The sequence below is a fragment of the Capra hircus genome, chromosome 17, assembly GCF_001704415.2.
Source record: "Capra hircus breed San Clemente chromosome 17, ASM170441v1, whole genome shotgun sequence".
NCBI classification, from domain to species: domain Eukaryota; kingdom Metazoa; phylum Chordata; class Mammalia; order Artiodactyla; family Bovidae; genus Capra; species Capra hircus.
Window position 1 is genome coordinate 7,987,436 of NC_030824.1, and position 144,179 is coordinate 8,131,614.

Here is a 144,179-nt window from a genome sequence, read left to right on the forward strand (position 1 = left end):
GTGTGTGTGTGTGTGTGTGTGTGTGTGTGTGTGTGTCTTTCCAGTCCCAGTTCTCATTCCTATAGTTTGGAGGATCCACCTTGCAGATCAGATATCAGATTTTGTGTGGAACACAAATATCAAATACTTGTTCTCACCAGGCTGGATCGTTTGGATGGAATCCCTTGAGGCACAGGCAGAAGGCTCCACGGGAGGAGAGGGGGGTCTGGACTTCGGGTGGCCGCCAGTGTCCCTTGGAGGCGGCAGGCTCTTTGTGGCAAAATCCTTAGCTGTGGTTTCGGTCATCTAGTTCTGCTCCCCAGGGTTTCTGCCAATTTTCAGACCTGTCTCACTCGCCAGTTCTCTAAGCTTACAGGTATCCTTCCAACAACCTCCTTTCTGCTTAAGTTACCTAGATTCTGTTGGCAACCCTTGGGCTCAGACCTTCAAGTGGTCCCTGTGACATAACCACGTGTCTTGCCTTTTCTTTTCTTTTTTTTTTTTATTCTTAACTTTTTTTTGTTATGTCTTGTCTCTTCTGAAAACAATGTTTATTTCATTTACGGGCTTATTGCGGTGGTTTCTCTTGTTGCCGAGCACAGGCTCTAGGCACGAAGGCCTCAGTAGTTGCAGCGCTTGGGCCCAGCTGCTCTGTGCCATGTGGGATCTCCCTGCATCAGGGATGGAACCTGTATCTCTTGCATTGGCAGATGAATTCTTTACCACTGAGTCACCAGGGAAGCCCTATTTTTTTTTTTTTTAACACGTGTGGGATCTTAGTTCCCTGACCAGGGATCGAACCCTCACCCCCTGCACAGGAAGCATGGAATCTTACCCACTGGACAGCCATGGAATTCCCCCCATGTGCCTTTCCTTAAGTGTGTCTTGCCTTTTGGATGCGTGTGACTTATGTCTCCTCACCCCTACCTAACCTCCTCTCCCCAGATAGAGGGGTATCTTGAGGGCCCCCAAAGCAGTGCAAAAAATCAAAACCAGGTGTTTCATAGAAATGGAATCCTTCCAGAGTTCATGGAGCATCTTCTAGGGGGTCAAATTGTCAGGCTGATATAGCCAGGCTATATCAGAATTCCATGGACCGCATAGTCCATAGTGTCGCAGAGAATCAGACACGACTGAACAACTTTGACTCTCAAGAGGCACTTGAATTTGCATCCCTTGTTTCGGTGGGTAGAATGCTGCAGTTTCTGCCTCATTGTCCTTGTGTGCGTGCATGCTCAGGCATGTCCGACTCTTTGCAACCCTATGGACTGTAGCCCGCCGGGCTGCTCTGTCCATGGGATTTTCCAGGCAAGGAAAATTGGATTTTCCGATTTTCCAGTATTGGAGTGGTTGCCACTTCCTACTCCAGGGGCCCTTGCCAACCCAGGAATTGAACCTGTGTCTCCTGCATCAGTCGGTGGGTTCTTTACCATTGTCGCCACCTGGGAAGCCCCTGTTGTCTTTGAGTGTGTCTTTTAAGGCCATGACTGGGATAGGAGTGGCAGAATGAGATGAGCACAGACTTTGGAGTCATTCTCTAGCTGTGCAACCCTTGGAAAGTCCCTTAACCTCTCTGACTCTCAGTCTCTTCACCTCTCAAATGGAAATAATAGTTTGCAAGAATGTTGTGAAAAAGATCAGCCTGACACCGAGGGGGTATTCATTAAATGTTTATGAAAGATGGGATTCTGAGATCCCATCTCAGAAGGAGGAGGAGGAGACTTGGCTCAGAGTGGGTGCTTTGAAAATGAGCTTTCTCTTCCCGCAGCTTTTTTTTGAAGTAATCTCTCTCTCTCTTTTTTTGCTTTTAATTTCATATTGGTATATAGCCAATTAACAATGTAGTGATAGTTTCAGGTGGACAGCAGAGGGGACTCAGTCATATGTATCCATTCTCCCTCAAACTCTCCTCCCATCCAGGCTCCCACAACTTTGAGCAGAGTTCCCTGTGCATTACAGAAGGATGAAATAATCTTTTTTTGATTGAAATACAGTTGCTTTAAATATTGTATTAGGTTCAGATGTATAGCAAAATGAGATACACACACACACACACTTTTAATCTCTTTTTCCCATTTAGGTTACTATGAGATATTGAATATAGCTCCTTGTGCTATACAGTAAATCCTTGTTCCCCCAGCTTTTTGATGGCTGGGCGGAGTTCCTGGGTAAGGATGTTTTGGCTGAGCCAGATTTGGGCACTCAGGCCACAATGCCCTCCAGTGAGGCCCTGTGGGTTAGAAATAGACGACTCCCCAAATGGCTTGGGGACCATAGGTATAAGGTACAGCCCGTGGGCTTCTTGGAAACGAATTGATATCCTGTCCAGGCAGGTGAACCTGAGATTCAGACAGGCTCAAACCAGCCCAGCAGACTTGGAGGGGCAGAAAGAAGCTGGATGGAGGGAGGAATAGGGCCCTGAGGCAAAAATCATAGGAGGAAGGCAACTGGCAGAGAGGGCAGGCCCGACAGAGGACGGGGCTGAGATGGGAGAGAACGGGTGTGCTGGGAACAATCGGAGACTGTGTGTGCCCACGTGGTCCTCGCTGACTGTGGATAGAGAAGCCTGTGGTGAGAAGGCTAAAAGGGACTCACGTGGGGCTCCTCCTCCCTGTAGAAGGTCCACAGGAAACACAGCAGGGGTCAGCAAATAGCCTTCCTGCTCAACAGGCAGGGGGACAGGGCCTGAGACACACACCCCCACCCCCACCCTCCAGACAGCAGACAGCAGCTCAAGCTCTCCCGAAGTAACTGCTCTCTTCTGGGACCTCACAAAGTGCGACGGCACTTGTCAGAACCCAGAGCATCACTAGGATATTCGGTGAAGGGGATTGTGTCCAGGACAGGACCTGCGGGCCCACCATGCGGTGGGGTTGGGGTATGAGCGGTTATGGAGGCCTTGGAGCACCAAGACCATCGGCGTAGGCCTGGCTGTAGCTGCGGTCCTTGCTGTACTGGAAGACCGTCTGCAACTGTTTGTCGCCGGCTCTGTGCCAAGCTCCACCCCAGGTGTATAGTGGGAGCAATGGGGTAGAGCTTCAAGGCAGCAGGGGAGATAAGAAGCAAGTGATCAGGCGATCAGGTGAGTCACTGGTGACTTGGGGTGGATCAGCTGGGTGGGGCTGAGCGCCCAAGGCAGACTTGGTCCTTTGTGTCACCGTGGGAAGAGTGAGAGAGGGGCAGAGGGGCCACTGCTCTTTCCCTGCCAGGATTTGCCTTGTGGGGGTGCCTGGCCCATCTGAGAAGTCAGGGTGGCAGAATGGCCTGCCCAGGAGTGCAGGTCAGCCCAGTAGCCCCTCAGCAAGCCCACCCTGGCCTTCTCATCTTAGGAATGAGGCCAAGTGGGTGAGTGTGCTCAGAACCACTGGTAGGGTTGGCATTGTGCTTCTGCCTGCCCAGGCTCCAGTGCTGGGGCGTCACCTGCGACTCATCCCAGGTGGTGCTGGGGAGCAGCCTGCCATGCCCCCACCCCCACCAAACACACACACACACACACACACACACACACACACACACACACACACCAGCGCTGGACTTCTGGACCTCTAGACTTCTAGGAGAGGACCTGATCAGTGGTGTTTATGGAAGCGGGGGCTTATGATCACTGGGGCAGCAGCCAAAACCCTCCCCTTTGCAGGCCCCACTGCGGCCGTGATGAAATTCAAGGCTCCTTTCCACCGCTTCCTGTGGGCAGGGGGTGTGGTTTTGGGGGACGTGATATCAGCGTTTCTTAGTTTCTTAGGGGAGTGGCCTGGGCTGTCTTGCCACATTCAGAACACTTGCTCTAGGAGGCAGCCAGCTGGCTGTCCCCCCGACCCCCTTTGCTACTTCTCCCTAAAACCGCTTGCTTCCAAGTCCACTCTGGTTCTGCCTTTGCATCCCCATCGCATTCATTCAAACTGGGACACCCCGCCCGCCCTCCACCCCCCGCTGACCTTTTGCTTCCCAGGTCATCACATTTCTCTGGATTCAAAGCCTGGTTCCCGTCCATTTATTACCTCTGCATTTTCAGTTTCTCTATTTATAAACTAGGAAGAGTCTAGCCTCTTAGAGTAGTTATCAGATTTTTCATCCAGCAAATACTGTGTGAGTTAAGAGACCCAAAGCCCTTTGAAAAGTGCCTGGCATGTGATAAGCACTCAATAAATGGTAGCTATTTCACTATTACTGTAATTAAATATTCACCGAGTGTCTGTTCTGCTAGGCCTTGGGGATTCAGTGGTGAGGAAAACAGGCAACGTTACAGTGGGTGAGGTCAGATGAAGGACGTGCGGCATCTGACACCTAAGGATCCCCAATAAGTAAGGTGATCTTCCCTCCTTTCTCGCCAGGAGTATTCCCAGCTCAGAGAACCCCTCTGGTTCTGTGTTCATCAAACCTATAGACCTGACCTGAGATGGAGGTTGTGAGATACTTTTGGCTGGTGGTAGAGCCCCCAGTGTCTGGTTACCTTGGGGGTGGGCCATGTGCCATCTAGGAAAAGTTTCCCTGGGGAGGAGTCCTGAGGAGAAGTCTAGCAGATGGGGCGGGGGGGGGGGGGCAACTTCCAGGGTGGTGGTGAGTCCTTTCTCGTATCCCAGCCAGCTTCTAGAAATGGGGGTGTCAGGAGCTTGCCTTCCATGAGTCCTCTTGGTCGGGCCCAGGTTCCCCTTAGGACACTGACTCAGGCCTGACTCTCAGCAACAAAGTTGGTTCGTCTCAAAGGTTTAAGCCTGGTTTTGCAATTTTCCCATCTCATTCTGGAATTCAGACTTGCCACTCATGTGAGGGTGTGGCCTGGTGGTCATCGTGGTTCAGTGGCTCGGTCGTGTCTGACTCTTTGCAACCCCATGGACTGTAGCCCACCAGGCTCCTCTGTCCATGGGATTTTCCAGGCAGGAACACTGGTGTGGGTGGCCATTTCCTTCTCCAGGGGATCTTCCTGACCCAGGGATCAAACTCAAGTCTCCTGCATTGGCAGATGGATTCTTTACCACCGTGCATGCAGAGGGCATGGCCTAGGAGGTCTCAATCATAGGCAAGAAAGAGCACAAGCTGAAGCGGAGGGTATCTGAGTCCGTTCTAAGAAGCACTTCCAGGCTCTGGTCTCAATTTAAAATGCTTCTTGGGCCTTCCCTGGTGGCCCAATGGTTAAGAATCCATCTTCCAATGCATGGGAAGTGGGTTCAATCCCTGGTTGGGGAGACAAGATCACACATGCCTCGGGGCAACTTCATTTCGCTCACCAAAATGAAGACCTGGAAGAATTAAAACAAACAAACAAACAAACCTTCTTGCTCCAGGGCAGAGGGACATCAGTGGGGATGGATTAGTTGCAAAGATAGAGGCTGGGTTAACTTTGCGGAGAGAGGGATTTTGAAATACCTTAGAAGTTGTAGATATGGTTTAACTCTGGAAGTTGGATTTAGGTAGGAGACAGGACAGAGCTCCAGGCAGCAGAAAAGCTGAGGATGTTTATCATAATAGCTACTCTCCGTGGAGTGTTTACAGGTGTCAGGTGCTGTGCAAAATACATCATGTGCATTATCTCATGGAATCTTTACAACAGCCTCATGAGGTTGCTGCTGCTATCATCTCCATTGAAGAGGAAAGAAGGCAAACGGCTCAGAGAGGTCAGGCCAGCCACCCAAGGCCACTTAGCTAACAGGTGACGGAGCCAGGACGTGGGCCCAGTGCCAGTGTCACCACCTGGGCAAAGCATGACGCGAAAGTCAGAGTATTGCGCTCCAGAAGGAAAGGAATACTGGTGGGAGGCGCTTTGCCTTTGTTAGAGGGATTTTTTTATTTGACTGCATGGCCTGAGGGGTCTCAGTTCCCCCACCAGTGACTGAAGCCAGGCCACAGCCATGAAAGCTCCAAGTCCTAAGCATTGGGCCACCAAGGAATTCCCATACCACAGGGGTTTTTAACCCTGACTGGGCACTAGAATCATAAGGAAACAGGGACTTCCCTGGCGTTTCAGTGGTTAACACTCTCACTTCCACTGCAGGAGGCTCAGGTTCCATCTCTGGTTTGGGGAACTAAGATCCCACAAGCCTCGCGGCACCACTGGAAAACCAGCAACAACAACCAGGAAACAGTATAAAATGTAGATTCTTAGTCCCTACTTCTGGAGATATTAATCCGGTAAATGGAGCCTAGCATCCTTATTTTTCAGTTTTGTAAATGATTCTGTTGATTTGGGTTGAAAACTATTGCCCTACCCTGAATGGGGGTTTTCAGGGAGCTGACCTCTTCTCAATTCCAGTGGGCTTTATAGGCTGGAATCCAAATCATCCTGAAGATGTTTGGGAAGTGGATCAAGGATACGGTTATGTCATTTGGTTGGTTTCAAATTGTGACTCTGCCGTAAACTAGGTATGTGACCTTGAACAAATGGTTTCACTTTTTTCAAAGCCTCAATTTAATAAAGGGGGCTAATTATACTGACTGTAAGGGGACATCCTGATTAATAAAATGGTTAAAGAATATAAGGGGTGGTAATGGCCAAGTAGTTTCATCGGAATATTTTTGTGTGTGTGTGGGCTCAGTCGTGTCTAACTCTTCGTTACCTCATGGATTGTAGCCTGCCAGGCTCCTCTGTTCATGGAATTTTCCAGGCACGAATAACTGGAATGTGTTGCCATTTCCTCCTCCAGGGGAACTTCTAGACCCTGGGATCAAGCCCGCATCTCTTGCGTTTCCTGAATTGGCAGGTGAATTACTGCTGCACCACCTGAATGACTGTCTCTCAAACAGAAAATAAAATTAGCACTCTTGAGAGAAACAACAGAATCCAGGGTCTGTACAATAACCAGCACACAAAAATCAAGTGCTAGACCTAGGAAGAAATAGAAAACAGACTCAATCTCAAAGAGAAAAAGTGATGACCCAGGTGTTAGAATTAGCATCAAGAACTTTAAAGCAACTCATAAATATTTTCAAACTCCGCCCACCCCACCCCAAATATAGTCATAATGAAGGAACAGATGAGGAACTTCAGCAGAGAACTGGAACTATTAAAACAAAATCAAATGGAAATTCCAGAAGTAAAAAGTACAGTAACCGATATGAAGAATTAACTTGATAGGTTCAGTAGCAGAATGAATGTGACAAAGGAAAGAGTGAGTCTGCAGATAGATCAACACAAATTATCCATCCTGAAGACCAGGGAGAAAAGGAAATCACTGGAAAAAGTTATGCAGAGTTTCATGGACCTGTGGGACAGCAGTCAAAGATCTACATACCACATGTCATCCAAATTTTAGGAAAAGAAAAGAGAAAGAACGGGGCATAAAGGTATTCAGAGAGAGGGCGTTCCCTAGTGACTTAGTGGCTAGGACTCCAAGCGTTCAATTCTGTGGCCTGGGTTCAATCCCTGGGCAGGGAATTGAGATCCTGAAAGCCATGTGGTGCGAACAAAAGAAAAACATTTGAAGATATAGTTCCTGATGATTTCTCAAAGTTAATAGATACATTTATAGATTCATAGAGAAAGAAATGGCAACCCACTCCAGTATTCTGGCCTGGAAAATCCCATGGACAGAGGAGCCTGGCGAGCTATATAGTCCGTGGGGTCATAAAGAGCTGGACACAGCTTAGCAACTGAGCATGCGCATGAATGATGATAGTGACATTAAGGATCTTTGCATGGATGTGTTTAACATCTTTATGTCTTCTTTGGAAAAGTATAATTTAAGTCTTCAGCCCATTTTTAATTGGATTGGGTTTTTCTGATATTAAGTTATAAGCTGTTTATACATTTTGGATATTAATCCTTCATTGGTTATATCATTTGCAAATATTTTCTCCCATTCAGTTGGTTGTCTTTTTGTATTGTCAGTGGTTTCCTTTGCTGTCCAAAAGCTTTTAAGTTTAATTAGGTCCCATTTGACTTATTTTTGCCTAGGTCTCCTTTATCTTAGGATATGTATATATATATTAGGGAATTTTAGGGCAATGAAAGTATTCTCTATAATGGTGAATATATATTATACATTTGTCAAAACAGATAGAACTACAATTTATGTCAAAGAATGTCCTGCCTATATTTTCCTCTAGGAGTTTTATGGTTTCCAGTCTTGTATTTAAGCATTAACCACTTTGACTTTATTTTTGTGTGTTATGTGACAAAATGTTCTAATATCATGTAACTGTGCAGTTTTTCCAGAACCACTGATTGAAGAGACTGTTTTTTTCATCATGTATATTCTTGCCTCTTTTGCCATAAATTAACTGAACATAAAAAATGTATAGATTCCAAAATCTCTGTGAATATTCACCAAAATAAGTCAAAGGCTGAGCCATAAACAAGCTTTAACAAATTCCAGAAGGTTGAAGCCTTACAGAGGATGTACTCTGACCACAGCAGAATTAAATCAGCAATTAATAACCATAGGATAGCTGGGAAAGCTCCACGTATTTAGAAATTAAATAGCACACATCTAAAAATCCCATGGAATTCCAAAAACCTGCACAAGGATATTTATTCTATTTTATTCATACTTGCCAAAACCTGAAAGCATCCTAGATGTCCTTCAATAGGTGAATGGATAAGCAAACTCTGGTACATTCATACAATGGAATATAATTCAGTGATTAAAAAAATAAAAGCTATCAAACCACGAAAAGACAGAGAAGACTTGGCATATTGCTAAGTGGAAAGAAAAAAAAAAAGGCCCAACTGAAAAGTTTACATACTGTATGATTCCAACTGTATGACATTCTAGAAAAGGCAAGTCTATGGATACAATGAAAAGATTGGTGGTTGCCAAGGATTTAATGAGTTGGGGTCGGGGGGGAATGGGAGGGTGGGAGAGAGGGACAGAAGGATGAATAAGGGGAACACAAGGGAATTTTAGGGCAATGAAAGTATTCTCTATAATGGTGAATACATATTATACATTTGTCAAAACAGATAGAAGCTACAACACCGAGAGTGAACCCTAATGTAAACTACGGACTTTAGTTAATAAGAATGTGCCGTTAGTGGTTCATCGACTGTACTGAATGTACCATGCTAATGCAAGATGTAAATCATAAGGGAAACCTTGTTGGGGAAGAAGGGGTGTGTGGGAACTCTCTGAACTTTCCCATCAATTTTTCTGTAAACCTAAAATTGGTCTTACAAAGTTAAAAAAGAAATCTTTTTAAAGGAACTTATGATCAAAGACTGAAAGTGACCTGACACCTAATAAGCTCAGCATGATGTACCTTCCCTCCAATCCTCTGTCTTACCCACATCCCTAAGAGAGATTTCTCTTCCCTTAAGGCTTCTCTTTCTCAAAGAGGAGGTCGTGGGGAACAGGGAGGGATGCTGAATTCGAGATCATGGGAGTCATGGGACTATCAGGTAGAACCAGTTGTTTTGAAACCTTGTTTGCCTTTTCGCTCACTCAAGCATTCATTCCACGAACTCTGAGCTTCTTTCCGCTGAGTTCTGCACTGGGATCTGAATGTGAAACTGGCGACAGGCCACAGTCCCTTTCCACAAGGCGTGCACAGCCCAAGGGAGAGGATGACAAGTCAATAGGCAGTGACAGTTCACTGTACTAAGTGTTAAAGGACACGGGGGAAACTCAGGGGTCTGTGGGAATGCCAGAGAGGAGTGTCTAACTCAGCCTGGATTTGCTCAAGTGAGACTTTCTGAAGGAGGGGACATATAACTTAGTCATTTCTGACTCTTGCAGCCCCACAGATTGCAGCTGCCCTCCTTTGTGGGATTCTCCAGGCAAAAATACTGGAGTGGGTTGCCATTTCCTCCTCCATGGGATCCAGGGATTGAACCTTCGTCTCCTGCATGGGCAGGCGGATTCTTTACCACTGAGCCACCAGGGAATCCCGAGGAGATGGAAACCAAGCCTCAAGTTTACGAGCAGCTGTTAAGAAGCAGAAAGCACAGCCCATTGGAAGCTGCAAGTGGTTCACTCTGTGTGTGTGTGTGTGTGTGTGTGCGCGCGCGGGAGCGCATCTGTGTGTGTGTGTATTGGAAGGGAGTGTTGGAAAGAGGTGATAAGTGGGCTGGAGAGGCAGGCAGGGACTGGTCAGACCTGAGCCCTTGACCCTCTCAGAAGCAGCACCTACGCAGCCCAGTCAAACCTGGCAATGCCTGCTCCCTGGAGTCTGCACCTGCGGCTGGTGACGCGTCATGGGGAGAGTCATCAAGTCCCTTGAACACACTGGGTAGGAGGAGCAATCCTATAATTACCGTGGTGATAATTAGAGGAACTTCCCTTGCCTCTTTCAACAAAAATTTCACAAGCTGTGGCCCTCTCACCTGTGCAGCGGTGGAGGGTGGGGTGCGGGGAGCCGGGTACCCCTCCTGCAGGGAGCCAGTGCCTGCGTCTCTCCTGCCAGGCACACCTGACTCCCCGGCTGAGGCCCAGAGGTGCCACGGATACCACCTGGGACCGCTCCAGCTTGGAGCTGAGTGCTGCTGGCAGAAGGACTGAAAGTGACTCCCCAGGTGCCCCAGGCTGGGCAGCCTCCAGCTGATGCACAGACTTGAGATTTACTCTAGCCTGGCCTTCTCCGGAAGGGTTCAAGCCTGCAGCAGTTCTGACCGGCACCTGGAGGTGCCTTCTCCATCTGGGCAACCTTAGCCTGACATACCCCAGCTACCAGTTTCTGGGCGCATACTCCATCTGCCGGGACCACATGCACAGGCTTCCATGGCGTGGGTGTCCTCTGGCCCTGCCCAGTGCTGTTTAGTTCACGTGTTTTCCCAAGAGACACTTGGAGGGGCCTCTAGTTTACATGGAAGAGAAGGAAAACTTTCTTCTCATTTCTCATCCCATACTTTCTCCCAGAACCTTTCTCGCCCCTTTCTTCCAGTGGATTCTTCTTAGGGCCCAGAAGGGTCCCTTTGCTTCTGGGAAGGCCTTGACCTTCTTTCATCAGCACCTCCCGTTCCATCCCTCCGAAACTTGAGTTTTCTCTTGGTTTTGCATCCTCTGACTCACCGGGAATGAAAGCCCAGGTGAACTGCCCCAGGGGCGCAGTGTGTCTTTTTGTTTTGTTAGTGACATGTCTGATCTGTTTTGTTCTCAGTCTCCAGGGAAGGAGCTTCCTCACCTCCCAAAGCCATTTGTGCCAGTAGCTTCTAGACTTTTCCAGGGCCCCGATGTCTCACGTTTTTGAGACTCAGAATGACTATGTGTCACATTCAAGGGTACACTTGGCATTCTGTAAGACCATCTGGAAAAGTAGTAAGCGCTAAATGAACATCAAAAATGTAGGCTCTTTGCTTTTCCATCTCCTCATTATATCCACACATCCAGCGCCATTTAGAGCTGGGCAGGTATTTGCAGGGAGAAGGCAATGGCAACCCACTCCAGTACTCTTGACTGGAAAATCCCATGGGCGGAGGAGCCTGGTGGGCTGCAGTCCATCGGGTCGCTAAGAGTCGGACACGACTGAGCGACTGCCCTTTCACTTTTCACTTTCATGCATTGGAGAAGGAAATGGCAACCCACTCCAGTGTTCTTGCCTGGAGAATCCCAGGGATGGGAGAGCCTGGTGGGCTGCCGTCTATGGGGTCGCACAGAGTCAGACGCAACTGAAGCAACTTAGCGGCAGCAGCAGCAGCAGCAGCAACAGCAGGTATTTGCAGGCTGGTATCTTTCTGTGAAAGGTCAGAGGAAGGGACCTTGGTGGTCTGGTATATTCTTGGGGCCCTGCCTCCAAATGTCTGGAGGGAATCTGATCTTATCATCTGGCCCTTTCCCCAGACTCACTGGTGGAGCTTCAGGAAACACACTGAACCCAACTGGTCCTGGTCACCAGCAGTGGGGGAAGGAAGGAGAGATTGCTTCCGAACGAAAAGTACATTTGGCTTTCTCATGAAAGGGTTCCCCTTAGGGAACAGGCAAGCAGCAGATGTATGGGCAATGGCCAACTGATCCATTTGAAGATAGATTCAGGGCGTGGTGTTCCCCCGTAAGGCTGGGCAGGTCCTGGGAAACTGGAGCAGCGCTTGATCCCGGCCTGAAATTGGGCCAGCTGCGGAGGATCTTGAGAATACTGGTTTTGGGTGTGCCAGCTCTGCTACCTGTGGAGACCAGGGGTCTGGGAAGTCTACTGTGTCTGTTGCCGAGGCGTGCTTCTAAAGCCTGGAGCTGCACTGATCATTTTCATTCATGAACATAGTAAGTGGTCGGGAGGCTTAGCTAGGCCCTTCAAGTCTAGCCTCAGAGCAGTCTTTCAGTCTCTTTTCTGAACACTCCGCAGCAGGAATCATCCATCCCACTCCTGGATCCAAGCTCACTCCAAGCCTTCACATCGTTGGGACTTGCCTCGTGTCATTCTCTTTCTAAAGAGTGTCTTTTCTCCTATCAACACGCTCACTCTTTCAGACCACCTCATCAACTCCTAGCAAAGCATTGCCCAGTGCCCCGGGATTCAGTTCATCTCTCCCTCCTCTCTCCTCCTAAGCCCCAGATTCACTCTGTGAATCTAGTCTGCTGCTGCTGCTGCTGCTGCTAAGTTGCTTCAGTTGTGTCTGACTCTGTGCGACCCCATAGACGGCAGCCCACCAGGCTCCACCGTCCCTGGGATTCTCCGGGCAGGAACACTGGAGTGGGTTGCCATTTCCTTCTCCAATGCATCAAAGTGAAAAGTGAAAGTGAAGTTGCTCAGTCCTGTCTGACTCTTAGCGACCCCATGGACAGCAGCCTACCAGGCTCCCCCATCCATGGGATTTTGCTGGCAAGAGGACTGGAGTGGGTTGCCATTGTCTTCTCTGTGAATCTGGTCCAGCCCCATTAAATTTTCTTCTGTGTCTGCCTCCAGATGGACTGTTCCCTGAGCTTTGCTCTTGCGTGGTCAGCTCCTTCTCATCCTTCAGGTGTCAGCTGTCACCTTCTCTGCCAGGCCTTCCTTCACCATGGAAACTAGGCTGCACACCCCCTCACGCTGTGTCCCATTACCTTGTGTTATCATCTTCATAAAACTTATCAGCATCTGCAAGCACCTTCACTTATTTGTCGGCTTGGGCTATCTGTAAGTCTTTTCCTCTAGAATGTAAGCGCTCAGAGGGCAGACCAGCAGAATGAATTGATACATGGTTGGCACCCAATAAATATCTGTTGATGGATCACACGAAGGCCAGTATGGGGTATTCGACTTGGCCCCTCGAGGACTTGGCACAGAGCCTGGGCGCAATAAAAGCTGGCTGCGTGGAGTTATTTGCTAAACGAATGAACGAACCAACGAGCAGACCAACTAAGCGAGGCAGCGTCCCGCCTGCTGACTGACAGGTTGACTGACACTTGGGAGCCCGTGGCCAGCAGACTCTTGATGGATGGGTGACAGCTGAGCGGTAGTCAACAGACGCGCACGGGGTTCCTGACTGGCTGGCTGCAGCAGCCCCTCGGAAAGGGGAAGGGAAGAGGGCCCCCCAGAGGCGACCGCCCCGCGTGGGGAGGGGGCGGCACCAAGCGGCGGGAGGCGGCGCAACCGCCAGAAGCCGAGCGAGCAACAGTCGCCTCGAACCGAGGAACCGACGTCTCCGCGCATGGGCCCGGCGCGAGGGGCGGGGCGCGCGCGTCACGTGAGCGTGTTTTGGGCACGTGACCCACGCAGGGCCAAGGCTCACCCCCCGCCCCCTCCTCGCCTCCCCTTGGCGGGTGTGAGCCGAGCGGCCTCGCCTCGCCGCCTAGCGCCCCCCTCAGTCGCCGCCGCCTCCGCCTCCGCCCGCCGGCCATGTCCCCGGGCCGCCGCCGCCGCCGCACGAGCGCGGCGCCCCTGCGGCCCAGCGCGCAGTGAGCGCGGGGCCCTCTTGCCGTTCGCCCGCCCCGGGGCCCCCTTGTTCTCAGTGCCGCCGCCGCCGCCGCCATGTTGGGTTTAGAGCCGCAGCGGAGCCGCCGCCGCCGCCGCCGGTGAGGGAGGCCGAGAGCGGAGCCCGCCCCGCCCCGGGGCCCAGGGAGCGGGTCCGCCTCGGAGCCTGGCCTCTCCCCGCCAGTCACTTTCCCGGCCCGTCCGCCCGCGGTGTGAGCGAGAGAGCGAGCGAGCGAGCGCCGGGCCGCGGCCGCGCCTTCCGCTCCCGGCCCGAGCGAGCCCGCCGCCCGTTTGTTCCCCTGCCGCCGGGCCCGGCCCGGCCCGAGCCTGCAGCAGAGCCCTCGAGAGTCAGCGCCATGGCGGAGCAGACCTACTCTTGGTGAGTGCGGGGCTCGGGGAGGCCGGGGCGCGGCGAGGGTGGGGGTCGGGACGCCGGCGCGGCCGGCCGGCGAGGAAGAGGAGGAGGAACAGGTGCGCTTCGGGGGTGGAGGGGGGCTGGGGACCGCGGCATAGGGGTGCACGCCCCCCTCGCCCCCTGCCGGAGGGGGCGGCTGGCGCTCGCGGAAGGCGGTGAGCGGCCGGGGGCCCGGCGTCCGAGGAGGGGCTTGGAGGAGGCGGCGGCCGCGGCGGATGTCATCTGGTCATGGGCGGAGCAGGTGATGGAGAAAGGGGAGCTTGACCCTGAGGTGGGAAGCCCACGCGAGGGAAATGGATTCCCACGGGCACTCCGGAACCGACCCGAGGCGGGAGGCTGCTGGAAAGGAGGAATGGACAAGGTGGAGAGGGGCGGGTCGGGGCAAAGGCGGGGGGCCACCGGGCCGAGAGGCATCTTCTGAGAACAGGTGATACGAGGTCGAACTTGGAAGTTGTCAGGGAGGAGGAGCCACCTCCACTGGGGCTGCTCCTTACCCCTGGGATGGGGAGTGAAGGGAAGAGTTGGTGAGGTGGGCAGAGGCCCAGACGTGAGCAGAGGAAAGCCGCGGAAGGGGAGAGTCCGGGGAACCCTGGAGGCTACACCCTGCTGAAGAGGTTGGAAGGAGAGCCTGTTTGGATAACTGGATTTTGGAGAGGAAGTCGCTGATGACAGTGGGGCCTGGCAGAAATCTTTGTGAGGGTCGGTACCCTGTTCTGTAGAATAGGACGTAGCCCGGTGCCCTGGGGCAAGTATGGGGATGAAGGAGCTACAAGTCTTGTCCATTTTAAAGAGATTTTTAAAAAGTTATAAAATAGCTTACTAAGGGCTGACAAGCGTACTGTGTAGTTCATGGAGTGAGAACTATGCCTGTCCTGGGAAGGGAGGGCTGAGGTTTGGGGCGAGGGGGATGCACCTCCCTTTAGCAGGCTGAGGTGGAATATATGCTGGAGGGGGTTGAAGGAGTGACGATAATATCCATGAGGAGTGCAGTGGAGAGGAAGCGAGAAATGGGATGATGGTAGGTGCAGAGATGGAAAATCTGGTTGCAGTCTAGAGCGATTGTTCGAAGATCGTTTTCTCTTGGAAGCCAGTGTGGTTTTTGATAAAACTGTAGGCTTTCCCTTCTTAGAAAAGAGTATAGTGGAGTGGGAAGAGCTTGGCGTTTAGAGTTGGTTTGGACATCGGGTTCACCTCTTAACTTGCTTTATAACTCTACAAAATAGTAAGTTCTCCATTCTTTTCCCCTTACCTACAAAATAGAATTATCTTTCTCATAAGCTGTAAGGAGTAAGTGAATTCAGTTTACAAACTACTGGGTAAACTGTAAGGTGCTATACCTTACTACATTATAATTATCTTAGGGGAACAGCAAATAAATGAGTAATACCTGAAAAGAATGGCTTCGGATGAAGGCTTTAACCCAGGGGAGGATTTGTGGTGGCTGGGGTTATGATAAGTGAGGAACGCATTATGTCTTCTCATAGGGAAAGAGGATTGGTGACTGAAGAAGATAATTCAAAAGAGAACTTCAGTTACATGCATACAAAAAAGAAAAAAAAGAAGATAACTTAGAGAAAGCAATGCTAAAGGAAGAATGAAAATCCTAATGAACAATTGTGACAACATATATATTTTTAAAAAGACGTTTTAACTTCTTTGATTATTTTGAGCAACGGTGAACTGCCTCTCCAATGCACGTGATTCGGAACACCGGATTAGAATTCACGCTTTCTCATGGACAGAGAAAGAAAGCAAGTGCAGGTGCCCCTTGCATGCCTCATCTTGAGCTTCTTAACACGCTGGCCCCGCTGAGTGTCCTAATGGCCGCCCTGCTGTCTGTAGCCTGCTGTAGAGGGGCTGTGGATGGTTCAGAGAGTAAGCACAGCAGCCGAGAAGTGGGGATAGTGAGAGTGTTTTACTAGGTAGGCCACATTCTTGTGTGATGTTGGACGGCTCTGCTAGTTAAGGTGGTGGGGGGAGACTGTTGTAAAGCGGAGGTGTTTTGTGAAGTTTGACGCTCTATAAGATTTATCCTCCTGAATACTTGCTTCAAGCTCAGGGCCCGTAATTTGCTTTAAGGTGAAGAAAGAAGCTCCATGAAATCAGAACGCTTAGCTCCTCACCTTAAGCACGTTTTGAGATGGAGAAAGTTTTTACATTATCTTGAGAGAGAGAGAGTTGGGAAACCAGGCATCATCTTGAGAAAGGGGAGAGAGGATTGGGAAACGAGGCAGCTTTCTTCCTGACTGGTTCTTCCCAAGTCAGTCGGGGGAGTGATATAAAGAGCCAGCCATGTGGCATTTAACATATACACTCAGTTGATTCTCACAAGTACCTGAGGCAGGTGATCTTTCTCTCTTTTAGAGAGGAAGAAACTTAGGCTCAGGAGCCCAAATGATTTGTCCAAGATACTTCACCTGTGATGCTTTTTTTTCAGGACATGAATTCTCCATCATTTTATTCATTGAGAATTAATTTATTCAATGAGAACTTAATATTCAATGAGAACTTAACTATTGAACATATTAAGTATGGAAAAGGTAATCTCAAAGTACGTGCAAACCTTTTTGGATTGTCTTGTCCTATTGGAATATCTTTGTTACTGTTCCGTTGGTTTGTGTAAACAATCAAGAGTTGATTTTTTTGAAAATAGTCTTGCACTTTTATTTGTATGTGGCCTTTAGGAAAGTCAGCCTTTTGGAGAGTACTGTGCTATGGATTTGTCTGAAGATGGAGTCAGTGAAAAATGCAGGAACATTCGAAAATAGGTTCCTTTAGGGTTTTTGTGAGGCAGACATGTCAGTTATAAGAGAAAATTGGCCTTGAGTTGATGATTGTGGAAGCTCAGTGGCGAGTCCATTTATCCTGTATACGTTTTACATGTTGGAATTTTTCACGGTAGTTTTTTGTTTTTTTTTTTTTAAAGAAAGCCCCTACACATATGTTCATGCTGTTCTCTGGTTTCTTGTGCCTGCTTTTTTTCCTAGCAAATTCAGTCAGTTCTGTTACCCAGCTGTGATGCTTTTTCTGACCACCCCAGCTGAAAGTGAGCTCTTTCTTTTAGACACTTGTTCTGTCTGCCTTACTTCTTCTTTTCACATGTGAATACCTAGTCTCCTCACTGGATGGTAAGCTTTTTGATCAGCAAGGTGTTTTTACCTGCTCCATTTCCAACCTGGGCAGGTTCACCCCTCCGTAGGTAACTTGGTGGTCCCCCACTCCTGAGAGGTCACCATATTGATGCTAAACTTGGTGCGGACACCTGATCAGCATAGTACATACAGCCCAGAACTCCTGGGCTCAAGCGATTCTCCACCCTCAGCCTCCTGAGTAGCTGGGACTACGGGTACACGCCACCGAGCCCAGCTAAGCTTTTTGAAGGTCTGTTGTTACGTTGCTAAGTCTTGTCTGATTCTTTGCAACCCCTTGGCTATGGGATTTCCCAGGCAAGGATACTGGAGTGCATTGCTATGCCCTCTTTCAGGGGATCTTCCAGACCGAAGGATCTCCATTGGCAGGTGGATTCTCTACCACTGAGCCACCAGGGAAACCCAAGCTTTTTAGGGTTAGGATGCAATCCCATTAACTTTTGTCCTCCTCTAGCACCCAGCACTTTGTCTTGCCTATAGCTTGTGCTTAGTAATTACTGAACGATTGAATATATAGGTTTTCAGGGTGGTTCATCCTTTGTTGAAAGGATAAGTGTCAGGGGCAGATCCAGAACGTTTACACCAGGATGTTTATAGGTGTTGTCCCTGGGAGAGCTTGACTTTGGATCTCAGTACTGCCACTTCCTTCCTGGGCTGAATGTCATAAAGTATCTACCTCTCTGCTCAGTTTTCCACCTCCCCTTTTTCATGCAGCCAAGCCTCAGATCGTTTTTAAAATCAAAACCCAGAAAATAATCCTTTGCTGTGCACAGGTTTCCTGACTATATTCTAGAGAGAGTAGAATACGTTTTCTTAATATCAGTTCAAGCCTAAACTTACATTAATCTAGCTTCCTCAACCAAAATACCAAGTAGGTTATTTTGTTAATGTCACCAGTATCCTATTAACTGCCAACTTCAATAAAAAATTTTTCACACTGAAAAAAGAAAAAAATGTAAGGGGAAGCTGCAGACAGCTGAATTTTGTAAACTTATAGTTACAAAAGAAAGCTTCTGGTGACTTAGTTCCCTGGTGTCTCAGTGCTGTCAGAGTGAGGGTACCGTCCCTTAATAGTTTTAAATAAAAACGATTGACAGAAGTTAAAATAATTGGTAGTAACAGCACAGTCTTTATCACGATCAACTGCAAGGTTCTCCTTGTCTCGTTTCTATTCATAAACACGAGGAAATAAAATAATGCATGTGAAAACACACGTTGAAGGTGCAAACTAGAGTTTCATTTATTTGAGAAAAACACCTTGCTCAGTGTATATTTATGAGCAGTTGTTGTAGTGTAAGGTGGGGGAGAAACATCCTTCTCTCTCGATGGAGTCCCTGCAGTGCTTGTGCAAAATTGCTCTCGGTAAAAATCACTTATGTTAGGGCTAATCTTGGTGCAAGCAGGGGTTGGGGGCGGGAAGTGAGCCCGTGTGAACCTCATTCAGATGAATTTGTTATCAAAGTATTGGTAGTATATCATACTTTGTATTGTTTTCTGTGTGCTGCGGCTTTAGAAGCATTGATCGATAAGGAAACCAAGGCTCAAGGGTATAAGTAACTTGCCCAATTATATAAATGGAAAAATGGTTCTAAGTCTAGACTATCGGCACCAAAATTCTAACACTGACTGTGTGCTGCTTTGTCCATAGTCACTACTCTCAGCCAACCCTCTTCTGCTTGAATTTCTTTTTAGTCTCCGCACTGGTTCCCTCCATTCTCTGCACAACCACCATCCATTCTCCTGAGTAGTCTTCTGACAGCCTGATTCAGGTCACCTCAGTCCTCTGTTCAAAACTCTTCAATGGCTTTTGGCCACATTAGAATCCTTCATGGGGCTCCTCACATTTTGTGTGTGTTTTTGAAGGATGTCAGTAAACCAGAAGTTACACAGATGAAAGTCTTTCTCGTTTGGTGCTCTGTCCAGTGCCTGGCATAGAATAGGTGGTTTGGCAAATATTAATATTTACTGAACAGATGAATGTGCATAGCTCCGCCTGGGCTGCCTGTCTGAAGATCTGCTCTGAGGACTGCATTATACTGGGGTGAGATGTTGTTGTGATAAAGGACATCGTTATGTCAGAGGCTTGTGAATAATGCTAAAACCGGAGAGTGAAAAACAAGGTGGCTCTCTGGAGCAAATGGAAGCTGCGTCTGTTGTGGATTTCTGTTATGTATCACCATCTCTGTTGGCATCGTATCTGATTGTGCATTGTGATCATTGCATCTGCTGAAAGTTTTCCAGAGAGAAACTATTTGCTTGAAGATGTGTGAGCAGCATTGTAGACTTTAGACTTGGTTTTATTTTTAAAACATGTTTTGCCTGTAGTTACAGTGCTGTAGTAGTAATGTTTTGGTGATACATGATTCAAGCTAAAATTAGCCGAAGCTAAGACTATGAATTTGTATTGAAATAATTTTCCTTAGTGTTTCATGTAAAGCCTTGGGGAGGGGGAGAGCTGAAGAGTTAGTAACCATGTCAGCCTGTAATTTATCAATGAATTAAAATCCCTACTGTTCAAGCATTTCTCAAAATACATTTCAGTAATCATTTACTTTAGAGATATAAATGCTGCTGTGTTGAGGTATTACGTAGTTCTGTATAACTGTATTTACTTTAACATTAGTAACTTGGTTTTCATCATTCTTACCTGTCTCATTAAGCCATCCTGTGAAAAATCGAGGATGTCCTGAGAGTGTCTCGTGAGGTCCTGTTTTAGTTGGCTATGTTTAGCACCTGAAATTTTTAGGTGATTGCTGTCCCTGACAGTAGAGCCATAAGTATAATTTGATTTTTCAGAATTCTATATTTTCTGGAGTTTAATGATTCCTTCTTAGGATTTAAAGGAAAGTAGTGGTTTTATTTGTTGTATGTATAAATCAAGAAACGTTAGCAACTTTGAGTTTCTATGGGTTATTTCCTAATCCTCACTTAAAGAATTAGAGGCAGAGTGCACCTCTTCTGGAATTTTTAACCCCTTGGGTATCTAGAGGAGCTCCAGGTGATCAAATTCAATTTTACAGGGAAGATCTACAGTTAGTTCCCATGATGCTCACAATGAATTACCTCTCAGATTTTGTTAATAGGTCTCATTAGAGCCATAGCTTAAAATAAAGCAGACACACTCATTTGCCATGATAAGACTAGACTGAGCTCCTCTGAAAAATTTAGGTTTTTAAATACTTTTAAGGCATTAGTCTGAATATGCATTAGTCTAATAGAGACCTAATAGAAAATCCTATTTCTTGGTTTGTTCAGTTCACTCTGTCTTGGAAAGAAAACTTGATAATCTGTTTTGGAGTTCCAGGTTTGATATGATGAAGAGCCGCTAGAGGATTTTTTTAAAGGCACTAAAGTAGAGGTGTGTCTTGATTGTTTTTTTACATGTGTGTAAATTATACTGAATATAAGTGATCACTCATTAAATTTTATTTGAAACCCTAAGATAGGGTCTAATTCTGTTCTGGTTTCTTTAAACTGATAAATCTTTAGTTGGAGGGTGATTTTCATTTCTTGATTCAGTTCCGTTGAGTTGCTCAGTCATGTCTGACTCTTTGCAACCCCATGAACTGCAGCACACCAGGCCTCCCTGTCCATCACCAACTCCCAGAGTTTACACAAACATGTCCATTGAGTCGGTGATGCCATCCAACCATCTCATCCTCTGTTGTCCCCTTCTCCTCCTACCTTCAATCTTTCCCAGCATCAGGGTCTTTTCAAATGAGTCAGTTCTTCGCATCAGGTGGCCAAAGTATTGGAGTTTCAGCTTCAACATCAGTCCTTCCAGTGAACATTCAGGACTGATTTCCTTTAGGATGAACTGGTTGGATCTCCTTGCAGTCCGTGGGACTCTCAAGAGTCTTCTCCAGCACCACAGTTCAAAAGCATCAATTCTTCGGTGCTCAGCTTTCTTTATAGTCTAACTCTCACATCCATACACGACTGCTGGAGAAACCATAGCCTTGACTAGATGGGACTTTGTTGGCAAAGTAATGTCTCTGCTTCTTAATATGCTGTCTAGGTTGGTCATAACTTCCCTTCCAAGAAGTCTTTTAATTTCATGGCTGCAGTCACCATCTGCAGTGATTTTGGAGTCCCCTAAAATAAAGTGTGCCACTGTTCCCATGTAGTTGCCATGAAGTGATGGGACTGGATGCCGTGATCTTAGTTTTCTGAATGTTGAGCTTTAAGCCAACTTTTTCACTTTTCCCTTTCACTTTCATCTCTGATTAACTGGTTCAATCCCTGGGTCAGGAAGATCCCCTGGAGGGAGGGCACGGCAACCCATTCTAGTATTCTTCCCTGGAGAATGTATGGACTGAAGAGCCAGGCAGGCTACAAATACAGTCCATAGGGTCACATGGAGTCGGATGTGACTGAAGCAACTTGGCACGCAGGCACAGTCTTGTGTTAGTCCCAGTGTTGAATTTTGTGCAGTGGTTATTAATGCCTGTCCTACTCCACAGGGTTATTGCCAGTATTCAGTGAGATAATATATATGAAAAGGCTTTGAAAATTGGTACATGCAATATAAACGCAAGTTATTTGTTCTCTACGTTTTTAGACCCAAATTGGCTCCAGGTAGCATTCCTCACTGCAGAAAAGATTTTCCTTTTTCTAAAAACATGTTTTAAAATGGAAGTATAGTTGATTTACAGCATTATTGGTTTCAGCTGTACAACATAGTGATTTAATGATTTAATATTTGTGTAGATTATACTCCATTTACAGTTGTTATAAAATATTGGCTATATTCCTTGTGCTGTACTGTATATCCTTGTAGGTTATTTGTTTGATGCATAGTGGCTTCTACTTCTTCATCCCCTATCCCTCCCCACAAAAAAAGTTTTCTTGTTTCACAATTTAACCAACATTTAAACTTTGAGATGTTTATTCTAGTGAGAATTCTGTGGAAATGTTTGAATAATGCTGCATAAAAAGAACTAGAAATGTTAGTTTGTAAGTTGTCATTGATTTCAGTTGTTGCCTTTGAAATGTGTTATAAGTGAAGCGCTAGCTGGTCCATTTCTGACTCTTTGAGACACCATGGACCATAACCCTGCCAGGCTCCTCTGTCCATGGAATTCTAAAGGCAAGAATACTGGAGTGGGTTGTCATTTCCTTCTCCAGGGGATTTTCCCAACCCAGGGATTGAACCCAGATCTGCATTGCAGGCGGACTCTTTACCATCTAAGCCACGAGGGAGGTCTTGGTGTTGTAAGGTCATCTTTCAGTAACAAGTTTCACAGTCCACTACTACTTAACCAGAAAACAAGAAAATTTGTGACTTGAGTTAAAGTTAAATTTTTTTTGTAAGTTTATTTTATTTTGATCTTTTGAAGGTAGTTTTCTTCATAATCGTGGGTAAATACTCTTCTTTGCCTGTTTTTTGTTTTTGTTTGAAGTGCACAGGAAATTTTTCTACCTTAAAATGCGTGAGGAGGGCCTGTGAGCGGTGGGTTATCTGTTTTCCTCACTCTTCACGTTTGCCAGGCACACCCACTTCCCTCTGTCTGAGGGCCTCAGGCTTGGGCTTCACTCTTGACCTAAATAGGACATGTGTAGCCAAGTTTTGTTAATTGTTTCTTGAACCTGGTTATACACATTTGACCTAAGTATAGTGCATGACTTTTTGTTGTTTCCTTGTCTTAATTTTTGCCCAGAATAGTCTAGCTTGGCTTTCCAAATTTGACTAAATCTTCAGGCCTTGCCTGACAGTCTTAACTTTTAAACCTTTGACTGTATGCTCTGGTTTTGTAAATGCCCAGAAATGTACATTCATTTCTCAGAAGTGCTTGCAAAAATACTCCTGTTAGAAATACAAGCTAGTTTTAGAGAATGAATTCTCTTACCTATGCCACTGAGTATAAGCACTAATATCTTAAAAACATTAAGGTTTAATACCTTAAAAACAGTTTCAAACCTAACTTCATAGGGCTCAGTTGAGTCTTATTACAGGAATACTTCCTGGGACCACAGGTGGGATAGCTGAAGGGAGAGTACAGAGAGGACAGAATGAGAGACTCAGTTGAGCCCTGGGATACTCAGTTGGGAAATGGAGGAAAGAAGAGTAGTCAAGAGAGGCTTCCTCTGAGGTAGGGTAATTAGCAAGGTGTGATGGTGACAAAAGGCTCAGAGAATCTTCAGGGGCAGCAGCGCAAAAAGTGTCAGGACCAAAGAGAATGAAGGAAACGGGCTGTGGAATTGGCAAAGGAAGGCATTCCTGAAAGTGAGCTAATAAAGATCAGAGTAGAGGGGCTGAAAACCAAATTAGGGGTGGACAGTGAAGAAATAAAGGCATCCTTTGGGTACTGGCCATTTGTTTGAGAGATGAGATGTGAAAGACAAGGAAGGAGGATGGCTCATAGAGACAGCAGAGTCATTAGGGTCTTTTGTATTTATTTTATGTAAGGGAGAGAATTGTGTATCTGAAGCCAAGGAGGAGAAATTGATCTTGGAAAGAAATTGTTTTGGTTTTCTTTTTTTTTTTTTTACTGTAGTTTAGAGAATTTTTTTTTAAACTCATGGATTTCAGTTAGGAGTTGTAAAGAGGACTCAATGGGGAATGAATGCTGTGTCATGTACATATAGTCTGTTTCTGTTGATCTTTGCTTGTCACTTGTTTGGATTGTATTGCATTTGAATTCTTAGGGTTTTTTTAAATTGCCTACAGAATAAAATCCAGTCTTCGGTCTGATTGTCAAAATAACCTGGCCTTTTAACCCTATTGTCCTGTATCTTTAAAAATTTGTTGTTTCTGCCAGGCTGGATTACTCACTGGTTCCCCTTTTCTTTAAGCTGGCTGGTGTACCTGGTTAGCCTTTCTCTGTCTTTCAAGGTCCAGCTGAAATGCCGTCCTCTTGTTACAGCCTTCTGATTGGCCCAGAAGAAATATCTTTCTGATGCCTGCACTTCTTTATCTGATCCTGTCAGATAGCTGTGCTTTTACGATTTTCTGACCTTGTATTGAATGTATTTATGTGGTTCTCTTCCCACCTTGGCGGTGAACTCTGGAAAGGTAGGATCAGAGTCATTAATTTCGCGGTTTAAGGATCTGTAATACATAATAGATGATCAGGTTTTTTATTTTCCTCCAAAGAATGATTACCTTAGCGGTGAAGTTTGTCAGGCGCAGGATTTTAGAATAGAATGTGCCCTTAAAAATAAAATGTCAGGGCACATAGAAGAGAAAGCGATACTTGCCTGATGTCTCATTGCTCTTTGAAGAAAATACAAGAGTGGAATTGTTACTGTTAAGTTGGGTCACCTGTTGTGGCCAGATGTACCTGACTTCCTAATATCCATTCAGCACATAGAGAATGAAAGTGGCTCAGCCTGGGAACTGAACTCCCAAGGGAGACATTTACAGAGGCCCACAGGCCCTTTAGAGTAGTCATCTTCGTTCATCTCCAGTCCTCAACGCCCACACACTGACTGCTGTGTGTGTATAATTCTCCCAGATCGGCACTTGTTACATATGTGACATATAGGACACTTATAACCGGCACTTGTTACGTATGTGACGTATAGGACACGTATGAATCGGCACTTGTTACATGTGTGACGTATAGGACACGTATGACACATACACAAGTAGAGGAGCTCTGCTATTTTGTTTCTGCAGTTAGCAAAACAGTTTTGGGGAAATTCTTCTCAAATGAAGATAGTTTGCAGGAAACTTCCTTTGAGAGCTCAAAGCTATATGGATACTACTTTCTGAATAATTTAACATTTTCTCTCTCGTTACTATTTCAGAAATTCATATTTTTTGTGTTTAAGCTTCTGTTTAAAAAGTTAATGTTTTTAAAGATAGAAACTTACATTTCATCTTTTTCCTGTTTCTAAAAGACTGTTAACTTTTTTGTTGTTTTTTGTTTAATAATTCTTCAGAATGGCAATTAGAGAGTTGTAATTTTAATTTTCAAAATGTATTGGAGTATTGTTGATTTAAAATTGTGTGTTTCTGCTGTACAGCAGAGTGAATCAGTTATACATATATCTGCTCTTCTTTTAGATTCTTTTCCCATATAGGTCATTACAGAGTTTTAAGAAGTTCCCTGTGCTGTACAGTAGATCCTTATTGGTTATCTATTTTATATAAAATAGTGTGTCAATCCCAGTCTCCTAATTTATCCCTTCCGCCCTGATAGCCATAAGTGTTCTATGTCTGTGACTAATTTTGTTTTGTAAATAAGTTCATTTGTACCATTTTTTTAGATTCCTTATATAATCAATATCGTATGATATTTGTCAGAAAGGGCAATTTTAAAAGATCTCCTGGATTGGTGTGTGCATGTTTTAAATTTCATAGATACAGTAGTGAGTCAGTCTTAGGTCAGAATTAACTAACCTAGTCGTATGGAATAGGCATAAACCTGAAGTTTGGGCAACTAGGAGCTTGTTTTGAACCTTTGCATTCTGTGCAGTGGTGAAAAATAACCTACAGGCCTAAGGATGATCTGTTAGCTCGGCTAGCAGAAGTTCTGGCTTTCATGAATAGCAGAAGTTCTAAAAGCTGAACTTAAGGTTATCGTGAACTTAGACAGGAATTACAGGTAGGAGAGAAGTACATAGCAGTGGACAGCAGTGACTAACACACATGATTGGAAGTGGAAGCAAAGGCAGAGGTTAGAGACTCAGGAAGCTTCCAGTAGTGAGACCAAATGGTCCAGTGCCAGCTACTAGAGGATAGGAAACTAAACCAGAGTCATTGTATACAAAGGTACCCAAGGCTCCATGGAGCTCTGGAAATTCAGATCTGTGCCTCAGTTTAGACTTGAGTTTATAATGAGTCAGCATCTTTAGCCTGTCCCATAGCTGTTGAAAGCATCTGGTTTGAGCGTCACAGCTAGAAACCTTGAAGACATTCTTGATTTTCATCAAACATGTTAGTAAGTCCCGATGACAGAGATATCTTTGTGCATGCATGCCAAGTTGCTTCAGTCATGTCTGACTCTTTGCAACCCCATGAATTACAGCCCACCAGACCCCTCTGTCCATGGGATTTTCCAGGCAAGAAGACTGGAGTGAGTTGCGATGCCCTCCTCCAGGGGATCTTCCCAACCCAGGAATCAAACCCTCGTCTCTTAGGTCTCCTGCATTGGCAGGTGGGTTCTTTACCAATAGTGCCACCTGTGAAGCCCTTTGTAATTATATATTACATGTATGTAACTTTAAAAATTTGCCTCCTCTTTGTTCCTGAATGACCCTTCGTGTTCTCTTAGAACACTTCATTGCCTCTTTAACAGCTGTTGTTTGTTTCCTTGTTTATATCCCTGTAAAGTTTTGAGGATGTAGGTTATACTTTGTTCATATCTTTATCCCTAGTGGGATAAAGTGCATAGTGCATAGTTTATTTAAATTAGTATTATTCCATTTTTCATTTTTAAAAATAAAAATCCTAAAATAATAAAATTAGTAAGATGAAAGAGTGTGTAATATCTTAAGTTGTTCTCCATCTTTAGTTTAAGAGGTTAAAGGGACAAGCATTAAAATTTGAGATACATAGGTCATTTTCTTTTTTTTTTTTTTTTTTAGGTCATTTTCTTAAGCTGAGTAAATTAAACTATTTTTATTCAAGGTGTTAAGCTGGACCTACCTTGATAATCACTTTCTTTCATGGAACCTCTTCAAAATACCGTGGGAGAATTGGTTACTGTATTAGTTTAATATCACCACCATAATACTGCATACCAAATTGCCCCAAAACTCAGTGCTTAAAATAGCCATTGATCTGCACGTTGACTTGGGCAACTTTGCTCTTGGCTTCAGATCTGTCAGTCAGCTGGGTGACTCTGCTCCATGTGTGTTCAGTTCGGAGCTCAGGCTGAATGGGCAGCAGCTGCCCAAGGGAAGTTCTCATGACAGTGGCAGAAGCTCAGCAGGGCACATGGAAACGTGCAAGACTTGCTGAAGCTCAGGAGTGGCACACTGCCATGCGTCCTTCGTTCTTGCAGCCAGAACAAGTCATGTGGTGGAACTCAAAGACAAGGAGCCACAAAACTAAACCTTGCCCGTTTGGTGGGAGGAGCTGCAAAATCACAGGGCTGACGAGTAGATTTGGGAAGGAGATCCGACCAGTCCATTCTGAAGATCAGCCCTGGGATTTCTTTCGAAGGAGTGATGCTAAAGCTGAAACTCTAGTACTTTGGCCACCTCATGGGAAGAGTTGACTCATTGGTAAAGACCCTGATGCTGGGAGGGATTGGGGGCAGGAGGAGAAGGGGACGACAGAGGATGAGATGGCTCGATGGCATCACCGACCCGATGGACATGAGTTTGAGTGAACTCCGGGAGTTGGTGATGGACAAGGAGGCCTGGCGTGCTGCGATTCATGGGGTCGCAAAGAGTCGGACACGACTGAGCGACTGAACTGAACTGAGGCATTTGGGCCGGTAATGGCAGTCAGTCATAATTGAAATCTTTTCTTTCTTTTCATGTGGCTAGCTATCACTTGTTCCTTCTATTCTAAAATGAAGCATTTCGTATAGGTCCCTTTCTGGAGCATTATGGTTTTCATTCTAATGTTTTACTTTTTTATAATGGGTTTATTGAGATAAAATTCACATACTATTGTTCAGTCAGTAAGTCGTGGCTGCAGCACACCAGGCTTCCCTGCCCTTCACCATCTCCCTGAGCTTGCTCAAACTCATGTCCCTTGAGTCGGTGATGCCATCCAACCATCTCATCCTCTGTCACCGTCTTCTCCTCCTGCCCCCAATCTTTCCCAGCATCAGGGTCTTTTCCAATGAGTCAGTTCTTCACATCAGGTGGCCAAAATATTGGAGCTTCAGTATCAGTTGTTCCAACGAATATTCAGGGTTGATTTCCTTTAGGATTGACTGGTTTACTCTCCTTGCTGTCCAAGGGACTCTCAAGAGTCTTCTGCAGCACCACGATTGGAAGGCATCAGTCCTTCGGTGCTCAGCCTTCTTTATGGTGCAACTCTCACATCCAGACATGACTATGGGAAAAACCATAGCTTTGATTATACAGACTTTTGCTTTCAAAGTGATGTCTCTGCTTTTTAATACAGCGTCTAGGTTTGTCATAGCTTTTCTTCCAAGGAGCAGGTGTCTTTTAATTTCATGGCTGCAGTCACATACTATGCTATACAGTTCACTAGTTTAATGTGTACAACCCAGTGGTTTTTTGTACATTCACAGAGTTGTGCAACCATGACTACAATCAATTTTAGAGCATTTTTTTCGCCCCCAAAGAGACTCTGTACCTGTTAGCAACTCCTTCCTTCCCTTTTCCCCAGCCCTGGCAGCCTCTAATCTGCTTTTGGTTTCTGCAGACTTGTCTGTTTCATATAATTATGGAATAATAAACTAATGTCTCCTGACTGACTCTGCTTAGCGTCGTGTCTTCAGAGCCCATCATGCTGTAGCGTGTGTTAGTGCTTCATTCTTCTTTATTGCCAAATGGCCTTCGGTTGTATGTGTGCACCACATTCGGTTTATCCACAGTATGGTTGCTCGGGTTGTTTCCACTTTTTGGCTATTATATACAATAATGTCGTGAGCATTCATGTAAAAGCTTTAGTGAAGACACATGTTTCCATTTCTCTTGGGTAGATACCTAGGAGTGGAATTGCTGGCTCTTCGGGTTTCTGGGTTCTGACATTTTGAGGAACTGCCAAATAGTTTTCCAAAACGGCTGCACCATTTTTTATTTCCTTAGCAGTGTATGCGGGTTCTGATCTCTCTCCAGTTCTTGTCACTGTCCATCTTTTCTTTTTCGGCATTTATTTATTCGGCTGCGTCAGGTCTCAGCTGTGGCGTGTGGAATCTTTGTTGCATCATGCAGATCTTGTCTTGTGGCTCTTGGGCTTAGTTACCCTGTGTCATGTGGGATCTTCGTTCCCTGGCCAGAGATGAACCTGAGTCTTCTGCATAACAAGGTGGATTCTTAACCTCTGGACCACCAGGGAAGTCCCTCATTGTCCCTCTTTAATTATAGACATCTTAGTGAGTGTGAAGTGGTTTTGTGTAATTTATGTTTAAGGATTTATAGAAAAGGAAGGAAATGATGGGTTTAGAATGTTACATCTGTATGTTCTTAACAGTTTAGTACCAAAATTGAACCTTAGTTTTAGTCACCTGAAAATCTAGCATTGAGGGAGAAAAATGTAATCTTTTGACTCACAGATTTTTCTTCCTACTCCTTGTTTCTTTTACATGCTAGAATCATTTAGGAAGAAAGGAGCCTCAGGTGATTGTTAAACTAGTTACTTACCTTTGGGTCTGTGAGGGATCAGATTACTCTGGCAACCTGCTGCATTGTCAGTAGTCATGGGACTGGGTTAATGACTGAAGTTGTTGTTGTTGTTTGTATGGGTGGGGGTGAGGCTCCAGATCTCTTTTTTGCCAGGAAAGTAATCATTGGAGGAGTTAGTTGTAAAATTCTAGGGCAGCACTGTCCAGTAAAAATATAATATGAGGAACATAGATGACTTAAACTTTAGTTGTAGCCAAATTAAAAGGTAACAATCAGTAGGTGAAATTAACTTTAATAATATCATTTATATATTTAATATCATCTATATCAATACATAGGCCTTCCCGGTGGCTTCAGTGTTACAGAACCTGCCTGCCAATGCAGGAGAAGTGAGAGATGCAGGTTTGATCCCTAGGTCGAGACGTTCCCGTAGAGAAGGAAATGGCACTCCACTCCAGTATTCTTGCCTGAGAAATCCCATGGAATGAGGAGCCTGGTGGGCTGCAGTCCTTAGTGTTGCAAAGAGTCAGACATGACTAAAGCAATTTAGCACGCATATCAATATATGGTTCCTCCCTGTAGCTCAGATAGTAAAGAATCTGCCTTTAATGTGGGAGACCTGAGTTCAGTCCCTGGGTTGGGAAGATCCCCTGGAGAAGGGAATGGTAACCCACCCCAGTATTCTTGCCTGGAGAATTCTATGGACAGAGGAGCCTCCTGGGCTACAGTCCATGGGATCGCAGAGAGTTGGACAGGACTGAGCGACCAACACTTACTAATCAATATATCAAAAGTATTTATTGAATCATTTATTGTATGTAACCAGTACAAAAGTATTAGCAAGGTACTTTATGTTTTTAGTACAAGGTCTTCTCAGTTCAGACTAGCCACATTTCAAGAGCTCAGTAGCTACACGTGATTAGCAGCTACCATACCGTACAAGACAGTCCGGAAGGTCTGAGAGCTCATTTCCAGACTTTCTGTTCATGCATATGATGATTGTGTATCTCTGGAAAAACAGATGAGTGCTGATCAGCCTGTATTTCTGGTTCTTAAATTTTAGTTGTTACATAAAATTCCTAACAACACATTTAAGTTTAAATTTATGTTATTTTATGCCTGACCATTTTTTGTTGTTGTTCTATTTTAGTGTGGAAGACAGTCGTTAGAGGGGTACAGAGGGCAAACTCCTTACAGGTCAATTTTTTTATTGTGAGTAAAGATTAGTTAGCACAAGGAAAAAACAGTTGGTCTCCCTCATCATTAAGGATGTTTGAGTTTCCATTGTTCTTAGCAAATGAAAGAATCTGTTAGATCTGCTATTGTTTGGTCCTAATTATAATTGTTCTGTATGTTTAGGGTCTGCTTTGGCCTGTTCTTTATCACTTACACACTACTTGCACTGTTTGACCGAATAACTCACTTGGTTAGACATTAAAAGTTGTAGGTTTGATCTCTATAATTAATTAATGACTATGCCTGCTGGGACTCTTTCTTCTATGAGTTTGCAGTGTTGTTAGAGACTATTTGGCATTTGCTGGGTCAAATGCCAGCAAATGTAATTAAGACAGCTTTGAGAGAAAGGACATGTCAAGAGTGGGCCGTGTGTCCCAACCACTTGATTACTAGAAGGACTAAATTTGGTCAAGTGTCTTAATATTTGAGTGTCTTTACTCATAGTGTGCATTTTCTGATTTGGCTCAGTCCCTGCCACTTTCTGTTCCTGTACACTGAGTCTCTACATCGCTGGTTTGTGTTATTTATATAGCCCTGAAGGCAGGTTGTGGCCTCCTGGTGTCTGATCAATTCGTTGCCTCAGGGATGGTGGGTTAAGGGGACTTCCCTGGTGGTCCAGTGGCTAAGACCCTGTGCTCCCCTTGTAGGGGGCCTGAGTTCAATCCCTGGTCAGAGAACTAGATCCCACATGTTGAAACGAAGATTAAAGATCTTGCATGTCACAGCTAAGACCCGGAGCAGCCAAATAAACAAAGATAAATGAAATAAATATTTTTTTAAAAAAGGACGAGGAGATAGCGGATCAGTGCCCCAGTGACACTGGATATAGACACTTGCATATTGAAGACACAAATACTGTCACCAGATGTGACCATTGCATTCAGTATCACTCACTGACTCTGTGGTACCTTAATGTTCTCACAAATGTTCTATCAGCCGTTGTGATTTTCTGAGTGCTGAAATCAGTTACTCTAAATGAAATTCACATGCCTTTGGGTTGGGGTCTGTGAGTGGTGTCCTGACCGCGCAGAGATCACGAGTTAACGCACACATGTTCATGGCGCAGTCTGCGCACTCACCTTTGTGCTCTTGGCATTTTTGATAATGTGGACCCAGGACCCGTTTTTGGGTTCACGAATTTGAAGACCATGTGAAATCCTTGTGTACTGTAGGTCCTTAGTGCACAATTGTGGGATTAAGGAATACTATGAGTGGTACTGTTGTGTTTTTCTGGAGGGGGGGGTCAACAGTTTCTTTGGCTTTGTTGTGTTTTTGGCACACGTTATGATTCTGACTCTTTGTTAACTTTTCGAAATGGGCTTGCAAGCATTAGCCTAACAGAAAAATAATGATGCTTTTTAGCTGTTGAGTTTTAAATGCTTTGGTTTGTTGGTATGATGAAATATTAATTTAAGGGCTGTTCATTAATGCCTGTTCTCAGCTGAGTGCACAGTCTGCAAGTGGCTAAGCTTTGAGTTGCTTGGGCCAGTGGGGCAGAATTGGAAGCCTTACTTCTTCTCTGGTCTTGTAAGCTAAATAATTCCATTCCTCTGGTAGTAAAATATAATTTAGAGCTCTTCTGTAGTAAAAACACAAGATTTGAACTGATGTGAAGTTAGTTATGTGACCTGTTCATTCCACTTAGGAATGTTTGCAGGAATGTTTGTGGGGCTTTTTGTTTTTGTTTTTCTGCTACAAAACTTGCATGATCTTAGCTCCCCAACCAGAGATTGAACTCAGGTCCTGGCAGTGAAAGCGCCAAGTCCTAACTGCTGGACTGCCAGAGAATTCCCTAGAAGTTTGTTTTTAATTGCTGTGTGGATATATCTCAATACGTTTACCATTCATCAGTCAGTTGGTGGACACTTTCTCCTTTTTTTTGGTTATTATAAATAAAACTGATATGAATATCCAAATACAAGTCTTTTTGTGGACACGTGATTTTATTTCTCTTGCATAAAACCCAAGAGCAGGAATGGGTCATGTTGTAAGTATATGTTGAATTTTAAAGAAACTGTCAAACTGTTCTCCTGTCAGTTCTCAGCTGACTGTCAGTTGAGTTAGTTGTTCGGTCTCAGTTGGTGAACTGTCAGACTGTTCTCAAATAGCCTCCAAAAAGACTGTAGCGTTTTGCATTCCCACCTGCAGAGTGTAGGGTCCAGTTTCTCCAGTCTCATAGCAGTTTTAGTTGCTGCATTCTCTAGTCACTCTAGGTGTGTAATGGCATCTCATTGTTGGTTTAAATTTGTGTTTCTGTGGTGACTGATGATGATGAGCATCTTTACATGTGTTTAGTTGAAACTAGTCTGTCTTTGTTAATATCTATTGAAACCTTTTACCCATTTTTTCCATGGGTTTTTTGTTTTATTGAGTCATAAGAATTCTAAATATATTCTGGATACAAGTTCTTTGTCAGATATATTCTTTGCAAGTTCATAACTTGCCTTTTCATCTTCTGAATGGCATTTTTGAAGAACAAAGTTTTTTAAAATTTGATGGTTCTATTTATCCCCCCCACTTCATTATGCATACTTTTCATGCACTAGGTGAGAAATCTTTGCCTAACCTAAGGTCATAATAGTTTTTCCCTGGGATTTCTTCCAAAAAGTTTATGTCCTTTGTTCAGGTCTTTGATCCATTTTGTGTTAAATTTTGAGTATGGTATGAGAGGCAAAATACTGATTGTTTTTTATTTCCATTTCCATGTGAATATACAATTAATCCAGCACCATTTTTTGAAAAGACTGTCCTTTTCACATTGAATTAGTTGCACCTTTGTCAAAAACAATGACTGTAAACACGTGTTTATTCGTGGGTTCTCTGTTCTGTCGATCTGTGTTTTTATCTTCACATCACTGTTACATTGTCTTAATGACTATATCACTATAGCTGTATAGTAAGTCTTAAAATCAGAGAGCAAGGATCTTTCAGTTTTCTTCTGTTTTAAAATTGTTTGACCTGTTCTGGGACCTTCCTATTTTAGAGTCAACTTGTGGATTTCTAGTTTAAAAGTCAGATGGGATTTTAACTAGGATCCTGTTGAGTCTCAAGATCGATTTGGGAGAGTTAACATCTTAAGGATATTGAGTCTTAACAGTATCTCTGCTTAGACTGTCTTTAAATTTGTTACAGCAGTGCTTTGTAGTTTTCAGTACATAGTTCTTCCTCATACTTTGTTAAATGTATCTCTTTTCATATTTTTGATGCAATTGCAAATAGTGTTTGTGTTGAAATTTTAATTTTCAATTTTTCATTGATAATGTATAAAAATATAACTGTTCTAATTGCTCTTGTAGTTTGCAACCTTGCTAAATGCACATTTTATAGTAATTTTTGGTGGGTTCCTTAGGATTTTGTACTTGCACAGTTATATCATCTGCAAATAGAGGTACTTTTATGTAATCATTTTTAGTTCAGATGCCTCTTCTTTTTCTTGCCTCATTGCACTGATTAGGACTTCCATTAGAATGTTGAGTTGAAAAATAACAAAGAGTGGACATCTTGATCTTGTTGTCGATCTTAGGTAGAAAAGATTGAGCCTGTTACATTTTCTGTGATCTAGGTTTTTCTTAGATACCATTTATTTATTTGGCTGCACTGCTTGGCTTGTGGGCTTTTAGTTCCTTGACCAGGAATTGAAGCTGGACCCTTGCCATTGAGAGCATGGAGTCCTAACCTCTGGACCATCAAGCAATTCTCCTACATGCCTTTTATAAGGATGACGTTTCCTTATATTCCTAGCTTGTCATGAGGTTTTATCAGGAATGGATGTTGGATTTTGTCAATGTTTTGTATGTGTCTGTTAAGATGATCTTATATACATATTTTTTCTTGATATGGCAAATTACACTGATTTTAGAATGTTAAACCAATCATGCATTCCTGGGATTATAATGTATTTGTGGCAAGGTTTGGTTTGCTGAAGTTTCGTTACAGACTTTTGCATCTGTATTCATTAGATGTATTGATCTACTATTTTCTTGTAACATTTTGGTAGTGCTGACCTCATAAGATGAGTGAGGAAATGTTTCCTCCTCTTCTGCAAGAGGTTTGTGTAGACTTGGTATTATTATTGCTTCCTTTAAATGGTTGGTAGGTTACCAGTGAAGCCAGTTGGGCCTGAAGTTTTCTTTATAGAAAGATTTTTTAACTATAAATTCAATTTTGTTGCCAGAAACTGGGCTATTTAGGTTTTCTTCTGGAGGTTGATTTAGGGTTTATGGTATATATCTTTATCACTGTTAGTATTGCAATTGGTAATTTGTCTTCTCAGTTATTCCAGGTTGTCTTAATTTGTTGGCATAAATTTATAATAGTTTCTTAATTCTCATAATATTATTTCTTATTTTCTCATTACTTTTTATTTTTGTGCTGTGTGTTACGATATCCCTTCTTTGATTTCTGGTATTGATAATTTGTGTCTTTTTCCTGATCAGTCTAGCTAGTTTATTAATTTTATCTTTTCAGAGTCACTTTAGTTTTTTATTGCTGACTCTTCAGTGGGGTGTTTTTTTTTTTTTAATGTCTGGCCTTATGTTTATTATTTCCTTTCTTCTTATGTGGTATTTTATTTGCTTTTCTTTTTCTGGTTTCTCAGGGTGAAAGCTTAGGTCATTGATTTGAAATCTTTCTTCTTTTTCAAAATAAGCATTTAAAGTGATAAATTTACCCCTCAGCACTTCTTTACCTCTAGCCCATGAACTTTAATCTGTTTTCTTTTCATTCAAATCAAAATATTTTCTATTTCTCTGACAGTCTCCTTGGACCCATGGCTTATATATTTAGAAGTGTATCTTTCTATTAATTTATAGTTTCTCGTCTAGTTAGAAAATTTGCTTTTTATTATTTCAGTACAGTTGCTCGATCGTGTCCGACTCTTTTCGACCCCACAGACTGCAGCATACCAGGCCTCCCTGTCCCTTACCAATTTTTGTTTTTTGATTGCAAAATTTTAATTTTAAAATTCATTTGTTTATTTTAAAATTTATTTTTAATTGGAGGAAGATTGCTTTATAGCCTTGTGTTGGTTTCTGCCATACATCAACATGAATCAGCCATAGGCATACACATGTCCCCTCCTCCTTGACATGCTCCCATCTCCCACGCCTTCCGTCTTGTCTGTCACAGCGCACTGGGCTGAGCTCCCTGACTGTACAGCAGCTTCCCAGTAGCTGTCTGTTTGGCACACGGCGATGTACGTATTCCATTGTTGCTCTCAGTTCCTCCCGCCCTCTCTGTCCCCTGTTGTCCACAAGTCTGCTCTCTGTGTCTGAGTCTATTCCTCCCCTGCAAATCGGTTCATCAGTATCATTTTTCCAGATTCCATATATATGGATTCAGTCAGTTCAGTCACTCAGCCGTTTCTGACTCTTTTCGACCCCATGGACTGCAGCACGCCAGGCCTCCCTGTCTATCACCAACTCCTGGCATTTACCCAAACTCATGTCCATTGAGTCGGTGATGCATCCAGCCATCTCATCCTCTGTTGTCCCCATATATGGATTAATATACAATATTTGTTTTTCTCTTTCTGACTTACTTTGCTCTGTATAACAGGCTTTAGGTCCATCTACCTCACTAGAACCTTCTCAGATTTGTTCCTTTTTATGGCTGAATAATATTTCACTGTATATATGTCCTTTTTTTTTTAGTGGTCCAAAATATGGTCATGTTTTAGTAAGAATGTGATTTTGCTGTTTTAGGGTAAAACATTATATAAATATCTGTTAGGTCGGTTAATTAATAGTGTTCAAATCCTTGCTGATTTTTTAAAATTTTGTCAATTACTGAGAAAGATGTGTTGAAGTTTCCAACTTTAATTGCTTTGCCTATTTCTTCTTTCAGTTCAGTGAATGTTGAATTTCTGTCCAGGATATATGTTTAGGATTGGTATGTCCTTTTGATGAATTAACCCCTCCTTTGTTATGTAATATCTCCTATTATTTCTTGTTCCAAAGTCTATTTTGCTGATGTTTGTGCCACTCCAGATTAGTGCCTGCATATATATATATATATTTCCATCCTTTTATATTTAATCTATTGTGTCTTTATTTTTACACTGGGTTTGTTATAGTTAACATAGGTTGGGTCTTGCTTTTCAAATCCAATCCAGTCTTTGGCTTTTAATTAGTTAATTCATTCACATTTACTATATTGTTGATATTCTTGTATTAAGATATTTTCTTTCTTGCTTTTTGTTTTCGGTTCGTTCCATCTTTTCTTCCTCCTTTCTCATTTTTCCTGCCCCTTCTTAACATTAGCGGAGTATTTTTATGATTCCATTTTGGCTTTCTTGGCTTACTAACTTAATGTCTTTGTTTTATAATTTTAGTGGTTGATACAAGATTTCCAGTGTACATCTTTAATTTATCACCATTGCTCTTGAAATAATGTTATGCAATTTCACCTAAAATTTAAGGAATTTACAGGGGTATACTTTACTTTTTCCTGTTTTAGTTATGTTCATGGAATAAGAAGCCACCAGTAACTTAGTACCTTAAAACTCTGCTATTAAATTTGCAAACCTTGAATGGGGCACAGTGTGGATGATTTGCGTCTGTTCTGTGATGTCTGTGGCCTCTCCTGAGGCAGCTCAGAGCTGGGGACTGAAAGTAAAATCTTATTTTTATACTCTTAGTAATACCACCAGCAGAGCTTTGTGCTTTGTAGGCACAAAAACTATTTTAAAACACAAATACTGAGGGACAGGACTAATCTGTTAGGAGATTGGATTGTTTTTTATATGTTATTTCAAGAATGTGATGTTTTAAAAATCTACCAGAGATTGGATTGTAAAGTGTAATGTCAGACAGTGTTCTCCCCTGCCAGTTAAACCACGATTCAGTCCTTTGCTAAAAAGTATATAAACAAGGATATTTTATCTGTGTCGTGTCATCTTAGGGCACTGTAGTTTGTTTATTATAACAAAGCAAAAGTTCACCACAGTCTGGTTCACAAACGACTAGAAGCATGGCTGATGGATAGCTAAAGGAAATCTAGATCACGTGGGTAGCAGTCTCTTCCGGATTTGTTTCCAGAAATCGTACTCTTTTCCAAAACCCTTCCCAAGGGTCTTTCCTTTCAGAACACTTTGTGCTTTGTCTCCTTCCATAGCCTATTTTTCTTTAATGTTACACTGCGGGAATCAGCAAACTATGACCTGCAAGCCGAATCTGACCCACCGCCTGTTTCTGTAGCGCAAGTCTTGTTGCAACACGACCATACCCATTTTGTTTGCATGTCATCTGTGGCTTCTTTCATGCTGTAATAGCAGAATTGAGTAGTTGCAGTAGAGACTGTATGGCTTGTAAAGCCTGAAATATTTACTATCTGGCCCTTTACTAAAGAAGTTGGCTGGCTTCTGCTTCTTAAACTATTTCTGATAAAATACGAGTTCCTCCTTCCTCCCTCCCCCCAGTTTGTCACAAACAGATTTTTGGATAAAATACACTAAGCATAAATCACCAGATTAAAAGAAAAAAACTGACAAAATGCGTGTCCCCAATTTTCATTATCAGGGTCAACAGACATAAAATTACCAAATTGTGTAAATGCTTTGCAACATTTTGTCTTTGTTTTTAACCATACTTTTAAATGGATCAGTTACGAATGGTCTGTGGACCAATACCAGTGCCGAACCACACTTTGAATAGTCCTGTTCTAGTAGTCAGTGTTTTATGAGAAAACGTTGACATTTATACAGTTTGCTCATCCCTTTATAGCAAGTACCTTTGTAGACCAGGTATATTGTACACTTGTGGTTACGTATGCCAGAAGAGGATGAGGCTGGATCCTGAGTGCTGTGACTCCTGCAGTGTGAGCCACGCCCTTCCCGATCACGCTGTGTACTTACCACCTCAGCCACTGAGGGGACTTTTGGACTCGCTGTGTTTTCTATTGAAATTTAACAGAGCTTTCTTATTAATGGGGACAGTATGACTGTCGGCAGGAGTGTTCAAGAAATTCTTTAAGTCAGTGATTCTGTAAACAACTCTGTTCACGTGCTGCGCTGGTTTTGTTTCGGTAGAGGGTGAGGGACACACGCTGCTGCAGGTAGCTTGGCTGTGCTGTCACAGTCCTCACCTCGGTTGCTGCTTGGTGAAGGCATGTAGATTTGGCACTCCTTGTTTTACTTAGGAGGACATGTTATATTTTGTGTATAGCACACTGTAAATTTACTGCATATATAAAATCTTCCTATTGGAAAATTGTTGAACTCTGCCTCCAAGAGACATAATGAGACAGAATTTAAAAAATGAAAATATAACACTGTTCAGTTAATAAGTAAAGGAAACACTAATAGTTTCTAAAAAGGAACTGGCTCTTAAAAAGTTAAGCAAATTTGCCATATGACTCTGCAGTTTCACCCCTCCTCGTTAGACTGCTTGTAAATTCTTGACTTACATTTGGTTTCCTCAGTGCCATGTAACATTGCTGTCAAAGACTAACAATATTCTGATAGTCTTAACATTGCAAGTGACTTTGACTTTTTGCCAGCATGCCAGGACTTTCGCTTTACAAAAGATCCAATAATTATACTATACTGTTTCTAGAGTTGGTCATTAGGGATTGGGTGATTCAATATAGACTTTTTTGTGTGAAGTTTTTCTTACTTTTTTTTTTTCAGTATTATGTTGCATTGCTTTGATCTTTTCTTCCCCTTTGGGGCATTAGGACATTATTACATCATTTTGTTAAATTTTTAAAGCTTGCTTTGAAATACAGTTTTCATGTAAAAGGGTTGCTTTTCTAATGTGCTTTTATTGTTTTAGGTATGCTATCTGTACCTCCTCCCCCCTACCCCCATTTTTTTTCTTTTCCATATAATATCTTTTAGGTATAACTACACTACTATTTCTTGCTCATTTTAAAGTGAGATTAATTTGTCTAAACTATTCGAAAAAGAGAAGTGAGTCTTGAAAACTTCTCTAGCTTCATGGTTCTAGAGCTCCCTCTTCGGAATCTTCTCATTTTCTGGCCCTTTCTCCTCCCAGTTCCCTGTCAGGGCTGCAGTCTTCCTTTACTGTCCTTTTCTCTGTTCTGCTTAATTTGGATTCTGTTCCATAGTAGTTTCTCCTCAGTATAAGACTCTGTTCTGAAAAGAACTTCAAATGGTTAACTTTTTTTTTAAGATTATTTTTGTGCTGTGCTGAGGTAGGGGTGTGTGCGCGCCCGTGCGTGTGTGTGCTGGGTCTTTGTTGCTTCTCAGGCTTTCTCTAGTTGTGGTGATCAGGGGCTTCTCATTGCGGTGACTTCTCTGATCGTAGCATGGGGGCTCAGTAGTTACCATTCCTGGACTCTGGAGCACAGGCTCAATCGATGGGGCTCATGGGCTTAGCTGCTCCACAGCATGTGGGATCTTTCTGGACCAGGGATCAAACCTTTCCCCCTGCATTGGCAGGCAGACACTCAGCCAGTGGACCACCAGGGACGTCCCAGATGGTCAACTTTGAGTTTATAGGGCCAGAGTCCTCCATCCCCTTCAGACGGACTGCCAGTCTCACCCATAAGTGGAAATGTACACAACTACTCTCATTTTGGCCCACTGCACTCTCCAGTGACTATCTCTTGTCTCTTTGGAGTTTTCTTAAATTCAGATTCATCAAATACCCTGTTGCTTTTTCTCTCACAGATGGCAGTTCCACATGAGCCTTTGGCAGTCAGTGGTTCCTCCCTGAAGTGAAGTGAAGTCACTCAGTCGTGTCCGACTCTTTGCGACCCCATAGACTGCAGCCTGCCAGTCTCCTCTGTCCATGGGATTTTCCAGGCAGTAGTACTGGAGTGGATTGCCATTTCCTTCTCCAGGGGATCTTCCCAAACCAGGGCTCGAACCCAGGTCTCCCACATTGTAGACAGACGCTTTACCGTCTGAGCCACCCTCCCTACCTATTTGTATTTGGGGCTTTGTGAGGATACCTTCTCACTTAGTACTGTTGTGAGTGCAGTCAGTTTTGCTATCCAGATCACTCAGTGTTTTTTATGGGAGAATTTAGGAGGATTCAGAAAAGAACTGTGCCCTGGCTGTTGGCATCATTCTGGAGGTCCTGTCCCATAATTAAATGTCTTAAAAAAATTTTTTTTAGCGCAGAAGTGCCAAAAGTTGTGAGCAGTAATGTTTTAGCTTTGTTTTTTAAGTGTGCATGTGGCCTGTTTAACACAATAAAATAGAAAAGTTCCAGTGTGATCCACTTGACCCAAACAGATTTGAATTATTTCACTTAGTCTGTGTTTATATGATTAGTAAAATTCATAATGTGTTATTGGACCATTATTTGGTTTCAGATCACTTAGACAATTAAATAATCCGTATTTTGTAATTGTTTAAAACAGTACAGAGGGAGGTGAGTGGAGGAGAAATTAAGTTAGAAAATTTTCCTGTTTGTTCTTACACCTTACTAGTTATGACTTTAAATGAGTCCTTGGATGGTAGTATACAGGTGGTTAGTTTACTATTAATGATATGTATTTATTTATGTTCCTTTTAGTAGTCTGGCCTTAATATTTGCTGATGTGATTTTTTTAGCAAAGTACTTATGACGCATTATTTAGGATAAATTCTAGAGTTTCTTTGTTTGGAATTGACATCAGTATCTGATATTTAAATACCTAGGTTTGTTTCACTACTGTTCTAAGGAACAGAGTTTACTTCATCCACTTTTACTTTGTTGCTTTTGTGAATTAGTATCTCTTCAGCTGCAGTTAACCAAAAAATCCTAATTTTGCTGACTTAAACAGTAAGAATTTGTTTAATGCTTATGGACAGGGATTTTTATCTTTTATGATCCGTACTGTATCTGTAATCAGTGCTTAGGAAATATCTGAATAAATGAAAATATGTAAGTATCTTAATAGATGAAAATGTTATCTTTTCAGGAGTGGTCAGGCAGCTCATTAATGTTAGTTTCACGGGGTCATGTTCTTTCATTCTCTTCTGCTCTCTCCACCACATTTGTGTCATCTGTAGGTTTGTGGCCCTACTACTTGGAAGATCGCTGCAGCGTTTCCCAAACACCACATCCTCAAGACCATATCCAGAGAATTTTCTCTGCCTTGTGTGTGTGTCTCCCCCACTCCTGCCCCAGTACAAGAGAAACCTTTTCCTCCTTTCTCATTGGTCAGAATTGTGTGTCATAAGCCCAAGCCAGGTCACTGCCAGGGGGGCTGGAATCTCCAGGATTGTCCTAGGTCTCTCTTGTTCGGTAAGGTAGCCGCTAGCCACATGTAGTTATTTAAATTTAAAATGAAATGACAGAATCAGGTCCTCAGTCACACTTGCCACTTTCCTAGTGCTGACTTCCTGGACAGTGCAGATACAGAATGTTTTCATCATCGCAGAAAGTTCTGTTGGACAGTGCTGGTTTAGGATTATCAGGAGTCACCCTTTGGGCCTTTTAGGATCCCACTGTTGCGACTGGCGTTCTCTCGGCTGCCCTCCAGGGGTGTCTGGGTGGTGAATGTGTGCAGTGTCTGGCAGTGACTCCATCCTGGTACGGCTCTCGGGCTTCAGGCGCACCTCTGCTCTTTACGGGAGTGGCTTAGTCCATCCACGTGTGGATGAGAGCAAGGCTGTCGCACTGCCAGAAAGAAGACAGCACGTTTCTGAAACAACTATTATTTTCCTTGAGACCAGTAACTTTTTTTGAAATTTAAGCTTTTAATTCATAATGCTAATTAACAGGGACCTATGGTTTATTTGACAGAAATCGGTTTATATATGTTTGCCAGTTTCTAATTGGGTAGTTGAAAAATACCATAAATCTATGTTATTTCTGTTCATTTATTGAGCTATCTGGAAGCTCTTCCACTGGGAAAGTCTACTTCATAAGTTATTAGAATCAGAAGTTGAGAAGTTGTGGAGTACCCAAAAGATGCTAAGTTGTTAGGTCATAAATGCTTATTAAGTTTGGGCTTCCCTGGTGGCCCAGCAGTAAAGAATCTGCCTGCTAAAGCAGGAGACATGGATTCAATCCCTGGGTTGGGAAGATCCCCTGAAGAAAATGGCAACCCACTCCAAAATTCTTACCTGGGAAATCCCATGAACAGAAGAGCCTGGTGGGCTACAGTCCATAGGGTTGCAACGAGTCAGACACAGCTTAGCAACTAAACAGCAGCAGCTTATGAAGTTTGGACCCAACAAACTGTTAGGCATTTCTTTTGCCCTCGGGTATCCCATGAGTAAATGACATTCTGAGGGAGCAATGACCTGGGACAGTTTAGAAACCTCTGGTGTGGTCTGGATTTTTTTTTTTTTTTTGGATACCTTGCAGTTTGGACTTTTATTATGTTAAAAAATTGTTGAAAACAAGAGGAGAAAGGCCAGGGAATTATAAATAGCATCGTAGAGGAGAAGGCAATATGTGGCTCTGGTTTTGAGTCCTGATTTTTGGCTGATTTTATGATGCCAGAGAAATTAGCTTTCTAGACCCACTTGATCCTTAATTAAAAAAAAAAGTAAAGAGGGACTTCCCTGTGGTCCAGTGGTTAAGGCTTTGGGTTTCCTTTGCAGGGGGTGTGGTTTCCATTCCTGGTTGGGGAAGTTCTGCATGCCTTGAGGCGCAGTCTCCCCCCCCCCTGAAAAAATTAATGACACCTCATAAGATTTGAGTGAGATATTGTTGATAAGTATACTTTATAGAATTTAAAATCTCTGTACAGGTGTGTGGTAGGCTGAATAATGGCCATCAGAGATGTCCACATCCTAATTCCTTTTATGTGTGAAATGGTGAAAGAGATTTTGCAGATGTGATAAAGTTAAGGATCGTGGATGAGAAAATCAGCCTGGTTTATACTGGTGAGCCCAAGATAATCACAGGGGTCCTTAGAAAGGGGAGATAGGAGATGAGATTTGATGACAGAAACAAGAGGTTGGAGTGGTGTGTTCAAGGGCAGGCCTCTGGAAGTTGAGAAAGGCAAGGAAACTGATTTTCCCCTTAGAGCCCCCAGAAGGAGCCAGCGCTCCCAGCACCTTTACTGTTAGCCTCATAAGACTCCTTGCAGCTCTGTAACCTCCAGAAGAAGTTCTATCGTGTTAAGTCAGTCTGTGGTATTTGTTGCAGGAGTAATACAAAACTAACAGGGTATTACTCAAGTTGAAAAGGGGAAATTTTAAGAAGTCATTAGTCCATTATTCAACATTCTTTTTCCTAGTGTGAAGTCTGGGATAGCAGCAGTCAGCTTTTCGGACTCCCCCACTGTGGCATAAGCTTCTGTGGTGTGGAGGATTGCCTTTGGCTCTAGAGACTGAGTAAGTGGTTAGATTGGAAAGGGGCAGTGGGGAGGACTCCTCAACCTCTGGTGCATCTGTGATAAGAGTGTCTCCAGAAGGCTTAATTTAGTGAAGAGGGTTCTAGAACTTTCTCCTTGGAAGCTTTTGGAGCTGGGTTTTGTTTGTTTTTTACTGATCATCCATCCTATTTCCAGGTTTAGTTTGGTCCAGGAACTTTCTTTAGAACAGTTTCTCCAAGCTTAGTATATTTTACATATGTACACCAGAGGGTAGTATTTCAGAACCTCTGAAGTGCAAACTTGGGGTTTTCCACGGCCTGGCGATTCAGCTGAGGGGAGCATCTGACCAGTGCCTGCCTGAATATGTCTGTTACACCGTTAGGAATGATTGTTTTTACTGAGTCCTTGTCCACATTTTTTTCAGTCTTAAATTTTCCAATAAAAATTCTCACTAAATAGCATTTGCCCCGTCCTTTAATGCCTCGGACAAAGCCAGATCGTTTCTTGGAGATTTTCTCAGATGCCATATGCAAAAATCATACACAGTATGTTGGTCACTCTTTTTACAGCAGTTTTGATTTTCTAGGTAAAAGTCATGATTTTTTAAACAGTTGCTGTTGTAAACAGATCACCATTTCATCTGCTTTCATGGTGACCCATTAATCTGTCAGTAGCTAGGTAAACAGTAGCTTAGGAGATGTCCTGCCAGTTGGCCACAGCTTTGTAGAAATTGGTATAAACTACATGAATTTTTTGCCTTTAGAAAACTGCCTTAGGTGGCTTGATATGTGGGGTGTGTGCTCAGTCCTTTCAGTTTGTCTGACTTTGTGACCCTGTGGAATCCTTGCCACCCTGTGGAAGCCTGCCAGGCTCCTCTGCCCATGGGGTTCTCCAGGCAAGAATCCTGGAGTGAGTTGCCATGCCCTGCTCCAGGGGATCTTCCTGGCCCAGGGATCAAACCTGCATCTCCTGTATTGCAGATGGATTCTTTACCCACTGAGCCACCTGGGAAGCCCAAGTGGTTTGATATATCGTGCCATAAAGCTGCAAACTGGTTCCTAAAGAGATGGGAATACCGGATCACCTGTCTCCTGAGAAACCTGTATGCAGGTCAAGAAGCAACAGTTAGAACGGGACATGGAACAACTAACTGGTTCAAAATTGGGAAAGGAGAGCATCGAGTCACTCATAGGGACTTGGGTCATCACACAGGGTATATTGTCACCCTGCTTCTGCTTATTTAAATTATATCCAGAGTACATCATGTGAAATGCTGAGCAGGATGAATCAGGCTGGAATCAAGATTGCCAGGAGAAATGTCAACAACCTCAGATATGGAGATGATATCACTCTAATAGTAGAAAGTGAGGAGGAACTAAAGGGCCTTTAGATGAGGGTGAAAGAGGAGAGTGAAAAAGCTGGCTTAAAACTCGGCATTTAAAAAACTAAGATTGTGGCATCTGATCTCATCACTTCATGGCAAAGAGAAGGGGGAAAAGTGGAAACAGTGACAGATTTTATATCCTTGGTCTCCAAAATCACTGTGGATGGTGAGTGTAGCCATAAAATTAAAGGATGCTTGTTCCTTGGAAGGAAAGCTGTGACGAACCTAGGAAAAGGAAAGGAAAGTGAAGTCGCTCAGCCGTGTCCGACTTTTGCAACCCCATGGACTGTAGCCTACCAGGCTCCACTGTCCATGGGATTTTCCAGGCAGTAGTACTGGAGTGGATTGCCATTTCCTTCGCCAGCTGATCTTCCCAACCCAGGGATAGAACCCAGGTCTCCCGCATTGTAGACAGACGCTTTACCATCTGAGCTACCAGGGAAGTCAAACCTAGAGAGCATATTAAAAAGCAGAGATATCACTTTGCCGACAAAGGTTCGTATAGTCAAAGCTATAGTTTTTCCAGTAGTCAGCTGAACGTCAAAGAATTGATGCCTGCGAATTGTGGTGCTAGAGAAGACTCTAGAGAGTCCCTTGGACTGCAAGGGGATCAAACTAGTCCATCCTAAAGGAAATCTACCCTGAATATTCGTTGAAAGGACTGATGCTGAAGCTCCAATACTTTGGGTTCAGTTCAGTTCAGTCGCTCAGTCGTGTCCGACTCTTTGCGACCCCATGAATCGCAGCACACCAGGCCTCCCTGTTCATCACCATCTCCCAGAGTTCACTCAGACTCAACGTCCATCGAGTCCGTGATGCCATCCAGCCATCTCATCCTCTGTCGTCCCCTTCTCCTCCTGCCCCCAATCCCTCCCAGCATCAGTTTTTTCCAATGAGTCAACTCTTCTCATGAGGTGGCCAGAGTACTGGAGTTTCAGCTTTAGCATCATTCCTTCCAAAGAAATCCCAGGGCTGATCTCCTTCAGAATGGACTGGTTGGAGCTCCTTGCAGTCCAAGGGACTCTCAAGAGTCTTCTCCAACACCACAGTTCAAAAGCAAAAATTCTTCGGCGCTCAGCCTTCTTCACAGTCCAACTCTCACATCCATACATGACCAATGGAAAAACCATAGCCTTGACTAGACGGACCTTAGTCAGCAAAGTAATGTCTCTGCTTTTGAATATACTATCTAGGTTGGTCATAACTTTTCTTCCAAGGAGTAAGCGTCTTTTAATTTCATGGCTGCAGTCACCATCTGCAGTGATTTTGGAGCCCAAAAATATAAAGTCTGACACTGTTTCACCTGTTTCCCCATCTGTTTCCCATGAAGTGATGGGACTGGATGCCATGATCTTCGTTTTCTGCATGTTGAGCTTTAGGCCAACTTTTTCGCTCTCCTCTTTCACTTTCATCAAGAGGCTTTTTAGTTCCTCTTCACTTTCTGCCATAAGGGTGGTGTCATCTGCATATCTGAGGTTATTGATATTTCTCCCGGCAATCTTGATTCCAACTTGTGTTTCTTCCAGTCCAGCGTTTCTCATGATGTACTCTGCATAGAAGTTAAATAAGCAGGGTGACAATATACAGCCTTGATGTACTCCTTTTCCTATTTGGAACCAGTCTGTTACCTGATGCAAAGAGCCGACTTGCTGGAAAAGACTCTGATACTGGGAAAGGTGGAAGGCGGGAGGAGAAGGGGGTGACAGAGAATGAGACTGTTGGATAGCACCACTGACTCAATGGATGTGCGTTTCCGCAAACTCTGGAAGATAGTGAAGGATAGAGAAGCCTGGTATGCTGCAGTCCATGGGGCCTCAGATAGTTGCACTCGACTTAGCCCCTAAACAACAATGATAAAGCTATTTAGAGTTGATGATCCCATCTGTGGTAACTTTGTTAGGGGAAGAGTACTTGTGCGGGGGGTGGGGGGTGGTATATGTAAGTTTAACGTTAGTTTTGCTTTCGTTAATGTAAAAACATTTATATACCCTAATTAAGTTTGCATTACAACTTGGACTCCAAAAGATGGTTAAAATAAATAACTGAATGTCTTTTGGGTCATCTCTGGTGTGCTTATTTTTTGTCATTGGTGTTATAACAGAGGTGATAAAGAACAGTTTATGCAGTTTTTAAAAAAAAATTATTTTCCTTACTGTTCGTTTACTTCATCATTTCCTTATTCTTAGATGAATAAGATATGCTGCAACAGCAGTATTTTAAAATACCTGTGAAACGCCAGTCAGAGTGGCTGCCATTAAAAAGTCTACAAACAATAAATGCTGGAGAGGGTGTGGAGAAAAGGGAACCCTCGTACACTGTTGGTGGGAATGCAAACTAGTGCAGCCATTATGGAGAACAGTGTGGAGATTCCTTAAAAAACTGGAAATAGAACTGCCATATGACCCAGCAATCCCACTGCTGGGCGTGCCCACTGAGGAAACCTGAATTGAAAGAGACACGTGTACCCCAGTGTTCATCGCAGCACTGTTTGCAGTAGCTGAGACGTGGAAAAACCTAGATGCCCATCAGCAAACGAATGGATAAGGAAGTTGGGGATACATGTATACAATGGAATATTACTCAGCTATAAAGAAGAACACTTTTGAGTCAGTTCTGACGAGGTGGATGAAACTGGACCCTATTATACAAAGCAAAGTAATCCAGAAAGAGAAATACCAATACAGTATATTAATGGATATATATGGAATTTAGAAAGATGGTAACAATGACCCTTTATGCAGGACAGCAAAAGAGACACAGATGTAAAGAGCAGACTTTTGAACTCTGTGGGAGAAAACGAGGGTGGAGTAATTTGAGAGAAGAGCATTGAAACATGTATTTTACCATATATAAAATAGATGACCAGTGCAAGTTTGATACATGAAGCAGGGCACTCAAAGCCAGTGCCCTGGGAAAACCCAAAGGGATGGAGTGGGGAGGGAGGTTGGGGGGGCTTCAGAATGGGGGGGGGCACATGTACACCACCACAACATTGTAAAGTAATTAGTCTCCAGTTAAAGAAATTAAAAGAAAAAAAATACCTGTGAAAAACCTAGCATTTCTCTTTAGCCTAAGTTTGACTTTCGGAAATGAAACCATTAGGAAGTAGTTAACAAAAATTATAAATTTGGCTTCCTTTAATCTTAAATATATAGATTAATTTCACAGTTTATCTGTATAAGATAGGCAGATGATTAAAGTCATATAGCAAATCTAAATATGATTAAAGTAGTTTCAGTCCAGTTCAGTCACTCAGTCATGTCTGACTCTTTGCGACCCCGTGGACTGCAGTACGCCAGGCTTCCTTGTCCATCACCAGCTCCCAGCGTTTACTCAAACTCATATCCATTGAGTCAGTGATGCCATCCAACCATCTCATCCTCTGTTGTCCCCTTCTCCTACCTTCAATCATTCCCAGCATCAGGGTCTTTTCCAGTGAGTCAGTTCTTCACATCAGGTAGCCAAAGTATTGGAGTTTCAGCTTTAGCATCAGTCCTTCCAGTGAATATTCAGGACTGATTTCCTTTAGGATGGACTTGTTGGATCTCCTTGCAGTCCAAGGGACTCTCAAGAGTCTTCTCCAACACCACAGTTCAAAAGCATCAATCATTCATTTTTCAGCCTTCCTTATGGTCCAGCTCTCATATCTGTACATGACTACTGGAAAAACCATAGCTTTGACTATATGGACCGTTTTTTGTAAAGTAACATCTCTGCTTTTTAATATGCTCTTTAGGTTTGCCATAGCTTTTCTTCCAAGAAGCAAGTGTCTTTTAATTTCATGGCTGCAGTCACCATCTGCAGTGATTTTGGAACCCAAGAAAAGAAAGTCTGTCACTGTTTCCATTGTTTCCCCGTTTATTGCCATGAAGTGATGGGACCAGATGCCATGATCTTAGGTTTCTGAATGTTGAGTTTTAAACCAGCTTTTTCACTCTCCTCTTTCACTTTCATTAAGTGGGTCTTTAGTTCCTCTTTTCTTTCTGCCATAAGGGTGGTGTCATCTGCATATCTGAAGTTATTGATGTTTCTCCTGACAATCTTGATTCCGGCTTGTGATTCATCCTGCCTGGCATTTCACATGGTCATAGAAGTTAAATAAGCAGGGTAACAATATACAGCCTTGACATACTCTTTTTGCAATTTGGAACCAGTCTGTTGTTCCATGCTCGGTTCTAACTGTTGCTTCTTGACCTGTGTACAGGTTTTTCAGGAGACAGGTAAGGTGGTCTGGTATTCCCATCACTTTAAGAATTTTCCAGTCTGTCATGATCCACACAGTCAAAGGCTTTAGTATAGTCAATGAAGCAGAAGTAGATGTTTTTCTGGAATTCTCTTGCTTTTTCTATGATCCAGCAGATGGCAATTTGATCTCTGGTTCCTCTGCTTTTTCTAAATTCAGCTTGAACATCTGGAAGTTCTTGGTTCATGTACTGTTGAAGACCAGCTTGGAGAATTTTGAGCATTACTTTGCTAGCTTGTGAAGTGAGTGCCATTGTGTGGTAGTTTGAACTTTTTTTGGCATTGCCCTTCTTTGGAATTGGAATGAAAACTGACCTTTTCCAGTCCTGTGGCCACTGCTGAGTTTTCCAGATTTGCTGACATATTGAGCGCAGCACTTGCACAGCATCATCTTTCAGGTTTTGAAACAGCTCAGCTGGAATTCCATCACCTCCACTAGCTTTGTTCGTAGTGATGCTCCCTAAGGCCCACTTGACTTCACATTCCAGGATGTCTGGCTCTAGGTGAGTGATCGCATCATGGTGGTTATCTATGTCATTAAGACCTTTTTTTGTATAGTTTTTCTGTGTGTTCTTGCCACCTCTTCTTAATATCTTCTGCTTCTGTTAGGTCCTTAATATCTTCTGCTTCTGTCCTTTATGGTGCCGATCTTTGCATGAATCGTTCCTTTGTTATCTAATTTTCTTGAAGAGATCTCTTAATTTTTCCCACTCTATTGTTTTCCCTCTATTTGTTTGCACTGATCACTTAGGAAGACTTTCTTATCACTCCTTGCCATTCTTTGAAACTCTGCATTCAGATGGGTATATCTTTCCTTTTCTCCTTTGCCTTTAGCTTCTTTTCTCAGCTATTTGTAAGGCCTCCTCAGACAACCATTTTGCCTTTTTGCATTTCTTTTTCTTGGGATGGTTTTGATCACTGCCCCCTATACAGTGTCATGAACCTCCATCCATAGTTCTTCAGGTACTCTGTCAGATCTAATCGCTTGAATCTATTTGTCACTTCCACTGTATAATTGTAAGGGATTTGATTTAGGTCATACCTGAATGGTCTAATGGTTTTCCCTACTTTCTTCAGTTTAAGTCTGAATTCTGCAATAAGGAATTCATGATTTGAGCCACAGTCAGCTCCTGGTCCTGTTTTTGCTGACTGTATAGAGCTTCTCCATCCTTGGCTGCAAAGAATATAATCAGTCTGAATTCAGTATTGACCATCTGGTGATGTCCATGTGTAGAGTCTTCTCTTGTGGTGTTGGAAGAGGGTGTTTGCTATGACCAGTGCGTTCTGTTGGCAAAACTCTGTTAGCCTTTGCCCTGCTTCATTTTGTACTCCCGAGGCCAAACTTGATTGTTACTCCGGGTATCTTCTAGCCCCCTACTTGTGCATTCCAGTCCCCTATGATGAAAAGGATATCTCTTTTTGGTGTTATTTCTAGAAGGTCTTGTAGGTCTTCAAAGAACTGTTCACCTTCACCTTCTTTGGCATTAATGCTTGGGATAGAGACTTTGATCACTGTGATATTGAGTGGTTTGTCTTGGAGAGGAACAGAGATCATTTTGTTGTTTTTGAGATTGCACCCAAGTACTGCATTTTGGCCTTTTTTTGACTATGAGGGGTACTCTGTTTCTTCTAAGGGATTCTTGCCCACAGTAGTTGATATAATGGTCATCTGAATTGAATTCGCCCATTCTGGTCCCTACCTAGATAGCATATTATAAAGGTCTGTCTAGTCAAAGTGTGGTTTTTTCCAGTAGTCGTATATGGATGTGAGAGTTGGACTATAAAGAAAGCTGAGTGCCAAAGAGTTGATGCTTTTGAACTGTGATGTTGGAGAAGACTCTTGAAAGTCCCTTGGACTGCAAGGAGATCCAACCAGTCAATCCTAAAGGAAATCAGTCCTGAATGTTCGTTGGAAGGACTGATACTGAAGCTGAAACTCCAATACTTTAGCCACCTGATGTGAAGAACTGACTCATTGGAAAAAGACCCTGATGCTGGGAAAGATTGAAGGCGAGAGACGGGGACAACAGAGGATGAGATGGTTGGGTGGCATCACTGACTCAATGGGCATGAGTTTGAGCAAGCTTCCAGGACAGGAAAACCTGGTATGCTGCAGTCCATGGGGTTGCAAGGTGTTGGACACGAGTGAGCTACTGAACTGAACCAAACTGATTCCTAAAATGTTATGTTTGCTTTCGCCATCTCCTGTTTCAGTTCAATTCAATCTCTCAGTCATATCCGACTCTTTGCGACCCCATGCACTGCAGCACGCCAGGCTTCCCTCTCCTTCACCAACTCCTGGAGCTTGCTCAAGCTCACGTCCATGTTTGACTGCTTCCGGTTTACCTGGATTCATGGACCTAACGTTCCAGGTTCCTATGCAGTATTGTTCTTTACAGCATTGGACTTACAGGTCAGAGTCTACTCTGGTAAACATAGACCACCTCTCCATTCCACTCCAGTGCTTATGAACAAGACTAGTTTAGTTTTGTTGCAAAATGCCTTACTTCTTCTCTGTCATCAGGCATTCAACTGCCTATAAAAATGACTCTATCCAACTAGAGATTTTCCCATTTATCTTAGCAGTAAGATGCCTACAGGTTCACATTCACTGTGGCATTTAGAGAGTAAGGGTACACACCCAAACTGATTATGGCATGTAAGTACAGAAGAACAGGAAGACCAGTGCTCTGCTGTGGAACGCTAGTTATGAATATTGGCACTATTTTTTAAATAGATTAAAATTGGGTTCAAATGGCTACTTTAAAAATAAACCTAATCTGTATTTCCTGCCTTCCCAGAGGACTAACGAGATTAGGTGGTTCCCCCCCGCCCCCCCCCGCCCCTTCTTGTTTTCTTTCTCTCACCCACTTCAGTGTTCTTGCCTGGAGAATCCCAGGGATGGCGGAGCCTGGTGGGCTGCCGTCTGTGGGGTTGCATAGAGTCGGACACCACTGAAGCGACTTAGCAGCAGCAGTAGCAGCAGTGTTGAAGTCAGCGTTAAGTCTTTTGTGTGTGTATGTGTGAGGGGTCTCCGTTGTTTGAATCTCCTTTTTCCTGATGTTTGGTACTGTGCATAGTGAAGCTCCAGGCTGTTGGTTCGGGTGTTCAGTGACATAAAACTTCCATTTATTGATGTTTTTAAATCAGAATCCTGTTTCACTTCTTCCCAAGCCTGAGGGGAAATCTCAGAAAAGTCCATTGAGATTTAAGTTATAAACACACCACTTAATTACTGCACAGGATTAACCACAGAATTTGCTGTCACAATATAAATACCCAGATGAAAGCTGGGGAGAAGCCTCCACAGTCCACCTCCATGAACTCTCTGGCTTTCCTGATCCTGCCCTTTGTCTGGCAAACAAAAATAAGAAATCCATTCCAGGAGCTTCTGTGAAACAGGTTTAAAACCTTATAAATCACTCAACTGAGTGCTCAAAACTCTGCCTCTCTTCTGTTTTGCCAGCTTTTTCCAAGCCTTTTTAAGTTCGAAAGAAATGGTTATTATTCGTAAAAACTTACTGTATTTCATCTACTTTGCTGCACATTTTTTAAAACTCATTTCTCTTTCAAGTCTTAGGTAGCATACACTAAACAAGCAAAACATCCTTGGCTCACTAGTTTATTCTCCAAAGCCTTCATAGGATAAAACATGCTCAGGCCTTAGGATTCTCATACGACTGTTTTGAAGTGAGATCACAGCTGTGGGAGTAAACCAGAAACTAGTATAGTTCATGCTTCATCAGTTTAAAATGGTAAAATAGTGCCTTTACTACAATTTAAAATCTTACTTGAAGAGCTAGACACATACCATTGATGAAATGGTGACAAGCTAAACAAGTACACCATGCTCTGCATGCGTTTGAAATGAGTTTATGAAATTTGAAGACTTTATTTTCACTTCATTTAAAAAAAATTGTTTTTAGAGTGTAGTTGATGTACAAAGCTTTTGTTAGAGTATAGTTGATATACAGTATTGCATAGGTTTCTGCTGTACAGCAAAAAGTATTGGTTACGCATACACCTATATCCACTCTTCTTTAGCTTCTTTTTCCCTGTAGGTCATTACAGAGTCTTGAGGTGAGTTCCCTGGGCGATGCAGTACATGTCAGTTATCTTTTTTATATATGGCAGTGTGTATAGGTCAGTCCCAGTCTCCCAATTTTATCCCCTCACCCCTTTCGCTTTTCTTCCTGGTCACCATAAAAGTTTGTTTTCTACATCTGTGACTCCATTTCTGTTCTGAAAATAAGTTCATTTGTACCATTTGTTTTTTGAGACTCCACATATAAGCAATTAAGATATTTGTCATCCTCTGACTTAATTCATTCAGTGTGACATCTCTAGATTCAGCCATGTTGCTGCAAATGGCATTATGAAATAGAAAATTACTGTCTCCGTCCCTGTAGCGTGTCCCTACTCTTCAGTTAGGTGGTATGTTTTCAGAACTCTGGGTGTGTGCGAGGCACTGCTGTAGGTGGCAGGGATGCAGCAATGGTCACTGTGTCAAAGCCCCTGCTCCGGGGGAGCGTCCCTGCTCATGGGGAGCTGTGAACTAGTGTAAGAAAGTGTAAGAAGGAATTCTAAGCAGAGAATGAATAGAGAATGCCATCTAGTGATGGGGATGGCCCCAAAATTGGGTGGGCAAGAAGTGTCTGGCTGAGAAGGGGACATTTAAGCTGATGTCTAACGAGCCAACCATGCCACGATCAGAGGCAGCATGTTCTAAGCAGAGGGCCTAGTATCTTCGGTGGGAATGAGTCAGATATTCAAAACAGAAAGATGGGCAGTGAGGCTGAATGACAGTGTTTTTGTTGGTGTAGTATGGGGTGAGGGAGGGGATGTTTTAGGGAATAAGGGTAAGTTTGAGGTCAGGTAGGCAGACAGGAGTGAGGATTTTATTGAGACAGTGGCATGCCACAGGGGGATATTTAACAGAGGCATAAAGAATTGGTTGTGTGGGTTGGGAGAAGGAGAATGGAAGTCAGACCAGTTAGGAGCTGTTGCAGTAGTTTAGGGTAGACATGGCGGTGACTTGAATTAGGATGCTTACACTGGAGATTAAAGTGGAAGGATTTGGGATAGGTCTTTGGAGGTATGGTTGGTTCACTTGTGTTGCAGATTTTGATTTGAGTACCAGGGTGCCTGGTGCCCTTTACTTGATATGGTAAAACTGGGGAAGAGCAGCTTTGGGAGAAAAATCAAGTGTTTCTGTTTTAACCTCAAGATATCTGTTACTGGATAGTCAACTGGAGATCTCAAAATAGCAATTGGGTGTATGTCTCTGGAGTTCCCCAGAGAGGCCAGGTCTGTGAGTACACATTTAGGACTGAGCATTAGAGAGCAAGTGCTGTTTCAAACTCCTGGCCTTTATAAGATCATTAGGGAAATTGTAGATCGAGAAAGGAAGACTTAATATTGCCGACTGAAAAAAACTGAGTGTGAGCCTTCACGAATTAAATTTTATTTGGGCCAGAATGAGGACCGTAGCCTGGGAGACAGCATTTCAGATAGCTCTGAGAAACTGCTTAGAGGTAGGAGGGAAGGTCAGTATATATGTGATTTTGGTGAAGAGGGAGTACATGCAATCAAGTACATACTTTTGGAAAAAGTTTCTGCTGGTCACTAGGATCGGACTTCACCAAGAAGGATTTTAGTGCTTTTCAAGATACAAGGAGATGGAAGAACTGTACTCGTAAATAGAGTCATCTCTTGAAAATGTCTATGTGGAGACTTCTTCTGCCAGTTTTTCCCGGAGCCCAGGGTGCTTCATTTCTGATGGCCACCCTGAGCTCATTTCAGGGGGTGTGGAAGGTCAGTAGCTGCAGTGGCTCATCATTTTATCCTTGTAGAGGTAAATTGTTACAGCTCAGTTGTGTCTGACGCTCTTGTGACCTCATGGACTGTAGCCCGCCAGGCTTCTCTGTTGCCTGGCGTTTCCAGGCAAGAGTGGGTTACCATTTTCTTCTCCAGGGAATCTTCCCAACCCAGGGATCAAACCTGCATCTCCTGCATCGGCAGGTGGACTCTACCACTGAGCCACCAGGGAAGGCCTGTGGAGGTAAATGGCAGATGCCAGTTTGTAGGTGACAGAACCCTGAGGACTCCAAGAGAAAGAGCCAGCAGAGGTGACTGAAGAAGAATGACCACTGACGTGGGAGGAAGCCAGTGGGTTGTGGCATCAGAGAAACCAAAAGTGGAAAGTTTCAAGAAGGAGGGGTAGAAATCAACATGCTGCTCAGAGAGCAAGTTAAATAAGAACGGCATGGACACCGGTTTTGAGAGTCACACATGATCTTGACGAGAGCATTCTCGGCAGTCAGGGATTAGAAGTAAGGAAGGAGACCGGTTATACACAAATCTTTGAATCAAAAAGTGTTGTATCAAAAATAGATAGAACAGGTAATTAATGCTTTCTGAGAGAGAACAGGTATACCAAACATATACTTTGTTCCTAATACAAGTCAACAAAAATGTCCCTATGTAATTTATATAATATATGTATCTGCCACCTGGGGACCCAGACATATATTAGTAGAACTGTGAGCCCTCATGGTGTGAATGCTCTTGAATGGAGCATAGGCTCAGTGGTCCTTCATGTAGCTGCACTCCTGGCAGTGGGCTCAGGAACTCACTCTCCTCGTTTGAGGCTATAGTTTAATATATTTCAAGCTAGAAATAGTGCAAAATGTGTAGTTGTGTGTCTGTGTGTACTGCCTCTTGGAGCTTCCAGATCATTGATCAGCTCCTGTTCTTTTGCATTAAAAAAAAAAAATGCCTTGCTGTTTTTTTCCATTAACTGAACGTTAGTGCTCTGTCTTTAATACTGTATTTTTTTCCTTTTCTCTATCTTTGAAAAGTAATCTGTTCGGCTACATTTTTCACAGGAACGTCTTCTAAGCTATTGGTGAGGTTCCGCCCGCCCTCTGTAACTTGGCGTGTAATATAATGTTTTGTTCTGTCGACACACAAAAGTTTTCTGATATTTGTTTGTGTTAATAGATGTCTTTAACTTTGTGGTGTGCGCTGGCATTGTTACTTTTATCAGTCAGATAGCCCATCTGAGAACTTTTCATGACTATTTTCTCTTACCACTCCACCTAAGGATCAACTTCCTGTGTGTGCTTCTGACCCACTATCTCAAAAATCAGGTTCTATCCTTCGTTTGCCACCCGCCAAGCTTAACAGCTGCACTTTCTTTTCTCTCTGTACTGCTACAGTCCAGTGGAAGAGATTCAGGACAGTCTCTGGTGGAGATCAAAGTAAATCCAGCCTGCAGATCCTTAGCTTTGCCCTTCCAGATAGGAAGCTAGTACTGTGGTGTGGTAGAAGCTTAGGATGTCATAGTTACTATGTCATGTTTTCCTTAAATGCCTAATAGTACTGGTGCATATTTAAATGTGCAAGCCAGTAGTTCTGTGATTCAGGCTATTTATTGATTAGCAGTCAGAGGAGAAAGAGAAGTTACATTGATGCTTATTTTGCTTTGAAGAAGTTGTAATTGTGAGGCAGTCACATACTGAGACTGCAACCCAAGGAAAATTCAGTTATCGCTCTGTGTCTGACCTTTCACTTTCCAAATCAGAAACTGAATAGATTTAGATAACAAGGGGTAGTTGTTTTTGTAACATTGGGCTAATTGTATAAAGCACAGACTGGGACTTGCCCAATTAACACATTTTGTTTCATATTCCAGAACTTCTGACTTTTACAGTCAAGTAATTTAACCTAATTCACATGAAGGAACAGATGAGGCAGTTTCTGTTTTCACTCTTTTAAGGAAAATATGTAATGTGGCCTTTTATTTATCCTCTTGCAACAAGGTTTCAGGAATCTATAATAATAAAAAACTGAGTTGCAGGAAGGAGACAGCCCAGATGTTTTGCATATAAGTAATCTATTCTTTTTATTCAAAAGTGCATAGCCAAGAAAACCAGTGAATAATAAAGATATGAACAGTTCAAAGCTTTTATTGTTTTTTAAAATAACAGCTTTATTGAGATGTAATTAACATAGAATTCATCCTTTCTTCGTACATAGTTCTCTGGGTTTTAGTTATGCCACCGTCATGATCTAATTTTTATTCCTCCCATAAGAAGCTCACATGTACAGTCACTCCGTTCTCCGATCCCACCCCCCACCGCCCCCCGCCGCCCTAGGAAGCCACTAATCCCCTCTCAGTCTCTGTAGATTTCCCTCTTCTGACACGTCATATGATTGAAATCATGCAACATGTGGCCTTACGCACCTCGCTTCTTTCACTTAGCATAGTGTTTTCAAGATTCATCCAGGTAGTAGCATATGTCAGCACTTCATCCCTTTTTATGGTCCATGTTACATGGATATACCACAGTTTGCTTATCCATTCCTGAGTGATTATGAATTATCTGTGTACATGTTCTTTCTCTGCCTGAACATGTTTTTTCAGTTTTCTTGAGTATCTACCTAGGAATAGAATTGCCCCGTTTAATAATCTTACTGTTAGGTAATATAGTTGTTGACTAGTTCATTGAGTGAAATTATCAGATATATCTACATATAATGTAGCCATGGAGTTAGGAGTAGTAGTATGCTGTTTTCCACCTTTGGTTATTGAAAGAGAAGGGCTCTTAAAGATGAGTTGAAGGTAGCTCATTGAGTATTCTGAGTCTGCCCACTTTCTTGGACTGGTGGCTGATGTATAGTACTTTGGTACTCATGTGCTCCTTGGTAACTCTAAAAGTCTTATCAGGTGAATGTTTGGAAGCAAAGAAAACAATAGAAAGCCCAGGGGCTTAAGCAGTACTGAGGCTTTTCTACAACAGTAATTGAAAAGTCCAGGTAGCCCTGCCTTTGGGCAAGATTTGTTTCTTCACTCTGAGAGTTCCTTGGTGGCTTAAACAGAAGGCCCAGTGGACTCTTTCGGATCCTGTTGATCTGTCTTGGGTTGCATGCTTATCTTTGGTCAGGATTTGGTATAAGCTCCAGCTTCTCGGGTGCAGCCCAGGCCAGCGTTCTGTTAGGAAAGGAAGCGTGTGCTAGGGATAGCGGCAAGGGGCCATTGCACAGTCGCCCTTGTCTCTGTAGAGCTGCTCTGCTGGGGAAAAAAGTGTGCATTCCCCGCGTGCGAGTGTGCATCTGGTGACCTGCTGAGTCCAGAAGGCCCATCTTTCCTCAGAAGACCAACCATATTCTTATTCTGGCCTTTCCTGCAGATCCTCTGGATGCCTGTGTCCTTTTATTTTTTTTAATAATTTTATTTGTTTATTTTTGGCTGTGCTGGATTTTCATTGCTGCATGACTTTTCTCTAGGTGCGGTGTGCGGGCTTCTCGTCGAGGTGGCTTCTCTCGCTGTGGAGAGCAGGCTCCAGTAGCTGTGGCACGCGGGCTTAGTTGCTCTGCAGCGTGTGGGATCTTCCCGGACCAGGGATCGAACCCATGTCTCCTGCCTTGGCAGGCAGATTCTTTACCACCGAGCCGCCAGGAAAGCCCTATGCCTTTTTATTCTTAAGTATTTCTGTTGGTAAAATATTTTGTAGCTTTTGTAAAGCAAAACTGACTCCTTTGTTTTAAATAATAAGCATGGGCCGTATTCATAATCACTGTCTGAGTTTTCATTCTAAAGGGGTGGTGAAGAATGTTTTCACTTTTGCTCAGTGATAGTCTTATTTGACACAAAGGTTGGGCTTTTAGTGACCAGGGTAACTTGAATTTTGTCTGAAACATCATCTCTATATGACCCTTCCAGTTAATTCTGATAAGTAACAGGACAAAGAAGTGAATAAGGTCGCTTAAACATCCCCCTGTGGGCATCAGTGAGGAGAATGAGATGAGCATTTAATGGGTTTCAGCATTGCATGTGAATTGTATCCAAGATAATTTCCTGGTACAGCTCTGGTGGCCTTTCCCCCCCTTGCTGGGTAACAGCCTCAAAACCTCAGTGGATTACAACCCACAACATTTATTTTTGTTTGTGGGTATTCGGGTTGGTGTAGTTCTGCTGATCTAGGCTTTGCTTGTCTAGGCCAGGCTGGGCTTGAACTCCTGGCCAGGTTCAGGTCGCTTTCCTTAGTTTGTGCTCTGGAGCCTAAGCTGAGAGCAGTGGCGCCCTGGGCATATGGCTACATGTTCTTCTCACACAGGGTTGCAGGAGTTTCAGACGGTGACTAGAAATGCATTGTCTCTTAAGGCTTCATCTGGGAACTGGCACGCTGATAACTTCTCCCAGTTTCAGTACCCAAAGTGAATTATATGGCCAAGCGCAGCATCAGTGGGGCCAAGAATAAACTGTTTCCACAGAGTGAGATTGCAAAGTCACATGACAGCCAACACAGGTGTATAATTCTAATAAGGATGGAGTGAAGAACTGAGAACTGTAATCTGTTTAGTCATAGGTATTGTTTTAGGAATAAAGGTGCGTAAAACTGTGACAAAAACAGATTTCTCTGTAGAGAGAGTAGATTAGGATTATGTGAGAATATACTTGGGTACGTTTTAATAGTGTGATTAAAACCATTAATAATACTCAGGCTAAATTATTAAATGATGTTTTATTTACTACTGCTTCTGAAAAAGCAGTCATGGTGGTGCTGTGTTCATTTCCTCATCTCAGTGTCTGGAGGCCTTTACTAAACTGCTTCTGGTGGTGTTTAGTCTCTCGGTTGTGTCTGACTCTGCGACACTATGGGCTGTAGCCCTCCAGGTTCCTCTTGCCAAGGGGTTTCCCAGGCAAGAATACTGGAGTGGGTTGCCATTTCTTTCTCCAGGAACTTCCCGACCCAGGGATCGAACCTGTGTCTCATGCATTGATTGGCAGGCAGATTCTTTACTACTGAACCACCAGGGAAGCCCCAGTTTATATTAATACATCGGCTGTTATAAGACTTTCGTAACTGCTAGAATATAGAATCAATGAAAAGATGGGGCATTTAAAATTATATTTAGAAACATCCAGGTCATCTAAGGAACATTTCAGAAATGTTGTATGCAGTTCCCATGGAGAGAATTATAAATTTCTTTTTGTCTTCTTTGAGAGTTTCCAATTCCAGTGCTGGCAGAGGAGTGACTTTTGTAGACTTGGAGAAATCTAGATTTTAATGGCTAGGACAGTATTTCCCTGCTAACTGAACTATGGAACCCTTTTCCACAAGAAAGGAATATTTTGAAAAACTATGATTCCATGAGATACATTTTGGATTATACTATTGTAGACCATATTTATGTAATACATAAGTTTAACTATATGTAAGAAGTATTAAGTAATATGTAATAAGACCCCTGGTCTTCCCAGTGGTCATGTACATTTGTGAAAGCTGGACCGTAAAGAAGGCAGAACACCAAAGAATTTATGCCTTCCTATTGTGGTGCTGGAGAAGACTCCTGAAAGTCCCTTGGACAGCAGGGACATCAAACCAGTCAATCTTAAGGGAGATCACCCCTGAATGTTCTCTGGAAGGACTGATGCTGTCTGATGCAAACGGACGACTCATTAGAAAAGTCCCTGATGCTGGGGAAGATGGAGGGCAGAAGGAGAAAAGGGTATCAGAGGATGAGATGGCTGGACGGCAGCACTGATGGAATGAACATGAACTTGGGCAAACTCCAGGAAATGGTGAGGGACAGGGAGGCCTGATGTGCTGCAGTCCAGGGGGTTGCAAAGAGTCCGACATGACTGGGCCACTGAACAACATATGTAATAAAAACTTAAGATAATAGTGACTTAGAAAACAGGAAACAGCTATAAAAAACGCAAATGTTTTGTGTTTAAAATGCAGCTAAATACATATTTGAACTTCAAAAAAGCTCATTTTTTAATGTCTTTCAGCTAACCTAAGACTGCTAATTTAAAATGACCCCATTATGTTTGTGCACTAAAAAAAGAAAAAAGGTGGAGGGGGGACTTCCCGTGGTGATTCAGTGGTTAAGACTTCGAGCTCCCAATGCAGGGGGCCAAGTTTCGATCCCTGATGAGGGAACTACATCCCACATCCCCCAACTAAAGATCCCGCATGCCACAGCTGAGACCTGGAGCAGCCAAAGAAATAAATATTTTAAAAAACTGTCAATTTTAAAACACTTCAACTTCAGAGATGTTAAAATGTGGGGAAAGTGTGTTACTGACAGTATTAAACATTTTCATGTGTGACTTTTGTCTCTTCCCATGTCTCTCTAACATGGGAGGGAACATTGGAGGGAACATTAGTGTGTAATTGAGGGCTGTTTGGTCGAAGGCAAGTAAACTAGGGGAATAATGCACTCTACTGCTGCTAGCCCTCGGCAACATCAGCGCTATATCCAGGAAATCTGGGGCTCCCCCGGTGGCGGTGGCAAAGAATCCACCTGCCCGTGCAGGAGATGAGGATTTGATCCCTGGGTTGGCAAGATCCCTTGGAGAAGGAAATGGCAACCCAATCCATGGGAAAATCCCGTGGATAGAAGAGGAGCCTGGCGGGCTGTAGTCCATAGGCTCTCGAAGAGTTGCAAAGAGTCAGACACGACTGAGCACACCCTTAAGTTTTCTCTTAAAAGCTGAGCTGTTAGTTATTTTAAAGTTTACTGCTTGGTGTCACTATTACTGCACAACCACTTCAAAATCTCATAGCTTAAAATAACCGTTTTTAATTGGCATTAAATTTAAGATAAAATTGTAGATTCACATACAGTTGTTAAAAAATTTTTTTTTTAAATAATGTAGAGAGATCCCATGCCTCCTTTGCCCAGTTTCTCCCATTGGTAAACTTTGCAAAGCTGTAGTGTAGTTTCACAGTCAGGATATTGGCATTGATGCAATCCACTGATCTTACTCAGATTTTATCAATTTTATCTGCACAGGTATGTGTGTACATGTATATGTGTTATGGTCTGCATGGCTTTATCACCTGTGTCTGTATAGCCACCACCAGCCCAAGGTTCTGAGCGGGACTGACACTAAAAAAGGACCCTTGAGGATGTCACTGGTGGACCAGTGGCTAACACCATGAGCTCAGGGGTTCGATCCCTGGTCAGGGAACTAGATCCCCCATGCAGCAACTGAAGATCTTGCGTGTCACAACTGAGATCTGAAGCAACCAAATAAAGAAAGAAATATTTTTTAAATAGTTTCAAAAATTAAAAAGTGCCCCTCATGTTGCCCTTTCATGAGCATACCCCACACCCACCTCCTCCTTGAGGCTGATCTGCTACCCTTGCTTCCATTCCTAACCACTGGCAGCCACTGTCCACCATTTCCAAATTCTGTCCTTTCAGAAAGAGTATGTTTGCTCTGTGGATTTGCAGTTAGGGCTGGTCTCAGTTGAGTTGGTTTGTCTTTGCTCCATGTGGTATCTGCTGGCCTCCCTGTTAAGGTGTCTGAACCCCTCCCTACAGCCTCTCGCGTAGTCTGTTCTGCTACCGGGCCTCTCTCCACATGGCCTCTTGCTTCTAGCAGTAGAGCCCAGACTTCTTTACCTGCCAGCAACATTAAAGCAACATTAAAGCAATATTAAAGCAACAAGCTAAGTAAGCTGTCTGAACTTCATTTTTCATTGCTATAAAGTAATTGTAGACCAGTTCTCTTCCGTCTCTAAAGTATTGTAATTCTGAAATGTATGTTTCAATTATTGGAGGCTTGTACTTTTTTTTAAACACAGATTAGATTCCATGTGATGACATGGAAAGATTTATTACCGTGTATTTTTGGCACGTTTTACTCATGGTGTACACAGATGAATACTTGTTTTATTATTCATTAATGAAACACAGAATTATTTGAAGGGAGATCCAAAAGGTTGTTTTTATCTTTGGTTAAACCAGTTTAAGACCTTCATTTAGTGCTTTTCATACTGTTCATAATGGTGAGAATAGTACAACTGCTCCTGTTCACTCTAGTAGGAAAAGAGAATTTTACAGTTGCAGAAGGCAGTGTCACATGGGCCATCTGGAGAAAATGTCTTCCTCTGTTGTAGTGGGCTGCTAACCGCTCTGTCTGTGGCAACACCCTTGGCCCTCTTTTGCTGCCCACCTCCTGAATGTTGGGTGTCCAGGTGGCTGCTGTTGTGGCCCCGCCTCCGACCTTTTCCACAGTGTCTTAAAGGGCACTGCAGAGGGCGGCGTCCTGTCGTCCCCCCCGCCGCTCACCACCGCTGTAGGAGATCACCAAGCCGACTTCTGGACTGCTGAGCCCCTCTCACTACTGTGGCCCCTTATTAACCATGCGTGGCACACTTGGCTTGAAATTGGGTAGCGCGTGTGATGGTGCTAAAGAGATCAGGGAGCTTGGAGGAATAAAAATGAACTAAAAGATTCTCATATACTAGCTTGTCTGCCTGTTATGAACTGAATACTTTTAAAACTCAGCCTGGTGAGGTTTGCTTTGTTTCTGCTTTCCAGACTGGGGGGAACATAAGATTTCTAACTGTGAACCCACAAGCTAGGAAGAATTGATAGGCCAAGTACTAAAATTTCAGGAAATAGTGATAAGTAATCTTGTGAGATAAGTATTATCTCATTAGGATTAAAGAAGAATGTAAGTGAAAGTGTCTAATCCTTGACACACATTTATTCTCAGTCTACAAAGGTGGTGGTGGTTTAGTTGCTGAGTCACATCTGACTCTTTGCAACCCCAGGGACTGCAGCACTCCAGGCTTTGCTGTCCTCCACCGCATCCTGGAGTTGGCCCAAATTCAGGTCCATTGAGTCGGTGATGCTCTCTAACCATCTCATCCTTCATAGGTCAGGGCTCTGCAAGTTTATAATCACCTTTCATGTGTGTATGTTAAGATGAAATCTCAGTTTTGAGCTCTAGCCCCACATTGGCAGCCCACCTGAGTTATATAAAACAAACAAATGGATCTCACCACTTCCATAGCTGTCACTTGAAGCTCAGTATATAAGGAAAAACTCTTTCCCTGTCCTCCTCACATGCTCCTGTCTCTCCTCCTCTGCTTCATGCTTATTTTTGTTGCTGTACTGCCACCCTCTTATTTACCCGGCTTTCCTCCTGTTTCTCTCCTACTCCGCTGTATCAAGTCAGCCGCCAAGTGCTGGCCATTCTGCCTGTCTTCTACTTCTTAAAATGATTCAAATAGTCTTTCCTGTCTAGGCGGTCTCCTGGTCACTCCCCCTTTTCTCAGGCCTGTTGCCTGTCTGCCCGCAGCCTAACTGGTCTTGTTTTCCTCTGTTTCCCCTCTGGTCCTTGTGCTCCAGGTTACCTCCAAGTACTTAGCACGCCCCACACTTCCTTGTCGTTGGCCACATTCCTCTTGGAGCCTTTGCTTCTGAATGTTCTCCCCGCTGGTTTCCGCCTCTTTACAAGAGGCCAAGTTGAACTCTGGCCGGAAGTAGTCTCTTCCTCCTCTCCTGTCGCTCGTGTATTGCTCCTTTTACTGGATTTTAGTCTCTTGCTGGGTCACTTAGAGTTGTTTGTGTGTGTTTTCTCTTCCTACTAAGATGGTAGTCTTGAGGTCACGAGCCAAGAGTTATCACCATATTGCCACAGGGCTGATGTAGTGCATAAAGTATCCCTTATACTTCGGAAGGGCTCAGTAAAACATCTGTCCCAAACCCCTGTTTTTTGAAGAGTCTTCCTTGCAGTCAGATCTCTTATATTAAGCAACAGTGTGCAAACAAGTTGCCTGAACAGCACAGTGAGCCCTGAACTGCTGTGAGAGCAACTTGACATTTTCTAACAACCCATTTTCTCTAAGAAAACCTCTATTTTTCTTTTTTCGTTCAAACATTAGAGCCAGGAAACAACAGTCTAAGGCAGAGACCGATCTTTCATGGTCCTTTGGGGATTGATTAAATGCCATACTCTACTCCTTAGTATACGGCCTGAATATTGGACATTCAAACCAAATTTTAAGTACTTGGTGCTTATTTCATTTCTAAGGTTGATGTAATACCTCCTGTTTTTATGAATGTTACTGTAAATTGAAAGCTAATTTGGCACGTGTAAAATAGGATTAACAGTAATGATAACTTTGTCACAGAATTATTTTGAGTGTCACGTGGACTGATTTATTTCAAACACGTAGCACAGCACCTACGCTTACTAAATGGTCAGTGAAACCAAGCATCTATAATTACGATTAGGAATTTACAGTCTGAGAGTTAAGATTGTTGGCGGTATTAAAGGCGAATGCCCTGCTGGTTTTTATGGATTGAACTGTGCCAAGTAGTTTCCTAGGAATTAGATTAGCCTGGAAATGTTATGTCAGCTGAGGATTTTGGTTTCTAGGTGACAGTGCTACCATCAAAGACAGGACTGGCATCCCTTCGGAGAAGAAACCTTTCAGTAGGAATCTATAGTAGCTTTTTCTGTCTTTTCAACTCTCAGGTTAAAATCATAGTCAATGTAAAGGAGACAGTAGAGAGCCCCTGCAGAAAGAATCGGGAGCTACAGAACTTCAGAGGAACTGCTAAGAGAGCAGAAATGAGAAGCTGTTTCTGTTTCTATTAAGCACGCCCTTTATTAGTGGAAATGAAAAACTCCATGATAGGAAGGAGAAGCTGTATGAGAAATATAAGTGATTCAGATATGAACTCCCGAAGTGTACAACCTCTCCTTCACATAAACTGGAGGGGTAAACATTTAATGTAGGGAGTGAAATACAGAAGTAGTAACATGGAGGGATTTCTTCTACAGGGGTGTGAGTGGAACCTGATTAAAGGAGCCAAAGATCGGGAACCCACTCTTCCCTTTTGTAGGAGAAGCAGGCTTAACTTGCGGGGAGAACTGGTAAATTCTTCAAGCTGCAGTGAGCAGAGCTGTGTGGTGGCTGGGCTTCCTTTTAGAGTCACAATGAAGTCTACATAGTAGGACTTCGGCTGAAATGGAGAATGCAGTGGTGTTTACAGAAGAAACAAACCACGAGTCTAAGTAGTGGCATTATGTCTGTTTATAGCAGACCAGCACTAGAACTGAGTTCCTGATCCCGCTCCCCACCCCCCTTGCCTGCCTCCACAGACACACATCGTTCCATCTGTAGCCTTCCCATCTGGCTTGACGGTGGCTCCATCTTTCCACTTGACCGGGCTAAAACCATGGTAATCAAATCCTTTGCTCCTCTTTCTCTCCTGCTCCATGCTCACTCTTACCAGGAAATTCGGCAGAGCTTGTCTTCAACATAGAAATGGAATCAGATCACTTCTCATCTCTACCATGACTTTTACCCCTGTGCCAGCCACCTTCTGTCACCTTGCGCCTGGATTACGGCAATAGCCCATTCTCTCTGCTTCTGCCTTACCCCACTAGAATCTTCCCCACTCTCCAGGTTAATATGTATTTATTTTTGTATAGTTGATATACAATATTTATGTAAGTTTCAGGTGTACAGCATAGTGATTCACAGTTTTAAAGGTTACATTCCACTTCTAATTACTGTAAATTGACCATATTCGCTGTGCTACACTGTGTATCCTTGGAGCTTATTTACTTTACACATAGTAGTTTGTACCTCGTAATCCTCTACCATCTTCTCCTTCCCCCGTCCCTCTCCCTACTGTTAACCACTAGTTTCTTCTCGATATCTGTGTTTCTTTTTTCTTATATTTTATTCACTAGCTGTATTTTTTTGATTCCACATGTGCACTTATATATCATTATAATATTTATCTTTCTCTGTCTGACTTACTGCACTTAGCATAATACTGGTCCATTCATGTTGTTACAAATGACAAAATTTCATTCTGTGTTTGAGTAGTCATTTTGTTTATATATTTTTATATAAAATATATATTTTCCACATTTTCTTTATCCATTCATCTGTTGTTGAACCCTTAGATTGTTTCTGTAATCTATTCCTAATACATCAACCAGTCATCCCTTTTCCCCCTACTTTCCTGAAAGTCAGATTTCTTAAGGTACAATTTACAAACAGTAAAATTCACTTTTTTGTAGCTGTAGAGTTCTGTGGATTTTCACAACACACAGTCTTGGCCCAGCCATCATAATCAAGAAATAGAGTGTTTCCATTGCCTCCAGAAGTTCCCTTATGCCCCTTTGTAATCATCCTTTCCTCCCAGCCCCTGGAAATTAGTCTCTGTTCTCCCATGAGATTTTGTTCTAGAATGTCATATAAATGGGGTATATTTGTAGTACTTTGAGTCTCGGTTCTTTCACTAAACATAATGCATTAGAGATTCATCCATAGTGGATCGCTCAAGAGTTGGTGGCTTTTTATTGCTGAGTACTTCACTGTATAAAGGTACCACAGTTTATCCTTTCACTAGTTGATGGTATTTGGATTGTTTTTGTCAATTTTGGATAAAGCTGCTGTAAGCATGCACATATAATTCACTCTGCTATGAAGAAATTTAAAAGAACAGCTTGGAAAACTGTTACAGGAAGAAGCATGCTGAAGACCAATATATCACATAATCCTCCTTTTGTTAAAAATGGGACTCACTATTTCACATTTATTTATTATTTGAAATTTTAAAATAACACTAAGTTTTTTAAAAATTGTGTTTAAGATCGTGGTGTACATGTTAAGAAAAGGACAAAGAAGTTTCTGTGATTTCTTATTTGGCCATACTTTTTTATTTTTAACCAAATGCTAGAAGCTTATGTTTTACAATTAAATATAACATTCCTTTATAGTAGAATTTTATTTCAGAGAGCCACAAAACTAAATGCTTAGTTTTAGTTTTTCTAAAACTAAGCATCAACAACATTGCAGTTGCATATATATATTTTAAGATTTATTTAGTCACATCACATCAATTGAGAATCTTGATTCAGCACTAAACACTATTGCAGGTAAATACTGCTATTCTGGTTAATAATACTGCTTTTCACATAGGAAACAGCAGCTAACTTCCATACCTTAATTCATCTAAAAGGACAGCTAAAAAAATACAGGTCATATTTGAATTCCAGTCTCCCCAAACCCCATCTCACCCTCTTCTGGAAACTTTCCAAATTTCTCTATTAAATGTTACATTCTTCCACCTTGTCTTGTGCAGTGTCTCTTTACTAGATTGTAACCATCTTCAATGACTGTCTAATTTTCTGTATCTTCAGTTCAGTTCAGTTGCATCCGACTGTTTGCAACCCCATGCACTGCAGCATGCCAGGCTTCTCTCCAGAGTCCATCACTAACTCCCAGAGCTCGCTCAGACTCACGTCCATCGAGTCAGTGATGCCAGCCATCCAACCATCTCAGCCTCTGTCGTCCCCTTCTCCTCCCACCTTCAATCTTTCCCAGCATCAGGGTCTTTTCCAGTCAGTCAGCTGTTCGCATCAGGTGGCCAAAGTATTGGAGTTTCAGCTTCAGCATCAGTCCTTCCCATGAACATTCAGGACTGATTTCCTTTAGGATGAACTGGTTGGATCTCCTTGCAGTCCGTGGGACTCAAGAGTCTTCTCCAACACCACAGTTCAAAAGCATCAATTCTTCGGTGCTCAGCTTTCTTTATAGTCTGACTCTCACATCCATACACAACTAATGGAAAAACCATAGCTTTGACTAGATGGACCTTTTTGGCAAAGTAATGTCTCTGCTTTTTAATATGCTGTCTAGGTTGGTCATAGCTTTTCTTCCAGAGAGCAAGCATCTTTTAATTTCATGGCTGCAGTCACCATCTGCAGTGATTTTGGAGCCCCCCAAAATAAAGTCTGTCACTGTTTCCATTATTTCCCCATCTATTTGCCATGAAGTGATGGGACTGGATGCCATAATCTTAGTTTTCTGAATGTTGAATTTTAAGCCAACTTTTTCACTCTCCTCTTTCACTTTCATCAAGAGGCTCTTTAGTTCCTCTTCACTTTCTGCCACTAGGGTGGTGTCATATCCATATCTGAGGTTATTGATATTTCTCCCGGCAATCTTGATTCCAGCTTGTGCTTCATCCAGCCCAGCATTTTGCATGATGTACTCTGCTTATGAGTTAAATACGCAGGGTGACAATATCCAACCTTGACGTACGACTTTCCCTATTTGGAACTAGTTTGTTCCGTGTCCATTTCCAACTGTTACTTCTTGACCTACATACAGATTTCTCAGGAGGGAGGTAAGGTGGTCTCGTATCCCCATCTCTTTGAGAATTTTCCACAGTTTGTTGTGATCCACACAGTCCCAGGCTTTGGCATAATCAATAAAGCAGAAGTAGATGTTTTTCTGGAACTCCCTTACTTTTTCGATGAGCCAGTGGTTGGCAATTTGATCTCTGGTTCCTCTGCCTTTTCTAAATCTAGCTTGAAGATCTGGAACTTCTTGGTTCATGTACTATTGAAGCCTGGCTTGGAGAATTTTGAGCATTACTTTGCTAGCATGTGAGATGAGTGCAATTATGCAATAGTTTGAACAGTCTTTGGCATTGCCTTTCTTTGGAATGAAAACTGACCCTTTCCAGTCCTGTGGCTACTGCTGAGTTTTCCAGATTTGCTGGCATATTGAGTGCAGCACTTTCACAGCATCATCTTTTGGAATCTGCAATAGCTCAGCTGGAATTCCATCACCTCCACTAGCTTTGTTCTTTGTTTTGTATCTTACACATGAAGATTTGTTAAAATTTCATCTGATAAGATACTTATTCCACTACTGTATTTAGAATATATGCTTGGCTTTTTTTTCCCTGAAAATAAGAAAAAAATGTGAAAGACCATCACTCTGAACATTGTGATAAACAATATTTTAGATAAAAATACAAATTAATTTCTGTTTCAGTATATTTCACCGTTAAGGGAAAGATTGTACCATTTCTTAGGTCTGGAATATAAGTCATATTCTGCACATTGTATTTGAAGTCGGATGTTTTGCAAAGCAGAAACAGATTGTAGCTACCCTGGTGTCTTGTGATCTGTTAGAATTGCGTGTGAGAAAAGGCAGTAGTTTATATAGCCAGCAGTTCTCAGATTGTGACCCGTGGATCACTGGGGTTTACTCAGGCCGTATCAGGGAATCTACAGGGTCAGACTGTTCTCATAATGCTACTTATTTGTCTTTTTCATTTTGACTTCTTTTTTTTTTTCCTTACGGTGAAAAGCAGTGGTGGGTTAAAAAAGAAAAAAAGTCACTGCGATGCTATAACATGAATCAAGCTGAACTAGTAATCATTGTATTCTTCACCACCATGCACATACTGCTTTAAAAAAAGAAAAGTTTCACTTAGGGTGAAGCCATGAAAATTGCTTTTATTAAATCTCAGCGCTTGAGCACACTTGTTTTTCTCTAATAAAATGCAAAATTTCCCCTTACTAAAAAAAATGGGCAGAAGACCTTCTTTTCCAAAGATATACAGATGGTCAACAGGCCCATGAGAAGATGCCCATTGAGGCTGATCATCAGGAAAATATAAGTCAAAACCACGGTGAGATACCGCTCACCCCTGTCAGCATCACTGTCATCAAAAAGACAAGAAATAACAAGAGTTGGCGAGGATGTAGAGAAAAAGGAACCCTCTTGCACCGTTGGTGGGAATGTCAGTCGGTGCAGCCACCATGGAAAACAGTATGGAAGTTCCTCAAAAAATTAAAAATAGAACTACCATATGAACCAGCGGTTCCCTTTCTGGCTGTTTATCCAAAGAAAACAAAAAGACTAATTTGAGAAGGTAATGCCCCCTAATGCTTATAGCAGCCTTATTAACAATAGCCAAGATGTGGACGTAACCTAAGTGCCCATTGATAGATGAATGGATAAATAAGATGTGGGGACCTGTGTATACACACATACCCGCACACTGTGCAGTGTAACTAAACCATACGAAAGAATGAAATCTTGCCGTTTGTGACAACAAGGATGGAGCTGCTGGAGGGTGTTTTGCTTAGTAAAATAAATCAGAAAAAGATGAATACCAAATGTGGAATATAAAGAAGCAAACAAACAAATATAACAAAACAGATACAGAAAACGAACTAGTGGTTAGCACAGGGAGAAAGAGGCAAATAGGTGAAGGGAATTAAGAGGTACAAACAGCAGGTATAAACAGGTCACAGAGATGTAATATCCAGCATAGGGAATGTAGTCAGTATTTTATAGCTTTGTATGATGTGTAATCTATAAAAACCTGAAACTAGTATATTGTAAGTCAACTATATACTTCAATTTAAAGCAAAACAAACAAAAAAAACCCAAAAAGTTATTGTTAAGCACTTCAGCTATATACTAAAAGTACTATTAGTTCTCTTAAAAAAAAAAGACAAAAAAACTTGTGTGGTCATTTAAAATGCTAGCTGAACTAGCTACTGTTTTCTTAGGATACCGTTTTTACTTGAAGAATAAATAGTAGACAAACTATGGAGTTATTCACAGTTCAGTGTGTGGCTGACAGTTTTCTCACAAATGAATAAAGTGAGCCTGTCACTTCAAGGGGGGAAAAAGTTATTTTTGCCAGTGATAAAATTTGCATGAAAATAGGCATTTTGGAAATTTTGCCCCCATTAGCATTAGCCTCAGGAGTGAAATTAACAAATGAGGTTTTTCAGATATTGTGTAATGAAATGTGACAACATCTGGAGGAGCTACATGACTTAGTGACCAGTGTGTGATGTTACAGAATCACCCATGGATAAAAGAACCATTTGATAGCATAGTCCATGAAGTTTTAATGTAATCGTTTTTTTGTTTTTGTTTTTTTAATTCACAGACAAGGTTTCAGATTTCACATTTCAGGTAACCTGTAAGAAATGATGACTTGCTGAATTTTAGGGTAGTATCAAAGAAGAATATCCTTAGTTAAATCTGAAAAGATTATTCCAATGTTCTTCCCTTTTCCAGTTGCCCATCTATGTGAGGCCAGATTTTCCCTCCCTTAAAGTTCAACTAAAGTAACATACAGCAACAGATTGAATGCAGAAGCAATTATGAGAATCTGGCTGACTTCTACTTCAGTCAGACATTTATAAAGAGGTTTATGAAAACGTAAAAGGATGCCCCTCATCTAAGTTTTTTGTTCTGGAAAACTGCTATATTTCCTTGAGAAATGTAATTTATGTGCTCGTGTTGTAATGGTTTTATTATATTTAAATGAATTAGTAAATAAACATTTAAAACTTTTCTCACTTTTAATTTCTAGTGGCATAAATATCAGTAGATATAACCTGTAGAAACAGAAGTTCTCAGGGTCCTTAATTTTACAAGTGTAGATGGTCTCAAGATCAAAAAATTGGCCAAGTGCTGTTCTCAGTCAGTGTGCAGGGTTGGAATAGTAGTGACTGGGTTTGTTGGGTGCACAAGAATGCTTTCATTGTATAGCTGGAAGGCTGACACAGGACACGTTATAGAACAGTACACTCTGTGTCTCGGTTTGGCATGATTTTTAGCAGGATATGTGTCTAAGCACTTGCTGGTAAAGCAGCTAGAAATAGATGCTTGACTGTAGAGCAGCTACTAAAATCCAGTATGGGTCTAAAAATCTTAGGGTGTGGAATATAACCTTACATATGCGAGAACTTTCTGGTAGTTCTTTGTCTTTGTCTGTTAAGGCTTGGGGGAATGCAGTTAAAGAATTAATGGTTTTTGTAATAACCATATAAAATATTGCAGCTCAGCAGCGGACCTATACTCCTACCTCATTTGGCCAAATCTTTGAGTCTGTGTTTAGTACGTTCGGCTAACCTGATTTCAGTGTGTCTCAAATGCATGTATTTAGTTTCTATTTGCATTTCTGTAAGAATTGCTTTTACTTCAGAGTGTAGAGCAATTCCTGTCTTTAATGTGAGTCCAGAGTCCCTGGAAACAGACACCTTACCTTGTTGGAGGGCCTGAGAAATGATACATGCCTGTTGATGCTTGGGTGGAGTCTGAAGTATAGGATAGGCTGTAAAGTAAGGTAGACTGCTGGGCTTCCATTTTAATTCATGTTCTGTATTTTATAATACTTTCTGTTAAAGGCTTTTTGTAAAACTGCCATAGTGGTAGATTGAGTTGAAAGTATATGAAATTTCAAATAACACTGTGAAATAAATCATAACTTCTAATTATGTAAAATTTGGTACAGTTTGCAAAGTTGTTAAAAGTTTCTTAAAGTTTTATTATAAATTATGCCATGAACTATATTACAAGTCAGCTTTAACCAGATTTCCTTAGTACAGATTTATTTGGAAAATAAAATGGTCCAGTATAGAAGAAAGCATTAAATGAAACCATGCATTTAGCTCTCTAGTGGGTAGTGTGCAGGGCCAGGAAATGGAGATGAGAACTGGTAGTGCTCATCAGCCTCTTCATAAGATATTTTGCACATGGCCAGGACTTCACCTTGAAAAGTAGATTGTGAAGAACATCAGTGACTCAGTATAGTTAGTCACGCAGAGCAGAGCACAGGGGATCTGTGGAGGAGGGAAGGCTGGTTTAACAAAACTTCAACCCAGGCTTAGAGAAGTCTTAAGTGATGTCTCTGGAGAGTCTGTATTGATTTGACAGTTGTAGCAAGGAAACAATAGTATCAGACTTCAGATGTGGAGTTTGGCAAGTTTAAACATTTAATCTACCTTTTAGGGAATGACAGTATGCTTCAGAATGTGAAGGGTACGAAAAAGTCAAGTCATCCAAGTAAAACACTAGCAAAAGAAAAGTCAGGTCCTTCTCCTACACACAACTCACACACTCACACACGCACACACACGCACACACACGCTCATTTCATGCTTTATAGACCAGGCTTTTAATCATATGAAAACCTACCCAGTCTCACTTTAATTCACTTTGAAATTAATTACATCACAAAAGTAACGCAAATGAAAACCATATTGAAATATGAATCTTCATCTGTTAGATTGGTTAAAAAAAATTCAAAAGTTGGACAACACTCACTGTTGACAAGGCTTTGGAAAACAGAGACGCTGATCTGTTATTGGTCATGGTGCAAAGTGATAAAACCTCTCTGACGAGCAGCTTGACCACGTTTATCACGCTGCATTTCCTCTTCCATCCCACAGCCGTATTTTCAGGAACTTTATTCTCTGTAGATGTGTTATTTCTTGTGTGTGACTGTGAGTATAACTTACAAAGCTCTTTATGACAGAATTGTAGCAGAATTTTTAGAAACAAAAGGGATTTGCTTTTTGGAAAAAAAAAAAAGTGGTATGTCCACACAGTGGAATACTATGCAGATGTTTAAAGAAAATAAAGTAAAGAGCTCTGTATACTGATACGGGAAGATCTCTAGGCTGGATGGTAAAGGGGGAGGTGGGGGAGTACAGGTGTCTCTTAGTGGGTAAGCTGGTAGCTGGACGGAGGCTAGCAAAGGGGCTGGAGCGGCCATCCGCTGTCCCGCATCTGCATCCCCTTTGCTGACTGAAGTTTTAGGAAATTGTGGGTGCCCACTGTGGGGTGCTGTGGGACAGAACTCACAACCCAGAAGATAAGTGGCTGTATTCATTCACCTCACATGCTTTTCATTGTCTCACCTTCTCACAGACTGCTGTAAAGAAGAGAAAATCTCCTTTCGTGTGTGTGTGTGGAGGTTTTCAGAAAATAGGCAAAAGCAGAAGAGCATAAGGAACCCCCATATACCTGTCATTCCAGTTTCGATGATTAAAAACAATTTCACCTTAAAAACTGTCCTTCCTACCTTTCTTACTCCTGGAATATTTCCAAGCAAGCCTTACATCATCTTAGGACTTCCCTGGTGGCTCAGACGGGTAAAGCGTCTGTCTACAATGCGGGAGGCCCAGGTTTGATTCCTGGGTTGGGAAGATCTCCTGGAGAAGGAAATGGCAATCCGCTCCAGTACTATTGCCTGGAAAATCCCGTAGACAGAGGCGCTTGGTAGGCTACAGTTCATGGGGTTGCAAAGAGTCGGACATGACTGAGCAACTTCAGTTCACTTATATCATATTACCCAGAGCTACTTCAGCATGTGTCTTTAATAACTAAAGATAAAAAATGTGACAGTATAGGCCACAGTGTCTTATTATGAAATTTCATTTTATGTCCTGGGTTTTTTTAGAAAGGTTAAAGGAAACTTATCCTTCTCTGTCCATCCATCTTTCCTCTTCACTGGTATAATTTCCAGTTAACATACAAGAAAGGTTGAGTATCTCCTGTCTTTAGAAATAAATTAAGACTTCCCCTACCTTGCATTCATTGCCCTCTAGCTGCTGTCTCCGTTGGAACTGTGCTTTTCAAAAAGCTGTCTTCGTTTCCTTACCTTTAATTTCTCAGCCAGTTCCAACCTGACACCTGTCCCCACCGCTCACTCCATTAAAACTGTTCTTGCTAAAGTCATCAGTGACTCACACATTAAATAAACCCAGTGACTTGCAGTTTTCATCTTACTTGACATCTCAGCCACCTTCAGCACTCATGACCTCTCCCTCCTAATACAAGCAGTGAACATTGAGTAATTACTGGGTTCAGCTCTGTGTGTGAATTCTCATTTCATTCTTTTTTAAAGCAATTTGTTTTACTAATGTAGAGCTTTGTCTTAATCTTAATTCTGTAAAGTTTTCTTTCTTTCTTTCTTTGGGGCTGCGCAGGGTCTTGGTTGCTGTGTGGGCTTCCTCTGGTTGTGGCACGCAGAGCCTCCTCTGGGCTGCGGTGGGCAGGCGTCTCATTGCAGCGGGCTCTCTTGTTGCAGAGCATGGGCTCTAGGGCACAGGGCTTCATTAGCTGTGCCTCGCAGGGTCTAGAGCGCAGGCTCAGTAGTTGTGGCGCAAGCTTAATTGCTACACAGCATGTGGGATCTTCCCGGGCCAGGGATCGAACCCACATCTCCTGCATTGGCAGGCGGGCTCTTTACCACTGAGCCACCAGGGAAAGCCTCATTTAATCTTTTGACAGCTCTTTGAGGGAGGTGTTGTCATTATCCTCATTTTACAGGTGGGAATTAGCTAAAGCTTAGAGAGGTTACGTAACTGGTCAGCTGCGGGTCAGGGGTAGAGCAGTTTTAGGTTCAGGCACCATCTTGTCTCATCCTGCTGCCTCTTTGCAAACACTTCACCTTGCTATTGTGGGTCGTCGTCTTCTTTCTCAATCTTAACATGTTTTCTTTGCAGCTCCTCCTCCTTCCTGATCTTCAGATTTCTGGCTTTTCGGGCATTCATCCTGGGTCCTCCTCTCGTGCAACCGTGGCTTCAGTTTCCATGTGGAGGGTCATGAGCTCCCGGTCTGTGTCCTTAGCGTAGAATGGCTTCTGGACTCTGGACCCAGAGAGCCAGCTGCTCCTCAGCACATTGGGAACTTCGACTCTGCTGCTCCTGTTCTTGTCACCTTTTTTGCCAGATGGTACAGCCATCCACCAGCTGCTCAGCAGAAACCTGGGGTCGTCTCAGTTCTCCTGAACGATCGCCAAATCCTGTTTTATTGAGTCTTGTGTCTCTCTCCCTCCTCTACCTCCCTAAGGAAGCCCCCCACCCCCAGTTTGGTAGGCTCCACCTGTTACACATTCTCAGGGTATTCTGTACTTGTATTCCTCCCCTTTATAACATTTTCAGCAGTTACGTTCACTTGCTTATGTTAGCTTTTTGTTTTCATTCCCTTAGCCCAAACTTTAAGTTCCTTTAGAAAGACATTAAGAGACAGGACCAAGACAACCTTAGTTTTTATTCCATCCCTGGGAGCTGGCAGAGTGCCAGGCACAGAATCATCATTAAATATTTGATGAATGAAAAGAGGAAAAATTTGTTCTGGGAAAATCCCTAACATGAATGGATACTCAAAAGGGTGAATTTCCGAAGACAGACTTGAAAACATTGGGACTTGCCTGGCAGTCCAGTGGTTAGGACTCCGAGCTTTCACTGCAGGGCGTCCAGCTTTGACTCCTGGTCTGGGAACTAAGATCCTACATGCCACATGGTGTGGCCAAAAAATTTTTTTTACTTCTGATAGTCAAGCCATAGAAGGGAGCTAAGGAATTGGCAGTAATGCTAAGAGAAATAGGGTATTTATTTTTGTTATGCAGTCGCTGAGTTGTGTCCAACTCTTTTGTGACACCATGGACTACAGCATGCCAGGCTTCCCTGTCCTTCATTGTCTCCTGGGGTTTGCTCAAATTCATGTCCTAGGCAGTACTGTTCTCTGCAGCACTGGACTTGACTTTCACCACCAGACACGCACAACTGAGCCTCATTTACGTTTTGGCCCAGCTGCTTCATCCTTTCTGGAACTATTAGTAATTACCCTCTGCTCTTCCCAGTAGCATATTGGACACCTTCCAGCCTGGGGGGCTTATCTTCTGGTGTCATCTCTTTTTGCTTTTTCATATAGTTTTGGGGTTCTCTTGGCAAGAATACTGTGGAGTGGGTTGCCATTCCCCTCTCCAGTGGACCACGTTCTGTCAGTACTCTTTGCTCTGACCCGTCCGTCTTGGGTGGCCCTGCACAGCATGACTCTCAGCTTCACTGAGTTACACAGGCCCCTTCATCACAAGGCTGTGTTCCGTGAAGGGGAGGTTACTTGGGGAAGTGGAAGCTGTGGGACTTTCGGACTATCGTCATAATATGGAAAGGAAGGGAAGAGGGTGTCAGGAAAGCTGAAGGAATCGTGATATGCCTTGAGAGGGTCAGGTATGAAGGGAAGAACAATGACTGTAGTTTTCAACCTGTTGCTTTTAAGAACCTTCTGTGGGATACACATGAAGAGAACCAATAGACAGTTAAAAAAAAAAGAAACTAGAATCCAGGAGAGACATGAGCTTTACTTTATTACTGAGTGAAATCACTAAGATACTCCTGATAATTCACAAGTACAGAGTTGGTAGATATTTTGGTACTTGGGAGTGGAAGCACGTGTGTGGGTTATTACTGAGACAGCAGTTTTGCATTGATACCATTGAACACCTGGTGAAGGCCAACTAATGAAAACTGTGAATCTGTACATTTACTTTTTATGCTAAACTACAAGTTCTGTGTTTCAATTAATATTTTGTTCATGCTAATTTATACCTTTTTTCCTTCTTAGACAAAAATAAAACTTAGTGGAGTTCCTAGAACTCCATTAGACTGTAGATTCCATGAGTTTGCTGCCATGTGATTAAATTTTTTTTTCCCTCTCTTTTCTCTAGGGCCTATTCCCTGGTGGATTCCAGTCAAGTGTCTACTTTTCTGATTTCCATTCTACTTATAGTCTATGGTAGTTTCAGGTAAGATGCTCTCAAAATGGGGTTGATTTCTGTTGGAGGTGGAAGACTCATTGTTCTGGGTGTTGGGACCAGAATTTATTGCTTCTTTGAAGAGAAACATGACTTTGACAAGAATTGAGTTGAACAGGATAATTCTGATATTTATTCTTTGGTTGGCTGTTAAAACACTTCTTGGTTTTGCTTATGGCTTTGGCATTTTAATGCAAATAAGTGAAAACTAATCGCTTAAATCCTGGTTCTGGGGGAAAAATGGTTCACATTAAGTATACTTATTAAGAGAGTTAAGGAGAGAGTCCTTGACAGTGGTTTTGCAGTGTCTCAAAGGGACAGAATGTTCTTCTTAATTAAAAAAAAAAAAAGGCATTGCCGTATGTTGACCACATATGAAACTGCCAATAGATAGTCCACCTTCTTGACATACACATGTAATTTTATAAGGTTCAGGCTACTGTTATGAGAATTGTGCGCGGTTGCATTTACCAAGTATTCTCTCTGCTGACCTTAGGAATGCTGAGACTGGATCTTCTTGAAGTTCCCATCCTAGCAGACAGCCATACAAATATAAAGATAAGGAAGCTAGATACTCACTCCCTTCTTCTCTCTGTTCTTACTTTAGAGAAATCTTAGTGGTTGTATAACCGATAGTTTTGTGGTGTACACATTTAAAAATGAAGGCTGCCTGGGAAATTTTATTTTGAGAACTTGAAAGGGAGCAGCAGTGTTAAAGGAAATAATCAAACTTAAGGGTTTTGAATTACCTAGTACTATATTTGGATTTTAATGAGTATTTGGTAAAATTACAGACTTCCAGGTTTTATCTCAGCATTGAGTAGAACAAGTAAAATACTGTTGATAATCCAATATCAGTTGATAAATGTTTTACTCATTGAGACTTCTGCTGAGAACCCTAGGTTCGTAGCCACCCTTAGGAAGCATCAGTCAAGCCAGAGCAGCTTAGAACCTCATCAGCATGATCCTGTATTTTCTGTATCTCTATGCTTTAGACAATTTTTTTTTCTTTTTGAGTATATAATAACATTTCAGAAGTTTTTATAATTAAAAAAACCCAAAACTTTAGACTCACAACTCTGAAACTCCTTTCGTTAGTTCAAATGACATTTTATTTGGCATGTACTGACATACTGTGTACATTTTTATAGTTTAAATCAGCTGTCCCCAACCTTTTTGGCACCAGGGACCAGTTTCATAGAGGACAGTTTTCCCACAGACTTTGGCAGAGTGGCGGGGCTGAGGGTGGTTTCTGGATGATTCTCATAAGGAGCGTGCAGCCTAGATCATTCACATGCACAATTCACAGTAAGGTTTGCACTCCTGTGAGAGTGCAGTGCCACCCCTGACCTGGCAGGAGGCGGAGCTCGGGTGGTAATGGGAGTGATGACCCAGTGCAGCCAGAAAACAAACCTTTTCACAGCAGCAGAAACAAAACTGGCAGCGGTCAGTGAGTAAACCTGCTAGAGTGATTTCCTGGGTTCTTGCTTTAATGTAAACAAGGCATAGCTGAATGAAGAACTGACCGATTACTTATTTGGGCATGGATTGCTTGATGAAAATACAGGGGATTCATTAGAGCACAGCCAGCTGGTGCCCTGTTATTGTTCAGTCAGTCAGTCGTGTCCGACTCTTTGCAACCTCATGGACTTCAGCATGCCAAGCTTCCCTGTCCTTCCCCATCTCCTGGAGCTTGCTCAAACTCATGTCTGTCGAGTCAGTGATGCCATCCAACCATCTCATCCTCTGTCATCCCCTTCTCCTCCTGCCTTCAGTCTTTCCCAGTGTCAGGGTCTTTTCCAGTGAGTCAGTTCTTTGCATCAGGTGGCCAAAGTACTGGAGCCTCAGTTTCAGCATCAGTCCTTCTAATGAATATTCAGGACTGATTTCTTTAGAATTGACTGGTTTGATCCCCTTGCAGTCCAAGGGACGCTCCAGATTCTTCTCCAGCACCACAGTTAGAAAGCGTCAATTCTTCGGCGCTCGGCCTTCTTTATGGCCCAACTCTCACGTCCATACGTGACTACTGGAAAAACCATAGCTTTGATTAGATGGACCTTTGTTGGCAAAGTAATACCTCTGCTTTTTAATATGCTGTCTAGGTTGGTCATAGCTTTTCTTCCAAGGAGCAAGCATCTTTTCATTTCATGGCTGCAGTCACCATCTGCAGTGATTTTGGAGCCCAAGAAAATAAAGTCTGTCACTGTTTCCATTATTTCCCCATCTCTTTGCCATGAAGTGATGGGACCAGATGCCATGATCTTAGTTTTTTGAATGCTGAGCTTTAAGCCAACTTTTTCACTCCTCTTTCACTTTCATCAAGAGCCTCTTTAGTTCTTCGCTTTCTGCCACTAGGGTGGTGTCATCTGCATATCATACTCATATTTCTCCTGGCAGTCTTGATTCCAGCTTGTGGAATCATCCAGCCCAGCATTTCGCATGATATACTCTGTATATAAGTTATACAGACAGGGTGACAGTATATAGCCTTGATGTACTCCTTTCCTAATTTGGAGCCAGTCCATTGTTCCATGTCCAGTTCTAACTGTTGCTTCTTGACCTGCATTATAGATTTCTGAGGAGACAGGTCAGGTGGTCTGGTATTCCCATCTCTTTAAGAATTTTCCACAGTTTGATGTGATCCACACAGTCAAAGGCTTAAGAATACTCAGTGAAGCAGAAGTAGATGTTTTTATGGAATTCTCTTGCTTTTTCTATGATCCGATGGATCTCTGGTTCCTCTACCTTTTCTAAATCCAGCTTGAACATCTGAAAGTTCTCAGTTCATGTACTGTTGAAGCCTAGCTTGGAGAATTTTGAGTTGTTACTTTGCTAGCCTGTGAAATGAGTGCCATTGTGCGGTAGTTTGAACATTCTTTGGCATTGCCTTTCTTGATTGGAATGAAAATTGACCTTTTCCAGTCCTGTGGCCACTGCTGAGTTTTCCAAATTTGCTGGCATATTGAGTGTAGCGCTTTCACAGTATCATCCTTTAGGATTTGATATAGCTCAGCTGGAATTCCATCACCTCCACTAACTGATCATAGTGATGCTTCCTAAGGCCCACTTGACTTTGGACTCCAGGATGTCTGACTCTAGGTGAGTGATCACACAGTCGTGGTTATCTGGATCATTAAGATCTTTTTGTATAGTTCTTCTGGGTACCCTAGGATGCTAAATGATGCTGACTAGTCTATCTTGCTGTCTCGCTTCTGCTGTTTCTACCAGTTTAGATGCTTCTCAGATGTGAGTGACTTCTCTTTGTTACTCTGAGGGGGTTGTTTAGAGATGTATGATTGTTACTGGCTACTAGAATTTTCTTTGGTTAGACATTGACTTTATTAAAGAAACCTGATGAAGAAAATAGCTAATGTTTTACTGAGCATTTATGTTCCACGTACAGTGGTAAATGCTTTACCTAAAGTATCATTTAATCTTTATATCAATTCAACAGAATAAATACTGTTATTCCCCTTTTATAAATGAGGAAACTAGGGCCCAGAAATGCTACGTAGCTCACCCAAGTAATAAGTGATGAAGCTGGGATTTAAACTCAGGCAGTACTCTACTGCTGGCTGGCTATTGAGAACAATAACATTTCATTTGTGAAGCAAATAAATTCTTCTTCTCAGAAGAAATGAGAAGTTTCTTAAAAACCCTTTTTTGTGATTTTTTTTTTTTCTTCAGTAGGGTTCTCCGACCATAAGAATCACCTGGAGAAGGTTGTTTGGTAGGCTTAGGATGGGAGCCCTGTACTCTAGCCTCATTCAGGTGACCTGCACACTGGATGAACTCTTGCCGTTATTGCGCATTGTTGGCGCTTCATTGCAGGTGGCACTTTATGGACCCACTCATTGATATGTTTTTAACCTTTTACAAATCTATTGAAGCTCTCCTGAAGTTCTCAGAGTCTCCTTTTTTTGCTAAGTCAAAAACATTTCCTCTCATTCTTCATCCTTGCTCAGCCTTGATGGTTTTATCACCACTTCTTCCTGCAGATTTCTCCTCCCGTGGCCTCCGCTTTCATGTTGCCTTCCATATAGGACTTGCACAAGAAATGCCTCTTGAATTTGATTAGCCCTATCCCTATTGTCTCTCCCGATGCCCAGCCAAATGTTCTTACCTCCTCTGATTTAGGACCATAAAAAAAAACATTATTTGCTCATTTAAATAATACATTTTATTTAAAGCTCTGAAGACATGGAGAAAATCATAAAACACAGGATGAAAGGTTTGTGCACTGTACTGGTTATTTTCCCCCAGGCTTTCACATTTCTAAGTACAGAGGGGAGAGCTGTGGCAAATAAACCTAGATTTTAAAGCCCAAACGGATAAATCCTCAATCTAAGAGCCCTTACGTTCGCCATGCCTTGGCTGAGCTCTGCTTGCTAGACTTCCTGTGTTACTTAAAGATGACACCTGATATCCTTAATCTTTCCAGCTGCTCAGGGGGAGAAAATATCATAATTACTCATGTAATAAGCATTTCCCCACAGCCTTTGACAAACCAACAGGAAAACATTAATGGAGGGGCAGGGAAGGTGAAAGCGACCACTCAGATGGGCATAGGAACCCAGAAATCACAGTGTGAGATGGTTTAGAATATTTTAGGCAGCTTATTACTGTGAAGACACTTGAGTTCTGTCCCCACGGGAATCACAGACAAAAAAAAGAACAGCAGGCTTGAAGTAGATCTAAAAGGAAATCAAAAGGAAGATATACTTTATAATTGATAAAAAGGTAATACATAAATATAATACAGATGTATCTCTTTATGTTTATGTAAAGTTACTATATAAAGGAATAATGGAACTTTTATAGAGTACTGTCTTTTTTTAAGGCGAGCACCGCCCCGTGCTTTCTTTAATTTTGAGGGTAGTTTATTTGCTTATACCCAAACCTTCTCTAGGAAGACATTGCAGAGATGATAAGGAATGTACTTTATATGATTTTTTTTGACCTTCATACCAAATGCATGTAACTGTAAAGTTAGACCAGGTTAACCAAAATAAGTCTTATTATGGTTCACAGACCAACTCACCATGAGCTATGGCCACCCAAGATGGACAGGTCATGGTGGAGAGTTCTGACAAAACATGGTCCACTGGAGAGGGGAATGGCAAACCCCTTCAGTATTCTTGCCTTGAAAACCCCATGAACATTATGAAAAGGCAAAAAGATAGGACACTGAAAGATAAACTCCCCAGGTCAGTAGGTGCCCAGTATGCTACTGGAGATCAGTGGAAAAATAACTCCAGAAAGAACGAAGAGAAGGAGCCAAAGCAAAAACAACACCCAGCTGTGGATGTGACTGGTGATGGAAGTAAAGTCCGATGCTGTGAAGAGCAATATTGTATAGGAACCTGGAATGTTAGGTCCATGAATCAAGGCAAATTGGAAGTGGTCAAACAGGAGATGTCAAGAGTGAACATCAACATTTGAGGAATCAGTGAACTAAAATGGACTGGAATGGGTGAATTTAACTCAGATGGCCATTATATCTACTACTGTGGGCAAGAATCCCTTAGAAGAAATGGAGTAGCCAGCATAGTCAACAGAAGAGCCTGAAATGCAGTACTTGGATGCAATCTCAAAAACCACAGAATGATCTCTGTTCGTTTATAGGGCAAACCATTCAGTATCACAGTAATCCAAGTCTGTGCCCCAACCAGTAATGCTGAAGAAGCTAAAGTTGAATGGTTCTATGAAAATTTACAAGACCTTCTGGAACTAACACCCGAAAAAGATATCCTTTTCATATATTATAGGGGGCTGGAATGCAAAAGGAAGAATTCAAAAGATACTTGGAGTAACAAGCAAGTTTGGCCTTGGAGTTCAAAATGAAGCACAGGGCAAAGGCTAACAGAGTTTTAGAATGCACTGGTCATAGCAAACATCCTCTTCTGACAACACAAGACAAGACTCTACACATGGACATCACCAGATGGTCAACACCAAAATCAGATTGTTTGCAGCCAAAGATGGAGAAGCTCTATTCAGTCAACAAAAACAAGACCGGGAGCTGACTGTGGCTCAGATCATGAACTCCTTATTGCAGAATTCAGACTTAACTTGAAGAAAGTAGGGAAAACCACTAGACCATTCAGGTATGACCTAAATCAAATCCCTTATGATTATATAGTGGAAGTGACAAACAGATTCAAGGGATTAGATCTGATAGAGTGCCTGAAGAACTATAGACAGGGGTTCGTGACATTGTACAGGACGCAGGGATCAAGACCATCCCCAAGAAAAAGAAATGCAAAAAGGCAAAATGGTTGTCTGAGGAGGCCTTACAAATAGCTGAGAAGACGAGAGAAGCAAAAGGCAAAGGAGAAAAGGAATGATATACCCATTTGAATGCAGAGTTCCAGAGAATAGCAAGGAGAGATAAGAAAGCCTTCCTCAGTGATCAGTGCAAAGAAAAAGAGGAAAACAGTAGAATGGGAAACACTAGTGATCTCTCTTCAAGAAAATTAGAGATACCAAGGGAACATTTCATGCAAAGATGGGCACAATAAAGGACAGAAATATCATTCTACTATCAAGAAGAGGTGGTAAGAATACACAGAAGAGCTATACAAAAACGATCTTAATGACCCAAATAATCTCAATGGTGTGATCACTCACCTAGAGCCAGACATCCTGGACTCCCAAAGTCAAGTGGGCCTTCGGAAGCATCGCTTCGAACAAAGCTAGTGGAGGTGATAGAATTCCAGCTGAGCTATTTCGAATCCTAAAAGATGATGCTGTGAAAGTGCTGCACTCAATATGCCAGCAAATTTGGAAAACTGAGCAGCAGCCACAGGATTGGAAAAGGTCAGTTTTCATTCCAGTCCCAAAGAAAGGCAATGCCAAAGAGTGCTCAAACTACCGCACAACTGCACTCATCTCACACACTAGCAAAGTAATGCTCAAAATTCTCCAAGCCAGGCTTCAACAGTACATGAACCGTTAACTTTCAGATGTTGAAGCTGGATTTAGAAAAGGTAGAGGAACCAGAGATCAAATTGCCAACATCCATTGGATCACAGAAAAAGAGAGTTCCAGAAAAACATCTACTTCTGCTTTATTGACTACGTCAAAGCCTTTGACTGTGTGGATCACAACAAACTGGAAATTCTGAAAGAGATCGGAATACCAGAGCACCTGACCTGCCTCCTGCGAAATCTGTATGCAGGTCGAGAAGCAACAGTTAGAACTGGACATGGAACAACAAACTGGTTCCAGATAGGGAAAGTTGTACATCAAGGTTGGATATGTCACCTTGCTTATTTAACTCATAGGCAGAGCACATCATGCAAAATGCTGGACTGGATTAAGCACAAGCAGGAATCAAGATTGCTGGGAGAAATATCAATAACCTCAGATATGCAGGTGATACCACCCTTATGGCAGAAAGCGAAGAAGAACTAAAGGGCCCCTTGAGTGAAAGAGGAGAGTGAAAAAGTTGGCTTAAAGCTCAACATTCAGAAAACTAAGATCATGGCATCCAGTCCCATCACTTCATGGCAAATAGATGGGGAAACAGTGGCAGACTTTATTTTTTTGGGTTCCAAAATCACTGCAGATGGTGACTGCAGCCATGAAATTAAAAAACATTTGCTCCTTGGAAGAAAAGTTATGATCATAGACAGCATATTAAAAAGCAGAGACATTACTTTGCCAACAAAGGTCCGTCTAGTCAAAGCTGTGGTTTTTCCAGTGGTTGTGTATGGATGTGACACTGGGACTGTAAAAAGAAAGCTGAGTGCCGAAGAATTGATGCTTCTGAACTGTGGTGCTGGAGAGGACTCTGGAGAGTCCCGCGGACTGCAGAGAGACCAAACCAGTCAATCCTAAAGGAAATGAGTGAGTCCTGCATATTCATTGGAAGGACTGATGCTGAAGCTGAAGCTCTAATACATTGGCCACCTGATGCGAAGAACTGACTCATTGGAAAAGACCCTGATGCTGGGAAAGATTAAAGGCGGGAGAAGGGGACAACAGAGGATGAGATGGTTGGATGGCATAACCGACTCAATGGACGTGAGTTTGAGTAAGCTTCGGGAGTTGGTGATGGACAGGGAAGCCAGACGTGCTGCAGTCCGTGGGGTTGCAAAGAGTTGGACACAGCTGAGTGACTGAACACATGTCATGATGTATTTATCATGCACTGATGTGTGATGTGTTTATCTTTTGAATTGTTCTTTTGCCATCTCATATCCTGTCCTACCTTAAGAAAACATTTACAGAAATCTGAATTTATCGGATAGTGTAGGGAATGGTTATGTACATTGTAATACATATGGACAAGTTCCTCGATATATGTAACAGCCTCATCAGTTCCTTTTTCAAGGTTCCCTTTATAGAAACCACTCTAATTTTTCTAGGAACACACATTTAGCTTACAGCAAAGTTCCACCATATAGTGTTTACCGTGACCAAGTGAATGCTCCCTTTCATTGTGTTTCCTTCCAATATTAGAACGATCAAAAAACATGATATTCTTAAAATACTAAAATAAAAAATTCCATTTTGCCTTTCTTCTCCAGTATTCATAATTGTATTCCATTATCAGAATTCAAACAGGTGAACAAGTATAACTTTTCAGTAAATGTGTTCTCAGCTCCCTTTTGCTTCCTGCAATTGTCAATTGTTTATTTTCACTCTGCCCTGTTCAAAAGTATTTCAGACCATTAAGTTTTACAAGCTGTGATGAGATAAGGTAAATTAAAATGGGGCCAAAGAAAAGGTATGGGTGGAGACAAAGTAGAGCCAAAAATAAGTCTAAAAATGCATACCATAGTGGCCAACACCCCTCCTGGTGGTCCACAGACACACAGTAAGCTTTCTAGCAGCTAACTTTCAGAAGAAAGAAAGAAATTTAAAACTTTACAATGTCCTGAATAAAAGAACCAAATTGTGCAGGTGAATTGCAGTTATTCTTGCTTTTAAGATCAGACATAGGTTTATCCCAAAGATCCTCAGAAAGAGGATGCAACGTTGTATTTCATAGCATTTCATAACCAACATTGTTTGTTTGTTGACTGAATTACAGTACTCTTCAATATAACCTGGTGGCATTTCATGAAATTAGATTTCAGCAAAAGCAGTTTTGCCGAAATTGAGGAGACACAACCAGTAGCAGAAAATTGTGGTCTAGATTGCTAGCTTACTGTGATCTAATGTTACATTTTATAATATCTAGAGAAATCAATGGGTTATTAGTTCTTCAACTGATTATTCCTGAATATTAATCTCTTGATAAACGTGGGTAGTGGTCCAGACATGTACTGTATGGCTGGCTGAATATAGGCCTCTTTGTCTTAACAGTTCTCACGGCATATTTGCATTTCTATCACAACCTGGGAACCTAAAACGGCCTAACTATAAGCCCATATTTCCCCTTGTCCCAAGCAAGCAGTGGAAGTTCTTATGGGCCCAGGACTTTCCCAGGAAATCCCCTGTAATTCAATCTGGTACCTAAAGATACTAAAAGTTGATTTCCTAAGTTCTGTTCTTTACAGCTGAATCAGTTTTAGCCTGAAAAAACATTTAGAGCAAATATCACTAGATCTCCACCTCCACCCCAATAAAACCTTAGTAAAGCACTCAGAGAATGGTAAACTACTTCCTGATGTAGTATTTGAATCAAACTACTGGGTTGGCAAAAAATTTGTTAGAGTCTTTCCATAAGATGTTATGGGAAAACCCAGATGAACTTCTTGGCTAACCCAATACATCAAAGTGACCCAAAAATGCACAGTGGGATTTGTACTTGTGTATCAGCTTAAATTTGAAGAATGTTGATCAATTGTCATTCTTTCTGTCACTGTTTATCTGGCAGACTCAGTTGTTGGTTATACCCCACCCAGTTCAAGATCACTCGGAGAAGGCAGTGGCAACCCACTCTGGTACTTTTGCCTGGGAAATCCCGTGGACGGAGGAGCCTGGTAGGCTGCAGTCCATGGGGTCACGAAGAGTCAGACACGACTGAGCGACTTCACTTTCACTTTTCACTTTCATGCACTGGAGAACGAAATGGCAACCCACTCCACTATTCTTGCCTGAAGAATCCCGGGGACAGGAGCCTGGTGGGCTGCAGTCTGTGGGGTCACACAGAGTCAGACACGACTGACGTGACTTAGCAGCAGCAGTTCAAGATCAAAACTATCATCTGCCTGTAAAAGGTTGCTTTTCTTAAGGCAGGAATTGAGCCAAAAATGGTATCAGATCGAGTTAACTCAAGGAGAAGTATTCTTGGCTTTTTTTAATAGTTTTTAAAATTAATTTTTGGGTGCTGGGTCTTCATTGCTTTGCGAGGGCTTTCTCTTGTTGCAGCAAGCGGGGGCTACCGTTTATTGCTGTGTGCTGGCTTCTTGTTACAGTGGCTTTTCCTTGGAGCACAGGTCCTAGGGTGCATGGGCTCAGTAGTGGCGGCTCCTGGGCTCTAGGGCACTGGCTCAGTAGTTGTGGCGCACGGGCTTAGTTGCTCCTTGGCGTGTGGGACCTTCCCGGTCCAGGGACTGAACTCGTGTCTCCTGCATTGGCGGGTGGATTCTTATCCACTGTGCCACCAGGAAGTCCCCCCCCCTTTTTTTCTTTAAATGAAAAGGAGTTGTATGTATTAATGTGGAAATATATCCTTGGCGTATTATTGAATGAAGATTAATTTGTGAAATGACAGCTGTGTAGTGTGGTTAACCATTACTGGACCCCAGTCACAGTAGCCTGGGATCTGTTAATCCTAGGTCCGTGGATCTTGTTTTAGAAAGCTGGAATACATGTATCTTCATGTTTGAGCAAATATATGGATCCTCACAGCCTCATTTAGCCAGACTTCTGTTTTGTGTAATAGTGACCCATGATAATGTTTGACAGGGCAAGGCCAAAAAAAAAGAGAAAAATTGACTACAGTGATAAATACAAAAGATTTTTTTCCCCTTATTTAAAATTCCTTATAAAAGATAATGGATTATATAAACAATAATAATATAACATGGAGTTCATGGTACGACATGTAAAAATAAAATGCATGGTAATAATAGTACAGGGGTTGAGAGGGAAATAAACGTGAACTGTTGTCAGGTTTTAATACTATAAATGAACTACTACTGCCGTATAACTTGAAGGTAGACTGTGTTGATTAAAGATGTACACTATAAACTTTACAGCAGCCACTAAAATAAAAGAACAAAGAGTTATAGCTAATAAGACAACAAAGGAAATAAAACAGAGTCATTAAGAAATACTGTGTTAATCCAAAAGAAGGCAGGTACAGGAGGGCAACAACAAAAAACATAGTCTCCAACCTAATCATAACAAAAATCACATTAAGTGAAATTGGCCTAAAAACCCCAATTAGAAGACAAGAGTTGGTAGAGTGCATAAAAAAGTAAGATCCAATTACATGATACTTGCAGAGAGTACACTATAAAGCCAGAAAAAGGATTTAGGGTAAAGGTTGGGAAAAGATAAAACTTATACTCGTCAAAAGAAAACTGGAGTGGCTATACTGATGTCAGACAGAGCAACTTTCAGAGCAGGTAATTTTTGCTACAGACAGAAAGCCTTGTTTCATAATGATAAAAGGGGTCAGTTAAGCAACAAGACATGATAATCCCTAATGTTTACGCATCCAACAGGAGATTTTCAAAATACATGAAGCAAAAGCTGATACAGCTTCAAGGAAAAATAAAACAAATGCACAGATGTAGCTAAAGATTCCAGTACCTCTCTCTCAATAATCGAAAGAACAAAGTAGGCAGAATATCGTTAAGGTTATAGTGGCTTAAGCAATGTTCTCAACCAGGCCAAGCTGGCATTTATTGAACACTTCAGGAATGTAATAATACACATGTTCCTCAAGTATATGTGGGATATTTACCAGGATAGGATGTATTTGGGGACATTAAAAAAAGGTCTCAGTAAAAGGATTCAAGGCATACAAAGTATGAATGCTGATCTCTGTTAGTCCGCTGGGGTTGCCATAACAAAATACCATAGACTGGGTAACTTAAACAACGGAAATTTTTCTCATAGTTCTGGAGGATGGAAATCTAAGGTCAGAGTGCCACCATGGTTGGGTTCTGGAGAGTTGTCTCCCTGGCTTGCAGGTGGCCACCTTCCTACCAGGCGCTCATGTGCATGGTCTTTCTTGGGCGTATGCTTAGCTCTGGAAGGGAGAGAGGGAAACGAGAGAGGAAGAGAGAGATCTGTTAGAAGGATACCACTTCTACTGGGAGGGCCCCATGCTCAGGACCTTAGGAAAATTACCTCCCAAAGGCTCCATCACCAGATACCATCCACCACATTGAGGGTTAGGACTTCCACAAATAAATCTTGTCGGGGATCCAAACATTTGATTCCTAACAAATAACAACTGGATTGAGCAGAGAAAGCTCTGGAAAATCCCCAGATGTTTGGAAACAAAAAGTAACACTCTTCCATGTATCAAACAAGACGGCAAGAAGGAATTGGAAAATATTTTGAATTAAAGTGAAAACATACCAAATTTATGGACTGCTGCGAAAGCAAGGGGAATTGTAGCTCCAAATACCTGGATTAGAATAGAGGAAAAAGTTATCAGTGACTTACACCTTTTACCATTTCTGACTAAACCAGGAAAATGGAGCAAATTAAACTGTATTTAGTAGACGGAAGGAATAAAGATCAAAGCCAAAGTAAATCAAATAGATTTTCTCTGTGGAGAAAAATGGCTGAAACTAAAAGCTGATTAAAAAAAAAATCAATGAAGTTGGTACCCCTCTAGCCAGACTAACCTGGGGAAAAAAGGAAGACACAGACTTAATATCAGGGATAAGAGGTGATATTACTAGAGTGCACAAATATTAAAAGGATAATAAGGGATGACCATAAACAACTTTATGCCAATAAATTTGACAACTTAGATGAAATGGATAAATTTTTTGATGTATCTATAAATCACAATCTATGCCCAAGGTCACTCGAGAAACAAGTAGCCTGAGTAGGCCTGTACTCGCTAAAGAAATTGAAAATCGCCGCAGTATTTTCTGCAATGGCTGCAGCAGTTGACAGCCCCACCTGCAGTGTGTGATGCTTCACACCCTTGCTGACCCTTGGTGGTTATCTGACGCTTTGGTCACAGCCCTCCTAATTGGTATGTAGTGGTTCAGTTTCAGTTCAGTCGCTCAGTCGTGTCCAACTCTTTGCGACCCCATGAATCGCAGCACACCAGGCCTCCCTGTTCATCACCATCTCCCGGAGTTCACTCAGACTCACGTCTATCGAGTCCGTGATGCCATCCAGCCATCTCATCCTCGGTCGTCCCCTTCTCCTCCTGCCCCCAATCCCTCCCAGCATCAGAGTCTTTTCCAATGAGTCAACTCTTCACGTGAGGTGGCCAAAGTACTGGAGTTTCAGCTTTAGCATCATTCCTTCCAAAGAAATCCCAGGGTTGATCTCCTTCAGAATGGACTGGTTCGAGCTCCTTGCAGTCCAAGGGACTCTCAAGAATCTTCTCGAACACCACAGTTCAAAACCGTCAATTCTTCTGCGCTCAGCCTTCTTCACAGTCCAACTCTCACATCCATACATGACCAATGGAAAAACCATAGCCTTGACTAGACGGACCTTAGTTGGCAAAGTAATGTCTCTGCTTTTGAATATACTGTCTAGGTTGGTCATAACTTTCCTTACAAGGAGTAAACGTCTTTTAACTTCATGGCTGCAGTCACCATCTGCAGTGATTTTGGAGCCCCAAAAAATAAAGTCTGACACTATTTCCACTGTTTCCCCATCTATTTGCCATGAAGTGATGGGACTGGATGCCATGATCTTCGTTTTTTGAATGTTGAGCTTTAAGCCAACGTTTTCACTCTCCTCTTTCACTTTCATCAAGAGGCTTTTTAGCTCCTCTTCACTTTCTGCCATAAGGGTGGTGTCATCTGCATATCTGAGGTTATTGATATTTCTCCCGGCAATCTTGATTCCAACTTGTGTTTCTTCCAGTCCAGCGTTTCTCATGATGTACTCTGCATAGAAGTTAAATAAACAGGGTGACAATATACAGCCTTGACATACTCCTTTTCCTATTTGGAACCAGTCTGTTGTTCCATGTCCAGTTCCAACTGTTGCTTCCTGACCTGCATACAGATTTCTCAGGAGGCAGGTTAGGTGGTCTGGTATTCCCATCTCTTTCAGAATTTTCCACAGCTTATTGTGATCCACACAGTCAAAGGCTTTGGCTCAGTCAATAAAGCAGAAGTAGATGTTTTTCTGGAACTCTCTTGCTTTTTCCATGATCCAGCGGATGTTGGCAGTTTGATCCCTGGTTCCTCTGCCTTTTCTAAAACCAGCTTGAACATCAGGGAGTTCACGGTTCACGTATTGCTGAAGCCTGGCTTGGAGAATTTTGAGCATTAGTTTACTAGCCTGTGAGATGAGTGCAATTGTGCGGTAGTTTGAGCATTCTTTGGCATTGCCTTTCTTTGGGATTGGAATGAAAACTGACCTTTTCCAGTCCTGTGGCCACGGCTGAGTTTTCCAAATTTGCTGGCATATTAAGTGCAGCACTTTCACAGCATCATCTTCCAGGATTTGAAATAGCTCAACTGGAATTCCATCACCTCCACTAGCTTTGTTCGTAGTGATGCTTTTTAAGGCCTGCTTGACTTCACATTCCAAGATGTCTGGCTCTAGATTAGTGATCACATGATCATGATTATCTGGGTCGTGAAGATCTTTTTTGCATAGTTCTTCTGTGTATTCTTGCCACCTCTTCTTAATATTTTCTGCTTCTGTTAGGTCCATACCATTTCTGTCCTTTATCGAGCCCATCTTTGCATGAAATGTTCCCTTGGTATCTCTAATTTTCTTGAAGAGATCTCTAGTCTTTCCCATTCTGTTGTTTTCCTCTATTTCTTTGCATTGATCGCTGAAGAAGGCTTTCTTATCTCTTCTTGCTATTCTTTGGAACTCTGCATTCAGACTCTTATATCTTTCCTTTTCTCCTTTGCTTTTTGCCTCTCTTGTTTTCACAGCTATTTGTAAGGCCTCCCCAGACAGCCATTTTGCTTTTTTGCATTTCTTTTCCATGGGGATGGTCTTGATCCCTGTCTCGTGTACAGTGTCACGAACCTCAGTCCATAGTTCATCAGGCACTCTATCTATCAGATCTAGGCCCTTAAATCTATTTCTCACTTCCACTGTATAATCATAAGGGATTTGATTTAGGTCATACCTGAATGGTCTAGCGGTTTTCCCTACTTTCTTCAATTTGAGCCTGAATTTGGCAATAAGGAGTTCATGATCTGAGCCACAGTCAGCTCCCGGTCTTGTTTTTGTTGACTGTATACAGCTTCTCCATCTTTGGCTGCAAAGAATGTAATCAGTCTGATTTCGGTGTTGACCATCTGGTGATGTCCATGTGTAGAGTCTTTCTTGTGTTGTTGAAGAGGGTGTTTGCTATGACCAGTGCATTTTCTTGGCAAAACTCTTATTAGTCTTTGCCCTGCTTCATTCCGCATTCCAAGGCCAAATTTGCCTGTTACTCCAGGTGTTTCTTGACTTCCTACTTTTGCATTCCAGTCCCCTATAATGAAAAGGATATCTTTTTGGGGTGTTAGTTCTAAAAGGTCTTGTAGGTCTTCATAAAACCGTTCAGCTTCAGCTTCTTCAGCGTTACTGGTTGGGGCATAGACTTGGATAACTGTGATATTGAATGGTTTGCCTTGGAGACGAACAGATCATTCTCTTGTTTTTGAGATTGCATCCAAGTACTGCATTTCAGACTCTTTTGTTGACCATGATGGCTACTCCATTTCTTCTGAGGGATTCCTGCCCGCAGTAGTAGATATAATGGTCATCTGAGTTAAATTCACCCATTCCATTCCATTTTTAGTTTGCTGATTCCTAGAATGTCGACATTCACCCTTGCCATCTCTTGTTTGACCACCTCCAATTTGCCTTGATTCATGGACCTGACATCCAGGTTCCTATGCAATATTGCTCTTTACAGCATTGGATCTTGCTTCTATCACCAGTCACATCCACAACTGGGTATTGTTTTTGCTTTGGCTCCATCCCTTCATTCTTTCTGGAGTTATTTCTCCACTGATCTCCAGTAGCATATTGGGCACCTACTGACCTGGGGAGTTCCTCTTTTGGTATCCTATCATTTTGCCTTTTCATACTGTTCATGGGGTTCTCAAGGCAAGAATACTGAAGTGGCTTGCCAGTCCCTTCTCCAGTGGACCAGGCTCTGTCAGACCTCTCCACCATGACCCGCCCATCTTGGGTTGCCCCGCCAGGCATGGCTTGGTTTCATTGAGTTAGACAAGGCTGTGGTACCTCATTGTAATTTTGACTTATATTTCCCTGATGACCAGTGTTGTTTAAGAACTTCTCATGTTCTCACTGACCATTTGCTTATCTTCTTTGGTAAGAGATTTATTCCCTGTCTGCCCACTTTTTATTTGGGTTGTCTGTTATTGAATTGGAGGGGTTCTTTCTATATTCTAAATGTTCTCAGATACGTAAGAGCACATATTTTATCCCATCTTTTGCGGTTGTCTTTTTTTTTTTTTTTAAAGTGTTCCTTGGTGCTCACAAGGTTTTTAATTTTGTTGAAGTCCAATTTATCAGTTTTTCAGTTGTGTTTTTTGGTGTCATAGGTAAGAATCCACTGCCACATTCAAGGTCACAGAGATTTTTGTCCCAAGTTTTATAGTTTTAGCTCTCAAATTATTTAAATTTAGATTAATTAAAATGAAATGGAATGCAGAATTCAGTCGTTAAGTTGTACTCGCACGTTTCAAGTGTTAATGGGCTCATGTCTACCAAATAGGTCAGTGCAGGGTACAGGGCATTTCCACCATCACAGGAAGTTCTTTTGGACACACAGACACTTTAAATGAAGGCAGTAGTAGAAAATGAGCTAAGGACTTGAACAGTTCAAAGAGAAAGAAATGGGTAAGGTCAGTACATAAAATTGTTTAGTGGTTAAAGGATTCTAAGTTAGGACATGTACAGCATTTTCAGTCCCCCAGATTGAATGTGTCTACTTTCTTCCAGTCTTGACTCAGAAATAGTACCGATGAGCCCTGCATGCCCCATTTAAAATTTCAGGTCTACCGTCTCCATTTCCTGCCTTATTCCTTAGCTGTTAACATATCATATACAGTATTTAATTTTTCTTGTTTATTCTCAGTCTCCCTGCTCTTCAAATATAAAATCCATGAGAGCCTGTTTTTCTCTCTACTTGTTTCTCTCCAGTACCTAAAACACTCCCGGATACAGCAGTAACTCAATACATGTTGCTGCTGAGGGAGAGCTGATACGGTGAAGAGAAACAAGTGCTCTTGATAGCTGACGGTGTACGATGTCGAATTTGTGATCTCCGAAGATTTAGCTTTGGGACCAGGGACCAGGCTTGATCACTCAAGACCTTTTGTGTAGCTGAGTTTTATTAAAGTGAAGTAGGGACAGAGAAATCTTCTGACGCAGACATCAGAAGGGGGATGGAGAGCGCCCGGTCCATAGTCTTAGCAAGGCCTTACATACTTTCTACCAGACCTACTCCTAAAGCATACATCTTAAGTTAACAAGATTAGAACTGACAATAGAAAGGTCTTACCAGACCCACTCTCACAGTATACAAGTTTTAAAATAACAAGATTAGTCAGAAGGTTCTTGTTAAGGAGAAACAAATTCTTGGGCAAGATATGTTGTTGTTATATAGTCATTGGTGCAGAGTTTAAGGGAAAACATATATCTTTAAGCAAGATGAGTTGCTTTGTTGTGCAATCATCAGCTCTGGGCTTAAAGAAAGAAAAATGTTTGTCCTTTTCTCCTCCTTGAGAACTCCAGACCTCTGTTTCCTCCTTAAGAGCCCCAGACCCCTTTCTCCTCCTCAGGGACCCCAGACTTCTTATCCGCCTGCCTGGAATTGACTCTCTCTCTCTCATGCACTGCTCTGAGAGTAAATTGGTCCACCCTTTTTAGAAGCAGTTGTGTGGTATGTAAAAGTTTCAAAATTGTGCTTGCCTTTTGACCCAGTATTTCCCCTTCTAGGTATTTCTCAGACAGAAATAATTAAAGATGTGCACAGAGATATGGCTGGAATATCCAGCCACAGTGGAATGCTTTTATCTGCTGTCAGGAAAACTCTTGAACTAGCATGGAAAACTGTTTTGCAGAGCTGTTCAGAAGAAATCTTCCTTTCTTTCCCAGTGCTTTAACATTTAAAACTATGTCTCATTACTGACTTTTCTGATCCGCTTCTTTCTTGAAACTAAAACTTACCTATACAATTTTCCCCACAGGTCCCTTAATATGGACTTTGAAAACCAAGATAAGGAGAAAGACAGTAACAGTTCTTCTGGGTCTTTCAATGGCAACAGCACCAATAATAGTAAGGCATTTTTTGACAATTAACTGTCTACATGTAGTGGTCTTAATTTGATTCTTTCTATAACCCCAATGATAATTTACTGGGTTTAAGGATTACAGTTGGTATAATAATACAGTTGAATCTGTATGGTATAATTTGTTAGTTGTATGTTCTGAATCTGAGCTACAGATTTCTTGTGAGTTCCTTTTAATTCGTGCCTCAAAGCTTGCAGCCAAGATTCTTTATTTTCTTAAAGACAGGCAAGATAGATGGGTGTCTGTCTGCTTGTAACTTCATTTAAGTCCTTTGGTGAGACTGATAATTTTGTAGGTGTTGGTCATAAATTCATTTAGTGATTCTTAAAGATAGCTACTTGCAGTACTTGTAGAACTGTTGTATCTCCTCTGGTATTTCAGATTTTAAAGGATGTTTGCTTTGAAGAAACATAAGTATGCTATATGGCAAGTGTTTAGCAGCATTATTCATAATAGCCAAAAAAGTAGAAGCAACTCAAAGATCAATAAACTAGTTAATGGGATAAACAGCATACAGTATGTCCATGCAATGGAATACTCTTCAGTATTAAAAAGAATGAATTACTGAAACATCCTCCAACTTAGATGCACATCAAAACATTGTTAAGTAAAAAAGGCCAGATAAAAAAACTACTATTTTAAAAATCCAATTATATGAAATTTCCAAAAAGACAAATATAGAGAGATAGAAAATAGATTAGTGGTTTCCTGGGGCAAGAGATGGGAAGGAAAATTAACAGTTAACTGGCATGAGGGATCTTCTTGAGATGAGGACATTCTAAAACTAGATCATAGTGATCCTTTCACACTTGGTGCTGCTAGGTCACTTCAGTTGTGTCCAACTCTTTGCAACCCCATGAACTGTAGCCCGCCAGGCTCCTCTGTCCATGGGATTCTCCAGGCATGAATACTGGAGTGGGTTACCATTTCCTCCTCCAGGGGATCTTCCGGACCCAGGAATCAAACCGCAGTCTCTTATGTCTCCTGCATTTGCAGGCGGGTTCTTTACCACTGGTGCCACCTGGGTAGCTTTACACTTGATAAACTTACCAAAAAAAATACTGAATTACTTAATACTGGTAAATTTTATGGTATGTGAATTGTACTAGAAAGTTGGTAATGCTTGTTATAGAAGGTACTAAATTAGAAATAAGGAGACTTGATAATATTAAGAGATTGATATTGGGTACCTACATTCACTTGACATTTATTAAATATTTTGAAAGTTGCAAAAAGAGTTAGTACTCAAGCTGTTGCATAAGCATTGTGGCCAGAATACCCCCAAGGTGTTAATAAAGTGCTAAGACAGCAAATGCCACTTTCCACCCTATACCTCAAGCAGGTACTTTTTCTTATGGACCTTTAACATAGCCTCAGAGTCCCTTCTGAACCAGCCTCTGCTGTCAGTAGATCAGAGTAAGCACCAGTGGTGAAGTCATTTTGACCTCCATGTACAAAGAGACTAGAGAGAGAGGCAAGATGGGCAACAGTGGGTCAAGTTAGTAAGGGGTTCTCCTGGAGAAGGTGAATGTGACATGAAGCAGTGATCTTGGATCACTGGAAGAGCACAGCATACAGGTGCAGAGCAGGAGTCGAGCTCCTGCTATAGTGAAGGCGTGACGAGGACAGCAGGGAGCGCGTAGTCTCGTTTCCTAGCAAAGAATCCGAGGGCCTCGGTGTTCTGTATCATATGTACTAATCCCTAGAGCTGTCTGCACCTTGATCAGTTAATGTATTTCAGTCCATGGGCGCAGAGCCTGTTACGTAAGCTGTTAATATGCCCCTTTCTCTTTCAGGTATCCAGACCATTGACTCTACCCAGGCCCTGTTCCTTCCAATTGGAGCATCTGTCTCTCTCCTAGTAATGTTCTTCTTCTTTGACTCAGTTCAAGTAGTTTTTACAATATGTACAGCAGGTAAATGAGTTCTGCTATCTAGTCTCAACCTTAAAAGGAAACTTTTTAACGTTTTTAAAAATCACCATTCAAAAATTAAGATTTATATACCACTCTTTTGCAAGTTTTTCTTCCTAAGTCTTCTTTCTCCCTAAGTCTGCCTTCCCCAACCTCCCCACCCCTCCCTGAACCACTTGATACCTCTGTCATCAGTTCCAACTTGCCAACTCAGTCTGGGCGAAAGGCTAGGGGTTAAAAACTCAAGAACTTTGTGGCACCAGAGCAGAATTGCTTTGGCTGTGACTCCTTGTCTGATAAGTTACCAGAAGGTCCAGTTCGGTAGAGTGGTTGTTGGCAACCCTTACCCATGCATGTTTCTGCAGATAGAAGCACTGAGAGCTAATGACAGTAATTCGACTGTCACCTATCTGATCAGTTTTCAGGATGATTGATGGTGGACATGTATCAATGTAAAACATCAAAATGCTAGCCTTCAATATTGTAAAGTAATTAGCCTCCAATTAAAATAAGTTAGTTTTAAAAATGCTAGCCTTGTTAGATCATACTCTGGCCTGCCGTTTATCATTTCTTGTTGAGACAGACGAGAAAGAGAGAACCTGCCAGTGCTGCCCCTACCTCAGCCAGGAATGCAAAGAGTTTATCTGTGCGCTGCTAAAGAAGGACACTGTTCTTCCCTCTAGTTGATTAATATTATTGTATGCGCTTGTGGAGGAAACTATTGTAGGCAGTCATTATTTCTGTAAGTCATGCCATGTTTCTTATGATTAGTAAAACATTAAACAACAAAAAAATTAACGATACATTTTCTTTCTCTAGTTCTTGCAACGATAGCTTTTGCTTTTCTTCTTCTCCCGATGTGCCAGTATTTAACAAGGCCTTGTTCACCTCAGAACAAGTAAGGACTTGGGATTTTCCTCTAAACTATAAGTGTGTGTGTTTTTTTCTTTGTGCGTGATAGCAATATTAAGAGCACATTTTCTGATACTGACTGAAGCACGAAAATGCCAGGAGGCTAGAAAATGAGATGTTTGATTTTTTAAAACTGGAAAATGATACTTCTTTTTGCACCTTCTCATAGCAGAGGAAATCTAAACAAATCTTAGGAAGTCAGAGTCATTGCACTATGCTTCCTTGCTTAGATTATTTAAAGATGAGCAGGTTTTTCTATCCCTTTACTTGTTAATAGAATATGAAAATAGTGCTTGACTCAGGCATTCTTTCCCTCTTGTCTTTGATGACCTAGATATATACTAGCCGCTTAGGTGTAATTCTGGTGTTCACACCTTAACTCCTAAAGCTGTTGCTTCATGGAAACAAAGAGCTGTGCTAATGGAGATGCATATGTTCTTAGAAAATCAGTCGCTTGTGGTGGCTGATTTTCCCAGGAATTAGTGATAACCAAATAGATGGACTACCTTAATTTTATTCATCTTTGGTTAATGAATTGAATTGTTGACTTTGCTCATTTTGTTTTCCTCATAAGAATTAGAAATTTCTCTGTATTTAGATTTTTCAAATATTGGTATTATCACTTTAAACTTCTCAATACCCATGTTGGTTATCTGGGATAAAAGGTACATTATCTAATGGGTGCAGAAATGTAATCATTCTGAACTTTCTATAGTTTCTTCCAAAGAAATTTGGGTATTTTGGATTTCTGGGTATCTCGGTATTGCCTCCTACTTTAATCTGGCCATCACAGATTCTAATCATGAAGTACCAAAGGAGAGTTTGCTTGCTGAACATAATTTACTGTCTGTTAGTCCAGTCAATGTTGTATGTTTCCCAGGATTTCCTTTGGTTGCTGTGGACGTTTCACTGCTGCTGAGTTACTGTCATTCTCTCTGTCTGTCATGCTCGTCCTCATCTGGGTTCTCACTGGCCATTGGCTTCTCATGGATGGTAAGTAACTGCTGGATGACAGGTTCAAATTGTAATATCGTTTATGGTTAAATTTGTCCTCTCTTCCTCTACTTTCTGTGTTTTAGTAATACATTACTTCTGATTACCATGAATTATTAGGTGTCCAGAGATGGTGTTTTGTATCAGTTTTTACCCACACTCTTAAGATATTTTCTAATAACAGCTTTTTTGAGATGTAATTCACATGTCATACAATTTATATATTTAAAGTGTACAATTCAGTCGTTTTTAGTATGATCAGAGTTGGGCAGCCACCACTTTAGAGCATTTTAACACCCACCCTCCAAAACCCACACCCATTAGCAGTCACCTCCCCGTTGCCCGACCCCAGCCCCAGACACACCCTCGTCTACTTTGTGTTTCAGTGAGTTTGTCTCTTACAGACATTTTGCATAAGTGACATCATATATGACCTTTTTTAGCATAATGTTTTCAAGGTTCATCCATGTTATACCATACATCAGCACTCCTCTATTCCTTTTTATGGCCAGATATTGTTTAATTTTATAAATGCATCAGTTTTATGTATCCATTCATTAGTTGTTTTCACTTTTTTGACTGTTGTGAATAATGCTACTGTGAGAAATGGAGTACAAATTTTTGTACTTTCTTAATATAAATGGGATTATACTATAATATATCCATATTATATAAATATGAGGAATATATAATAGTGTATTGATATACATGTCTATATCATTATATACAGGGTAATAATAGCTAACATTGAGCTGCTGTTTTACATTTTTTCATGAAATCCTGAAAACAACTCTTTGAAGTAGGTACTGTTGTTGTTCTTATTTTACAGAAGAGGAAAGAATTTCAGAGAAGTGACCTTTTTAGTCTCTTCTTAAGACCCTGTAACCATCTTCACCTCTTTTTTCATTCATTCCTCCTCTCATTTTCACAGCTCACTTTACTAATCTCATGAGATTTTATCTAACTGCCTTGCCCCACGAAGTCTGTTCACCCTTTCCTTTCTTTCGGTGTTTCAGAAGGGAAGGAAGTTGAAATGCTACAGCCAGTTTTACACTGTTCTAGCTCATCCATGTCATAATGTGTATCAGCACTATCTAAAGAATTTTTTAAAGGGGGGAATTTGGAAGGCAGATATGGGTATGGGCAGCACTTCTTCTGACCCATTCCAGGCAGCCACAAGGCTAATCCAGGCCTTGGAGCAGAGCTCTTTGAAGGCACTGCCAGGTCTGAGGGCTCCTCTTCTTGCCAGGCACCGTGTCCCTGCAGCTCGGAGGACGGCACACCTGCAGCGGAGCTGTCACTTGGTGCTGTCTCAGCACAGGGCAGGGTGTGACTGTGAAGGAAGGGCACAGGGCTTCTGTGGGGTGGCACACTGCTCTCTGCTGAGTGTGGGGGTGGCTCTACATGCCTGGGTACCTGTGCACATCCACAGAACTGCACGTCTGAAGCCAAGCTGCTGTTTCTGCCGGTGATAATCTGTGAAACGTTAAAGATACGTGCTTAGGATTTTATATAATTTGTTTGTATATATTTGAGGCTGTCCAGGTGCGGGTCAGAAAAGAATTTCCAGACACACAGCATCTCAGAAGGGAAGGAATGTATTAAGAACAAAGAGCAGAGATACTGTGGGCACTGTGAGCACAGTGGGCAGACCTCTGGACAGACCAGTGAGCGTTGACAGTATTTGTGAGTTAGTAGCCAATTTTTATAGCCTGAAGACAAAGTAACTTCCTGCCAGAAGGTTGGCATTAGGTGACAGGTTGGGGCGCTACAGGGTGTTTACTAGAATGGGCATCTTTGCCTAATTGGGAGTCAGGAAGCCTGATAGTGATGATCAGGGGCTTTTGGCAACGGTTATAAAGGGGATCAATTAGCTTTGGAGGTGACCTTGGTTCTGGGCTCTGCTTCTGTGGCCGTGGTACAAGGCCTCGCACCTGCAGCCTGGGATATGACTCTGCATACTTGCTGTCATACTTGTTGTTGAGTGCCTTTTTTTGTTTTTTTTAAGTGCCTACCATAGACCAAGAATGGGAACTCAAAAGCAGTTCCTTGAGGTTGCAGTTTAGACTTACATACAGACTCCATAGGAAGTCAGAGTCTCGATCACCTGGCCCAGTCTGTGTAGTGAACAGACTGATTTCCTGACAGGCTTGGTTTCTTGTGGTAGTGCCATACATGGCCTGGTTAAAAAAATAATAATAACTATGATCATTTGCTTCACTACTTGAAAACCCACTGCGCATATAAATATGCATTCTGAAGTGCAGTGTTTAGAATTTTTAAGTGGTTTATCGAACTGCTAAATTTCCCAGATTCAAGTATCTGTGCTTTCCTTGTGGATTGGTGGTTGATAACTTAAGTGCTTCTGAAGGTTGATAAAGAATAAGTCGAGAAGAAGAAATTCCATCCAGAGTCACAGCAGGGCTTTGCCAGATTATAGCAGAAGGGTAAGGACTGTTTTATAGAGACTAGAAGTTAGTAGTTGTAATGTAGCCATTAACCTGCATTTGACTTTTCCTAACATTAACTCCTGATTCCTTCCAAGGGCTGATTTGTTAACCAAAAGCAGTATTGAAATTGAGCATGTAGGTGATTTTGAAAGACTTTAATAGAACCTAATTGCTCTTTAAAATATGTATTGTAGAAAATTGAGGAGTGTTGGTCCTGTTACTGGTTAGAGTAGTGTCAGTCAGTCAGTCTCACAGCTGCTTTTGTGATTATAGCCCTTTAATCTCATCTAGTCCAGTGCTTCCTGATGAGGAAGCAGACAGACATTTCTCCTCTGCTACTTCGGAACAAAAACTTGATGGAAAGGTTGGTTAGTTGGTTAAAATCTAAACTGAATTATTTCAGTCCCATAGACAGTTTGGATGATTGTTAGCTACATATTAAGGGAAAATGTTCTATGATGATGTCCTTAAATGACAGAGCCCATTCCCATAAATGGCACCCCTAAGTTCATCTACACAGAGGAGAGCTCCAACCACGACAGTTTTACCTAGACCTCTGGAAACCACAGTCACCTGCCTGGGGCTGGTTAGTCTTCATCCTGGCACTCAGAGTTGGTGTGGTGATGGTGATGCTTAAACAACCTTGGAGCCTCTAGCCCCTGGGTAGTCTGAGGCTCTCTGTAATCTCTGTAATCCCACTCCAGACTGTCGGTGGCTCTGCTTCCATGGAACTGGGGCTTCCCAGGTGGCTCAGTGGTAAAGAATCCACCTGCCAGCACAGGAGACATGAGTTCGATCCCTGGGTCGGGAAGATCCCCTGGAGAAGGAAACGGCAGCCCACTCCAGTCTTCTTGCCTGGGGAATCCCATGGACAGTGGGGCCTGACAGGCTACAGTCCATGGGGCCACAGAGGAGTAAAGACACGACTGAGCGACTAAACGACAACTGGACACACATAATACTGTTTACAGGGTTTGCTAAGGATTTGAAGTTTACTAAGCTGCTGACCCAGTTTTTAAAAGATTAGGTACCTCAAAACAGCAAGCCGTGTGTCCTTCGTACTCCATTCTCTCCTCTCCTCGAGCATTACGTAGGACAGGAAAATACCAAAGTAGTGTGCCTCTAAAAAAGAAGAGGTTGGCATGAGGGAAGGTGACGTGCTTTTCCAGATGAATTGATTTGCACAGCCATCTGAAGTTCAGTTTTGAGAGCAGTCAGCTGAATGGTCTTCACCGCACGGCCGCAGGTAGGGTGGGGAGAGCCCTCTCAGACTCTCTGTAGGAAAGTGGGGGCAGCGGCTCTCCACACGCTGTTCGACAGGGACAGGGTCATCTCACCACGGGATTCTTGCCTCCTGACTAGAGTCAGTACAAATTGGGCGTAAAGGGCAAGCTTTATTTTCCCAGAGACCAAGATCAGAAACAAATTTCATTGTGAAATGTAAAATTATTTTTAGTGTTCATCTAGGCTCCCCAAACCCTTAGTGGCCCTCACTTGTAAACATATCATTTTCTATCATTTTTGCTACTTCCCCAAATGATAAGGATCTCTTACTGGTTATACTGGTTAAATTTTCCCTGTGACCAAGCTTACAGTTTTCCCTAAAAAAGAGAGAGAGCCTTTGAGCTATTAGTTGTTTGTTTCTCATATGTATCATTGTCTGATGTGTATGTGACTTGTTTTCTGCTGTTAGAGAAAAGCTAGCTTGCTAGCCACGTATCTATCTGTAACATTCTGAAATATGTTTTCCCCTGACATGCAAACTGTCTTTCCAGACTTCTGTGCAGAATCAGGTATCATTTTGTAGATAGTGATAATGTGGATTTCTTTTAAATGAGTGTGTTTTTTTTTTTCAATTAAATCCTGTTCTTTGAAGTGAATTTACAGTGAAAACAGAATGATAAATGTAGCTATTTTAAAGAGTGAGGCATGAAGCTTGTTTTCAGAGTTATTTTGAGAAGCAGTAATATTAAGAAGGTATTTTACAGAGTTTTCTTGAACTAAATCTATAGCTTCTTTTTTACCTATTCAGTTTCCTACTCTTAACAAATTAACCTTTTAAATTTGGAAGGACTTGAAAGAATTTGAGCAATAAGTGGTGTGGTATGTTACAAAGGCTGATGAATCTTGTACACACATTCCTCATGTTCAAGGACCATTGAGCCAGGTTCATACTCGACTTCCCCGGAGCAGTTCAGGGCCTAGAAGAGCCCTGACAGGCAGATGTCTCATTTTATAGCTCCTGCTGTTTGCCTAGGATTAGGAAATGCTCGATCCCAGAAATCTAGCAACTCATCTCTTTTTTGTTTGGTTTTGTTTTAAAATGCTAGACTCTGGCGCTTGGTCCGCGTCCAGATTAGCTTTCCGGAAGCTTCTGTCTTGGATGTGAGTGCTGCTTAAGGCCTTCCAGGTCACACGGTCCTTTTAGAGAACATTGCAGCTTGGCTTGGCCTCCTTTTCTTTGTTTCTGGCCCTCCTGGTTGAGAAAGAGAAGGTGATAGAGATTCTATCAATAGTATATTAGAAATAATTGTAACTAAACAGCAAAGATTAATAATTTACCTCTCTAACATTTTTATTAATTTACATTTAACCAGAAGTCAAGTCTGTTGGTAAATCTATTAGGGAAAGTCTTGGGTTTTCTCAGGCAGCGTGCAGTGAGGGAAAGTTATCACCTCTGTTCCTTAGAAGAACCCAGAAAAGGAGGTAAGATTTTTTTAAGGATGACTTGAATGAAAGAATGAAGAAGAAAGGCCAGCTCGAATACTTGAGAGTGTTTAGGGGCTGTGACCGGCTGGTGGCGCTATTCAGTTGGTGGGCATGATTGTCATTGAACGTACTTGTGCTGAGAACCTTCTCTGAAGTAGTCAGATGGGATGCATGCTGCCTCTTCAAACATGGAACTTGGGCATCTGGTGGGGAGACTTGGTTGGCATGGTTGGAAAGAGGTTATTGCTCAACTCAGACGGAGAGAAGGAGTCGGTGGAGGAATAGGAACACGAGAGGAGACCTGAGGCCAGGCCCCTGCGGCATAGCCTGTGTGTGAGTCGTGCCTCCTCAGTCAGAAGTGGTCCATCACAGACAAGGGGACCTCGTGACTTGAGGCTGGGGATGGTTCTTGACAAGGGCAGTAAAGAGCATAAGTGGGGAAGAGAGAAAACCGGAAGGATACACACAGCGAAGCAGGAAGTGTGGGGACTTCTGACCGAGGTGTGCAGGGACGTAAAGAGGAGCACCCCAGATAGCAGCAGCCTGTGCGTGCGTGAGGAGGTTGTGTTAAGTTGAAAAGGAGCGCAGGGTTTCTTGCTTTGAAGATGAGCAATAGGATGACATTGTGTGGAGTCATGAAAAACCCTGTCATTGAGCAGTTCTGTCTTGTCCCCTTTACTTAGACTCAGGTGGGGAGGATGAGCATAAAAGAGTAACTTGACTGGAACAGTGTCCTTAAGGAAGTGAAGAAGATGTGGTCTAGGGTGTGGCTTTAAGGGAGTAAGGGCAGTGCAGTGAAGTAGTGGGGAGGCAGGAGACAGAGCTGGGAGAGCTGGGCTTGGCCCAGAGCTTCATCATTCAAAACAGCCCCAGGGGTCTTAGCTGACCACCATCTCCAGCATGAGGAAAGGGGTTTTCCCAAATACCAGGGGGTCAGAATGGGGTGAGGTGGGCACGCTGCGCTAGAGGAGTGTAAGCACCTCTCCTGGGGCCTAGGGCTGAAGGGCTCACAAGCTCTGTTAGGTTTCTGAGCTGAAGAGCGTGTGGAGGGAGGCTGTGCCTGTGCTCCGCCCTGACCGCTGTCTCCTCCCCAGCCCTGGCCATGGGTCTCTGTGTCGCCATGATCGCCTTCGTCCGCCTGCCCAGCCTCAAGGTCTCCTGCCTGCTTCTCTCAGGGCTTCTCATCTACGATGTCTTCTGGGTGAGTGTTCCCCCAGAGCTGCTGTTCTCCTTCGGGTCTGACTGGAACATTCACTCCTGAAAATATACTCAGTACCCCAAGTCTGCTGGCCAGGGCCCCTCCTGTCCAAGACCACTCCTCCAGGCCAGCACTGCACGGTTGGAAGATGAGCAGGCCTGTGTGCATGGAGACTTGTCAGAGTAGAGGTGACTCTTGGGTGAGGAGGGAGCACAAGGCTCTCTACCCTGGAGAGAAGCAAGGCTCTCTACCCTGGAGCATGGCCAGCTCTGCGCTCAGGGCTCCCTCTCTGGGTATGGAGAGAAGAAATCTGCAACACACACGAGAGCAGACATCTTCTCTTTCCTCAAAGCGTGCAGTCTGAAAAGCCTGATGCTGCAGCCCTGAGACTCTGCTCTCAGAAACAGAGGGCTGGTGCTGAGATCGGGGTGCCTCCAGCTCCCTCTGGTAAAGGTGACTCTCCCCTGGCAGGTGTTTTTCTCCGCCTACATCTTTAATAGCAACGTCATGGTGAAGGTGGCCACGCAGCCGGCTGACAATCCCCTTGACGTCCTATCCCGGAAGCTCCACCTGGGGCCCAACGTCGGGCGCGATGTCCCGCGCCTGTCTCTGCCTGGAAAGCTGGTCTTCCCTAGGTAGGACGGGTGGGCTCGTCTCGGGAGGGTGAGGACCCCACCCTCCTCTGCCCCTCCATCCCTGCTGGGTGGTTGTCGTCAGCATTCGATGGGAACCAGGAAGGGGCTGTGAATCATCTCCATCTTACAGATGACAGGACAGGAGTACTGACAGCTTCCAGAGATGGGTCATTAAATGATGCGGGTGCAGCTTTTTAATAATTGATTAATGTTACCAAACAGCCATGCATTACTGCTGTACTGCAGTTTAAAGTTGGCTAGAGGGAATTAGCAGGAGGCTCCGGGTCTTTTATTTTTTTTACTTTTCAGACATTTATAAAAATGTGCTAATGCTAAAATTACAGAGTGCCTAGAACTATAATCTTGGAAAAACTAACGTGCTGCTTTCATCTCCCATGTCTGGTAGTAGTCAGGTGCTTACTGGCAGTCTCAGCAGTGAGTGTGTCACACATGGCGAGCCGACGTCTCTGGAGGCGGCAGCACCGCGCGGACGCTTCAGCAGCCACTTAGGCGGTGCTGTCCCACAGCGCCGCTGCTGCAGACCACTCTTCCAGTACTCTAGTGGCGTCAGGCTCCACACCCCTCTAACAGCTAGTGCTGTTAAACCAGTAGCGATTGCCATCAGGCGTCAGATAAATTCTTTGGCTTCTTAAAAAGCGAACAGACCTTGAGCAGGAGGAGGAGTGGGGTTGTAGAGCGTGAAACCCCTGACGTGTGACACTGCATTCCAGCTCCACGGGCAGCCACTTCTCTATGTTGGGCATCGGAGACATCGTGATGCCTGGGCTCCTGTTGTGCTTTGTCCTGCGTTACGACAACTACAAGAAGCAAGCCAACGGTGACTCCTGCGGCGCCTCTGGACCTGCCAACATCTCCGGGCGCATGCAGAAGGTTTCCTACTTTCACTGCACCCTCATCGGATACTTTGTAGGTAAGAGGACCTGGGAGGCTGCGTGCAACCCCTCCCTGACTGTCCTCCAAGCCCTGGAGTTGGCCCAGATCTTGCAGCTGCAGATGCTGGAGGAAGAAGAGCAGTCACTCCAGTCATCGTTATAAACAATCACAAAGGGAAAGGAAACTCCTGACCCTGAGGTGAGGCCAGCAGCCTCGTTCCCTATCCGGTAATAGTGTGTTTGAAGGACATTGTAGGAGAAGTGTGGTCGGGCCTCAGAGCTGAGAAGACCCACCCCACGGTGATGGAGCAGTGTGTGTGCTTAATCACATCTTCAGCGTGAGTCTAATGGGTGGCACGTCTGTTTCCTGTGCTGTCTGACAGACACTTCCCTTCATCTGCCTGGACACTTCCGTCACCCCTGACCTGGACTCTCCCTTGGCTAGGGCTTCTCTAGCCAGCTCTGTTCTGGCTGGAAGGGAGGGACGGTTGTATGTCCGCCCTGCGTGAGCTGCAACAACGAGGGGAGGGGAGCCCCTTGCTCACCTCGGTGCCTCCTGCTGAGGGAGCGCTGCACAGTTCCATGGCGCTTTCCTAGCCTGCCCTCATTTCCACTCCAGCAGCTCCCAGTGGGGCAGGGCCACTGCCCTGAGGCTTGAGATGTACAGGGCCACACGGGCGTCATAAGCAGCAGGGTTAGAACTTGAACCCAGGTCTTTTGCCTCCAAGTCTGTCCTCATCCAGCTTCCCAGTTGGCACTAGTGGTAAAGAGCCCACCTCCTGGCGATTCAGGAGACATTAGAGATGCGGGTTCCATCCTGGGTCGGGAAGCTCCCCTGGAGGAGGACATGGCAACCCACTCCAGTATTCTTGCCTGGAGAATCCCGTGGATGGAGGAGCCTGGCGGGCTACAGTCCATGGGGTCACAAAGAGTCGAACACGACTGACACAACTTAGCACATCCACACACCTGTCATTGTATATGTGGGAGACGGGAGACCAGGCACACTTGGGGCTGAAATGAGGCCTGGAACTAGGGACTTGGGCCACTTACAGGTCCTTGGAATTCTAAGTTTTAAAAAGCTGTGCTCCTCCGTTTCTTTCCCTGCTCAAGCTAGGCATGTTACTCCCTACCACTGGAGGGAGTGTCACAGTGGAGCTGCACAGTCTCAGGGCTGTGCTGCGAAGCCGTCAGGTGACAGAGGCTGGCTCCTTGGCATTGCTCACCAGCGTTTCTCTCCCTGCAGGTCTGCTCACTGCGACTGTGGCATCTCGAATTCACCGAGCAGCCCAGCCTGCCCTTCTCTATTTGGTGCCATTTACCTTATTGCCACTCCTCACGATGGCCTATTTAAAGGTGAGGGGGCAGGTGTAAGCCAGTGAGAGCAATGATAGGGCACTGGACCTGGACCTGGCTAGGTATTCCCCTTTCTTGAGGTATTCCCCTAAGCTCTTCATCTTGGGATCTTTGTGTGTGTTTGTGTGTTTTTGCTAACCTGCTACTAGCAACCTCTTCCAGATTTTTAACAGCCATTGGCTGAAAATACTAATGAGTTAGACCCCTCACCACGTAGTCATGGATCAGTTAACTGAAATCCCTAAAACCCTGTTGCAGAGACTTCCTGTTTCTCTTAAAAGCAGCATGCTATTGCCACCTAATAGCTCTTTTAGTACTCTGCATTAAAGTTTGGTAATAAGAAATGTAAAACCTGAGGGCTTTATCTGATTTACAGAGTTTATACTGTCACCCACGTTTTACAGACGAGGAAGCAGACACAGAGGTTAAGTATGAGCCTGGATCATTTGACTCACAAGTGGTTGAACTGCCCCCAGGACAGAGTCAGAGCCCTTTCCTGCTCGGGGAGGGCCTAGAGCCCTTCTAGCAAGTTCTTCAAAGAACTGGGAGGTTTCTTTTCAATGAGTAAAATGTGAATGTTCTTTGATTCTGCACAAAATCAATCTGCTCTGAGGTCAGGAGTCAGGAAGGGCTTGTACATAGATAGGTGTGCCTCGGTCTGAAACGTGTGGCTGAAGTTGTGTCTTTCCCAGGGTGACCTACGGCGAATGTGGTCTGAGCCATTCCACTCCAAGTCCAGCAGCTCCCGATTCCTGGAAGTATGATGGATCACAGCGGGCGACCAGAATGGCCTCTCAGTCCTTCTCTGTCAACGTGTGGTTTGTTTCCTCTTAGAGCTGGCCTGGTACTCGGAGATGCACCTGTGTAAGGACTGTCGTGTGCCCAGATTTTGCATTTTCGGGAGCGAGGTGCTGGAGCCTGCATGGCTCCTTCTCTTCCTGCCGCCGGAGAGGTGGAGCCCCTCCTGGAGTGACAGGTCCTCCCCCACCCACAGCGCGCCTCCCTCCCCGGTTTTTACGGATCTGCACCAGACTGTTACCTGTGGGGGACGGAGATGCGACTGTTGACACTGACAGCGGCAAGGAGTCGTTCTGTGCCTTTGAGCACTAAAAGGGTGGAGACCTTAGCAAACTGGTTTCTTCAGTGGACCCTCAAGAACCTTGGGACCAGTTTCCTGTGGGGGACTCAGTTTCAGAGAACTGAGACAGAGGCTCTTCTGTCGTTATATTCTTCTTTCCTTTTTTTGGATTTATTAAATATTTTCTGTGGTGTGAAGTGACTTATTAAATCCACAGACATTGAGTGACTTCTTACAACATACACATAAGAATGTGTTGTAATGAGTTCATGTCCACCCAGACGTCGTGTTGGCAGTGAACGAGGGCACGGTTTTTATACGTACATACACACCCACATGCACATAGATATATATGAATAAACAGAAATTAAAACCCGCTAAGCTCATGCTGTGTAGCGGACAGGAGCTTGCTGTAATTTCTAGCATGTAGAGCAGTTCACGCTGGCTTCCTTGTATACAGACAAGCTGCTGTCTCTCCCTCCACAACTGAACATGCAGTTAAAAACCAGTATAGTATTTGTACTGATAGACTCATGGACTCTAGGGGACTCTCATTTGGTTTTGATCAGTGTAGCAAATTAGGGATGAAAAGTTCAACCTTTTTGGCCCGTTTTTTGTTTTGTTTTTACCGGCTTCTTCCTCGCAGGGTTTTCAGTAGTTTCCTGAACCAATGCATGTATTATAGCAGCAGGTGTCTTTGTGCTTTCTGATCATAGTAATGTACTACTTGTAAATACATTTTTCTATTTTCTATTTTTTTGTATTTTTTTTTTTTTTTGGCCTTTTGTTTCATTGGTGTGCTGTATTTTCCATGCCCTCACTCCTTTAAGAAAAAAAAGGAAAAAGCAACACGAGCCTGTCCTTGCTGTTGTGATTGCAGTCTTGGTTTCCCATGGTGACAGCTGGGTACTGGGGACAGTGTCAAATGCTCCCCAGAGACGGGCCCTCCTTGGCAGGAATCGCAGCCAGAGTTTGCAGCTACGGCCTCCCCTGGGGGGCCAGCGTCCAGGCGGTGACTGATATGAGTGGCATCCGCAGACTGATGAGGGACTTGCCTGCCATCTGGATCGAGAGAAGCCGGGGACGGGCCTATACACCTGCGAGCACAGGCTGGGGAGGGGCCCACTGTCCGGGGCTCTTCCTGAGACAGGTGACCTGTGTAGAAACCGGGGGCGTTGGGGGCCCTGTGGCTGGAGGTCGCGGTGTGTGGCATTCACAGGCATGTGGTGCACGTGGCCATCAGCGTACTGCCTTCCTCCATCATGTCTTCAGGTCCCCCTGAAGGCTGTTTGGTTTTGTTGGTGGTTATTGTTTTTAATAAACGCCTCCTTTCTAGCCTTTGATACCTCACCTTCACTTTTGGGTGTTGGTACCAAGCAGAGCTCCCGTCACCACCTACCTGCTCGGCCTGTCCAGGAGACCAGCAGCGTCCCCTGCAGCTGTCGTTCACCCTGCACACGTCCCAGGGTGGAGGCTTCCGCTGTCCACACGGCTCCCAGCAGCCTCTGGGTTCGGCGGAGACGGGGAATACACGGTGCGACCCCTGCTAAGGAGCCGGCCCTCTTCCTTAAGCCCTCGAGGATGCCGATGACTAACTAAGGGGTGGGGCGAGAGATGGGAGCACTCTTTCACAATGACCCTGATTAAGGGCAAGTGCCAACCATAGTCAAAAATAACCTTCTAGCAGTTCCAGACAGACAGAAGGTAAATTTCTGTCATCACGCCTATGCAGGTTTAGTGGGGGGAATACCCATACAGGACTCCTAAATGTAATCGGGATTCCAGCTGTAGTCCTCAGAGCACTTGAAACTTCGGCAGAGTGACCACAAATGTTCCTTTTGTTTTAAATTAAGCCCAGGAGCTGTGCCAGAACGTGCCGGGTTCTGGAGGTGGCGTGGTCTTCTGACCGGGAAAGGTGGGGGGCGGGGTGCAGTTAGAGTGTGTGCTTCCAGTTTCTCCTTCCAGCCTCCCTCTCAGCCTTGCTTGATACACTTCCGTCCTGGTCTTGCTTTTCCTGGTTTCTCAGATATTCTTTGAGTTTTGGGGTTTTCTGTCTTAAAAAGTCTCCTGCATTAATTAGGCAAGGGATGTTGGCATAGTTCCATCATGGACTGCCCCCCACACCTCCAGTCTTGGGATCTTTTTTGTACAACGAGTCTGCATGTTGGAACTCCCACTAACTCACAGTCACTTTCTTCTTTCTAATTTGAGCGAATGGAAACACGACAGCAGTTTATCCAAAGCCTAGCACGTCCCATTGCTATTATTACCACTTAAGCCTTTTCTGAATAAGACAGCTACACAGCCCCTGTGTAGGAGCGGTTCAGACTGGGGGAGTGTGCCAGGGGGCGGCAGGCTGCCGTGTGAACTGCCTTTGTACCATGCCAGCACAGGCCTTGGCTAAGCAGGTAAGTTATGTTATCCACAAGAAAAGCAAAAGGGTCGGTTCTCTGTGAGGGTGGAGGGAAGGGAGCTCTGTTTCGCCAATATAGTGTTAAAAATAGACTCCGCCACGCCTGCATAGCAATGCTCACGGTGCCGCCAGCCAGATCCAGCGTCGTTCCCAGATGTTTGTGTTTTGTAACGTCTGGCGTGTGTCACAGCCTCGGAATGTAGCAGTCTGGTCCATACGTGAATGTCCGCTGTGTGGTTCTCCTCCACAGAGGCCAGCCTGACAGGCTGAGACCAGCCCGCTCGGCTCCTGGTCCTCCAGTGCGTAGGGGCCTGGCCAGCCTCCCTGCACTCAGTCCCATTGTTTTGGCAGTTTCCAGCGATGGAATCATCTCAGGAACCAGGGCTCCTAACACCAGTGTCAACCTTGCCACAGAAGTTTGTACTGAAGAGCTGAGACTCTAGAATCAGAACCCAGGCCCTCCCCTCTTCTTAGAGGGATAAGCCAGGTAAGAGACTTTTTTTTGTTTTTTAATCCAGAAATTGTATTCCCATGCAGTTTACACACTGCTTTCCACTTGTGAGGTCTTAACTTCTCCAGGTTCAGACTCCAGCCTCTGGTGCATGGAGCTCTCCCAGGACTGGGTCAGCTATGACTTGTTATCTCCCCAACCTTTTCCTTGGAATTCAAAGCCCTTTGCCTCCATTTGAGATATTTCAGTTACATTTCAATTTAAGCTATGTCAGTCACTAGGTGCTGCTTGAACAGAACCAGACACCCTGATCCCACCCTCGTGGTCTTAACGCCAGCCTTGCTTCAGCTCCCTGGCATGTGAGGTAGGTGGGGTGGCAGGCATCCCCCCGTGAGGCGGGTGTGCAGCAATAGCTCTCGGTGCACAACTGTGGGCCTGGCCAGGAATGCCGATCCACGGGGCTGGGTGTGCCGGCCAGGAGGAGGTGGGGAGTGCTCCTCTGTCCTGATGGACACAGGCCAGCACTGGACCGAGGGTCTGTCTGCCCACTGAACGCAGTGCCAAGCCCGGTTTAGATGTCTTAACTGCTCATAGCCGGCGGTCAGCAGGGGTCCCATCTCAGCACCTCATGGTCCGCTGTGGAAGTCTCACTTGGTGCAGTGGTGACCCTCGGCTGTGCAGTGGCGCTGTTAGACGCCCGAGTTAGTGGAGATGGGCGTGGAGGACTCCAGCTGAGAGATGGAGTCTGTCTGGTTGGTTTCTTAAGATCCAGGCAGTCCACCCCCTGTTGGGTAGAACCTGTGAAGCCTGCCGCTGGTTCCCAGATAAACAGAGGCTCTGAGGGTCCTGAGATGGGGGCGAGGTGCCTGGGCTTCCTCCAGTGCCCACTGGGCCCCGGGAAGACAGAGGAGTGGGGAGGCTGAGGGGACTGGGTGGGGGGGCTCTGCCAGGCAATGGGCGCAGACTTCTGTCTTGTGAGGAATGAGAGGCAGGAAGTGAGTGTCCAGAGGACAAAGGCAGAGGGCAGCATGGGGCAGGGGGCGCCCCCGGCCAGCATTCCAGCCCCAGGGTTCCGTGGGCCTTGTTCCAGGCAGGTTACGCATCAGCCTTCCAAGGAGGTCACTGGATCCTCCCGGGCCTGGCAAGCTTATGCACTAACTTGTGGCGGTAGATCCCTTTCTGTCGGAGGCCGTGGATTTCTCACACTTTGGGTCAGCATTGTGGCTTATTTTCAGTACCCGCTCCCCCCCACCCCCGACACCCCCGAGTGTAGGGTAGCTGTGCCCGGCTGTGCAGGCTCCCAGGGGAGGGCAGAAACCTGGCTTCAGTAGAGGAGATGGAGGACTCGGTCGTATGGGAGGAGCGGCCCTGGCCTCTGAGCTGATGGCGCAGCGAGTCTCAGCCTCACCAGCTGTGCGGCGGCGGGAACAGTGTTGCCTCCCCAGCACCGTCCGCAGAGGCCGCGGCCCTGCCACCCTGGCCACCGGTGCGTTCCGTTTCTGCCTCGCTCAGTGTCACCTGCTGGGTCTCCCTGCCTCTCTCTCCTTCACTGAGCTCTTCTGCAAATAGGCCTTCCTGTGAGAGCTGACCTGGGCTCTTGGAGTGGGAAGAACAGACAGAACTTGGTGCCACGGTGGATGCAGAGGGTGGCAGCTGGATGATGACTCTGGCTTCTGACCTGGAAACAATTAATTGCCAAAACTAAGATAAGGAAAAGATAGGGAGTCCTGGTCTAGTTGAGTAACTGAAGCTCAAAGATGGGGATGAAAGCATGTTGTTGTTCAGTCACTCAGTTGCGTCCGACTCTCTGTGACCCCGTGAACTGAAGCCCGCCAGGCTTCCCTGTCCCTCACCATCTCCTGGAGTTTCCTCAGACTCATGTCCATGGAGTTGGTGATGCATCCCCTGCCACCCTCCCCTGTTGCCTTCGATCTTTCCCAGCATCAGGATGAGAGCTTAGAAATGGTATTCAGAGCCTTGGGGGATAGATTTATACAAGCTGTACTCAACAGTGACAGGTCAGAGAATCGCTCCCACAAGGTTGTGTGAGTCAAGGTACCTGGCAGCACGTGGCCCTCATGGCCACACAGAACCTTCCTCGACGACAGAGCTCTTTGGAGCCTTAGTTTCTCAGTCTGGAGTGGGAATAAAGGGCCCTTATTTGACGTATCACAAGAATATTAGGCACCATTCAGGTTTATTTTCTTGTACTCCACAGACAATTTGCCAGTCTTCACAGAGTTAAAATACACTTCTAAAAAATCAGATTTAAACAGACACACTTCCGTTATCCAGATGACCGCAGCTTTGGTAATACTTTCCAGCTCGTCACTGAGGAGGCTGGCTGCCCTTCCCCTGTTGAGGGGTGAAAGCCCCGCCTTCCTTGTCTGGGCTTTCGGATCTCGGCAGTGGCTGGGTTGACAGCAGGGCCACCGCCGTGAGCCTAGGCCAGTCCGGGTCTGGACACTCTGGACACGCTGGAGGATTTGGCACAGGGAGGGGGGTGAGTGAGCCTGAGTAGAGGCGCCCCACACCCATGTGCCCTGGGGCGCCTGCGCTCGTGTCCGTTGCCACAGCTCCTCTGGGGAAGGGCCCAGGGGCCATGTGGTCAGCCTTGAGGAGCAGCCCTGAGGGCCTTCCTAGGGCCCTTCCTTAAGAGGCCACCTCAGGCCTTAATTGTCTCGCAGCCCCATCTGAGCAGATTGCTCACAGCAGAAGCAGGAAGTGTCCTCATGACAGGACCTGGGGGGCCTGCGAGGGGTCCTGGACTTGTCCTGGCAGGAACTCCACTGGGGGTTGGTCTGCCGAACGGACCCTTCACATTGTGGGGCTTAAAGCCAAGCATATCGGCCTCTGACCAGGTTCTGCAAACAAACCAATATTGACATATTTTTGCCCAATGTTGACATTTTTATTTTTCTATCCTTTTGATTAGCTTTTTCATAATAAATGCTGCCCTCTTTGTTGTACTTTACAAATCTGTCTATTTTGAGGGAAAAGCTAATTGTTCCACTGTAAAGCTCCCGGTCAGTCATCGTGGGCCTTAAATCTGAAAGCTTTTCGTAAACACCTTTTGTAACAGAAGACTCGATGGACCAAACTCCAGCCTGTTTGCAAATAAAGAGTGGTGTCATCGTAAGCCTCTTGTCTCGAGTCAGCCCACAGATGGGGAAGATCAGAGGCCAGGCTGGGCAGAGGCTGCAGCCTGCTCTCCTTTAATAATGATGTTTACTGGAGTGCAGTTGCTTTGCAGTGTTGTCTGTTTCTGCTGTGCGGCAAAGTGAATCAGTCACGCGTGCACATATACACGTGTCCACTCTTGCCTGGCTTTCCTTCCGATCGAGGTCACTACCGAGCGTGGGGTAGAGGTCCCTGTGCCATACAGTAAGCGCTGGTTGGTTGTCTGTCTTATGCATAGTAGCGTGAATAGGCCGGTCGTAATCGACCCGTTCATCCTCCTCTCCTTCCCCCCTGATAACTTGTTCTCTACACCTGTGACTCTTTCTGCTTTGCCAGTAAGTTCATTTGTACCATTTTTCTAGATTCCACATATAAGCGGTATTCCATCTTCCCTTTCTGACTGACTGCAGTCTGTATGGCACCCTAGGTCCGTCCATAGCGCAGCAGATGGCGTTCTTTGGTTCTTTTTTACGGCTGAGGGATGTTGTGTTGTACAGACGTAGCGCATCCTTACCCATTCATCTGTCGGTGGGTACCTGGGGTGCTCCCATGTCCTGTCTGTTGTAAAACAGTGCTGCAGTGTACACTGAGGTGCATGTATCCTTTCAGATTAGGGTTTTCTCCAGGTAATACCCCAGGAGTGTGATGACTGGGTCATACAATAGTCCTGGTTGTAGTTTCCCGAGGAACCTCCGGACAGCTCTGCATAGAGCCTGTATCAGTTTACCTTCCCACCAATAGTGTAGGAGGCTTCCCCCTTCCCCTCACCCTCTCCAGCGTTTTATTGTTTGTAGACGTCTGACGATGGCCATTCTGACTGGTGTGAGGTGATAACCTCGTTATAGTTTTGATTTGCATTTCTGTAAGAATTAGTGACATTGAGCATCTTTTTGTGTCTTTTGGCCCATCTAAATGTCTTCTTTGGAGAAATGTCTATTTAGATCTTCTGCCCATTTTTCATTTTTATTTTTTAATATATTGAGCTGCACAAGCTGTTGGTATATTTTGGAATTACACCCTTGTCAGTTGCTTTGTTTGCAAATAATTTTCTCCCATTTGAGGGTGGGCTGTGTTTTGTTTAGGATTTAGTTGCTGTGCAAAAGCTTTTAAGTTTAATTAGGTCCTTTTTTGTTTTTATTTTCATTGCTTTTGGCGGTAGATCGAAAAAGATCTTGGCTGTAATTTATGTCAAAGGGTATGTTTTCCTCTAAAAGTTTTATAGTATCTGACCTTACATTTACGTCTTTGATTCATTTTATTTTTGTGTATGGTGTTAGGAAGTGTTCTAATTTCATTCATTCACTCATAGCTGCCCAGTTTTCCCAGCACCTCTATTGAGTAGACTGTCTTTTCTCAAGAAGTCCACTCTTAATAAAAGATGTCAACAAAGCATTTGGAAGAGTCTCTATCCTCTAGGTTAAGGTGGGGAAATGGGGGCATCCAGAGTATCACTGATGAAGCAGATTAAATAACTAGTTGAATGGCCCTGTTATCCCAAAGGTTTTCACCTTTGTCCCCAGCCCTGCGTGACACGTCTCTTGATGATGTGGCTGCGGACACAGCTTAGCAGATTTGGGTAGGATGTGAAGCAAGGAGGACCATAGCCGTGATCCACAGAGAGCCCCGAGGCGCCAGACTGGGGTCAGGTCAGACGCAGGGAAGTCTGGTGTTGAGAGCCACACTCCGGCCGCGGCGACAGCGCCCGGGGCCCCTGAGGCGGGCGCTTCTACTGTCGCCAGTGTACAGAGGGCTCCTGAGGCCAGCACCGGCTAAGTGGCAGAGTGAGCTAAACACAGGCCTGTGGCCACAACCACTGTCCTTCCTCCCCTCGCGGAATTGCTCATAGCCCCCACCCTCAGGAAATAGAAGTCATTACACTCTGCTGGCTCGGTGGCCGACTCCTTGCTCGCAAATGTTTTCAGTCCACCCACTGCCCATAGGAATCAAGGACTGTTAAAGCCACCTCTGTCCTCATCTTCCCAAATCCAAATCCAGTGTTTCTTCCACACTGTGGGCCAGAGTGGTGGGCAATCATCTCAGACTTGTAGTAAAATCTCATGATACAGTGTAGGCGGGGCAAATTTTATTACCCATATTATAACAGACAAGGAGCTTCATGGTCAGCCAATTTGCCCCAGATCTTCCTGCCTCCAGAGCCTGACCTCATTATCAGAAGATAGTCACACCCACGTTTTGTTTGGCTTAAAGTTTCTATAAACAGGGAAGGACCATGCCAACAACTCCCTACTAGAAGTGGGGGAACCACTGACCGTCAGGCAAGGAGGAGCTGGGGTCTGGCTGCCTGAGCCTTAACGCTGACGCAGCTGCTGCCCACAGGGTGTGCAGGCCTGTCTCCCTCCCCGGAAGGCTGTAGCAGCGTGAACTACTACTCACTAAGCTAGGGCACTCCCTGCCTCACACAGGGACCAGGACACACGCCTCCTGGCAAGCCGCAAACAGACCTCAGTGTCCCTCGTTGCTGTCATTAAAACAGCAAACCATAAAAATAAATGAAAACAACTGTCAGCTGCTGTTCCGATCGCCAGTAATGGTGGGCTGTAATTCAGACCAATCCTCCTGCTAAAAATAAGATGAAATACCAAAAATACCTTTTGAAAAGCAACGGAGAAGCTTCTCCTTCTGCTAATGATGGGAGAAGAACTCCTGTTTCATCCAACCCTGCCACAAATGACACCTATAAATTCTCAGCAAAATACAGAAGCAACCTTAAGGCCGCGTAGGACAACCAAACTCAGGAGAAACTGGAGGGGAGCTGACAGTCGGAAGGGAATAGCTCCAAGTTAGTGCCCACGTTTATGGCTTTTTGCCTGAAGACAGGACCCAAGGGGCACTACGTGGGGTAGTTAAAACTCTGGCCGCACAGCCTGTGTACAAACTCCGCCCGACGCTATGATCTGTAAATACACACCCACAGGGCAGACTCCAAGCAGCCGGCTAAAAGAACTAAAGGGAAGTTCTCAGCGGCTGCCCACCACAGAAGAGCCAGAGTTTGAAGTCTGAGTTCAGCCCAGTTGACTGCCTACTTTAAAAGTACTCTTCAGGAGAGGGAGGTGGGAGCGGGAGGCTCAGGAGGGAGGGGACATACATATGCACACCTATGGCTGATTCATGTTGAAAAAATATATGGAAATAGAGTTTCTACAGTGTATTATTAACAATAGCCAGGCTGTAATTCAGAATCACTGAACGTATGAAAAGACAAGAGAAAGATCCATACTCCAGGGAAAAGGCTATTAATGGAAACTGACTTTGAGATGACCCAGATGTTAACATTAACACTCAGAGTTTGAAATCAACTATTACTGTTCATGTGCAGCAACATGGATGGACCCAGAGGTTATCATACTGAGTAAAGTGAGCCAGAGAAAGATAAATATCATATGTCACTTACAGGGGGAATCTTAACAGAAGGGTACAAGTGATCTTCCCGACCTAAGCATCGAACCCGGGTTTCTTGCGTTGCAGGCAGATTCTTTACCAACTGAGCCACCAGGGAAGCCCAACGTCAGTCCTAACACAGACATAATTGTAGCCCCAGGATGAGAAGAGAATTGGGGCATTTTTTTTTTAAGATGAATGGCTGAATTTTCCTGAATTAGGGGATAGTTCAGGAATCACAGCAAACCACAGGTAGGATAAATATAAAGAAACCCATACCCAGAGACTTCATAATCAAACTTAATGATTATAGAATGTAAAAATTGAAAAAACTTGAAAGCAACAAGATAGAAATGGCATATAAGGAAACGATTTCAATTATAAGAAATATCCCACAACTTTATGACTATACTAAAAAAAAAACATTGAATTGTATACTTTTAAAGGGTGAATTATATGAGAATTATATATAAACTTACCCAAAAAGGCCCCCTCCGTCTTACTGTTCTGGGTCACTCATACTGGGGAGGAGCTGTATTAAAGGGCTGTGATGTGAAATCTTGGAGCAGATCCTCCAGCCCAAGTCAGACCTTCAAACGACTCAGCCCTGGCCCATATTTTCACTGTAATCTCACACGAAACCACAAGCCAATTCTGGATTCCTGACTCATGGAAACTGTGGAGACAATAAGCATTTACTGCGTTAAGTCACTAAGCTGTGGGGCAGTTATGGAGCAATACATAATAAGACTGGCGATAGTAAATGTGTGGATTAAATATTAAAAAGGCTTGTCTCAATTTCTTTAATGCATATAACAGCAAAAATTTTTGACATCGTCTGGTAGACACTGTATGTGTTGTATAGTGTATAAAGATGAAATACCTGACTTGGCATAAAATGTGTGCCCTTCCCCATACAGTACCCTATGCATCTGTCTCTCTGGCTGTTCTGAGCTAATCTACCTGTAACAACCTATGTCCATTGATGGTGAAAGAATTTAAAAATATGATACACAGTGGAATACTACTCAGCTATTTTTAAAAAAAGTGATATTCTGCCATCTGTGACAGATGAATGGACCTCACAGGGAGCACACGGTTGAGATTTATTAGAGCCAGCAGATCTTGACTCTTCAGGCAGATGGATAATGTGCAGGCTGAGGAATATCATCGTGAGTTCACAGGTTCAGGAAAACCTGTCTGATTATCACGTAAGTCTGGGGGTGAGCATTTCCTCCCAATGCTAATTCATCGCACTCACCTTATCAAGTATAATACTAAATGAGATGCTAAGGAAATTAGCCTCTAACAATCTTGAGATGCTCCCCTTTGTTATCTTCCAATTGTTTTATTTCCCTCTGTCCTAACTACTTAAGTAGAAATAATTATTTTTATGGAAGATAGAGATAATAATAGACGGCTTCAAGCAAAAGAAGATGTGAGATTCATAATATAAAGAAATGTATGACAGCTATCACACAAGGTTGGAAGAGAGGAACATCAACATTCTTGTATTACATATGAGGTAATATATTACTTGAAAATAAACTGTGATAAAGAGTCATACTGTAAATCCTAGAGAAACAAAGTCAGCCAGTGACGGAGACAAAATGGAATCATAAAAATAATCCGAAAGAAGAAATGAGGCAAATAGGAAACACAATGCAGGAGGGTGGATATATAACAAAACATAAATATTCACATTGGACTATTTACATTTTAACACCTCAATTAAAAGGCAGAAGTTCTCAGATGAGATTTTAAAAGCAAGGTTCAATTATATGCTACTTTTGAGAAACCAACTTTAAGCATAAAGACATAAAGATTAAAAGGCTGGAAAAACACATTATCATGCTAACACCAACCATTAGAAAGATGGAGTGGCTATACTAATATGAAAATAGATGTCAGGACAAGGAATATTATTGAGACTAAAGCAGATCCCTCCATAATAATAAATTGGTTCATTTATCTGAAGTCCATAATAATCCTAAATGTTTATGTAGCTAATAGTAAAACTTCAAAATATTTGAAGCAGAAACTGATATAAATAAGAAAAATAGTATAACCCACAAGTATGGTTGAATTTTCAATATCCCTCTCTCACTGATCCATAGACGAAGTAGATAGAAAATGAGGAAGGACATAGAAGATTTAACGCAGTCAAACTCCTTGACCTAATTAGCATTTATAGAACATTCCACCCAGCAATAGAAGAATACACATTCCTTCCAAGTGCGTGAAGAACATTTACTGGGATACACCATAGTTTCAGAAGTAAGATAATGAGAAAGTACTGAAACGATACGAAGTATGTCCTCTACAACAAAACTAAAAATAGAGAAACTCCTCAAATATTTGTAAGCTAAATAAAGCACTTCTAATTCCCAGGTGGCGCTAGTGGTAAAGAACTCACCTGCCAGCGCAGCAGACATAAGAGATGGGGGTTCGATCCCTGGGTCAGGAAGATCCCGTGGAAGAGGGCATGGCAACCCACTCCAGTATTCTTGCCTGGAGAATCCACGGACAGAGGGCCTTGGTGGGCCCCAGTCCATAGGATCACAAAGAGTTGGACATGACAGAAGCAACTTAGCATGAATAACTCACAGCTCAAAACGGAATCACAGGAGAAGTTAGAAAAAAATATTTTGAATGAAAAGAAAAACATGACATGTCAAGCTTGTGGGATACTGCAAAAGCAATGCTTATAGAGAATTCACATAAGTGTGTGTCTCTGTGTGTATGTATATTTTACAGATTTTTTTTCTTTTGGCCCCCTAGCTTGTGGGAGTCTTAGTTCCCCAACCAGGAATCAAACCCCAGCCACAGCTGTGAACGTGCCAAGTCTTAAATCAGTAGACTACCAGGGAAGTCCCTGAAACAGACAAATTTCTTGAAAGAGTAAAACTTCCTAACCTCAGTGAAGAGCAAATAGATAATCTGAAAAGCCCTATATCTATTAACCTAAATTTCTAATTAAAAGCCTTCCTACAAAACACTCCAGGTTCAGACATCGTCAATTGTGAATTCTAACAAATACTCAAGAGAAATATTGTCAATTCCGCCCATGGGGTCGGAAAGAGTCGGACACGACTGAGCAACTAAACTGATTATCAATTCTAAACGAATTCTTTCAGAAAATTAAACAAGGAAATACTTCCTATATTAGGGAAGCATTTCCCTGATAACAAAACCAGACAGACGCTACAAGATCAGAAAACTACAGATCAGTATCCTTTATGAACCCAGACATACAAATCCTTAACGAACTTTTGGCAAATCCAACAACATATAAAAAGGATAATTTATCCTGACCAAGTGAGTTTATTCACCAAATGCAGGTTTGGCTTAACATTCAATTATTCAGGGCTTTCCTGGTGGTCCAGTGGTTAAGAACCTGCCTTGCAAAACAGGGGACACAGGTTCAACCCTTGGTCCGGGAAGACCACACATGGTGTGGAGCAGCTAAGATGGTTTCCGTGACTAATGAGCCTGTGGTCTTGATCAGCTCACCACACCCTGCAACAGCTGACCCCGAGGGCCCTGGAGCCCATGTTGTGAGCCCACGCTCCACAACAGGGGAAGACCAGCAGACCATATATTTTTCTAAAAACATTCATTCGTATCAGCAGACTAAAGAATTGCAGACACCCAAAAGGCATTTAACGAAATCCAACATCCATTCATTTTAAACAGTTTCGGCAAACTAGCAATAAAAAGGAACGTCCTTGTTTGATAACGGCACCTACAAAAAATGAGTTATGCTTCGTATCTATAGTATTGATCCTATGTATAAAATAGATAGTTAATGAGAACCTACTGTATACCAGGGAACTCTATTCAGTACTCGGCACTGATCTAGAGGGAAGAAATCCAAAAGGGGAATATACGTGTACATACAGCTGATTCATTTTGCTGTACAGTAGAAACAACACTGTAAAGCAACGATACTCCAATAAAAATCAATTTGAAATACAAGAGTCATACAAAATGTTGAAGGAAATCAACAGAAAATAGGAATCTGAGAAAATGTTTTCCAGGAATTCACGTTTCTGGATGTGCACAAATAAGTTTTTCTCATGATTTCCATCAGCATTGCTTTACATCAATCAGCTATATAACTGTTATCATCAGATGTTTTATAGGGAAGAACTTAGCATTAATAAGGGGGATAGTGTGGAAAGTAGGAAAGTGAAGGTCTAGTGACTGGCACTAATCTAGGAGGGAAAAGTCATCTACTAGAAGAAAAAGTTCATACTTGACCAAAAAGATAAATCCAAACGCTTGCAAGTGACTCAATTCCAAAGTAACAGAGCAAAGATACACCAAGCACATACCTGTGAGAAAGCAAGGGTGACAGTCGCACCCAGAAGAGCTGGAATTTGGTGGAAAGCATGAAGCGCAACCAAAGTTTCACGGTGGGAGGACCACACTCCACTCAGTATTTCATCCCTCAGCTCAAGCTGTGAACCAGTGTGATTTTCAGAAAGGGGAATGGGGCTGGGGGGTCACAAATACGGACTGTCCATAATTTCAAATATTTCGTCACAGTCTCAGGCATGACTACAAGAAGTAAATATGGAAATCTTAAGATCTGACATCGTTATGAACCTTAACTGTCAACATGTCGCACTCTAAGAAAAGAATGCAAGACAAGACATTGATAGAAATTAAAGCGTGGTTGAAGAATTACATCATCTCAGTCCTGGACAAGTCAAGTAGGGAGCGGGGAATAAAAGGACTGTGCATAGAAAGAAAAAGCTCATCACGCCTGAGCCAGGCCAGTGCTCTCCCCAGCTCCACCTCTGACAGCCACGCCCCCCTTCTGTACCAGTGACTCCACCATCCACGCAGCTGGACGAGCCCCGCTACCCCCATGACCAACCAATCCATCACTGAGTCCTGTCCACTTAACCTCCTGAATGTGCTTGGAATCTGTCCATTTCTCTCCATCACCTCTGTCTCCACTCTGATACCAGACACTAGGGTCTTGCCCCTAGAGTATGACAGGAGCCTCCTAACTCACTCTGACAAACCTCCCCTTCCACCTCCCATCACCTGCTCTGCACACCGCAGCCAGAGCCATCTTTACAAAATGGAAACCTTTTACCACTCTTGCTGGGTCCACGAGCCAAGGACTTGCCCTTGCTCTCAGAGTATGGCAGAAATCCATCCTGCAGCGCTCAGGGCCGTGTCCACCATGGCCCTCCCTGCCTCTCCAGCTCCTCTCCCACCAAGTGTCACTACTACGTCCTCTGGACATCCTTCCACTCCTTCAAGACCAGGCTCCTCTCCCACCTCTGGGCGTTCATCTGCACCAGCCATATCCTGGACCTGGACTGCTTACCTCCGGCTCTGTCTCACTAAGGCCAATTCATGCTTCAGATCTCAGCTCACCTGTCACCTTGTCGGGAAAGCCTTCTGTGACCTTCCATTCTAGCTCAGATGCCTCTGTGTTATGCTCTCAGAGAGCACGGCTCCTTTCCTGCACAGGACTTCTCCCATTGAGGCTATTATCTGATTAACGTCTGCCCCCACGTTCCTGCCCCCAGAACCTATTAGAGTTCTGAGTAAAGGAATCCTGCTTTTGCTCACCTACCATTTCCCCCAGTGGCCTACACAGTATCTTAAATGCAGTAGGTGCCGCAACAAACATGGGTGCCACAAATGGCCTGGATCAAAGTATCAATACTCATTAGATTGATCTGATTCAACTCATTCACTGTCACAGAAAACATAACCTCCTTAGTTTCCCATGGAATAGCAATGGAAACTGATCATAAATTAGATCCTCACAAAATCGCATATTCTGTAATGTGAGAACAACTGATTGCTTTCTCTCCAAAGCACTAGAATATGCTAGCATATTGCTTTGGAATATGACTAGAAATACATAGGAAAATTAGAAACAGCAAGGGCATGGACTTATTCATTGCTGTTTCGCCAGCACATAAAGTAGGTGTTGATACATATTTGCAAATGAACACACACAAACATGGACATGAAACTGACAACCGCCCCAAAGAGCAGGATGGAGAGACAAGAAGGAAGATAAGAGAGAAAATCAGGTTCAATCAAGAAGGCATAATCAGGAATTTTAGAAAGAAAACAGAATAAAATGATCAAAGAAACGATGTACTTTTCTAAGAAGTTGAGAACATGAATCTCCAGATTGAGAAAGCCCACAAGCACCCAACTAAATGGATGAAAAAAAATATGTCACATACACATACGCACAACTGAATACTACTCAGCCATAAAAAAATGGAATAATGCTATCGGCAGCAACAATGCAGGACCTAGAGATTATCATACTAAGAAAAGACATATATATGCTATCACAGGCAGATCTAAAATATGACTGATGAACTTGTTTATAAAACAGAAACAAGACTCACAGACATAGAAAACAAACTCACGTTTACCAAAGGGGAAGAGGGGCAGACGACTTAGGAGTCTGGGATCACAGATACACTCTATATAAAACAGAAAAAGAACAACGACCTGCTGCACGGCACAGGGAGCTATGTTCAATATTATGTAATAACCTAAAATCAAAAAATAATCTGAAAAAAAAATATGCACACATATACATGTATAACCGAATCACTTTGTTGTACACCAGAAACTAACACAACATTGTAAATCAAATATATGTCGATTTAAAGAAAGGAAAATCGCCCACACCCAAAATGGCCACACATCACCTTAACATTGCAGACACTGGAACCAGAAACGCTACAAGCTTTCCTAGAGAAAATAAAGGTCACCTACAAACATTCGAGAATCAGAAGGACTCTGCATTTCTAAGTCGTGTTCAACTCTGCAACCCTATGGAGCCTAGCCTGCCAGGCTCCTCTGTCCATGGGATTCTCCAGATAAGAACACTGGAGTGGGTTGCCATGCCCTCCTCCAGGTGATCTTCCTGACCCAGGGATCAAACCCACATCTCCTGTCTCCTGTATTGGAAAGCCGGTTCTTTACCATTAGCACCGCCTGAGAAGCCTAAATGGTAACACTGGAAGCTAAGAGACAATGGATACCTTTAAAATTCTGAAGAAATAACTCCAAACTAGAGTTCTACACCCAGCCAAACATATAAGGGGTTAATAAAGGACAGAAGAAACATTGATACACAGGAGTTTGCTGGGGTCCAGCCCCGGTGGATCCAAGGAATTCAAAGTGTGGACAGCGTTGGCATGAGAAAAACTTATTTATTGATTGATATGATTAGATTAAGAAACAATAGTGTAGTAGGAAAATTAAGTGGAGGAAGAGGGCTGAATAACTTGGATTACGCGGAAGGCCAATAAAATTCCAGACAAGGAATCTGCACCATCTACGTTGGGCCACCGGCGCTCGCTTGAATATCTAAGGGTGCCTCACCTTAGGCTCCCTTTCGCGCGGGTCTTAACAGCCAGGGCAAGTAAGTAGACTTGGCGAGCCTCCGCGCCCCAGATGGGAATTCAGCCTGAAATTAAAGTAAAGAGGAGAGGGAGGGAAAGGGAGAAAAAGAGACACGGGGGAAACCAGTCCAGCGACTGGCTCCGGCCCCTATTGTCTAGAAAGGCCTTTTATACTTTTGATAAAACATGGAGATCAATGGGTAACACAAAGTTAGGCAGCGTTAGCAGTCCAGTCTCTTATCAAAACCAGGCTTCTCTCTCTGCATACCTAATTGTACACACAAGTCTTAGGTGATTTACATCATCTTCTGGCTAAGAAGGGCCAATTAGCATTTTACAACCTTTTTTCTGAGAAGGGTTTGTTAACTAGAAGACTTATTTGTTTTGATCTTCCCAAAGTCTGGTGCCACTCTCAGAAAGCACTAAATAAAGTTACATTCTTACAGAGCAAAGATACAGCAACTTATAACAAGTAAAGGGAGTACAGTGATTTACAGCAAAAGAGAAGCAATTAACTCAAAAGTCTAGTGTTGCTAACATCAAAACTACTATATATCCTTTTCCATATCCCGTTTACATTGATTAACATCCTCCCAGGTGCCTAAAAGATAAAGAATATGGAGGCCTGGCAGCAGTCATTGAGTCAACAGCGAAAACCCTCTACCAATATAATTTTTAACTCTTTAGAAAAGGCTCTGTATCTTTAAGATGCTTTCAAGCTTTGTGCCTCTCGCGGTTGCCGGGTTGTAAGCAATTCACAAGCTGTAAGAGGTCTGGGGAACCTGTTGGGCAAGCTAGAGAGGTATCAGAGGGGGTTTAACTGAAACATCCCTTTCGAATGCAGAAGACTAAAGCCCTGATTTGACTTTTTCCAGAGAATATCAGAAGAGTGGGAAAGCAGGCAGATTCTTATTTTTTTTTGGGGGGGGGCGGTGGATGCTCAGGAAATTCCAGGGGGAAAACCTGAGGTCTGATTAGCCTTGCCATCAGAGCTCTTGCCGCATGACCTTGTCACGGGTGGAATTCCTCACGCTGGCTCCCGGCAGGAATTGTTTTTGCTTTTTTGGCCACACCATACAGCTTGTGAGATCTTGTTCCCTGACCAGGGATCCAACCTGGGCCCCAGCAGTGAAAGTTCCTAGTCCTAACCCCTGGACTGTCAGAGATTTCCCGAGAATTTATCTTTTAAATGCTTATAATTAAATGAAGAAAAGTCTCAAATTACCTAAGCGTCTATCTTAAGAAAGTAGAATACAAAGACCACAGTTGGCACAAGAGGAAATAATACAGATAAAGGCACACAAGTCAGTGACATCAAATACAGAAAAATAATAGAGACAGGCGTTAAACCAAAAGCCGATTATTTGAGACGATCAAATTAAAATTCATAAACATTTAGGGCTTCCCTGGCGGCTCAGTGGTAAAGAATCTGCTGGCCAATTCAGGAGATGTGGGTTTGATTCCTGGTCCCGGCAGATTCCACATGCCGCAGGACACCTGAGCTGCAGTGCTTCCACTTCTGAGCCTGTGCCCTTGAGCCTGAGCCCCGCAACAGGAGAAGCCACCCCAACCGGAAGCGCACACGCCGCGATGAGAGCAGGCCCTGTTTGCCGCAATGAGAGAAAAATTCCTCACAGCAACGGAGACCTAACACAGCCAAAAATGAATATATTTTAAAACTTATTAAAAATTAATCTTCAAAATACACAAGCAGCTTATGCGGCTCAATACCCACCCCCCAAAAAAACACAACCCCATCAAAAAATAGGCAAAAGACCTAGTCATTTTTCCAAAGAGGAGATACAGATGGCCTCCTCGAGGCGCATGAAAATAGGCTCAACATCACTGATTATCAGTAAAACGCAAATCAGAACTACAGGGGGGTACTACCTCCCGCCAGTCAGAACGGCCATCATCAAGAAAATCTAAAGACACTTCATCTGGACATCTAAATGCTGGAGAGGCTATGGAGAAAAGGGAGCCCTCCTGCACTACTGGTGGGAATAAAATGGCCCCAGGCACTGTGGAGAACAGTATGGCCATCCTGGCTCCGGTGGGTAAGGGGCCCAGGGCCCGGCACAGCACGTGACTGGGAAGGAGCCACCTTGTGGGACGGCACTCAGATTGGACACTGCCCAGAGGCAGCCGGGGAGGATGCTGGAATAGCCTAAAGGCACAGCTGAAGGGCCAGCTAAGGAAGCGCTCTCAAAGGACGAGTGCTGTCCATCCGGATGGGGCTTTTTTATTAAATCAGAGGTTTCTATCTAGTTCCTTCCCCAAAGGAAGGACACACGGCTCTTGGCTGAAACAGAGATGGGCAACAGGGGTGGCCCCACTCCCATTTTGCCACCACTCTGGGCTCTGCAGGGCTGCATGGCCCTGGGACCAACAGCCCGGATCTCCCGCCAGGACACGGTGGCTCCTGCTGTCCAAGGACGGGCGGGAGCAGAGAGGAACTGCCACGTGGGTGGGGGTGATTCTCAGCAGGCGGGGGGACAGGAGACGACGTGGGTGGACCTCAGGTGATCCACCTGGACGCGGCTGGTCTCCCCTCACCCCACCGCAATGGCCAACAGACGTGCAGAACCCCCGCTGGAGACGCACAGTAAGTGTTCAGACACTTCAGAAAGGAAGGTCTGGGCTGCTGGTCCAGGCAGGCCCCCAGCGCCTGCTCGGGTGATGGCCGGGGGGTGAGAGGAGTTTGAAATGGACAGTGGGGGAGGGTGAGGATGAGCACACTTCGGTGTGTCCCCTGAGGAAGGAGGGCCCATGGAAACCACGAGATTTCTGCTCCCCAAACCTGGGGAGAAACAGGACTGAACACATGCCTCAAAGCCCTCCAATTTCACCAAGGATCCTTAACCAAGAGCCCCAGCCACTGCAGAGCTTTGAAACCCACCCTTCAGTCTGTGTCAAGGCCACGCCTCCCACGGGCCTCCCCCCATGCCGAGGACACAGGACATGAGGGATGCAGAGGCAGGCTGGTTGCTGGGGGACCCAGGACACCTCTGAGCCAACTTTGGTTTGAGGAAGTTTGAGAAACTTCCTGGGGGTGCATGGCCGTCTCGGGAGCTTCTGTCCACCCTTCTCTGCTACTCGTCTTCATTGGAGTCCTTGCAGCCTTGACGAGCTCCTTCCTTGTCTCTCTGGGTATTTCCCCAGATAACCCTGCCCCACCAACCCCGCACATTTAGTCTCACCCTGGTGTCCCTTCTTGAAGGTCCTGGACCAACACAGGAGGCCTTCTGAAGAGATGGTACCAAGAAAAACTCAGAACCTATAGGACAAGTGATGTGTGTGAATATGCAGAAAATATAATCAGAAGATCTGTTTCCTTCTGTTGCAGAGATGGGAAAACTTAGTGATAGATACACAGAGCTAATAAACAGGAAAATGAGGCAATTACTAACTCCAGGAAAAAAGAGCATTGTTTGAAAAAAAAAAAAAAAAAGGAAATCAGACTTGGTTCAGTGTGACAAGGGTTGACATTGAGTACTAACTAAGCCAAGAATGGAGACAGTAAACTAGACAGAATATGAGGGAGAGGGTGGGGAGGATGGTTTGGGGAAAGAGTGCTACAATTTCAGCCTCTACAACTGGGACATGAACAAGGAAATTCAAAAATTACACATCGAGAAATGGACTCGGGGACTTCTCTGGTGATCCAGTGGCTAGGACGGTGTGCTCCCAATTCAGGGGGCCTGGTCGATCCCTGGTCAGGGAGCTAGGCTCCACATGGCGCAACAAAAGACCCCACAGGCCACAGCTGTTGATGAGGGTGAAAGAAGAGTGGAAACGCTGGCTTGAAATGCAATAGTGGAAAAACTAAGATCATAGCATTCAGTCCCATCACTTCATGGTGAATAGAAGGGGGAAACGTGGAGGCAGTGTCAGACTCTATTTTCTTGGGCTCCAAAATCACTGCAGATGGTGACTGCAGCCATGAAATTGAAAGGCGCTTGCTCCTTGGAAGGAAAGCTATGACCAACCTAGACAGCATATTAAAAAGCAGAGACATCACTTAGCTGACAAAGGTCTGTGTAGTCAAAGCTATGGTTTTCCCAGTAGTCATGTATGAGGAGAGTTAGACTATAAAGAAGGCTGAGCACTGAAGAATTGATGCTTTTGAATTGTGGTGCTGGAGAAGACTCTTGAAAGTTTCTTGGACTGCAAGGAGATCAAACCAGTCAATCCTAAGGGGAATCAACCCTGAATATTCATTGGAAGGACTGATGCTGAAGCTGAAACTCCCTTGCCACCTGATGCAAAGAGCTGACTCATTGGAATAGCCCCTGATGCTGGGAAAGATTGAAGGCAAAAGGAGAAGGAGGTGGCAGAAGATGAGATAGTTTGATAGCATCACTGACTCAACGGACATGAATTTGAGCAAACTCCGGGAAACAGCGAAGGACAGGGAAGCCTGAAGTGCTGTAGTCCGTGGGGTCGCAGAGTCAGACACGACTTAGCGAGTGACAACAACAAACGCCACAACTAAGACCAGATGGAACCAAATAAATAAATATGTAAAAAAAAAAAAAAAAACCAGCCTAAATGGAATAAATATGTAAACATCAGCATTCACTTATTTTTAAAACACATATATATATCAGTACTGAGCCAATCTGGGAAAGTGAGAAGGTGAGGCAGGACACCAAGGGCTTTGTTTTCTTAGAAGACTTGTAATACGATTTAATCTTTGCATATTGTATTTTGGGAAAAAATTACTATAAAATGAAAACAGTATGTGTCAAATGGTCTATTTTCTGGGGAAACAGAAATTAACAGAATTGATCCTAGAAGAAGCAGAGTGGGGAGAAAAAAGGACTAGACCAGTTAGTCTAGAACAAATTGAAAAAACAGTTAAGAACCTGCCCTCTGGGGGAAAACACCATATGATACTATAAAGGAGGGTCCGTGTCATTATACACTTGTCCAAAGTATGTAACACCAAGGGTGAACCATGGTATAAACTCTGGACTCTGGGTAAGGACGTGTCACCCTAGGGCCGTGACTAGTGACAAAGTCCCCCTCTCGTGGGCACGTTGACGATGGTGGAGGCTGCGAGTGTTGCGTGTCGGGGAGGGACATGGGAAATCTCACTACTTTCCTCCCCATTTTACTGGGAACCTAAAACTGCTCTAGAAATAAAGTCTTAGGTTTAGTTGTGCTTGGGGTTTATTTGTTTGTTTTTTCACCACAAACTGACTGTTCTCCTTTGCACGGCCCTGCAATAAATCTTTCTCTGCTCCAAATAAGAATAATGATAATAGGACTTCCCTGCCCTGATGGTCCAGGGGTTAAGACTCCATGCTTCCAATGCAGGGAGGGCAGGTTCGATCCCTGGTCAGGAAACTAGATCCCACATGCCATGCTGTGAGGCCATAATAATAATAAAGTCTTAAAACTGAATTTTAAACACAGACCTGACCCTTGCCCTGAAAAAGGCATCTCATAACAGGGGTCAGCTGAGACATGGAGCCGCTGGAATTGTCCCTCTTGTGAGCAGGGGAGTAAATAGGTAGAACCGCTGTGGAGAAACGGTGCCCAGTAACCCCTAAACATATCCATGCCCCATGACTGGCAATTCCACCCCACCGGGCATACAGCCAACATAACTGAGAGCTATGTCTCAAAAGACACAGGCAAAAAAAATACTCATGTCTGAATGATCTGTAATAGTGAAAAACTAGGAACCACCTACAAACCCATCAACGGCAGAATGCATAAATAGCTCACGGCATATTCACACAGTTAATACACAGCTTGGAAAAAAGAATAAACTGCTCACCATACTCTGACATCACAGATGAATCCCCCAGACAATGCTGAGTGAAAAAAGACCCCAAAGAGTTCACATTGAACCATAATTATATGAAGTTCAAATGCAGGCAGAGGTCATCTGTGGTATAGAAACTAGATTTTGTTGGTGGTGGTGGTGTTCAGATGAAGTGGTTTTCACTTTTAAACCAACCAAACACATTTAATATAAACACCTGAGAAGGGAAAGGCTACCCACTCCAGTATTCTGGCCTGGAGAATTCCATGGCCTTGATAGTCCATGGGGTGGCAAGGAGTCAGACACGACTGAGCGACTTTCACTTTGGTGGCCCAGGGGTAAAGAATCTGCCTTGCAATGCAGCAAACACAGGTTCGATATCTGGTCAGAGAACAAAGATCCCACATATCTTGGAGAAACTAAGTCGACTCACGACAGCTACTGAAGCCTGAGCAGTCTCGGGATCTTTGCTTAAAGATCCCGGCTGATATAACCAAGATCCTGAGAGCCACAGCTGAGACCTGACACAGCCAAACAAACACAGTAATTAAAAACCCACAAGTATCTCAAAGGCTATTAAAACATCCCTCGCTTGGACTTCCCTAGTGGTCCAGTGGTTAAGAATCCACTTGCCAGAAGACCTAACCAGACATTTCTCCAAAGAAGACATACAGATGGTTAACAAGACATGAAAAAATCACTCAACATCACTTATCATTAGGGAAATGCAAACCAAAGCGAAAATGGGGTATCATCTCATGCCAGTCAGAATGGCCATCATCAAATACTCTGCAAACAACAAATGCTGGAGAGGATGTAGAGACAAGGGAACCCTCTTGTACTGCTGGTGAGAATGTACACTGATACAGCCACTATGGAGAAGAGTATGGAGATTTCTTTAAAAACTAGGAATAAAACTACCATATGACCCAACAATCCCACTACTGGGTATATACCCTGAGAAAACCACAATTCTAAAAGACACATGTACCCCAATGTTCATTACAGCACCATTTACAATAGCCAGGACATGGAAGCAACCTAGATGTCCATTAACAGATGAATGGTAAAGAAGTTGTGGGGTGTGTGTGTGTGTGTGTGTGTGTGTGTGTGTGTGTGTGCCCGCGGGCATGCAATGGAATATTACTCGGCCATGAAAAGGAATGGATTTGAATCAGTTCTAGTGATGAACATAGAGCCTGTTATACAGAGTGAAGTAGGTCAGAAAGAGAAAAACAAATATCATATATTCACTGAGAGAGTAGCACTGAAAAATATATATTACCATATGTAAAATAAATAGCCATTGGGAATGTGCTATGTGACGCAAGGAACTCAACCTGGTTCCGTAATAACTTAGAGGGATGGAAAGGATGTTCAAGAGGGAGGGGACATATGTATACTATGTTGATGTATTATAGAAACCAACACAACAGTGTAAAGCAATTATCCTCTGATTAAAAATAACTTAAAAAAAAAAAAGGAACCAAGTTCAGTTCAGTTGCTCAGTTGTGTCTGACTCTTTGCAACCCCATGAACCGCAGCACACCAGGTCTTCCTGTCCATCACCAACTCCCAGAGTTTACCCAAACTCATGTCTATCGAGTCGGTGATGCCATCCAACCATCTCACCCTCTGTCATCCCCTTCTCCTCCTGCCCTCAATCTTTCCCAGCATCAGGGTCTTTTCAAATGAGTCAGCTGTTCGCATCAGGTGGCCAAAGTATTGGAGTTTCCGCTTCAACATCAGTCCTGCCAATGAACACCCAGGACTGATCTCCTTTAGGATGGACGGGTTGGATCTCCTTGCAGTCCAAGGAACTCTCAAGAGTCTTCTCCAACACCACAGTTCATAAGCATCAATTCTTCGGCGCTCAGCTTTCTTTATAGTCCAACTCTCACATCCATACATGACTACTGGAAAGACCATAGCCTTTACTGGATGACCTCTGTTGACAAAGTAATGTCTCTGCTTTTTAATATGCTATCTAGGTTGGTCATAACTTTCCTTCCAAGGAGTAAGCGTCTTTTAATTTCATGGCTGCAGTCACCATCTGCAGTGATTTTGTTATGCTCCGAGCCCGTATCTCCGAACCGACCGAGAGAGCAAGCCCACCACAGTATTGCAAACGCAAGGAGGGAGTTTGTTTATTCTTAGCGCGCTAGGGCCCAAGTCTCATCCCACACAAGGGAATCTGACAAGAGCCGCGAACAAAGGAGTATGGCGGCTTATATACAGGCAGTTCTTTGTCTCAGTTACAGGAGTAGCTGGCGTTACATGATTGGCCAGGCAGGATGAGCACATATCCTGTCTCTTTCTGGTAAACATGACTCAGGTCCTAGAGACCGTCGTTTGGTCCCTAACAATTTTGGAGCCCCAAAAAATAAACCCAGCCACTGTTTCCACTGTTCCCCCATCTATTTGCCCTGAAGTGATGGGACCAGATGCCATGATCTTAGTTTTCTGAATGTTGAGCTTTAAGCCAACTTTTTCACTCTCCTCTTTCACTTTCATCAAGAGGCTCTTTAGTTCCTCTTCACTTTCTGCCATAAGGATGATGTCATCTGCATATCAGAGGTTATTGATATTTCTCCTGGCAATCTTGATTCCAGCTTGTGTTTCTTCCAGTCCAGCGTTTCTCATGATGTACTCTGCATATAAGTTAAATAAGCAGGGTGACAATAGACAGCCTTGACATACTCCTTTTCCAAAGAGGGGAGAAAAAGAGTCCGCGTGCCTATGCAGGAGACACGGGTCTGATCCCTGGACCAGGAAGATGCCACATGTTGCAGGGCACCTAAGCCCGTCACCACAGCTACTGAAGCCCTGCCCTGGAGCCCGCAGTCTGCAACAAGAGAGAGCACTGCAACGAGAAGCCGCAACCAGAGAAAAGCCCATGCGGCGACAAAGACCCAGCACGGCCAAAATACATACATAAAAATGCCTCTCCCTTAAAAGAAAAACCTTCAGTACACAAATGGCAATCATAACAGCAGCCCCGTGGCAGCCAGGAGCAAGGGGAGGGGAGGTTTCTGCTCTCTCCTGCTCCCCTTGCCCATACTCCGTGACCTGTGCGAGCATGAGGTCTTAGCAGAGGGCAGACCAAGGCCAGAAGAGGCATGGGAATTCCCTGGCGGTCCAATGATTAGGACTCGGCACTTCCACTGCCATGGCCCAGGTTCGATCCCTGGTCGGGGAACTAAGATCCCTCAAGTGCTGGGGCATAGCCAAAAAAAAGGGGCGGAGGGGGGCAGCCAGAAGTAGGAGGGGTGGTTCCTGAAACTGATGTTGAGACAGACCAAGCATAGCAGGTCCCTCCAACATGCCATGTCCCCGCGTGGCAGCCTCCAGGGAAAGCCAGATCCAGTTAGGAGGTAGCAGAAGGTGGCTGTGATGGACAGGAGACTCAAACACCATTCCTCAGCATCCCGCCAGCCACATCTTTGGGGAACAGCACTTTCCAAGAGCCTTCTGAGATTAGTTCCCTCTGTCAACCATAGACGTGTGAGCTATCTGCCCAGGGAAATGACGGGGTCCTGCCCCGGTTGGATCCAGGGTATCCGAAGTGTGACAGCCTCGGCAAATGATTTAGAGTGAGAGATAATGAAAGAATGTTGCAGATAAGAAAATAGAGGAGAGAAAGAGGCTGATATTAATGCAGAGAGCCTCTGTGCTCCAAGGGATCAGCCTGAAAAAGAGAGTAAGAGAGAGAAAGAAAGAAAGATAGAAAGAAAAACACAAGGAGACCAAGCTTCTTCGGTGAGCAAGGCCCGTAACTTTATTTTCAAAAGGGACTTTTATACCTTGACTTGTACATAGAGGGAAATGAAAGATGAAAGGTCATGCAGAATCAGCCCAAACATTGAAGCCAGGATTTTTTCTGCATACCTTTCCCACAAATGATGTTGTGTACATTATCTTCTGGCCTTGGAGGCCTGTGGACATTTCATGACCCTCTTTTGATAAAGGCTGCTCAACCAGAAAACTTATTTTCTGTCAAAGTGTTTTTTCTTCATATTTCTAATCTATATCAGCCTCAGAAAATGCTAAGCAGGGTTACATTTCTAACAGAGCAAAGATGCAGTGAGTTTCAACAAAGAACCAATTAGCTCAAAGGTCTGATGTGGTTAATTTCAAGGCTACACTTGTTTTTCTTACATTCCAACTATGTTAACTAACGCACTCCCAGGTGCACAATGGATAAGAGATATGGGAACTTAGCAACAGGCATTGGCCCAATAATGAAATCCTACACCAGCACTACTCTAATAACTTTTAACTCTTTGAAAGGCTCTACGTTTTAGGCTTCCGTGCCTCTCACAGTTGGGAGGCTGTGAACAATCATATGCGTAGCTGCAAGAGTCTGGATAAACCTGCCAATGCCAACCGAGGGGGTTGATTTGAAATACTCCTATCATGTCCAAGAGACTTATTAGCTAGAGCCCTAATGTTGATTTTCTCCAGAGAAAGGTGGTTGGGGATAGCCCCCTCTTAATGTCAGGAGAGTTGGTGAAAGGCACAAAATAGTAAGACAGACAGATTCTGGTTTTGGGGGTAGATGCAAGGGCAGGTCCGGTGGGGGGAGGTCCCTTGAGGCCTGAAGCCTTGCTTATCAGATCTCTTCCACATAACCTTAACATGGGTGGGATCTCCCGTGCTGGCTCCCAGCAGGGAAAGCCGCTCAGGTCTTGGAACAGAGCTCTTATAAGAAGACAGGTCACACACAGGACTTCCCTGGTGGTCCAGCAATTAAAACTCCACGCTCCCAGTGCAGGGGGCACAGGTTTGATCCCTAGTCAGGAAACTAGATCCTGCATGCTGCAACTAAGACCCGGAGCAACCAAATAAATTATTAAAACTTCTTTTTTTAAAGAGTCAAGCTTACAAAAAAAAAAAAAAAACTCACAAGATGGTCACACAGACATGTTCCTGCTACATGACCAGCCGTGGTAACTAAAATGCAGGGCTCCAGAGCAGACATCAGGTGCACATCCTAAATCTTAATGTTTACATGAAACATGTCTGATAATCTGCTCCATTGCACCCCTAATGCCCTAAGCCTACACAGTAACATCATTAATCAGGAGGATCCCTTAGACTGCAAGGAGATCAAACCAGTCAATCCTAAAGGAAATCAATCCTGAATATTCATTGCAATCACTAATGCTGATGCTGAAGCTCCAATACTTTGGCCACCTGATGCGAAAAGCCAGCTCACTGGAAAAGACCCTGATGCTGGGAGGGATTGGAGGCAGGAGGAGAAGGGGACGACAGAGGATGAGATGGTTGGATGGCATCACTGACTCGATGGACATGTGTCTGAGAAAGCTCCGGGAGTTGGTGATGGACAGGGAGGCCTGGAGTGCTGCAGTCCATGGGGTCACAAAGAGTCGGACACGATGGAACAACTGAACAACAGCAACAACGAACATTCCTAGAGCTCAGTCTCAGAGCTTGTCCAGGTGAGGACCAGGGCTCCAGGTGCCACTGGGGAACAGCAAAGACAGTGAAGCAGGAGGACTGCAGGAACTCCGCCTGCAGCAGACACTCAGACTGCGGCAAAACCCTGGGCTCTGCACCGCTCTGTCTGCCTCTGCAGACACCGCTCCACCTCTGAAGGACAGAGAATCATCCGAGGGAGCCCAGCCCCAAGCCAACACTGTGAAGGGATGACTGTGTAAACAGTAGAGAAGAACAGGCATAGGAGGACGGTGCTGAGGCCATTCGATGGGGGAAAGGCAGTCTTTTCAACGATGGTGCTGGGAAAATTTAATATCCACAGGTGAAAGAAAGTAGTTGGACCCTTACCTTACACTAGACACAAAAATTAACCCCAGAATAGATCAAAGTTCTAAGTATGAGAGTCCACATTATAAAACTCTAAAAGCTTCATGACACTGGATTTGGCAACTACTTCACGGATATGACACCAAAAGCACAGGCAACGGAAAACAAAAACAGATAAGTGGGGCTTCATCAAAATGAAAAATCTTTGTACATCAAAAGACACCATCGACAGAGTAAGAGGATCCTCCCTGGTGGTGCGTTTTCATCCAAACGAAAAATCTTTGTACATCAAAGGACACCATCAACAGAGTAAGAGGGTCCTCCCTGGTGGTGCGTGGCTAAGACTCCACGCTCCCAGTGCAAGGGTCCCCAGTTCGAGCCCGAGTCAGGAAACTAGACCCCACATGCTGCAACTAAAAATCCTACATGCCACAATAAAGACGGATGATCACACAGGCTGCAACCAACCCAGTGCAGCCAAATAAAGAAATAAATACAAACAACAACAATGAAAAAGAGTAAGAAGGCGAAAGGTTGTTGTTGAATTATGACGCTGGGATTCTTGGCCCCCGGAGGAGAAGAATTCAATCCGGGGCCAGAGACGAGGCTTGATCGCTCAGAGCTTTTGTGTAATAAAGTTTTATTAAAGTATAAAGGAGATAGAGAAAGCTTCTGACATAGGCATCAGAAGGAGGCAGAAAGAGTACCCCCTTGCTAGTCTTCAGCTGGATGTTATATAGTCACCAGCAGTCTGTTAATGCAAGAAAGGAATGTCTCAAAACTTAGAACGGCACCAGGCCCCTCAACCATAGGATGTATTTTGGGATAATCTTGGCTCCAAATTGTTCATCTTGGGCCATAAAAGGATTAACTTGAATCTTGAAGAAGGGCAGAGCACCATACAAATAGTGTTATTTACATAGATTAGAGGAACAATATCGGTGGATAACATACTGGTTTATCAAGTAGGTTCTGAGCCCAAAAGGCCGAACAGACTTGAAGACAGAGTTTGGGGTAAATGCATAGTATATTAGCATAGCCTAAGATAAACATTTCCATAAGAAAAAGGCATTTGTTAACTTCAGGTGAAACCAGGTGTCATGGCAACACAGAATTTTAAAAGAAACCTTTTAAATTTGTATAGAGAAGGAAAAAATATCTCTGCTTTGTTTCCTCCTGCTGCTTAAGAGAGATAAAAATGTCTGACACTTGCAGGCTATTTCCTCCATTTGGAGACCCCTGGCCTTCCTGCCTGTTACCCTCTCAAAGGCAACCCATGAAAAGGGAGAAAATGTTTGCAAATTACATATCTGATAAGAGATTAATACAAGGAACTCCTACAATTCAGTGACAAATGATCCAGCTGAAAAATAGGCTCCTCCATCCATGGGATTCTTCAGGCAAGAGTACTGGAGTGGGGTGCCATCGCTTTCTCCAGAAAAATAGGCAAAGGAACTGAAATACACATTTCTCTGAGGAAGGTACACAAATGAATAAGCACACGAAAGGCTGATCAACATCCAGCAATGAAGGAAATAAAAATCAAAACCACAGTGAGAGACCACTTCAATCTATTAGGATGGTTATTATCAAATGAGCAACCCACAAAAACAAAACAAAACAGAAAATACCAAGTGTTGACGAGAATGTAGAGAAATTGGAACTCTGGTGCATTGCTGTAAAAATGGAAACTGTAGTCACTATGCAAAACAGTATTCCTCAGAAAACGTAAACACAGAATTACTATGAAAGTGAAAAGTGAAAGTGAAGGCGCTCAGCCGTGTCCGATTCTTTGCGACCCCATGGACTGCAGCCCACCAGGTTCCTCTGTCCATGGGATTTTCCAGGCTAGAATACTGGAGTGTGGTGCCATTTCCTTCTCCAGGGGATGTTCCCCACCCAGGTCTCTGGCACTGTGGGCAGACGCTTTACCGTCTGAGCTACCAGGGAATGACTCAGCAATTGCACTTCTGGGTATACAACCACAAGGATTGAAAGCAGGGAATCAAACAGATATTTACACAATCCATGTTCACAGCAGTATTCTTCACAATAGCTAAAAGGTAGAAACAATCCAAAGGTCCATCAATAAATGAATGAACAACATGTGGGCTATTAGGAACTCTCTGGCAGTCCAGTGGTTAGGACTCTCACTGCCAAGGGCCTAGGTTCAGTCCCTGGTTGGGGAGCTAAGATCCTGCAAACTGCTCAGTGTGGGGGAAAAACAAACGTCTATCCAAACAATAGAATATTATTTAACCCTGAAAAAGAAGGCAGTTCTGATACTCACTACAACACGAGTGAATCTTGAGGACACTATGCTAAGTGGAATAAGCCAGTCACAAAAGGCTAAGTACTGTATGATCATATTACATTAGGTTCCCAAAGGAGTCAAATCCATAGAGACAGAGAGTAGAAAGGTGGTTGTTAGGGGCTGAGAAAGGTGGGGAATGGGGAGGGATTGTTAAATGCGTACAAAGTTTCAGTTCAAGGAGAGAAGGTTCTGGAGATGGGCAGTGGTGATGGTTGCCCAAGAATGTGAGTATGAAACTGCACAGCTCAGGTGGGACTCGAACTCTGGCCAAAACCCGCACTGGGACTTGAACCCAAGGGCTGGGATTCAAATCCACTGTCTTTAAATAAAATCACAAACCTGATCTCAGGACTTAACGAAGCTCAGGTTCTTTATGTCTCAATGTAGAAGGAAACAAGTGAGAGGAAAGTGATGAGTGATGAAAGGAACACATTTCAATATTTGCAACAACTGACAAAGAATTAATCTCCAAAATATAGAAGCAGTTCATGCAGCTCAATATCAAAGAAACAAACAACCCAGGACTTCCCTGGTGGTAACAGTGGTCAAGAATCTGCCTTGCAATGCAGAGGATGTGGGTTTGATCCCTGATCAGGGAACTAAGATCCCACACGCAGCAGAGGAACTAAGCCCGTCTGCCACAACCAGAATGTTTGTGCACCTCAATGGAAGATCCTACATGCTGCAGCTAAGACCCCACACAGCCAAATGTTTTTTAAAAAAATTTTTAAATGGGTGGGAGAATTAAGTAGACATTTCTCCAAAGAAGACATACAGATGGCCATCAAACACATGAAAAGATGCTCAACGTCACTAACTGTTAGAGAAATGCAAATCAAAACCACAAGGAGGTACCACCTCACAGTGGTCAGAATGGCCATTATCAAAAAATTTGGAAACAATAAATGCTTGAGAGGGTGCGGAGCATTTACACTATTGGTGGGAATGTAAATTAATATAGCCATTATGGAGAACAGCACAAAGTTTCCTTAAAAAAACTAAAAGAACTACCATATGACCAGCAATCCTACTACTGAGCATATACCCTGAGAAAACTGTAATTTGAAAAGATCCATGCACCCCAGTGTTCATGGGGGGCTTCCTTTTGTGGCTCAGTGCTAAAGAATCTACCTGCCAATGCAGGAGGCTTGGGTTCGATCCCTGGGTCAGGAAGGTCCCTTGGAGAAGGAAATGGCAACCTGCTCCAGTATTCCTGCCTGGGAAATCCCATGGGCAGCCTTGGTGGGCTACAATCCACGGGGTCGTAAAAGAAACAGACATGACTTAGCAATTAAGCAACAAATGTTTGTTGCAGTGCTATCTATGTCACGCGAGTGTATGTTTTTCGATTTTTTGTCTCGTCACAACAAAGATTTGGAGTGACGGACATTAAAGCCCCCTTGGCATGTCACAGCTCTCAGGTCTCGAATGGACCGTGTTATAGCTCTTACACAAATCAGTGTTACAGCTCCATGTTACAGCTCTATTTTATTTAGAAAATAGCAGGAAAACCCATCTTCGAGGCGTGAGGGCATGTCGATCTAGACACGAGAAGGGCGCCCCAGCGCGCGGGAGCGAGCGAGAGCTGGCTTTGGCTCCTCTATTTATGTGTTTGTCTCTCCCTGGGCCGGTCCTGTGTAAACTGGGCCAGCAAGGAGTGTTGTTTGTTTTACCTGAGGTCCTCACTCCGGTCCTCGGACCTTCTTTTGTCTCATTTTTGCGGGCTTTTCCCGTCCTTGTCTTGTAGCCACCGCCATTTTGGACTCCTTTTCCCTGTTCTACCTACCTAACATCTACAATAACCAAGACATGGAAGCAACTTAACTGTCCATCAACAGAGAAATGGATAAAGAAGATGTAATGCAGATATACAATGGAATATTATGCAAACATAAAAAAGGAATGAAATTGGGTCACTTGTTGAGTCTGTCATATAGAATGAAGTCAGGAAGAGAAAAACATCATATAGTAACCCATATACATAGAATCTAGAAAGATGGTACTGATGAACCATCAGCTTGGCAGGGATACATATGCAGACGTAGAGAAGAGACTTGTGGACGCAGAGGGGGACGCGGATGGTCGGACAAACTGAGAGAGTAGCCTTGACATGTACACAGGACCATGTGTAAGACAGACAGCTAGTGGGAAGCTGCTGCATAGCGCAGGGAGCTCAGCTCAGTGCCCCGTGATGCCTTAGAGGGGTGCGGTGGGAGGCGGGGGCAGGGGGGATGTATGTAGACATACTGCTGACTCACTTTGTTCTACAGCAGAAACTAACCCAACATAGTAAAGCAATTATACTTCAGTTTAAAACAGAGAGAGACACAC

At 43.6% G+C, this 144,179-nt stretch overlaps 1 protein-coding gene across 1 annotated transcript; it reads left to right on the forward strand.

The window, feature by feature from the left end:
• SPPL3 (signal peptide peptidase like 3) lies at window positions 13,576-111,875 on the forward strand. The gene is made up of 11 exons (XM_018061121.1): window positions 13,576-14,113; window positions 78,509-78,586; window positions 96,883-96,971; window positions 98,782-98,901; window positions 99,718-99,796; window positions 100,691-100,803; window positions 107,057-107,163; window positions 107,632-107,795; window positions 108,527-108,726; window positions 109,935-110,044; window positions 110,737-111,875. The coding sequence occupies exons 1-11, from the start codon at window positions 14,091-14,093 to the stop codon at window positions 110,806-110,808; spliced, it is 1,155 nt and encodes a 384-aa protein (XP_017916610.1). The 5' UTR covers window positions 13,576-14,090; the 3' UTR covers window positions 110,809-111,875.

Excerpts from the sequence above, each read along its gene's own strand:
- SPPL3 (XM_018061121.1), top strand. The coding sequence starts at position 14,091 with ATGGCGGAGCAGACCTACTCTTG. Across the intron at positions 107,164-107,631 it reads TCATCTACGATGTCTTCTGG|GTGTTTTTCTCCGCCTACAT; the intron begins GTGAGTGTTCCC and ends CTCCCCTGGCAG. Across the intron at positions 107,796-108,526 it reads GGAAAGCTGGTCTTCCCTAG|CTCCACGGGCAGCCACTTCT; the intron begins GTAGGACGGGTG and ends ACTGCATTCCAG.